Source organism: Manacus candei, unplaced genomic scaffold, assembly GCF_025592945.1.
Source record: "Manacus candei isolate 608988 ecotype Guabito, Panama unplaced genomic scaffold, ASM2559294v1 h1tg000017l, whole genome shotgun sequence".
NCBI lineage: Eukaryota > Metazoa > Chordata > Aves > Passeriformes > Pipridae > Manacus > Manacus candei.
Genome location: NW_026138065.1, coordinates 24793372 through 24935899, shown reverse-complemented (window position 1 = coordinate 24935899; position 142528 = coordinate 24793372). Strand labels below are relative to the sequence as shown.

Sequence of the window (142528 nt, the reverse complement as noted above, 5' to 3'; positions counted from 1 at the left end):
CTGCCATACTGGAAATGCAATACCATGCCTCTTGGTGTTGAGTTTTAGAAAAGAGTCCTCTTTTCAAAGGAGAAAGTTCTTCTGCGTGCAGGCTGGCAGAGCCCTGTGTCTTTTGTCACCCATATGGAATTATGTGCTCAGTTTCCGAACAAGTGAGTTGTTAACTTTCTCAGTGACACTCATCAACCTGGGCAGGTGTCTCAGACCATCATGATGAATACAAGTTCCACAAAACAAAATAGGCCCTGATGTTTTTTTCAGCCTGGACCCAGAGTGACATCTTTACTTTAAGTGAATTTAGAGTCTAAGTGTTTGGGTACTCAGTACACGATTTCCCTGGTGATAAAGAAGGGAAATAAAATCTGGACCACACTTTTCAGGGTTTATAGGAGTAACAGGAATAAAAAGCAATAAAACATGAGTTATCACTGGAGTCACAAGCTTGACTCTAATACAAGCAAAGGTCAGATCAGCTAATAAAAGAGTTCATTCTTTCCAGTGCAGATTAGGAGGGTGCTTTAATCCTCAAAACAACCTTGTTGAATATACTCACATATGCCAGTGCCCATGGCTAGCTCTAAAAATAATAAGCATGATTCATTTTAGTTTTGGACACGAGTTGAACTATGAGGATCATGACTCACTACACAGGGAAGAGTCAAGGGGATGTCACCAGTACATACTCAGATGAAGGAGTTAGTATCACTTGTTTTCAAAAGCAATTTCTGAGTTGGAACTGTTTAACTGCAGAGATTCAATGAGTACTTAGTGCATGGCAGGACTATGGAAAAGATAATGTGTCAGCTCCTTTTGGCAGGGCCCAGATATTTTTAAGCAGAACTTTTCTGGAAGTTTTACTCACAAATAGAAGAGAACTTTAGCTCCCCATGGGCTCTGCCATAATGTGGTGCTGGGTGCTCTTGTTCAGCTGGTGCATGGTGCTACTGGAGAGATATGAGCTGCCTTGGAGTTCAGAACAAGCTGTATCAGAGGAAAATAAAGGTCAAAGACCCTCACAGGAATGTCCACCCAATTTTAAAGCTCCTCTACCGAGAAACCTGATTTAGAAACATGGCCAGAATGAGCCAAATATGTATAAATGATGGAGAGGTGTTGTAAACATCTCCTCTCCGAGAGATACTTGAGATTTGAGTGACATAGCCTGATCTATCCTTGCTGAAATGGTCTCATTTTAATGGTTGACATTCTAGTGGCTTTGGGGTTTTGTTTTTTTTTGGTTGGTGGTTGGTTTTTTGTTTTTGTTGGGTTGGTTTGCTTGTTTTTGGTTTGAGTGGTTTTTTACTTGTGGAATTCATTATGTCCATTTCTATCCTCCATGTAGTATTTTCTGTCTTTAAAGAGACACGGAAAGATTGCAAAAGCTACTAGGTATTGATTTTGTTGACACTGAACTTTAAATTAGAGATAATTTCTGAGCACATGTAAAGAAGGTTTTGAATTTGTTCTAAAAAAGAACTCCATTGAAACATGTTAAATTTGGTAGGTACCATTTAAAATATAACATAAACCTATGATAACCAAATTTGAATATTATAGAGACACATATCTTTTTGTCTTTAGGAAAAAAAAGAAGTGATATGACAGGGGGCTCAATGATGTCTGACAAGTCAGTTAGAATAAAGCATTGCCCCTGGCTTTCCAGGTGGCTGTATCCTTTATTTCCAATTAGAAAGCAGTGCCCCTAACTTTGTATTCAATACAACCACGCTGCCACTGACTCCATCAGTGCTGGAACTGTCTTACAGATATGAGTACAGAATTAAACTATCAGCACAGGATGGATCCCAAGCATGACCCCAATCCCAAGTTGCATCAGCTGCTTTGAGGCAAACCTCTGCCAAGGCACAGGTTTTGGGTGAGCCCTGGCACATGGCTGGGGGAAAGGAAGCAAGGTCTGACTCTGAGTGTCCTGTCATAGAATCACAGAATGGGTCAGGTTGGGAGGGACCACAGTGGGTCATCTGGTCCAACCTCCCTGCTCAAGCAGGATCATGGCAGAGCACATGGTACGGGATTGTGTCCAGATGCTTCTGGAATATCCCCAGTGAGGGGGGATATAAACCTCTCTGGACAATCTGTTCCATTGTGCTGCCACCCTCACAGAAAGTAGTTGTTCCTCATATTCAGGTGGAACTTTCTGTGCATCAGTTTCTTCCCATTGCCTCTTGTCCTATTGCTTGGCACCACTGAGAAGAGCCTGGATCCATCCTCTTGCTACCCACTTTCAGATACTTATAGACATTGGTGAGATTCCCTTTCAGTTGTCTCTTCTCAAGACTGAACTGGCCCATCTCCCTCAACCTTTCCTTATGAAGGAGTTGCTTCAGTCCCTTTAAGATCTTTGTTCCCCTCCACTGGACTCACTCCAGGAGCCCAGAACTGGACACAGCACTCTAGATGTGGCCTCAGTAGGGCTGAGTAGAGGGGCAGGATCACCTCCCTTGAACTTCTGACAATACTCTTCCTAATGCACTCCAGGATGCCATTGGTCTACTTGGCCACAGGGCACACTGCTGGCTCATGGACAGCTGTTGTGCACCAAGACCCCCAGGTCCTTGGAGCTGCTCCCCAGCAGGTTGGCCCCAGCACATACACCTGGAGCGTGGGCAACACGGGTCCCCTGTCTGGGTCCTCCAGCTCTGCACCCCATGGCAGGGAGCCAGAGTCTGAGAGACATGTCAGCCACGATCCTTCCTGGAAGACTTGTCATCTTGTGGGAAAAGGTACCATGGGGCATGGAGATGGATGAGCCATAAGCAATTCAGTAATTCAGGGTGAGAGAATACAAAGGAGTTCCATTAGACTAACTCTTAGGATTGCACTATTTTTTTTTATGAACAGCTGAATGTTACTATGAAAAAAATGTTTACATTTTGAAGAATAAATAGAATCTTTTTTATTGCTGACTTGAATCCCTTTCTATGCCTTTACTGTACACCAATGCTGACATTTCATGTCAGCATTGTATTAATTTCTTAGTCTGTTTTTATTTGGGGTTGGTTTGGGGCTTTTTTTATTTTTTCTTATTTGTTACACATTTTGTGTATGTGACCTGAACACTGCAAGATGAAGTTCAGTTGGGTAATTTTAATGAAATTTAGGAGGTTGGGAGAGAACACTCAGGACATGTTTGAAGAAAATGCTTCTATTTCACACTGTGTTGCAGCAGCTGAAAATAAATTCTGATTAATATTGTTCACAAGCAGTAGTAAGCGACTGTATTACCCCTTGATTGTCAGTGGTTTTTTTACTATACATAAGAGGTCAAACAAGTAAAAGACCAAGGAGATATGGCCAAAGGGCATGAAAGGAAATAAAAAGGGAAGGGGTATTAATGTACTATGTGTGACATGTACGTGTCTGTTATTTAACTACAGTTCCTTCCTGCTTCATGTGCTCAGGCAGCCTGAAGCTAACTAATAACCCCATCATCTGGAGAGAAAACACAACACTGATCATCACAATCTCACTAAATAAATAATTTTAAATTAATTATATGACATCCTAATAAGACCAGCTCTGATTGTCTCCTATCTTATCTTGGATTACTCTATCAGGACTGAATATATTACAGATAAAGCTGTGTGTGCTTGAGCACCAGCTGATGTTGACTGCCTCTTTGTGTCACCTGCTATTGGTACCTCTCTGACCTCCTGAAATCCTGATGAATAAGACTCACTGTGCAGGGAAAGCCAGAGAATACTTTTGTTCTCATTTAGCACTGCCTGATGCCATCCCACAGTTGCACACGCCTCCCATCGAGGTTGTCACGGGCACCTCAGCTATTCCAGACTATATAAAGGTATACAGGAATGCAACCCAAATGCAAGCCAAATGGAGTTTGTGACTTAGGTCTCCTATATACAACTGCTTCAAAGCAGCTCCCTTGACCATTTTGATAAGCCCAGAGTTTGCTGGCTGATAAAGTAGCCCCTTTATTTTCATACCCCGATAATACGAATGGCACTGAAACTTGGAGAGAGGAGGGTTTTGGTAATAGTCATGTAGAGTGGGCAGAGGGAGATCTTGGAAAGCTCTCAGCCTGCCTGTGTAACAGCTACTTGAGAAATGATTCTTCAAAATGCTCTTTTTGTCAGAAAGTGCCTCTGTGTTGAAACAAATCAGTTTTACTGCATTTTCAGTCTCAGAGGAGAGCTGAAGCAGAATGGGAATATCAATGAATCAATGTAATTTTTTTTCCTCAAAATTTTAATTTACAGGAAAAGTGTTTGAAATCAAAATATTGACATGCTTTTAATATAATCTTCAAGCAAAGGCCCCTCGTGGCTTTGCCTTTTAAACCTTGATTTAGAATAAAGGACAAGCAGGGATAATCAAAGTAATGGTAACTCTCTCGGGGCAGCAAAATATTCCCCACCAATTATGGCCTGGTATGCTACAAACTGGGCACAAATTTCAATTGTAATTAAGTACAAAGGGGGGCAAGTAGCTGCCATCACAAACTGTGTACGAGACACTACATTACAGCAATCCTTCAGGTCTCTCTCTGGGATCATTCTAAGAAGGATTTCCTCCCTTCAGACCAGTAACCACTCTTGCTGATGAGGTCTAAAAGAAGCACAAAGTTAACTAATGTTCTTCCCTTTTGCAGATGTTTTTCTCTGAAGAGAGAGAATAGAAAAGTTCAAGAGGCACAGGAGTTCAGAAGAAGCTGCAGGAATCAGATCAGGTTCCTTGGGATTAGTATCCTCCCAGCAGTCACATTTTCACCCTAGGAAAATGAAACACTGCCCGATTAGCAGTATTTTATCACTTGTAGTATAAGAGATTTCCTCTCTCAACAGCTGTTTATAGTTTTTGCAGTAAAATTTGCATCTGTTTAAGATAACTAAGCCTAATGACTTAATTGGCAACTGCTATTAGATGTTTTCAAAAAGTTTGATCTGAATTCAAGGTTGGTAGAAGTGATAGGAATGAATTATAGACTTGGGTCTCTAGGCAAAGTAAATGAGTTTCAGTGTCTGCTCAGAAGGGCAGTTGTAGCAGGATGCTCTGCCTGGAATCGAGGGTAAAACAACTCGAACAATACCCTGTGTTTGAAGGTATCAGTAGTGAATACAGGAGGCATCATGCTGCTTTTGGTGTTGAATAGTGCTGAAGCCAGCCTGACTCATCAATCCCAAAGTTAAACATCCTGATAGTGAAGTGAAGAAGTGGCAGACCTGATAAAGTACCTGATACAGTACAAGCAAGTGATACTACTGATAACTTATCTAAAGATGCTGGGCTGACACAGCTGGCCTGGAGACATGACTGAAGATAATCACTTCCTAATATAAAAGCCCAGACCCACTTTTTAACGGCATGGTCGTCTTAGAATCATAGAATAACTTGGGCTAGAAGGGACCTTAAAGATCATCTAGTTCCAACCCCTCTGCCATGGGCAGGGACACTTCCACTAGACCACTTTTCTCAGAACCTTGTACAACCTGGCCTTGAACACTGCCAGTGATGGGGCATCTACAACTTCTCTGGGCAAACTGTGCCAGTGCCCATGTCTTCTAACATAATTCTTCTTGGAACATGTTTGGAGATTCCTCCCTTGAGTGGAGACACCCCTCAGGGTTACTCCTCAAGGCTGAGCAAAAGAGATATGCCCATGGTTGTTGGTATGGGGAGAGTAACATTAATCTCTACTTAATAACTGGTTTTGCTAGCTGCAGTACAATTCCTTCAATATTGCACTATACTAATAGTTATAGCTACCTATACTGTATAGCAAGTAATTATGATTAAGATCTTTTAGTCTAATTATAATTATTTATTTTTATATTAATATATTTGGTTTGTCATCCTTAATCCTGTGGGACAAAACTGTATAAAGGTTCAATTGCACCTATATAATCCTTTAGTCATAAACCACTGACAAAGTCTGGGGCTGAGATTAGACCAGTCACAGCTAGACTCCTCTCCCAAAAGGAGTGTAGAAAGCAAGAGGGTCCTTTCTGTATCTTGTGACTCAACAGGAGGGCTTCTCCGATAATAACTTTGTCTGAAGCTCCCATTTTGCCCACAACAAGCCAAAGTTATGCAAATCAACAAACTCTCAACACTTCTATTGATTTTTGAGTTCATGGGAGGCCTGAATGCTCCTAACTGGAAACCAAAATGGTGGTAGGAGCTGCTGTAACTTGTGTTGTAGCTCAAGTAATCATGCAGTCTTTCTGCATCAACAATAGAAGTGAAACAGAGAGATGTCATGACCTTCAGCACTGACTTCTTCTCTCTAGCTGCTAACATAGGTTAGGGACACTCACTAAATGGCTCTTTTACAGAGTGTGTTGAAGGACTACAGAGTCCAGGCAGATGCTTTATGTCCCGTGCAATAGGACTGAACAAGAACTATACATTTGACAAGTGACTAATCTAAAATGGATGTTTTTTCTCATTCACTTCACACAGGCACAGTGGTCTTCTCTGCAGCATTAGGGTCTTTCTCATTATTCTCCTCCCTGGGCTACATAGTTTTCACATCTTTTTCTATGTATGGTATTTTTGTCATATCATCCTCGTTTGAGACAGATCTACCCAAGGAAGCAGAGAGAGAGTTTTAGTCTTGTCACTTGGATCTGGAGTCTGTATTCAAATCTCTGTGGTCTTATGATGGGTCCGAGGGCAAGATGTACATCACTGTTGGCTCTGGATTGTTGCTGGTGGTATAATGCCTCTCAGTGGGACTCAAAGCATCTCAGAGTTGATGCCTGTATCTTTGGTTCTTTTCAGCAAAATGGATTTTCTTTCCCCACTGCGTATTAGACAGTGCTGCAACAGTGCTAGCTAGCCCCGGGTGCTCCTTGGGAAATCCCGTTCAGCTGGAGAGAACTGTGGTGTGTCACCTTGTGTATGGGACTGACTTCAACACAAGCTAAATAGCAGGCAGGTGGAGGAGACTGTCTATTTTAGTGGTCTTGTACAAAATGCTCCATGCAATTGCTTAGGGTTCATGAACTTCTCTGAAAATAGCGACTGAATCTGGATCTTCTTGTAATAAAGGGAGGCAGTTGTGGCTCGACTAAGGGAAGAAGTGTGCTCCTAAACCTTGGTGGAAAATGATTTGGGAATATTGCTCAGAGGAGACATCCTGGCAGCTCAGACGTGGATAGTGTCATAAATAAATGGCAGTTAATTTGAGATGGGGAAAGAGGAGATGAGAAGTGTAAGGAATGATAATCAGAAGTTAAAAATCCCTAAGGAAAATATCAACTCAATGTTTAAGGTCAAAGTAATTCTATTTTCAAGCCACATCATTGCCATTATTAAGAATAAGGACGAGATAATGTAAATAGTCTTGATACTGTGTTTTCATTTCAGACTTGATATAAATACTTGTATAAATCACTGTCATTCAAGTGCCTCCTGTACACATCAGATCCATCTTTTCCTCATTGTTTCTGTGCTTTTTTCATTTCCACCACACTAGCCTGCTCCGACCTTGAGCAAGTCTCCCCCTGTATCTCTGTTTTCTTTCTGTGGAATGTGGGTGATATTACAGCAAGCCTTCAAGGAAAAAATGCCCCGAATGTACGTTATCATAATGAGCTCTGTGAACACAGCTTAAGGAAATACGCTCTCAAACACAAGGTAAATTCAGGTTTAAAATTATTTTGATGACAAGTTGATCTAAAATTTCTTTTCCAGTTGCTATTGGCTTTTTGGGGTATTTCTGAATCAGATTCCAGTGAAGGACCCTGGAGCAATAGGCAGTGCAATGTGGCTGAGGGCTCACATGTGTTGGTTCACATCAGTGCTCTTTAGTATGTAGGGCTGTCTGCCAGTCAAAGGCTCCCCTTCATGACATTCAGCAATGCCTGCTCTGCATGCATCTGCTGCTTCTTCTCTCTTGTTTAGACTAATGAGGACAGAGCCCACACATCTTGTTAAATGTTTGCTGTAGTGTTCACAGCCACATTCTTGGAGAGGCTTTTTAAAAAAAAAAAAAAAGACCAAGCTCACCAGGTACCCTGAACTTATTATTGCATTCTATAAGAAAAGGGGTTCCTATGTTCAGGGAGGTGCTGGGAATACCCAGCACATCCTGGAGATATGAAGGACATGAATGTGATTTCAACTAGGTGTCAGCATGGATTCAGCAAGGGAAACCCTGCTTGCCCAACCTAATAACCTCCTGTGGTGAAATGACTGGCTTGGGACATGAGGGGAGTGTAGTGGTCATTGTCCACTTCAGGAAGACTTTCTAACTGTCTGCCAGAATAGCCTCATGGAGAAATCTCGTGGGCTTCTTCAGCAGACTGGGAGGTGGGTGGAAAACAATCTGAGTGGCAGGGTCCAAAGGGTGGTGGCCCAAAGGAACCAGCAGTGAAGCCCAAGGCAAGGGGCATTGCCAACAGGTGGAGGGAGGTGAACTTTCCCCTTTTTCTGTGTCCTGATTCCCCTCTGGTGTGTCTGCCATCCATCACATTCCTTCAGAAGGAGATGAGATGCCACCAGATGTCTCTCTGGTCTGAGCTCTGCCCTGAGAACTGTGGTTGCTGAGCAGTGGGAAGGAGGAGGTGGGGAAGGAAGAAGAAATGGATAATGGCAGCAGCAAGGATAGCAATTCCTTCATCCTTGTCTGGCCCACTGGCTTCTACCAGTGAGTCAGCGTGATATATCCCACAGCAGGGTTGGGTGATGCAGTGCAGTGGTGGCCCCTGTCCTCTCCAGGCTTTGGCAGCTGCAGTCAGGAGAGGCTCCAAGCCATGTCCACACCACCTTGTGAATGGGCTCTGCCCTCTGTGCAGACCCTGAATGGGGAGTGGGCAGTGTGCCAGCAGGGAGGAATGAGTACATTTCCACATCCTACAGTCCCTGGTCACGTTTTGGTCCCCAGAAGGGAACACAAAAAGCAGAACAGAGGGATCTAGGGCTTGGGCAGTGCCTCTGTCAGGCCTCACTATCAGGCTTTGTCCTGCTCCTGTGTTCTTCCCCATGGAGCAGGACTGTGCAGGCACATGCCTGCCCACACTCGAGGGGGGGTAGTGGGGCCTGATGCTGGTTCTCGTCTCTTCCTGCAGCTGTGGGTGGGCACATTGCTGAAGTAAGCCATCCAGGTGGATGCTTGAGGAGCAGCTGGAGGTGGGAGCACAGCTTGGGAGAGGTACCCCTGTGGCTGCAGGCAGCTCTTGGGCAGAGCTGCCTGACAAGAGAGGAGAAATGGCTTGAGGCTCAGTCAGCTCTCTCCCTGTCCCTTCCTGGTGCACAGTAAACCACCAGGAGTGCAGAAAGCCTGAGTGATCCATCTCCCCCACCTACATCAGATTTGTGAAGGAGATGAGCTGCCACTATGCTGTGAGTGTCTCTGCTCTGGGCTCTGTCCCTGAGCATTGCTGCTCCAACCGAGCAGCAGAGGCATCACTGCTCATCTTCTCCCACTATTTCTCACTTGCCCAGTGGAGGACATTCTGTGCCAGGAGCCTGGAGGAGAGGTGAGAATGGCTGTCTCTCATCTACCTCTGGCTCTGCCAGGGTGCCAGCGATGTGTGGCCAGTGGGGTGGGCTTGTGCAGGAAGGAGGGAGAGAGGGTTCTGCAGTGGCACTTGGGAAACATAAAGGGTTGGGGAGCCACTAGACTCACTGGTACAGCCTTCCTAGTGGTGTTGGGAGGAAACCTGACATGTGGGTTTGAAAGTCCCAGAGGGCAGAAGGTCCCAGCTGTGCCACACTCAGGCTGCTGGTGCTGGGTGGCAGCTCGCCAGTGGTCCTTTCTGCCGCAGGGCTGCTCTCTAAACACAACCTGGTTCTTGCAGGATGATTCCAAGCAAGGGTTTCCAATGGTCCCATCTGGAAATGGCAGGGGACTTTGCTGCTCACTATGTCAATTTTGGAAAAAAAGGCAGGACGGGTCTTTTTTTCTCCTGAACCAGCATGTCTGCAGGACTGAGGAGGATGCTGCTGTTGCTCCGGCCCTTCACCTGGAGGAAGTCGATGCTCATCATGCTGCAGCAGGAGAGAGATGAACCCTCAGGACCCTTCAATAAAGTTGAGCAAAGTGCTGCCTGCCTCAGCTCTGTCCCCAGATTCGGGTGGATGGGTCCCTGCTCCTCAGCTGAAGCCGTGAGGAGGTGAGTTCACTTGTCCCCTGCGTGTCACCATGCAGGAGTGACACCTCAATGGAGGATGTCAGCCAGAAAAGCAAGGGCAGCTGCTGGGCAGTGACTGCTGATTGTGGTTCTTGGAGACACACAACTTTGAGGAGAGCAGGCAAGGGCTGGCACAGGCTGTCCTGGTAGTGTGTCATCTCTCAGGAGCCTCCGAGCCAGAGCCATGGTTCCAGCTGCCAGCTCCAGGCCTGTCCTGCTGCACGGCTCAGCCCTGTGCTGAAGACAGGGCAAGGTAGGTCCTGGAAGTACTCGCCTGGTGGTCTCCACTGATGGGACCTTTCTCTCTTTTCCTTTGCAGCAGGAGGGATAGCAGGAGGAGAAGGAGCGGCCTGCCCTAACCCTTTGTTCTACAGTGGAACCCATCTGGTGCTTCCCAGGCTCCTACCAAGCCACTGCCAGACATAAACTTCCACGTGGGGTAGTTTAAATATTCCCCTCAGATTATGCACCCCCCACTGATCACACAGAACTGCAACTGGAAGATTTCATTCAGTTGCACAGAATGACTCAACTAAGTGTTCTGTTGTCTGCAGAAATGTAATTTCACAAAGGAGCTTAAAAAACCCGAGCTCTTGGGAACTGTGTTTAAGTTCTTTGCCCTTGATGAGAATGGTAATGCTCCACACTTGAAGTGAACCGTTGTCAGAGTGTACTGACATGTTAGTATTTCCAGACATTGGCAGTAAGAAATGAAGCACTGTAAATATCACTTTTTCCTGCCTTTGTGAGTCAAATTCAGACAGGGCAAAGGGAAAAAACGTGTAACAGAAACAGAGCTATGAGGGTGATGAGAGCTGGGGGCCTAAAAACTCCAGGCTTGTGTTTTTGCTCAGCCACTCAAACTAGTGCCAGATGAATACAAAATGCAAGTACTCTGATTTTCTGTCATTTCTTACCCATTGTGCATTTCATATGAGGGGCTTTGAAAACAAGAAGTAAGGGAGAGAGTCTCTGGCATGAAGGTGGAGAATTGATGTATGAATATGGCTTTCCCCTGAGGAAAAATGTTGCCCATGGCAAGCAATCAGGAAGATGCATCTGTACAGTATTAGTAGATGGGTACATTGCATAAAATGAGACTAGATACATTTGAAACCTTGAATAGGATGGATAAGCCAATGATGGGTGGAGCAGTTGCAGTGGGAAACCTTTATAGCAGCATTTTGCACGATATTACGTATGAAGATGAGGAAAAAGTGGAAACAGGATTGTTTTTCTTTTAGATCCAAGGTTTTTGGGTTCTTTACAGTCTTCACATCCAGGGGCCTGCTGAAACCTCTGTGTCTGAACATGGAGAGACTTTCATTGAAATGCTGTACCTTTTAAGGCAACACAAAGCCCAGTCTTATACTTGTACATCTGATACAATGCACAGACTCAGCAGACTTTGAGAATGGTCATAGTAACCAGACAAGATACAAAGAGTTTCTAAATCCCAATAGTCCAATGGATAATAATGCTGGAGGCAGGTTTATGCTGTAATTTGTATTCAAAGGCTGAACACTAAAGAGAGACCATTTCTCGTACCTGGAATTCAGAGCAGGTCCACTGTATACAGCTGGAAGTTAACAAATTGGTGTAATCTCTTATCACCTTAATATCTGAGATCAGACAGTTCAAGGTTTAATTTTCTCCAAATAACATAGAGCAATCTATGAGAAGAGGTGGAAATTGAAAAAATAAGTAAGGAAAGATCGTCCACTCTTTCTTATAACACAGGAATTAGTGAGAAACACATTAAATTATTAATCACAATAAATGAAAGGAAGAACATCTGCACACAGTATATAGTTAAATTGTGTACCTCCTTGCCAGTGGATGTTCTGGATATAAGCAAGAATGGGCAGAAGAAGCAATTAGACAGAATCAGTAAGAAAGGTCTCTCATGGGCCATTAAGCTCCTGGAAGCAGTAACAGCCTCCAGGAGTCCCTGAACTAGTGACTGTCGGCAAATAGAGAGTACACCAGAGGAAAGCGCATGCTATGCTTATCCCATTTTTTATACTCTTTTCCTACACACCTTTCACTGTTCAGACTCAGACTCAGAGAGAGGATGCTGAGCTAAATGAACCTGTGGTATGACCCCGTGTGGCTATTCTCATGAATTATACAAGACATGGTTCATACATGCTACAGATGCAATCCACATTCACGCAGAGCAGCAGTTTATGGCCTTGCAAATTCTGCTGGGTATTTACAGTGAGAATTTAAGCAGAACCTAAGTGGCTGAGTTCATGCATTCACATGATCCCATTTCACCCTATCTGAAATTGCATACTGCCTCTTCTGTGACTGCTTTTCGGCTTGGGTGCAATTTGATATGCAATTAGTCAAACATCCTCTCCTGTGGTATCTGTCCTGTTGTGAACAATTAGTGTTTCATAAGAGAGTACATTCTGAGGCTCAAATCCCGGGGATTCCTGTCAATTTACATTGACACTATGCTTACACGAAAGGAGCTGACAGTCCAGCTGGAATTGAGTGTTAGCAGCCGCAGAGGCAGCCACACACCAGCCCACAGATGGTCTGCTTCTTGCTCACATTTTTAGCTTTGCCTGCCTTGATCATCCTTTTGTTTTTATATAAATGCTATGCAAATTACTGAATGTGTACAAATGTCCATAAATGCATTCCTTAGCCCTTCAGCTATGGGCTAAGACCAGAGGCAGAGTTAGTAGATATAATGCACAACCCATGGGAAGGAAATCATTAGGTCATTAGTTATACACAGGACGTTTTCTTCTTGTCAGAGAAGAGGGTACCAGCTGGTACTGGAGGGTACCATCAGGAGGCTGACCTGATGCAGTTACCAGGGTGGCCAGATTGCCTGAGTGCCAACTCCACTTGAAGAAGGGACAACTTGGTTCACAGTGGGGATCAGTTTGCTCATAATAGTGGTTCTCCAAAAAATCATGTTTTGTGGTGGTGAGTTTTTCTCTACATTAAAGCCTGCCCAGGAGTAGCTGGGTATCTTACAAACCCCTGTAGAAATTACTTATTAAAAAAAAGCCAAAGCAAACCCCTTCCTAAATCTGCCCTCATCCAGAGCTAAATTTTCTGGCAGAGGGCAAGAAGAGGTAGTTTTTTTAGTGATCAGAGCTCACGTGTTAGAAAAGCTATCAGATGCTGTCTTTTCTTAGCTTTGTAAAGCCATTTAGCTATGTTCTGTAAGTAATTGGCTTTTAGTACTCTGGCTAATCAGATCCCTTCTTGGTTTATCCTGGACTAATTAACTCTCATCTCTTCAAGTTATTCCCAGTGCAGCTGATCACCTAAAGACCTGTGCAGCAGCTGCTGTCCATTGCTGATAAGGTGAGACCTTCTTCATCATGAGCTGTCTTCGCAAGCAGAAAGAGATCAGAATACTAAGCAGTGCCAGAATAATGTACCAAATAGCAGCCTTTTCTCCAGCTGCAAATTTTTCCTCTCCGGGGAACTCTGCCTACAGTTCTGGATGCTTTTTTTCTATTATATGGGCTGTAACATGTTACCAGGAAACAAGACTCCATGCACATGGGACAATTCAGTATCTTTGCCCTTCAGTGGCTGATAATCTGTGTGTGGTAAAAGACTATAGGTGTACATGGGTTGTAGGGTGAAGTGTGCAACATCATTTTCCAAGCGTGAACAGCATTCCTGGGTTATGTGTCATTGTGCTCCTCTGTACTGCTTAGACAATAGCTTGGATGCAAAAAATGGTTAAATCAGTTGAGGTTGTAAGACACAGCCAAAGCAACAAACCAATATTGAAGCACAGAGTTTGTTGATTCAGAGACCTTTACAAATACCAGGCACAAACAAACACCAGTTCTTTAATGCTAAGAGATATAATGAAGTGAGATGTTCTTTGGAAAGGAGGGGGCTGAGACCATGGAAGGAGTTTGGGTTACACACGCTTACAAATGCCATCCCAGGGATTATGTCTTTCCAGTGCCATAGCCAGCAACTCCCCCAAAACATTCCAAAAAGTCACTGAGGAGCTATAATAGTCCACTGTTCAGGAAGCTTTTGCTAATCTTTCTCTCTCTGATGATAAAAGAGAAGATGTAACCTGCCTGTGTTACTATCTGCACCTGAATTTCAACCCTGAGGCTCAACATCATGTAAGGGAAGATGACAGCAAATACTGGCTGAAGCTGTTTGCTTGTCAAAGCAGCCTCAAGTGGTGTCCATCCAGGAGACCCAGTTGCTCTCTCTACTCAGATGGCCACAGGGAATCCCTTGTTATCTTTTCACTTAACCCTTTCTTATTACTGGCATGCCCAGCATTAGTCATCAACATTAGCATCTCCAGCACTGGAATCGGACCCTGTTAAAGCCTTGACACTGAACCCAACTTTCAGAAGGGGCCCTTTCTCTGCAAACCATTCAAAATGCAGTTCTGATCAGCTGCAGCAATCAGTAGTGTCTGAAATTCATCTTTGGGTCTGAGTGTTGCAGCACGGTCTGCAAATCTGTCTGTTATTAACCTTCCAGATGGCAAGCTGAGGAGATATCCCTCAAAAGATGGATGTACAGTGAAATAGTAATTAAGGGTCAATGACCTTTAGGAGTGAGACATCACATAGTGAGACATCACATTGTGATCTATGTGCTGTGTCAGACATCATAGATATCTTAGGAAACTGCTGAAGTGATGGAAAATACTTTTTTTCCAGGGTAGTTCATGGCTACTCCTTGAGTCAGACTCCGAGTGAACCCCGGATGCCAAGGAAATTGCCATTAGTTTCTGTGGTAAATAAGTGCATTGGCTCAAGGTCCCTGTTCATGTTTGATGTGGCCAGAGTACTTGTTCTTGTGGGGGTGGTTAGGAGATAACTTGTGTTGTGTCCAGACCTGTCTGTAAGTCTGGATTAATGAAATAGACCATTTGATAATAAAATTATCAAATTCTGCTGCAAGATAACACCAGGTCTCTGTTAGCATCAATAGAGAGGGTTCATTTCTATCTAAGCAAGGACTGCAAAGATGTAGTGTACAGACCTCCACTTTGCTCTTCTGTATGACAGAGGCAGCATCCAGGCTGCTGGGCTGAGTGACATGAGCCAAGACTCCCACTTTTAGAAATAGCCATGTGTCTTCTTGAACAGGTTCAGAGGGTGCTTTGCTTGATTCTTTTCCCAGATTCTATTCAAAACTGCCTTGCTCCATATCCTCCAGACATGTCAACCCCAGAGTCTGAAGTTTCTCAAGGTCAGTGATCCTTTTTCTTAGGGTTTTGCTTGTAGAAGTGTCCAGATCGCAGGGAAACACTGGGAGTACATCAGTCTTACTCTGGGTTGCATGTCAGCTCTGGTGATCAATATTGAAGACAGAGGAGAGGATTTCTGCAAACAAGCCTGATCTCACCTGGTGAACAGCCACAAGGAGGCATGGGCACTTTGGAGTACTTGGTTTACAGGGAAGTGCTCCACTGATGTAATCTGCCTTGCATATCAGCCACACATCCCTTGAAGATGCAGCCACGCTACTTTGATAGTTTTAAGTACACGCCTCTTCTTGGCTGCAATTTTTTTAGATAAAGCAGACATAATTTGCACAATGCCATTTAAAAAGGATACAGATTCATCTGTATGATCAGATTACACCCAGTTACTTTGAAACCACAGGAGGCAACATGGAAACTGGAGTTTGGGACAATTACTTGATCCTAGCAAAATAACTAGGTAGAAGGATCTGGATGGATAAGATTTCAGATGTCATTTAGTCATATTCACCAACCTTTGCCCAGAGAGACTTGATCTACTTTGAGAGCCAGGGGATAACTAGATTTTTTTCTGCTCAATTTTTGAATTGTTATGACTCAGCATGACCAGTTCAGCTGAACTAAGTTCCCCTGATGTTTAGGGATTCAACTAAAGAAAACTCAAGCTCATTTTAAAAAAGGTAAAGTAAAATACATTATCACTAGTTTTTTTTCACAATGAAAAGGAATTGATAACATGCAAACTCATCTAGTTATCTTCTATTGAAATGGTTGTAGCAAACAATGTTCCTGTTGAAAAAACAAATTCATGTCATCATACCGCTGTGGAATTCCCTGTTTATTTAAATATAAAATATTTGTTCTGTGCTGTATAATTCAGCCATATAGACTTTGAAAGGAAATAAATGGTCTGAGTACTGAGCTATTCAAATTCTCTGCTACAACACAGAAAAACATTGATGTACTCAGTGAGTATCCTCATAGCAGTGGGAGCTGTGATACACCCCACAAGAAACTGCAAATTATGTCCCTGTCCAGCAAATCTGCAGGGCATTATCTAGGAGAAGACCAAGATCTCAGCACCAGGAAGTATGAGATCTTCACTATTTACTGTAAAAACAATACTACAGATGAAGAGGGAAAATGTTAAAATTTTCCAAGATGTCTAATGACCCTATATGGATTTAAATTTTGAATATCTTGTCCAAGACACTTAGAAAATACCTTATTCTCTTCAAGTCCAACTAAATGAGATTGTTGAGATATATGTGAAGTAACGTTTTTACTCTTTTTTCTGGGATTTGCAGTAGAATGTTGGGCAGTGTTTTCAGAAGTTATTTGAATAAGTCTTTGTGAACTGCACATGGATAGCAGCCTTTTTTACCTGGATGTGAGCTATGATTGCTTTTTATGTTTTCTGCTTTAGGCTTTTTAGTGCTGCTTGATATGAAGGCTTGTAAGGTTTCAAACAAATGGTTATTTAAATGAAATGTAGAACTACATCTGTATTTTGTTTAGCTTTGGGGCTTGGGTTGGGTTTATTTGCTATATGTGTTTTAGACAGTGGGGAGAGAGTAAAGAGAGAGAATCAGCAGCTCGCTGGCTTCTCTGTGAAAATGAATTCATGTCTGACTGCTTCATAGAGGGTATTATATCCACTTTGCTGTCATAGATCAGATTCTTCAGTAACTGCACCCCAAACAAGACATAAACCTAAATATTACCACAAAAGGATGTTGTTCCATAGCTTCTTGAGTTTTCAGTATCAAACGTACCATTCCACAGTTGAGAACATATATTTTTCTGAGATATTAAAGAACTTTCAGATTTATCCCAAGACTTTGTAGAAGAAAATGAGTGTGGCAAGCTGATATAAGAGCTGGTATCTTTCAAGCATGCTTCTCTATTGTTTTGATCAGAAACTGGTGGATCATTTCTATGGAAATAAGCACATAATCATTCCTAACACTGCTTTCCTTCTCATCAGAGTCAAACTTTATAGAGAGCAAGACATTTATGCAAGATATAAGCATAAACACTATAATGTGATTTGATTTTAATGGGTTTCCTCCTCTTGCAGTTTGAACGAGGTTAATTCAAATACTAATTCAAATACTAAATACTGTACAGTGGTCAAGTATTTCTTCTGTTGTGTGTAAAAAACTTTTATTTTACTGGTGTCTATGCATAGCGTTTAACTTTCCAATCTGCAATTCTTGGCAATTGATAACTTTCCAATCTGCAATTCTAGGCAATTGAGAACAATGTGAAGCGCTTTACATGGGAATGCCCACTCAGGGATTCTCTGAGCAGGCAGCAGACTCTCAGACTTCCTTGGTGCCTGCAAATGACAATGCCCTCATTAGCTGTGCTTTTCACAGCTGGAGTTTTCCCTCAGATCCTTAAAAAGGTTAATCCATCATCACAGGAAAGTAAAAGGAAATTAATTGTTGCAGCCTGATAAACAAAGCTGGCAGCAAACTTTTCAGTGGAGAGCAGGCAGGGCCAGTCTAAATACCAAGAGAATGCAGTCAGAGGGAGATACTCAGTCTCAGGGCATTAACTAGTCCAGCTTCTCTCAGAGTGCAGGAACTCTCCTATTTTAGAATTATTGACAAAAATTGCACCTGAACACCAAGAAATAAGAGCTCACAATGACACCAGAATTATTATCACAGGTGGATAGGCAGTGTAACAACTAGAGCTGATAAAGATGCTGCAGAGGCTGGAAAGAAAGTCACATAGATTAGGAGACCTATGGTGCTGTCTTCCAGACATGTGCCTTGGACCATGCTCCCTAAAAAGGCAGTCACACCTAGTGGGGTACACTGTCATTTTGATTTTAAGTTTCTGTGCTCAGCTCCTTGTACCATAGTGCAAAGACATCTAAACCAACTGGTGAGAATTTGGAAGAAGGTAAAGACAATGATCAAAGATCTAGGAAAAAAAGACATGTAAGAAAATACTGAAGGAGATGGGGAGGTTACACTGGAGAAGATTGAAGTATGATATAGGTTAGTTACTACTAAGTCTTCAGCTACTGCCTAGGTAGAAGTTACAAAGATGGTGGGAATAATCTGGTTTCCATATCCACAGTGAATGTCACATACTTCTGTGGGATACCACAGAAGCACATACCAAAGATCCAGAAAGTCACAGAGGACCTCTTCAGGTTCTTTCCAACCCTGTTTTGCATGATTGCTAGAAGCAAGGTGCAAGTGTGTGAGATCATTCTCTTTCCCATCAGTGGTGTGTAATCAGACACTATTTCCTGTCTTAGGAGTTGTCTTAATGGTAGTTTCCATTGCAGTAACTCTAATAACTTCCAGGGAGGTCCCTAATTTGCTTTGCTACTAGAAAGATCAGAAGCCACTTCGTATTTCTCCTTTTCTAAAGCCATCCAAGATGTTGCTTGATCAGAGTCAAAGTGAAAGTAGTACTGATATGAGTGAGAAGCACTATGAATGATGCTTAGGCAAAATGTTAGGGCTAAGAACATCTTTTTTTCTTAAAGAACCAAAGTAGAGGCCTAATTCGGCAGCAGCTAAAACAGTACAGTTGAAATTACAGATCTGTGGACAATGTTAAATGAAGGTATCATTCCTCAACAGTTTTAACAGTGTAGTGCAACCATGACAGTGATGAGATAAGAGACAGATATGGGTGACAGTCTAGGAATTAAATCTGCTCTAATCTACTTGAGTGTAAATCCACTTACTTTAGCTTCATAGCCCCAGAGAGTGAGTCCAGGGTGAGAAAACAGAATTTCACCCCACTGTACTCCTTTTTGTTGTTGTCTTTTTCTTTATGATTCGTTTCCTTGTAGTCACAGCAGAGCACAGATAAGGTGAAACTATAAATTGTGTATTCTCAGAATTGTATAGTCCCAAGGATTTTTCTGTTTGTAATGCTGGAATGTGTACTTACCTGTGATCAAGCATAGGAGGTACAATAAAGATAACCTGTGCTAGTACAACCAGGAGCAAAGAGAGTTTGGGAAGATTTCAATAACAATCCTCTAACTACTGAGGCCAGAGGCAAGTCCCCATGAATTATAAAGGACCTGTGATCTTGGTTTCCTGCAGGTGCCTAAAGCGTTGTGGCAATCCTGCCTTTGCTTGGATAGCAATGAGAGTAGATTAACTAGAGAAGGTTTCAGGAAAAGAAAGCCTCTCTCTACCAGGACAATTAACCAGTTGTTTCTTCTTTCCTGCATGCTGGTTTTAGCTGTAGAATCAGCCCATTGCTGGTTTTGTCTGGAACCAGCAGCAATGGTTGGGATGTTTGCAGCTCTGCCCCAGCCACAGCCATGGGCTGCTAAAGGAAGTAGAGAGATGGGATGCCTGGGATGGGAGGGGGCTTGAAGGACATGGATGCAACATTAGTCCCCCTGCTCACAGAACAATTTGTCAGATAATTAAAATCATAATTTGGGATATATTCTGTATAGCCCATAAATTCTTATGAATGAAATTGCTTTAGTCAGCACTGCAGCACGTTGGCATTAAATTACCATGGTGCATAATCCAGAAGGTAAAACCTCTAAATCTTTTGAAAGGTTTGTTCTTCTGACTAGTAATTTAACAATCTTGTAAGAAGCTGAGATATAAGAGCTTTCTGGCAGAGAAATAGAGAAGAGGCAATGAAAAAAGTGTCATGTACTCCTCTGAATCAATTGTAGTGTCTAAATTACATTTCTAATGAATTATGAAAGGTGAGATGATTTCTCTCATTTTCCTTTAAGTTAACCTGGGATCAGACACTGTGATTAAATCTGAACAGAGCCCTGCTTCCTTATATGTCTTTTTTTGTGAGATATCCAGGTTTTTTTGGCAGGATAAAAGATATATAGAATCAGGATTTTAATGTACCGCATGCGCGTTGTTGCATTTGTTTTCCATGTCTTGTTTATGGAGGTGACTAAATGATTATCAGTATTTGATGAACGTCTTTGTTTCAGCGCTCCCTTACATATCACTTGGGCTTTCCTCTATTTGGGTTTCTCACTGTTTTTGCAAATCATAATCTAAAAGCTTGACACAAAGCCCAAAGAAATAAATAAGCATATGTCTTTAGCCTTGAATGACTGAAGAACTAGACAACATGCTAACTCAGTACAGGGTCTAGGTCAGGCAGCTGTTAGTTTTGCTTTTCCTATGCTGATAATTTTCCTCAGGGAATTCTGTAAATGTTGCCTAGAAACACCTGTGCCTCAGAAACATCTGAAGAACAGCAAAATAGCCATAGAATCAGGCACGTGAAAAAGCCCATCTGTTCCCACAAAACTGAATCTGAGGAGACAATTCCCATAAATATATTTGTACTAATCAAAATACTGTTTGACCATTTTTCTCCTCAAAGCTTTTTAACTACGGCTTGCATCACCCACAAATTTACTAGTCAGCCTTAAAAATCTAATAAGTGCAGCGCATTAAAATAACATTCTGCTCATTCCTGAATTGGTATAAGTAAAGGTTTTAATTACTAAAATTATGCAGTTACAAAAATAATTTAATGAAATTATTCTTCCCATTTGCATTACAGACTGCCTGTATTCAGGCATTATGAGGTGTGGTAAATTGCACCGAACTGTGGTAGAAAAATTCTTGGTGCTGTAACTCTACCTGAGGACTGAACACCTTTATGGTTTCAGTTCCCAGCAAAATCAAACCACGGGGAAGTGTGCTGAGTATATGGTAAGGAGGGTTAAACACAACGTATGGCTTTTGAAATCACTGTCCTTTGAGTTTTACTGATGGACCTATGATCTTGGCATAGGTAAAGTTACTTCACTGTCATAATCTAAAAGTAATTGGTCTCTGCTTTCAGTGAAGTCCTTCATGTAACATCTTTTGCCATTGCTGGTGCAGAACGCATGCCTTGCAGATGAAGGTTTCTGGATGATGCCTTAATTAATGTGCATCCTCTCTAATCTGAAATGATGTCTGTTTATTTCAAAACTAATTACTTCATTATGCTTTCCACTGCTAAAAAATCTTTGGTGCCTGAATGAGACTGCAGACTCTTTGGGGCAAAGACCACATATAATGAGATAATGTTATGTTTGGTAAATAATGTATTAGGAAGAAAGCTTGTGAATAAAATATATGCTGAAGTTTTGTAACTCAGTTTTGGTTATAAGTGAAATTTTAAAATTTATCCTGCATTTGCAGTGATAGACAATCCTTTTCCTCAGATTTATAAATAAATCATCAGCTGGAATACAACCTGCTACCCAAATAGATAGCAGGGTATGTTAGAATGTTAGAAAAATAATTTCTGACTTGACTATGATGGACCGAACAGAACTCCTGGATTCAAATCAGTTGCAACAAAATTTCACATATACTACCTCCCTTTTCTTCACAAGCTTTGTTTATGAAAAGAACTGCAATATCCTCTGAGACTATTCCAAAGGCATTTTTTTCCTAAAAGTTACAGAGGTAATTCCTAATTAGGTAGACCCTAATCTGGGGTCTAAATCTAGTCTGGACCCTTCTGTTACAAGTAAAGTTGAGTGGTCAACCATGGAGTGGTAATCACTGCTTACTAGTATTCAAAATGGGCAAAAAGAAATCAGACTTTTATAAATTTTTAGTGTTTCAGAAGAACTGGTTTCCCACAGATGAAGAAAAAACAGTGAGACTGATAGTGAGAAAAATAGAACAGAAGGAGCAAATGTGATGAAGAACTGTGAACTCTTTCAAGAAGAGCTCATTAAATAGCCAAAAAGCTGTTATCGCAGTGCCAAGAAAGATGACAGTATTGCCTGATAGGCCAGCCAGACTCTGTGAAAAAAAAAGAAAGCAGCAATTAGGAATAAACAGTGATGTACAATCAATAAATAAAGGTAACATATAATAATCAATTATAGATGAGAATTTGTGAAGTGTGGGAATGGAGAGGCAACAAAAAGACATGACAGTGAACTCTTTCAGTTCCTTTCTGGCTGGGCACAAAGCAGTTTGGGCTTTTCATCAGGGACTTTGTAGGGAGCTACCACTTGGCAGGACAGTGGTAGCTCCCTACAAAGTCAGCATGGGGGCTGGTGACCGTCATCATCCAGCACGGAGTAACAACCCCTTTGAAAAAGGTTATGGGCTACTACGAGTTTCTCAACATTGAAAGCAAGCCTGAAGTTTGTTGCTCTGAAGAAGAGAAGGAACGATGTCTCCAGAGAGGACTGTCCATTTCTTCCTGCCCTTTTCTCTCAGGACTGAGCGAAGCCTTTTCTACTGTGTCGCAGACTTCTCCCTCCCTTACACAGGAGCTCAGCAGAGCCAAGCTGGTGGCAGTGGCTGGCAAGGGTGGGGACTCAGAAGCCCCCATCTCCTTGCTGCTCATGAGGGAGGAGCAAGCTCAGCCAAGGCCATCTCTGCCCAGCAGTGCTTTTCCTTCACTGCTGCAACACTGGTGAGCACAGTGGTGGCTTGAACAGGTCCAGATCACATGGATCACCAACTCAGGCAGCTGGCACTAGGTAGCCTGGCACGTCCCTGTCATATAATAGAGTCATAGAATGGGTTGGGATGAAAGAGACCTTAAAGATCACCTAGATCATCTAGGGATCAGCCTCCCCTGCTGAGCTTCCCCTGTGCCAGGTGGCCCTGGAGCTGCTCAAACAGCTCCTTATTAACACTCCTAGTGTGCGGAAGTCGAAGATCTCCGTCAGCTGAGCTTACCTTAAAGAACCTTGTGAAGTGGTTCAAATGTGCTATTGAAGTATTTTCATGAGAAAAAGTACTCCAGATGCGGGTAAGGGGAAGCCCAAATGAAAAAAAAAGCTCAGAAATCATTATCTGGGAGCTGAAGTTGACAAATGCAATTTGGATAGTTGGAGATCTTATTTTCACATGGAAAGTAACTGTTTGAATCAACCACCACAAGAAAACTGTATGCCCTTCTGAAAACTTAGGTTTAACCAAACACTAATATGCTTCAGAATATACTGGGGCAACTGAGAGAAGTGTAGAGGTCAGGGACACATTAAAGGTCTGATCAGATGAAGATCTAATTAGCATCAGGTTTTGAAAGCATGTCATCTGAAGCCCTTGCCATTTCACCACCATACGTGGTCCCATCCATGTATATAATACCTGATACTTTATGCACCAAAAATGTATTGGCATTGCTATACTAGAAAAATTATGGTTTTGTTTCAGTTTGTGTTCTACACTCTAAATAAAAAAATCACCTCATATAAATAGTATAACCTTAACATCTACTTACAAAGAAGGACAAAGCTTTATATGGCACTATGCTTAATAAAAGGGAATATTTAATATTATGACAATGAACCTGTTGATGAAGACTAGACCTGGCTGGATTCAGTTTTCACTAGCAAGCATGAAGAATTAGATGACTCCCATAGGGATCTAAATACCTGAAAATCACCTCATGCAGAAAAAAAGAGAATTCCTTCCTTGGTGAAGACAAGCAGGGCTTCAGCTGTTGTCCCTGGAGGGTACAGTAGACCTTGCACAGAAAAGGCAGGAACACGAAGAAAATGGGAAGGCAGCATCATTAGGAGACCTTTCAAATCCATGCTGTTGCCACATGCAGCATCATTAGCAGTCTGCTGCCCTCTCCTTCTCCAGGCTATAGAGTTTGCTCTCACTACCATGTCTTCTGTTCCCAGATTATCACAGAGTAACTCACCTCAATTCCAACAATGTCCTTTTTTCTCATCCCCTTTTCCTGCCTTCAACTGCTCTCGAACCACAGCTTCCCCCCTTTGGACCAGAGAGGGGCGAGACAGTCACTGAAGATACCTACCTTCAGGGCTGGCATGGGCCTTTCCTGGCCTTCTTACACACCTGCTTTAAGAGCTGCTGATGTTATTTTTTAATTCAGTTTTTTGCTTGTTTGTTTGGGTTTTGTTTTGTTTTGTTTCGAGATATTTTTTGCTAAAGGAGGAGAGCTAATCGAACCTAATCTAGTTTAGTCTTCAATTCAAGCTAATCCTGTTGTTGCTAGGAATTTCAGGATGGCAACAGAATGCAGGAATGGTGATCATGTTTTAGACAGCTTTAGATTTGTTATTATCTCACCTGGAAAGAGCTGACGGATATTTAACTACAAAAATGCAGCACCAAAAAGGAAGAAAAGAATCACCTGCAGGGAGAAACCTGAACAAACCCGAACTGTTGCCTACACTGAGAGCCAGATGAACAGCTGATACAATTGGCACAACTCAGTGGTAATGTGGCTATAGCTGAAGAGAGCTATTTTTGTGTCTATGTGAAAAAGGTAGAAAATAAACATGGAAATTAAAGATGAGAGCAGCTCAAATCCAAATCTCTTTTTCTTCAAAGTCTGCTAGTATCGAGTGCTGTCTGGTCCCTTTTTTCTGGCTGCACTAAATTACACTATATGGGTGCTGCTTCACATTGTGGACTTTTCCAAAAGTTTGGCAGCTTAATACTGTGGTTTTTAGTATGTGTATCAGAACAGATGCCAAAGAAAGTTACAAAAATTCTAGTGTAACTATGATACAACTATCCTCTTGCAACTTTTCCATGGTTTTACTACAAAATGAAGTTAACACAAATTGCTGTATGCCTATCAAGAAACATAAAAATGTGAAGATATGGAATACATAAGGTGAATGTAAATTAATTCTTACCAAATTGTGTTATGAAGTTAAGGTTTTGCATAGCATTTAGTTAGAATTCAATGTAACAAATCTCAACAACTTAGAAAGTCACTATGCAGTGCTATAAAATGGTGACATTTTAACTTCTTCTGTTATTCTATGTTTAGGATTGTAAAGGTATGGGTATTTGCACTGGAAGCGTTCTCAACCAGCTGCTCTATTTTTGTCATAGCCTTTCAAAGAATATGTTTGAACCCATCTGCTTCAGCTCTCTCATTTTCCTCTCTCATGGGGACTCTACTGCGATTCCTTATTCTTCTTTCCTTGTGTCCTGAAGGAATATATAAAGCTGCTCTTCATGCAAGGAAAAGGTAGTGCACAATTTTTGCTTTTCTACATGGGTTAGTTAAATGCTTCTAGGCAAACACACTTTGTCTGCATAAACTCTGAAGAGATGTGAGATGCAAGGGCCTGAATCCAAGGGCCAGGGAAGCTGATTTCCTCTGCACCCAAGTTGAAAGCTCAGCTGCTCGGTTTGGACAAAGGAAGGCACATCTGGTTTGAAAGAGATCCTTCTCATCAGAAGCATTATGACAGCTCACACATTTCTGTGAATCCAGTACACAGAGGTACAACCCTATCTAGGCAAGCACAGGACCCCTGCTGCCGAGGCTGAGCCCACATCTGAAACACCCCAAACTCCTTGGAATTTTTGCTAAGAAATTGTGAAGTGCCTTTGAGTTAAACTGCAGCTGAGCAGGGGTCTTCAGGTTGCAATTTTGAATGTAGGTACTTTTTGGGGGAGCTGAGTCCAAGAGCCTTGCTTGTAGCTGTAAGTTCAGGCAGTGGTAGGAAGGAATTTGTGTCTTGCTGTCCCTGTGCGGTTCCCTGTGCCACCCCAAAGGCACAGTGGCAGTCAGATGTGTGTCTCCTCGGTCTGCTCTTGGCTGCCTCAGCAGAGTGATGAAAAGGGCCAGAAAGCGGAATTTGGGAACTTTTCCAGTGGGTAAATGGATGGGGCTGAGTACCTTAATTTAAACAGACCAGTGAATAATGAACTTGTGAGCTGGAGGTGAAAGACACTGGGGTCCTCTTATGGAGAACTTCAGGTATCATAATGCAAAGAAAATGAACTGTGCCAAGTGTGCTGTGGACATAGAAAAATTCATCATGAGTTTATACTTAAGGATGATGAATACCATTCAGGCTCAGAATGGTGTTGCAAATCAAACACTACACATTGCATTTTGTATGTGCTAACCTCTTCTTCACTGGGGAGATGAAATGAAAAGCAGTCATAAACAATTTAAATTGTTTCATGTCCTGGTATTGTTTCATTCTACATTCTTCTGCAGAAAATTACTGTCTACTGGAAAGCAAGGGCCAAATGTAGTCATAAGACTACTGACAAGTTTAATTTGGCTATTATCAGAAAAGTACAAAAATCTCCATGTGTTCAGCTGAAGAATAGGCCTCCCAGTAAGTGTGATTTAGTCAGTTCTCCAATTAGCAAGGTATCATTTTTTCCTGTAATGTCCTCTAAACTATGTTGATGGAAATAAAAATAAAGCATAGTTTTCTGTTAAGTAATACTTTTCAACAGTTATATAGGTCAGTAGGAAACAAAAAAGTAGTTCAAACTTCACCCTCTCGATGCTGCCAGTTTTTCTAATGAAATGTAATTAGCACTAATTGGTAAAACTATACTGATGGCTGGTTATTAATGTTTGTGTATTGGTCCCAGATGTGAGTTTACAGCTGTCAGTACTAATGGCTCAGAGAAGGAAAAAGAATTCTTCTTTCATATTCCTGTCATTTTCTTCAGGGTGCTCCTTGCTCCTTTCAAACAGGAGTGATTATATTCAGGGAAGTGAAAGCTTCTTCTTAAATCCTGACTTTGTGAGAAACTGAATGCCTTCAACTCTCCTTTGAATTTCGTAGGAATTGAAAGGACCCAGCACTACTCAGCATCCGCAGAATCAGGACTCAACAATTTTAGGGCTGGTTTTCTTGAGCCATCATAATTGTTAGTGGTTCAGAAATCATCAAAATAATTATCCTCCTAATTGCTTACCTGTTCTTGAAAGCACACTTATGAGGAAAGCCTCTCTTCTAAGCAATCACCTAAAAGTATTCTGTTTAGAATAATTGCTTTCCTGCAATCCCTGCAATTACTGAGTGTCCAGCAATCACTCTCTTCAGGATGAGGTAGATGAGCAGGCCTTTTTAGACATGGATGAAGTGAAATGATGAAATCAAGGTTTTCAATACAGATCTACCCAGAGAGGTGTGTGGAGGGGTAGTCTCTTCCAGAATCAAGCAAAGGAAAAGTCACAGTGAAGAGGAGGGTCTCCAGGAGTACCCTGCTAGAGACTCACTTGGAAATAGAGCACAGTTGGAAATAGATTGGAAAACACTCAGGAAGTCATTCATTCCTGAATATTAACAGTAAGACATCACCATTCTTACATGGTTTAATAATATATGTCTCCCCAGGTCACTCATGCACACCTTATTTTTGTGAAATCTCAGTTCATTAATATTTCTGAGTTGACAGAGAAATACAGCATTCTCCAGGTATGAAGAAATTGCCTGAATGTCTTATCTGTTATATTGGGAATTCAACAAATGAGTTTTTATTTGAAAATGCTTGACAACTTGAGCTTGTTAAGAATACAACAATACAACATATCTTAGGTTATTATCTTCCATAAGGACAAGGTCATTATCAAATCTTAGCCCTCAACAGTTTTGTGCCTTCGAAGGCATTCAGAACTCCCTTTAGCAACTCCCTGCATTTTGTTAGATGATGCTTGAGTTATTTTTCTTAATTTTACATGCAGAATTGTGTTTACAAAACGATACCTGGGAGCCTGAGGTAATAGTTCTTCCCTGTGGCCAATGAAACAGGAAGCTGGTCTGTGGTCAGAAGGTCTGGAGGATGTATTGCAACAATATGTACTTACAGTCTGGAATGAGGTTTTGCAGCCAAATCTCAATGCCAGTCATTGCCATTTTATATTTTAAAATAATTAATTGTAGACTTCTGTGTTAAGCTGTTCTTTTCCTTGTGGACTGACCACCCCTTTACTCATTCAACTGCCACTAATATTCCCTGGTGTCTTTTTATTTTACAGTCTGACAGTGCCACAAATAAATTCTCTCACTATCCTCAGCTAGAATCCTGGCTACTTCCTTTTCACCCTTTCTGGAGTCTAATTTAAGGATGAAACTTACCTACCCAACAGCCACACAATTCCTTCTGATCTTGTTTTTGGGCAGGTAAAATATGGAGAAGGAATATCTTAATGCGATAAATAAAAACCGTAAGACTTAATCACACGAAGATGCAGTACCCAATATTTTGAGTTATATTTTGGCCAGCAAATTAAAGATGTCCACGACCACTCATGTACTGAGGCCAACCAGAGTGTTAGGTAGCCCAAGATAATGCTGTGATTACAATTTAACAATACAGAGAGAAGAGAATTGGTGTCCTAGAACTGTTTAATGTACTTAATTAGATGTAGCTTCAGTGTTTATAGTGTCTGTACACTCACTATAGCACAGAGATACAGGTTTGAGTTCCTTCAGACCAGGGAAGTTGGTTTCCCAGCTCCTGGATAAGAGCTCTAACTGTTGTGATGCCCAGCAATAGTGGGCAGAACCACATTGCTCTGACCTAGTTTACACAGTTTGCTCTGTGGAAAGCCCAGGCTGGTTGGCATCAAGGAGTGCTCTGAATGTGCAGGCCACACAAAGCCCCACGTGTGTCTCCTGATCCCAGTCAGTCTCAGGCTCTTGAGCTGCTGAGGATGGGGCACTGCTGGGATAATGCAATAGTGAGTGTCCAAAGGTGTCAGTAAGAAGAGATGAACTGAATGAATTTGGGTATATCCCAGGGGAAGAAATAGGTGTTTCAGTTATGGGAGGAGAGCAGAATCGTATTGCAAATTTGGACTTAAAACCTCCTTTCCAGCTGATGCTTACCACACTGTCCAAGTTTTGGCTGGGATAGATCTGATTTTCTTCTTAGTGGCTCGTAAAGTGCTGTGTTTTAGATTCAGTATGAGAATAATGTTGATAATACACTGATGTTTTGGTCGTTGCTAAGCACTACTTATTCTAAATCAAGGACTTTCCATTTTCCCATACTCTGCCAGCAAGGAGATGCACAAGAAGCCATGAGGGAGCACAACCAGGACAGCTGTCCTGAAGTGGCCAAAGGGATATTCCATACCATGGAGAGTCATGCTTAATACACACACTTGGGGGAGTTGGCTGGGAGCTGCAGATCACTGCTGGGCACTGGTCAGAGGGTGGTGAGCAACTGTGTTGTGCATCACTTGTTTATCCTGGGGTTTATTTCTCTCTCTCTCTTTCTCTTTCCATTGTTTTCATTTTAATTATTATTATTAGTAGTAGTATTCTTATTATATTTTACTTTATTTTGATTACTAAACTGTTCTTATCTCAATTATTAAACTGTTCTGATCTAAACCCATGAGCTTCTTTTTTTTTCCAGTTCTCCTGCCCTTTCTGCTAGGGGATGGTGGAGGACTGAGCAAGCTCATTCATTCCCTAGCTCTTTTTTGAAGTGAAGGAATTTGTTCCCTTTGAAACAGTACCTGTCGGCAGCTCTGGAAATAATTTAGTCCAACACCTTCCCAATGAGCAGTGTGAATGAGCAGGTTTGGTTCCTCCTGTCCTCTTTTTGCCCTGGTTTTGTGTCCTTAGGCATCCTCGAGCACCTTCACATGCCACGGCAGCAGCTGTGCAACACAGGTTTACACAGCAAGAGCACTGCTCAGACTGGCGATGGCAGGGACTCTCACAGTGCCTTGGATGCTTTGAAAGACACTTCCTACACCTTCACAGAGAGAGAAAATTATTATATTGTATTAAGGACTTGGGGCCAAAGGCTGTGTAGGGTGGGCGCGGTCTTCTTGTTCCCTAGTCCTGAACAGAGTCAATGTTGCTGCTCTTGTCAATTGGCTTGGAGTGAAGGGCCACTTTTTGAGTTGGATGCATTTAAAAGAATTTTTCAATCCAGCCTTTTATTCAGTATGGATCTCAGAATAAGATAATCAAATAAATGAGTGCACGTGGGAAGATAAAAATAAGAGAATGAAATGGATGAGTGTGTATGGCAAGATAAAAATAAAATCCTGCAACTACAAATACACACACAATTGTTTATTTGTGATGGTGATTAAAAAACCCCAGGAGAAGATAAGCTGTAAGCCCACAGAGAGGCAGAATCTAGCTGGGATGCCCACCCTACACTTGCTAGAAGCATCCAGGAGCCGGCTGTGTGCACCAGCTGGAAGGGAGCTGAAGCCCTCTCCCTCCAAAGACAGCAAAGCTGGCCAGAAACGCCTCTCACCACATGGCAGCACCCACAACCTGCCGGGAGGAAGCAGAGATCTCCCCCCACTACCAGCACCACCTCGATGTTCATGTGCCCAAACAACAGGAACCTGTGTCTGGTGGGTGCAGATGAATGCTGGCACTTTCCATCTTCATTCTGGGGGTGGCTGCTAACAAGAGGCATTTTTAGCTGCAGCAGCAGCACAGGGAGATGGAGACAGCTCCTCGAGTATGTGTGGAGCAAAGAAAGGTCACATCATCTCTCTGACTTGTTTCTAGCCTGTCTGCGACAGCACCAGTGAGGGTTTGTCCCCACAGGAGGCAATTCAGGGTTAGTCCCTAAAGGTTTGAGGCACGTCTGTAAAATTATTTAAAATACATAGTGGAGGGGCAACCAAGTATAGGAAGGCACAAAAATCACGACATCTGTGACTGTGAAACACTGGGGCTGATCATCAGGGGACAAATCCTCCTATATTTTACAGTCTGTGCTAGGTAATGGTAGCTCAGAGCTTCAAGTCCAGCCTGCTGATCACTGCTCTGGCCCCACTTCACCTCAGGAGGATGTGCTAAAATTGATTACAGATGTCAGTTTTGGTGACAGAGCTCTTGTAGCCCTTCAGGCAATCTACCCCTTCCAGAAATGAAGTCCAAGCCAAAGCAAAGCAGCTCCTTTCCCTCTGCCTCTCTGAGGTCAGGGTTGCCTCAGGCTTCATCCTCCTCCACCTCTTGCTGTTCCTCACTCAATTTAGGCTTTCCTGGGCTGCAGAAGCCCTTCCCTGCTCTTGGCTGACAGGATGCCTGTCAAACTCCTTCCGTCGTGGGGGGCCAGCCACCCCAGCCCCTTCAGCCACTGCCACCATCTTGCATCCTACGTACATGTGCTGCTCAGCAAGAGGTGAATTTTTACAGTTCATTAAGATTTTCAAGAAGAGCTGCAGCACAAGGAAACCTTGATTTCCTGGTACTGTTCAGAGTGGTGGTACTCCCACTCACATGGGGTGGCTGACGGGTGCCTGGTGCACTTAGTTGTCCTTCCTCAGGCTCAGTGGTGTCAGAAGCAGAGATGCACACATGTGGGGATAGGAGTAAATGGCAGAAACAAGAGTTAAGTAGCACCTATCAACGCTGACAGACACAGACATTATTTCATTTGGAAGACCGGTATGTATCTGGGTGCCCCCATCAACATAGAAGACAGATATTGCATCCAGCTCTTTGCATTTTAATTGATGCAGAAGAGGAATAGCGCTAGCTTGCTGGGGACATTGTCTTTTGCTATTTTGATTTTAAAAATTAAAGCCATCAAACCGTTATTATTACAGATAATAGGAATTTCTGCATTATTGCTCTGTCCTGCCACTCGTAATAGTCAATGGCTTATTACCTCTAAAGAACATCTCTATCATATAACTGTGCCTGTGTTGTATTTGCATGGCTTAAGAGAGCTATTACTAACCTGAACTCCCTCTCTGGGCTGGGTGGGGAGGTGAACACTCACCTGGTCAGGAAATTATTCTTGGCTGAAAAGGCTCTATAGTTTCCAAATTTTCCTGTTTAAAAGGAGCAGCTAAGGTATCTCAGAGATAATGCATGCTCTTAGCTGAAAATTGGCCGTGTACTTTTCCTTTCTTAACAGAATACCTGTATTTCACTATGAGATGCCCATTTTCTCCAGGGGAGATAAAGAACTACGCTTCTTACACTGGTCTTTGAACTGATGCATGATTTGAGCTAAAATCCCTCTTGAAGAACGTTAAGTTTTAAGTTGGAGAAGGCAGCATCAGGTAGCTGAGACACTTGAAAGGAACTTCAATTTCACCACTGTTGCCTATTGACTTCAAAGCATCAACTATTTCCACATGCTGTTAGTAGACCCCACATACCCTTGGTCTGCGTTTGCATGGAGCCTCGGTATGTTTCATTACAAATATGTACTCTCTTGTCCCTTGTTTTCTTCCCCTCGCTGTGACCCAGGAGTGTGCCACACACCTTAATCTGCTTCACCAGCACCATCTCTGCAGCCTCTTTGGCTATAGGGCACCCCCTGCTACCTCTGAGCAAGGGAAGACCTGCAATGCCCAGATGAGGGCAGAGGGACAATATCCCTAACAGCAACCTGTGAATGGCACCAGGAGCTGTACCACAGCTGTTGAAGCCACGAGACAGTGCCTCTGATTCAGTGATTAGTTGCAGTGAATTTCACAGATTGACTAAATCCAGCTGGGTGCTGCTTCCCAACAGCAAATTGCTTCAGCCGGCAGGCCCAGGCGTCCTGCCTTTCTCCAATGGCAGCTGATGGGTGAGAGTACTCTGGAATACACCTTCCCACTCCCAAAAACTGTGAATGATGTGGCACTGGCACCAACGCTTGTAAACTGTGTCTCATCTCTAACGTTATGCCGACGTGACGAAGCATAAGGGCATCCTAAAGATGCTCCCTCAGAGCTGCCCACCATGAAACCCCCTTTTGAGGTGCAAACGACCAGAAACCACCAGGAGCGAAGCCCTAACTTCGCCTTCCTCCGCCCTTGGAAGCGTTCGGGCGCCCCGCGGAGCTGGGCAGCGAGTCCCCCTCCATCCCGGGCTCCCCGCCCGGCAGCCCCGGGGTGCCGCCCGGCGGGACAGCGCTCCGTGCCGGGCGCGGCGGGGCGCCGCAGCCCTGCCCGCGGCTGCCATGCGTGTTTGCCGCGGCGGGGCTGCCCGCGGTCCCGCAGCGCACGGCTCCCCGCGGCGGCGCTCGGCTGCGCGGCCGGCCGGGCGGGCGGGCCGGGCAGGTGCGCGCTGCGGCTCCCGCTGCCCCCCTCGCAGGTAGGGCCGACCGTGCCCGCGTGTGCCGGTGTGCGCGCCCCTGGGTGTGCGTGTGTCTCTCTGTGTGTGCGTGTGCGCTCCGCCCGGCCCCGGCAGGCTGCCGAGCCGCAGCGGCGCAGGCGGCGGCAGCAGCCGCGGAGGTACCGCCGGCTCTGGCGGGGGGGCCCCCGCAGGTAGCGGCGGCGGCGGCGGGGAACGGGGGGGGGAGACCCTGCCGAGGGAGCTGCGGGGCCGGGAGGGCGGCGGGGCGGGCGGGTGCGTGTCCCGGGGCTGGCGGGGGGCGGTGCGGGGGCAGCCGCGCCGCGGGCGGCGGGGGCGACCCGCGGAGCCCCGGGCAGCGGCGAGGCGGAGCGGCTCTCTCGTTGCAGGTGGCGGCGAACCGGATGCCTTTGGCGGGCAGAAGATGTGTCATGGGAAGCAGGCGAGCGGCGGCGGTGCCCTCCCGGCGGCGCGGCGGCGGGCGCTGGCCGCGGCGCTGTGGCTGCAGCTGGCGCTGAACCTCGGCCCGGGGCCGGCGGCGGGCGGTGAGTGAGTGCGGGGCCCCGGCCCCCTCCTCCGCCCGGACCCCGGCCCGAGACACCCCCTCCCCGGCCGCCCCCGCAGCCCCGACCCCGGGGGGAGCAGGGAAAGTTGCCCCCCAGCTCACCCGGAGCGGAGCGCGGCGCCGCTCCCCTCCGCGCCCCCAGCTCCCCTTCGGCACTCAGTGGGGGGACCCCCGGGAGGAGGGAGCCTCACCCCGGCCCCGGCTAGGGCGCACTGGCGCGATGTAAGTACAGCTTGGTTTTGAAACAGTGTAATTTTTTGAATTAGGGAAAAAAACCCACTAAACAACCCCCCCCCAAAAAAGCCTTGCCCCGCCGCGGTCCGGCCAGACATCTCTCGGATGACTCTTAGTGCGAAATCCCTATGCAGCTAGGGAAAGCAGAAATCTGGGGAGGAAGCAGGCGGCTCGGGTCTGCAAATGCAACGTCCTTCAGCGCTCTCTTGGTGGAGGAGCGACCCAGCCTCATTTGGCCTTTTTAATTTTAATTACCTTTTTACACTATCATTTAAATTATTGAGCCTGTGAGATATTTTCAGCAGGTAATTTTAATTACAAAATTGTTTTAAATTGATTCCATAATTAGACTTGGATTACTGGAAAAGTCTTCAAGTAAACTGCTTTGCTGCAAAATGAACTTAGCTGTGATAATGAGAGCAGCTTCACATTTCTACTCCGGTGTGTTATTATATATTTGTGTTGGGGGAATAAGCCATTTTATGATTGAATCGCATCGCTAATGGCAGACAGAGCCCAGTATAAAAATTGCCTGGGGTTCCTCTCATGCCAAAGACTTATGCCAAAATTTTCTAACTTGAATGCCTAAGCCCCAGCAGCTCCAATCCAGATGTGTTTTCAGTCACTGAATATGGACTTACAGAAATACAGCTGAAGAGGACTTCAAAAGGTCATCTTGTCCATCCTCCTCCTGATGTGATTCAGTCCTAGTTTTCTCTCTGGAGATGATAATGCCATTTTCCAATAGAAATCCTGTGACTGCAAATGTGATTCCAGCTAAAGAAGCTTTTAAACTGTTGCAGTCACTATGAATCTCTATTTAGAAATCAATGGCTTTTTAAAATTATTATTTATTTTGTTTTATTACCCTTGGTTTCCTGGCTCGTGTTTCAATGTGGTGATGCCATCCTGCCTGTCCTGTGCCTTTCTCGAGACTGGAGTTGTGTGTGCTCCTGTCCTTCTCTTAACCTCCTTCTTAGGGCTCCATTCATAAAACTGAAACTGTTACAAAGCCCCCTCCTCCCTGAGGCTCTGTATATCCTGCAGTTTGATTGTCGACATTTATTTAGCCGATTAGTGCAAGCGGTTCTTCAAAATATGGTTTGTATCTTCCTTAAATGGAATAGTTTTCATCACAGCCTGCAATAGATTCTTGTGTGCTGTTGATCATTATTAACACCACTACCTTTCACCTTGGTAGTGTAACTAATTCTGTATCAAATTTCATTTGTAAGGTATTTTAGGACCTTTCAATAATTTATTTTTCTTTGGTGCGGAGTCTAGGAAAAGGCAATACACTGAATGACTGTGCATGGCTAAAATCACCAGCAAAAAATATTCATTGCTGTTATTATTATTGCTATTATTTTCCAGTGTGGTCATGCTCGGAAGCTGGGCACTATATAAATACCGGCAAATATACAGTTCTTTCATGTGGTAGAATATACAGTGTTGACTTTTTTCACCCTGAGTCATTTGAGTGGTAAAAATAATGAGCTTTGTAATTAGAACAGTGGACCGTGAATTAGCATCCCTCCTATTTTAGGCTCTGTTGTATCTCTGAGCGAGCTTACTGTGCTTACACATCTTGCTGTGCTTGCTGTGAAGGCTCAGCTTTTGGCTCCACAGCCTGTGACCCAGAACTTGGGAACTTGTAAGCAGCTGTTGACATCGATCAAAGTTGTGATTTCCTGGGACCTTTGAAAATTTTGTTTCTGTAGGACTCTCATTTTATGGATTTGCGTATCCAGACAGAAGGCACATGGCATTACTGACTGCTTTGGAAAATGTAGTCCCAATCTCTTTCTATCTTCTCATTATCTGTTAAATAAGGATAATCATACTTCTCTCAGAGATTTGAAAGGAGCTTTGATGACATTTAATAAAAATACTATGGAGGTGGAAAGAATTTGTTTCAAAAGCTTTAGAAAAACAGCAGTGACAATATGCTGAAATAGAAACTATTTCACATATTAAAACATGAAAATGAATAGTTTAGGGTTATTTTTTTCTGTAAAGCAATCCACAGCTTATATTTTGGATCCCATTTATATCTTCCTCCCTTCCTTAGCTGATACCAGGATTTGCCTCCTGTAATAATCCTGTCATGACTTGTGTGACTCCGTCTATTTTATATCTGACTAAGCTCTATTGATTGTCACGTTCTACCATTTCACCCCAAATCAATACTATTTATAAGTCTTTTTTCTTGTCAATAACCCTACAGAGAATAACTCTCTTTATTACACTTTTACTTTCTCAAAAGTGAATCTAGTGAAAAAATTTGCTGTAGAAGTGAACTCAAGTGAACAAACCTTTCAACTATCAATATACCTCCCTGATGTATTTAACTCTGCTGATACCAAGGATAAAGTGTATCTCTCATCCTTCAGCTTGTGGGTTTCATCTAATCATTTTTGTTTACAGAATCATAGAATCATTTAGGTTAGAAAAAACCTTTAAGATCATGGAGTCCAACCATTAACCCAGCACTGCGAAGAACACCATTAAACCAGGGCCCCAAATGCCATATCTATGTGTCTTTTAAATATCCATGGGGATGGTGACTCAACCACCTCTCTGGACAGCCCGTTCCAGTGCTTGACAACCCTTTTGGTGAAGAAAAGTTTTCTAATACCCATTTTAAACCTCTTCTGGTGCAACTTGAGCCCATATCCTTTTGTCCTATCACTTGTTACCTGGGAGAGGAGACTGTCCATCACCTCCCTACAACCTCCTTCCAGGTCGTAGAGAAGAATAAGGTCCCCCTTGAGCCTCCTTTCTCCAGGTTAAACAACCACAGCTCCCTCAGCCACTCCTCATAAGATCTGTACTCCAGAACCTTCACCAGCTCCGTTGTCCTTCTCTGGTCACACTTTAGTGCCTCCGGGTCCTTCTTGTAGGGAGGGGCAAAAGAAGAAAGTGAGAAAGTAAGAGCAGGGTGGGAAGGCTAGTATAAGGAAAAATGAAATGCATAGTGGACAAAGCTGATGACAAGTTACTTTGGAGTTTTAAAGCATTGTACAGATTTCACTGTGAAACCTGTAGTATGGAGATAGTAGCTGTAACAATATATTTTCACATATATTTCAAATTCCTGGAAATATTAAAATTGTGTAGAGGACAGAGAAATCTAAAAAGAGAGGGAGAAAAAAGTTCAGTAAGCTTCTGGTTTTGAGGCTTGTCGTGTGGTCTTAGAATTTTATCGTTGTATCAAGACATCTCCTGGGTATGTATCTGCTTTGTTGTCCTAGGTCAGTTGGGTGAACTCTGTTCTTCTGCAGTGTCTTCTGGATAGCCCCATGGGGAGTCTCAGGGCTGTGGTCACGCATCTCTGTAGGCTTGGATGGGGCCATGGGCTGTCACCTTGTCTTGCCTCTTGCCCTCAGCTTTCTGGCTATCTTTTGTGTTCTGTTTAATCCATTTGGTCTTCTGCACAAATGCAGACTCCAGTTCCTCCAAAGACTGGATGGCTCCAACTTCTCTGGACTTTTCCTAAGTCTGTATCATACATGCTAGATTGCTGGTCATTCAGACCATGAGCTTGCTCTCATGGAACCACTTCCCTGTGGAATGTGCTACCCAGGAGCCTCACCAGCACTGAACAGACCTGAGGAATGTGTCTTAGAGCCTCTGCTCCTGTTCAGATATCCTGAATACCTTTGCTGTCATTATATGATGCTGCTGGGTTATATTCAGCTTTGGATTCCCTGCAGCTCCTAGGCTGTTACCTAGCCAGATGTTCCTGTCCCATGTTACTGCTTTTTTTTTTTTTTTTTGGCATTGCAGTCAATTTGCTGTGTTTTCACAGTTGCATGTTCTGCAGGCAACATCCCTGTACATCGGCGGGTGCTTTGAAGCTGTGAAGTACTGTACATCATGCACGATGGTAAGGAAATCTGGCATGTTGTGAAGCCTTGGAACATACTGAATGTTAGTGATACCACAAGGAATAGTGATAGAGGTTTTTTTCTAGACCAAAGCTGAATTTTACTGCTCTGTGAGTGCATTGCATTTGATTGAAATCTTGGTTATGCCTTGGTTATAGTATCTAACCACTGACTTTGGATGTACTGGCCACCAAAAACACATCCCTCAGGTTTCTGAGAATGGTGGACTTGTTTCCCTGGGGTGATACAAGTTTTTGTGTGTGCTGATGATGCAGGCCTACCATAGGGCTTCCTTTTTGATAACTTGCAGTTGTTTTTAGCAAGAGAAGCCAGTCGAAGATTCACCCTAACTGCTTTGCATGTGCTTCTGGGATTGTAAAGAAGGTTTTGTGAAAACTCAGAATGTTTTCTGATATCATCTCACTAGGTCTGTAGTTAATGTATTTTACTCACTCCCTCTCAGTGCGTCTGCTTCGCTTGTCAAGCAGAATAGACATTTCAGCCTTGAGTTCCCTGTACATTTGATGAAGTCATCAGTTATTTTGCTGGATTGTTTTTGAGCCTCAGTTTATTGGAGAAGTTTAGTGCTTTGGAGGGAACAGATTTTTCCCACCATGACAGGATATTATTCTCAGTCCCAAATATACCTCGTGCAACCTCCATTCCCCTCTCTGCAGGCTTAAGCTGGCAGTTCAGTACCATTTCGTAGCCATTCTGATTGCAAGCAGCAAGGCCAGCAACATAGTAGGGTGGGAGCTCATCATTTGTCTTAGTGGCACATCCTTCTGCCTACGACCTTGAGAGGGGTGGGCATATTTGATAGATTAATCTTAAATCAGTTTCTTAGCACCCTGCAAGAAGGAGGTTTATCACTGATGTACTGTGGCATTTGGAGGCTGAGGTTAACTTTGCTTCTCTGTTTGTTCCCTTACTCCCAGGATTGCAATAGAGTATCTTTGATCTCTATATTAGGGATGATTACAACTTTAGAAGAATTAATTAATTATGCTTTGCTTGATTTTCTACTCCGTAAAGTAGATAAGGGGTGTATTTTGTGGGCATGTTATGAGGTAGTTTGAGAACCTCCCAAAGAAAATGTTATAGGAATAAGAAATAGGAATTTTAACAAAATACAAACTGAAGTTTACCAAAGTAGAAGGTTCTTCAGCATTTATGATTTTTGTTGTTACCATATGCGTGGTTTAACAATTAAATATTCTTGCCAGAATTAGGAAGATGTTATCTTTTTTTGACTTTCACAGATTATTAGAGATTTTTTTTACATCTTTGAACATGTACTCTGTTTTTTTTCCAAATATTGTCTAACTCTGATTGCGATTCATTTATTTTTATACCAAAATACACATTATTAAAAGTAGAAAACCTTACACTTGTGCTGTGCATTTCTGTAAGGTTTTAGACATGAAAAGGACAATAAAGTGTGGCCTGAATTCTTATTTGCTATATGTCAGTGCAAGTGTGAATGAAGACTGGGTTACACTTAGTGGTGAACATTGCTTAGTCAGAAAATGAGCTCGAGGGATAAAGTGGTGTAGTGTGTACGATTTGATTCAGTAAGTGGAAAAATTTGCTTTGGTAACATATTAAGGGCACTGAAAGTACAATTATCTTACGAAATTCAGCAATTTAACTGTGAAACCGACATCTCCTCACTTGGTTTTACATCTTTTCAGCTGCTTTCTTCGATATGGCGTTATGAAACCAATTACAGGCTGTACATCTACCAGATTTCACAGTGGTGTGGTTTATAACAGCAGTTTTTGATATCCATGCTTACTTTCTGACTGTCTTATCCCATTGCTTCTGTCAACACTGAGTTTGGCCACCTGCTTTTCAGAGGGGTCTCCCGGTGGCTTTTCCTGAACAACAGGTCTGCTGGTGGGATTTATCCGAATTGGGGTGTTTCTTTCTCCACGTACTGTAAATAGTGGGAGTGGTTGTGGGTGCCATCTGTGCACCCTGAGATCCTGTGGGGCGGATGTGTTGGATATGTTTCCACGTTTGTGACCCTTGAGTCTTTTAAACTAAGTAGTGTCCATCCTGAATTGCAATTCTGCTTTTTGTTAAGGGATGGCACCGAGCTTTTGTTGTCCAGGGAGGTTCCAGAATTTATCAGGAACATTTATGTATTAATTGATTTTGTCAGTATGAACAACTTTAGCAAGTAGTATATGGGGCTTTTCTGCAAGCATCCCTACTTACTTTTGATAAGGATACCTCATTAAACCCATAATTTGACAAATATTCTTGCTTGTGTTAGTTTAAGAGTAACAATAGGGATAAAAATATTATTTTTTTTTCATATAGGTCTTCTCATCCATAGAATTCAAAGCATTTTATAAAGAAATGTAAGTTTTGTTATATCTCTTTGTAGGTGGGGAAATGACTGTAGCAAGATTAAATGTCTTGAAGACATGTTTCACGTAAGAAACAGATGTTACCATAGACAGGGAAGAGATCCTTTGGATCTTCATTCAGCACTTTCTTCTGTAAATAGAACTTAGGGAAATTCCTAATCCACATTTTTATGGTATGGCCTTTATAATAGGATTCTTTGGCTGTGACTGTCTTCTAACTGAGATGAGCAGCTGATTTCCTATTCACATAAATTGCTACTTAAGCAAATCACAGAGGGAGTTTTTCCAATGTGGTTTGTTTGCTTGACTCCTTTATGTCTGAGATAGCACATGGCATTTTTCCAGACACCAAAAACATCTTCTGAATAACAACAACAAAAAGAGTTAATGTTATAAGTTAGGGTAGAGCCCTGAAAAATGTTGTTATGCATCTTTCTCATGGTGGAAAGCGCATATTAACAGGACTGGTATTTCTGCCTTGTTCAATCATCTGGCTCATGATTGTAGTTTACATGAAAGGGCAACTGTAGAGAAGTATTGCATGTTATTTTAAATTAATTCTAATGTACTTGAACAGTTAGAGGGGAAATGAGCATTACATGACCAGGCAGCTCTTTGCAGAGTGTGGCATGAGTGCCACTGCCTGATACTGCCCATTCCACTTTAGAAATCAGTGGCTGTACAATGTGCTCCCATAAAAAGATGAGTTCAGCTTACAAATGTTTGCTCATGAAAACATAAGGTGTAATGCAGAGGAGCATGAAGGACAGAAGGATGAAACAGGTATAGTGCCTAGTCCCTTGATGCTTACTGCACATGGCAAAGCAGGACTAAGGGTGCAGCAGAGTTTCTTTCTGTAAAGCCAAATTCTGCAACTAGTAAAAATTTACAAAATATGGGGGGAAAAAAGTCATGAAACTGAAAAGAGGAAACAGGGCTTGCAATAGACTGAGGAAGAAAATAGGTTATGTTACTAAGGGTTAGATTATGTAGAAGTTGGGTTATCAAGGGTATCATGAGATACTATCTTAAAAATAAACTCTTGTACGCTGCAGAAATAAAACCGGGGCATGGCACACACATGAATCAGAGGAATCACTGTATCACTGGACTCCCATTCCAGAGACTGAGAGAATATGCTAAAAAGAAGAGGTTGTCTCTGAAAATGCAAGACCTTCAGATCTTCTTTTTTGGTACTGCAGAAAGGCAGCAGCACTCATAGTTGTTTATCTGTCAGGAGACTGGAGAACACCATACAGATTCAAGAGAAAAACTGCCATACGTACTGGGAGGGAGGAGAAGATGCTCAGAAAAAGAAACCTGTAAACATAGGGCCCTGTTCTCACTTCTGTCATTAGCACCAGTGAGTGTGTACACTAAAAAACCTATAGAACAGAAACTTCATTTCCATCTTTCAGGATGTGGAACAAAAGACTTGAGAGCAGAGTCACAGAAATAGGACTGAAAAAGACCTCAGAAGCACCTGCAGTTCATCCTCCTGCCCAGCACACAGGACCCACACACAAACCTCAGGGATGCTGTAATTCGAGGCTTTATGTTGGAAACTCCACAATCTATCCCAGTGCTTCACTCTCTTAACCTTTAAAAAGGTTTTTCTCAAGTCTAATTTGAGTAATCTTTGCTGTAACATAGGACTGTGAGGATTTATGTCTCTAGTGTGGGATTCCCAAGCGTTACTTCCTCCACCACACTGTCAGTGCAAATCCACCAGTGCTGTGTCTTTAACCATCCTGACTGCTGCCATCACTTCCCTGGGTCAGGCTGGAAGAATCCAGACTGCTCCAGTCCAGCAAAGTGTCTTTGAAAAGTTAGGTACTAATTAACAGTCTGGAAGCTAAGGTTTAGCTGTAACTGCCCAATGTTCCTATGTTTCTACCAGCACAGGAGGAGCTATTGTGATTCTCCATGGTGGAACTTCCATTGTTCTAGTTTAGTTAAGGTCACAGCTTGTATTTAACAGGCAATGAGATGCCTTACCAGCAGCTATCAAAAAGGTCAGCTTTGCCTGGCTAGTTTAGAAGGGCTTGCAAGGATTTTCCAAAGTTACACTTGGAAAGGATCAGGAATAAATCTCAGAGCCCTCTTATAAAAGATGCTTATTTACACAGTCTGTTCTCCTTGGGGATATTAGACCAACCCTTTGTACTTGATCATGATGTAAACAGTATGGTTATTGCCACAGTAAATTGCACCCAAGTGAATTTGTGTTTTATTTCTGTAGACTGAGTGAAGTTGTATATACTGAATAGCCCTGTGGTAATAGATTAGATCCACACAAAAGCCGGTCAATAGCTTAAGACTTCCATGTGTGTTTGCAAATAAACAATTTTAACTGGAATTTTAGAAGCAGCTACTTAACAGCTGACACCCTTAGTGCCTGAGTTCCCATTCCCAGTAAAATGGTTGCTAATTGTGGGAATCCAGAAAGATTGTGTCATTCAGGAGTCTGGAGTGGAAGAGTGTGAGGGGAGGAGTTGCTTGATTAGGCTAAAATGGAAGTTAAAGAGATTTAGAGCAACATTAAGAGCTGAATTAGCTGGAGGTCTGCAGTGGTGTGGGGAGTGAAGTCAACAGGACTACTTGTTTGGGTAAATCTTTTAGCTGAAAGAACTTCTTTTTTGTATTTGTAATACTCTGTGTAAAACTACTGTGCTATTTCTGTGTTTGTGTAAGAATGGTTTGTATTCTGAAAGCCATGGGTACTTATGAGACAGAGTCATTTTTTTGTATCTCTCCACTTTGTTGACAGTTTTAGGGATATTTTGTACACATCATATTACTCAGAAAAAACACAAATGATCCACTTAGAAATGGAAATAAATAATAAATAATCTGGTCTCCTGTAAATTGGACTTATAAAATAGCTTGATTGCAATTACCAGCTTTGCAGTAATCTTGAAGGAATTAAGATAAAATGGTGTTATCATGAGCAATAGTAAAAATGAGAATACACACACATTTGTCTTGATCTTGTGAAGTGTAGAACATTCTTCTCTCCTCTGAAGGGAGGTCATGGCCCCCAAAATGTACAGTCATAGCTCTGAGGGAGCACCACACTGCTGTGACCACAATACTAGATTGTGCTCTATCACTCCTTAGGTTCAGAGATAATCAGTCTGGACAGTTCTTCTCATTACTGTTTCATACAAACACATACTCTCTTCTCTGCACTCCTTTGTTCTTTTCTCCAAGGCCTGAGTTCTTCTGTGGGTCCAGGGAAGAAGTATGGAGGATACAGCCTCTCTTTTCATTAAACGGGTTTCCAGGTTAATACATATTATTTCCTGGTTAACACCCGGAGTCACATGGGTGAGCTGGAGGGTATGACATGGTTGTGACAGCACAGTACCCACATTTTAACTCTCCCTCTCTCTTGACTATGTGATTCATGTACCAGAAAGTGGGGTTGTTGTTTCAGACTTTGCCCCCTTCTCTTTTTGACAAGTGACACTCAGAAGTGTTTGCCCAGATGGAAGAATCCACCTCTCCAGTCTAGCAGAGTCATTCCCTGCCGATAGCCTGTGTGTCATCTGTCACTGCTGCCTTTATCCAGTGTGTCTGTCTTAGAGACCAGTACAAGAAAGGTACAGTCTTGGAGTGATTTTGTCAAGACTAGGCTGGTCTGTAGAGGCTATTTTAGTCCAAAGGGAAAATCCCAGTGAAAATATTCACCAGACAAACTTTATGAATGATTGCACAATGTATGTAGATGAAGCCCAACCCTATTTAACCTATGGTCTCTTGGAAATTAGATCATGATGGGACACACCACTGAACTGTGACTGTAAAAGGTGCCAGTGGAAGAAATTGCAGGGAAGGGCATATGGGCTAGCAAGGGCAGCTGGTTATAAAGGAGGGATGAAGGAGGGGTACATCTGTCTTTTATGCAGCAATGCACGAATGCACTTAAGCATGCCCTTGTTAATCTTACGGATAGGTGGATTTGATAGATAGATAGATAGACAGATAGATAGATAGATGCATATATGCTGCATAAGAGTAAGAAACTAAAATAAACCCCAGCAACTCAGCAATGAAATGGCAAAAAAAAAAATAGTACTCTCATTGGCAGTCATTCCAAGGTTCTTATGCTTGTTCTTAACATTTACAAGGTTGCTTTTTACACTGAAAAATGGATGAGCGTTGCTTCTAATGCTTCTGTTTAGGTGCAAGAATGATATTGGATTCGTGTGAGGGATGGAGAGCAGAATAGTGTTGGGTATATTTAGATTCTATTTCATTTTTATTTCATATACAGTAACATTACAGAGAAGGGCTTCATTCCTCATTTCAAAGAGAAATCCATCAGATAAATTACATTCACTGTGGGGAGAGGAATTTTGTCAAAACCACGATGAAAGATGCCTTTCTGCAGTGGCCTTGATGTGCTAGGAGGTGTGTTTCCTCGATGTTACTGATAGGTGTATTTTTTAACTCTGGGTTCTGCGTGTGGCAGAGTTTTCTTGGTTCTTCCAAGAGGCTGTCTGAGAAACCTCGTACATAGAGCAGGTAGATCTACGCAGCTCAGAAAGGATGTTGGCCAGGCCAAGGTTACAGGGATCTAATTTGATAAAGCAGACTGAAAAAAAAATACTATTTAAAACTTTTTTTTTGAATGCTAGCATTATTAGAATATTAATAAATACAAGGGGGCACTCATTTAATGTAGCTCAGGATTATGTCAGCTAGAGATTTTGCAGTGCATTAGTATCACAGGTAAATGATTCATGACATTTGCCATCCTGACCTGTTGATTTAAAGATGTGATTTAAAAATGCAGACTTTCAGAAAAAATAGTTATAAATCTGATCTGATTTTTTTATATATTTTATAAATCTGATCAGATACTTATTTTTTTCCAAGGCAACAATATAACCGCTCCCAGATGCAACTGTGTATCCATCATAGCATTTGCTGTTTATGATCCCTTTATGCCATACTTAATCTCAGTTTAATTCTTTGGTTGCTTTATTGGAGAGTAAAAAGTCCTTTGGTAGTATAGATATACATACATTGTTATAAAAAATACTTTTCATATGCTGGTATTTTCTGTCCTTGCAGTCAAGTGATTCTGTTATCATAAAATCTCCTCTGAAGTACAAAACCAAGGCAGTACAGGGATCTGCAGCAGTGTTTCAGGAGCCAATGAGACTGGCAGCTTACTGTGAATGTTAACACGGTACTGCTGTTTGTTAGCTTGGAAATACCATTTGCTGTTTTTTCCCTGGTCTGAACGTCTTTGGAAATAGGATGATGTAGGGATTTTCCTATTCATCAGCTTTCTGTTTTTCCTGTGAATTTCCTTTCTCACTCTAGGGCAGTCATCCAGGCCATGGGTACTCTGGTCACCAGCAGCACTGCCAGATCTCCTACAAGAGCAAATCTGGATCCTCTGTATTATCTCTTACACTTGACCTTGTGAATGAAGGACATAGGGGTGAGAGGAGTTTGTATGAGAAGAAGGGATTTGGTCTCATGAAACAGTTCTAAAACAATGCCCTACCTCGGTTTACCTGCAGGGATGAAGAAAATCTCCCATTTCTAGAACAGTAGATGATGCTGGTCCTTCCGGTTGGATGTCAAGCCTCTCAGCATCTGAAGACCACTCCTTCTTTCTCCCTTATATCCTTGTCAGTCCATACTTCTCCTCTGATGAATTTTCAAAAGTACTTACCTGAAAATAAAACAAACAGGTCAACTAGTGCATTTTCTGGGTGATTCTCTGGGAAGCTACAAGGCACTTAGAAAATGTTTAATATATCTCTTTTTGTAATTTGGCTCCTGTTCAGCCTTCTTCAGGTCATCTGGTCTCTCTGTCTAGATCATCTAGCTTTTAAAAAATTTCTTCACAAACACTTTATAACCATTTGCCTTGATCTGAAATACAAAATAAGAGACAGGAAAAAAAAGACAGGGATGTGCTAGATAGGGGAAAGGGGGATTGAGGGATGTACTATTCAGAGGTTTATATAAAGCTTCCCTTTTTGTAGTAGTTGTAATGGTAATTTCAGTCTTGACTCTCTTATTGAACTTGACTGTATTCATTTTGTTTGTTCCTGGGCTATCTTTTGAAATCAAGTTTTGAAACCAAGCGCTGTTTGTTACCCAGTCCCTGAGTGTTCCTTACTATCATTTCATGATCTGCGGTAGGAAGGGAATGATTCTGTACATCTAAACCTCATGACCTGAATTTGTAAAGCTGAATAGCAACACTGCTACTGGCATGACTCACTATTATTTTTAGCTCTGAAGGAGAGACAGTGGAGCAAAGGTTTGTCTTTCCATACCAGCTGAATCTTTTGTTGAACAATCTGATATTGCTGAGAGGCTTAACGTTCGTGTTTCTGTTTTTACCCAGACTTCTGCAAGATCATAGCATCATAGAATCATACAATCATAGAATCAGCTGGGTTGGAAAGGACCTCCGAGATCATCATGTCCAACCCTTGATCCACTACCACTGTGGTTACTAGACCATGGCACTAAGTGCCACATTCAGTCTTATCTTAAAAACCTCCAGGGACGGAGAATCCACCCTTCCCTGGGCAGCCCATTCTAATGCCTGATTACCCTCTCTGTAAAGAATTTTTTCCTAATATCTAACCTAAACCTCCCCTGGCAGAGCTTAAGACCATGCCCTCTTGTCCTACTGCTGGTTGCCTGGGAGAAGAGACCAACCCCCACCTGGCCACAACCTCCTTTCAGGGAATTGTAGAGAGTGATGAGGTCTCCCCTGAGCCTCCTCTTCTCCAGGCTGAACAACCCCAGTTCCCTCAACTTCTCCTCATAGGACTTGTACTCAAGTCCCTTAACAAACCTCATTGCTCTTCTCTGGACCTGCTCCAGCACCTCAATATCCTTCCTGAACTGAGGGGTCCAGAACTGACACAGCACTCGAGGTGTGGCCTCACCAGCACTGAGTACAGGGGAAGAATCACTTCCCTGGTCCTGCTGACCACACTGTTCCTGATCCAGGCCAGGATGCCATTGGCCTTCTTGGCCACCTGGGCACACTGCTGGCTTATGTTCAGCTTCCTGTCAATCCAAACTCCCAGGTCCCTTTCTGCCATGCATCTGTTTGGTTTCTACTCATAATAGACTTGCTCCTTGAGAGAATGGCTCTCTGCTCTTCTGGTACAGTACAGATCCTTGCATAGGACGTAGACTTTGCAACTGTTGCTAGAAACAGCCAAAGTGGAAAATGTGACTGATTTAACTGAAACGGCAACACAGAAGTCTGTGGATTGGGTTTGTCCTATTTAAAGCTTTTCCTTTCAGAATGTTAATTATTTTATGCTTAAAGAAAAATTTTCAGAAGTGAGACATTTGGTGGTAATGATATAATAAAGAAAAGATCACATTTTCTTGTGGGATAACTGCTCCATATTCAGCTTGGAAAAGTACAGTGATTTCTGAAAGTTTTTGCTCCTAATTCTATAGAGTGCTGTAAAGCCTACCAGGCTGCATGGCCTCTGCATTTCTGCCAGGGTTACCTGGGAAATAACTGGTCATTACAATCCTCTGTTGCATCCAAGCAGTTCCAGTTTCTAACATTGAATTTTGAAGTAAAGGTGACTGGTGGTACTGTCAGATTTGAAGAAAAAACCATGTTTACACCTTAAAAAAGCAGTTAAGTGACTTTGGAGTTTAAGAACTGCTTAAGCACTGAAATAAACTTGAAGTCCATAAACCTACAGTGAAACAAAGGCCCCGAGCTACTGTGAAGTTACAGGGCAGCCCACAGAGGTGCTACAGCCTTTGGGACACTTGCTAAGAGTATGACCAATGCAAAAACCTACATTCTGATTATGTGGGGTTTAGGTCCTAGACCATAACTCATAATGGTGATGCAGTGTTCTTGATAATGAGATTACTGTTTTTATGTTAAGTTGAAGAAAAAAAATATATTTTTAATCACAGTGGGAAACTACACATAACGAAACCTTTTAATGGAAAAAAACCCCCAGGATTTACATCTAATTTGAATTATTTCTTAAGAGGGACATATGATGGTGAATGTCAACTGAGTGATGCTACTCTGTAATGAAGCCTTGTTCTGCTACGTATGGAAGACTTATCTGAGCCAAAAAGAGAAGTAAGGGCAGAGAGTAAGGAATACGGGGGAAGAATGTGCCTTGCATTATCAGAGGATTGCAAATTCAGATAAAGTAAGACACAGACGTTTTGTCAAAGAAGTCGGGTATGTAAGTTTAAAGCTTGCTCTAGGCAGTTTAACTTAGCCAGCACTTCCAACAGCTGATAACCTAAAGTGACACTGACCTTGGCAGACTTACAAGGGTAAGCTTTGCACAGGGATGAATTATTTCTTGATCAGTTGCCCAAGTATATGAGACACAGTCCAGCATTCCTTCAGTATTGATTATGGGTGGTTGTTTTATCCCAGAACAAACATACTGATTGCAGATGGTAGAGGTAGAATCAGTCTCTCTGTGTATTTGAGCTCTTCTCTATCCATTTTATGATATCCCGGGGCACAGTGATGCTACTGAGCTTGTGCTATGCTTCTTTCTCTTCTTGCTTTCTTGACTCATTCTTTTTTAAAGCTGTAATGCAGGGAATAGGAAATACTGGGTTTATTCAGTAAATACATGTACAATCAGGATTTTTGGCCAAGCTGTCTTTTTTCTGGCCTTGTTCCCTTAATGTCCAGGGGATGCTTCGTGACCTTGGCATGGGGACACACAACTACAATAGCACAGGTAGTTTTCAAGTATCATAAGTGGCTGCTTTGAGGTTGTCAATGTTTAGAGACACCGTGGAGGCAATTTAGCTACAACGTCACTATTTTTAATCCATCCTCTGTGTACTGAATCACTGTACCTCTTGCTAAATCTGTCAGGGTCTGTGGGTGGTAAATGCTGCTAGGATGTAAATCCTTTTTCTTGTGAGAAGCTACCCAGACTCAGGAAATAAAGTGCCATGGTGGGAACAGAGCTTGGCTGTACCCTTCCTGTGCTCGTTGTAGTGATTTCTATTAGTGAAATTGGGCAGCTCCAGAGTCACAACATGATTCAAGCCCTGGAAGGTCATAATTTGTGGCCCAGCAGACAAAGCTTGTTGCTTTCTTGGATTAACTGAATGCTGTCAATGCCAGAAGTCCCACAGATAATCTCATTTTAAACTTAATAAATCAAAATGCCTGTGATTAAAAAAGAAAAACACAATAAAAAACAGTCCCCAAAGTGTCATCTGATACCTATGGGAAAGTGACAGCTGAAGTGTCCCTTCTAGGTCTTCTGTTGAGTGACTTGTTGGGTTCATAGATACTTTTGCACATGCTACTTTGCCCATCTGTTCTCCCTGCTTCCTCAGATCCCCTGAGCAGGCAGAGAAGCAAAACTCAGATGACTTCTCTTCTCTCTGCTCTTCAGAGAAAAGAAATTGTGTCAACTACAGTACACTGTTTGGATGCAAAAAACCCTTGAGATGGAAGGTAAAAAACCCCAGATAGTATCCCTGACATGCGTAAGGCTGGTTACAGAAAGGTTTCCAGTCACCTTGGCACCTTGGTTTTAGCAGTGGTCATTGAATTATAGACCTCTTGGCTAATGTTTTTGGAAAGCTGTGTTTTTTGTTTGCTTGTTCCCCTGTTAGACATTTAAATAAAGGATGTAATACTGTGGTGAGAAATGGCTTAATTTATATAATTTTCTCTAACAGCGTGGCCTTTAAGTCAATAACATGTTGTAAGACTCAAACTCTTTGTGAGCTAAATCTCTGTTGACAGCACATGATTGATTCAATTTTACAGATGGGACAGATTTCCGTGTTGTGTCTCAACCTGTCTTTTGATTACTTGCACACAGGCCTAGCCACTGACAAACCAAAAATGTTAATATAGATGAATGCTCACACATATGCCGTACACATATGTGAACACCCACTCCTTTATGCATTGCTTCAGGAAAAAAATATACTTGTACACAGTAATCCTGCTCTTTATACACGAGTAATATGGAATGCAAAGTTATGCAGGCAGAAATGGGAGCAGGAGTTTGAAACGTCAACTTGTAAAAGAATCGAAAATGCATATTGAGTGGTTGTATATTCAAGACAGCTGAGTACGACAGGGATTTGTACTTGGTCATCGATCCTTCTTCCTTTAGGAGGTCATCACTTGTTAGCTCTGAATCTGAAGCTGGTTTCACCTGAAGGCCTTCTCTTACCTTACTCTTATGGGATACCTGTCTGTCTCATAGCCCTAGGCCACTTGACACTAATTCATAATAATTGCTGTCACTGTTGAAGGAAAAGCCGGTACTGAATCAGCAAAAATTGTTCTCCTGTCCCTGGAAGTTTTACATTTAGCAGCCAGTTCTCACACAAGGCTGCTGCTGTGGCCTCCTCTGTGGATTTTCTGAATGTCTGGTTCAGTGAAGACCCCAGGAGTTCTGCTCTGGATTGCATCAGGAGTAAAATGTCACAATTAGGTTGAGGAATTCATTTTTCAAATTTGAATAGAAGAGTTTCTTACCATGGAATCATAGAATATCCTGAGTTTTAAGGGATCCACAAGATCATGGAAGTCCAGCTCCTGGCCCTGCACAGAACCACCCCATGGATGATCCATTTAAGATCATACTTCTAGAGATACTTTATAGACATTGAAAGCATTTAAAAATATAAAATTTAACTCACTTTTCAATTATCTTTAATCTTAATGACAATTTAGAAGTTGATTTCTGTTCAGTAGACTTCAGTTGTAGAAGGATAATGCCTGCAAAACAAACATGTTCTGCCCTACCTGATCCTGTAACTTGTAAAACTGAGCAGGGGAGACCCTGGGTCTCTCTGAAGGCTAGATTGTGTCTCCAGTTTATTTGGACAACTGATGGCTTGCATTTCATTTAGGTTCTAGAGTTTGTCCTCTAAACATTTATTTTCCCATTTAATGAAAAATCTTTGCCCGGGGCTGAGCCCTGATACATGAGGTGGCATTTCAAAATCAAATGTTAATAATATAATAAAACCCCACTGGACACCACTGATTTAATTGAAGGACTTCATTTTCAGACATGATTTACCCCAAATTTCTAGTAAAAGTTCATGAAAGTTGCAGTTTTGCATTATCTTTTGAATCAGTATCCTGACCTAAGACACCTTAATCATATGGCACCATTAGTGAGGAATAAATTCTGGCCACTGTACTGAAATCTCTTTAAAATGTGACCATCTGCCCAGTGTTCTACAAAGGCAGCAAATATTAATTCCAGAGTATTCTGACAGCTCTGGATTTATAACACAGCTGAATCTCACCCAATATGTTAACAAAATTGAAGCTGATGTATATTGAAAACTGCACAGCTCAATAGGGCTTTGCTTTCTGAACTGTTTTACCCTTGTATAAGTGTATTAGACAAAAGGAGTATATTTTGAAATTAGACATTCAGTACAAATTTGCATGAAAATGGTACTATTGGTACAGGATTTATTATGAACTGTTATATAAATAATCTGCTTTTAAACAGACTCTAAACACTTATTTATGCAATATAACAGTTGAAAAGTTAGTGTGTATTTTAAGACTGACTGTGTTCAGCATCTTTGCTTTGTACAGCAGAACATTTTTCACTTAACAACATATTTTAAAAAAACAAAGCAAATACCAAGAGACATACTGTGCACACACACTAGATTTAAATATAAAGTTTCAAGTCACATAATGAGTCAGCTACAACCAGGAAACTATTAAATCTGACAGTTTTTTAGTAAATGTTCTCCTATTCCTAGACTTTACAAGGTTATTTGTCAATAGATAATGCTGTATATGCTACAAGTTGAATGAACTAAGCTGAAACGTTTTCTAAATGGATACATTTTAAGCATTAGAACTACACATCAGAGCTACAGTCTGATCCCCTTAGCCAAGCCCTTGAGAGGACTCATCTTCAGCTGCGCTGTTCAGCTCTGCTTACTTTGTCTGCAGAACTGCTCACAGACTTGGGTGCTTGCTAAACAAGGGCAGTGCCTATATTGTCTTGCTCTTTTAACAGCAGTGGCTCTTAATTTTGTCCTTCTGTTTTTGAGTCCGGTACCTGACTCAGAACTGAGAACCTCTGCCACACTCTGGGTGAGGTCATGTATCCCTTGGTACCACAGATGACTGTGCCATATCAGTGGATTCACCTCTTCTTAGACCATTATTGAATCTTGCTCCAAACATCAAGTTTAACAGCAAAATTGGAGGTTTTTAATAGGCAGTGGAATAATCTTGACGTTGCTCCAGGCTTGGGTTTGTGAGATGTTTATGCAATATACTTCTGTAATGGAGCAGAATATTGTATTCTACCTACTCATTCTCAGGTTCTTCATGTAAATATATACTCAAGTGTTTGCTGGAGGCAGTGATTTCTTAAATCAAACAAGTCGTATTTATTTAAGCATGGATCTTCTATCCACTCTGCTAGTGCAGGTGACAGTTCCTAAGACTGATTGTTCAGGATGAACACCTCTCCCTTATTCAAAACCTACGTGGGTATGTCTTCTGTATGTGCACTTCTGCCATTCTGAAATGTTCACCTCTCTTGCTCACAGATATTGTCCCTTCTCTGGCCTTGCCATGTGAGTTCTTCAGGGACTGTTTGTGCCTACAGGTACCCTTAGGATCAGTAGCCACAGTGTTTGATTTGTCCTGTTCTGAAGTTTGTGTGACCACATCGAAAAGCTGCTGTTGGAAGTAAAGGAGTGCCTGTTCCATAGTCTACCTCAAATGGGCTGACCCACTGCATTTTGCACTTGTCATGCAGGAGCAGCTGAGATGTCCCTGTGCACTTCAGTTCACTGGGACACAGTGGTGAGAATCCCTCCCATATCCTGCCTGCAGGAAGAGTGTGTTTCAAGGGTGGAAAGCTGTGGCTTTATATTTGAAATCTGGAGGAATAAATAGCTGAAGTAATTGTTACCAAATTGTGTTTATATTCTGTTTTGAAATTAATATATGGGTTTTTTCAGTGATGTGTTAGCTGTGCCAAGTGGAAAGACTCCTTAGGCAAAAGATCTGACTGTTTAGAAATTGTAATGGTACAGAATAGATATAACATCTAGAAGATTATAGTTTCATCCTTTGGGCATGTCCCTGTGTAGGCTGAAGAAATTAGTGAAGCTGGTTTCCCACCTCAGTTTTCCTAATGCCTTGTATATGTTTTATACATTTTAGTTTTATAAGCAATCATTCACATGTGGTTTCTGGTTGTTCTGTTTCTGAATCTGGAAAGTTCTGCCTTGTATAACAGGTCTGGAGTTGGTGAGATTAAAGATTTAAATTGTGAAATATGTTAAATAAAGCACATTTTTCTTTACAATCATCCTCAAAACTGAAGACTCAATATATTCTTTGTTTTGAGTGCTTCTTGAAGATTAACCCTTTCTAAATCACCATCTTCTAAATCTCCTGGAAGGAGGATGTGATCACTTGTAGCTTACTGTCTCTCCTTATACTAGGTACAGTCCTTTGAGGTGCAATGAGGCCATTGGTAATCAATCCTGCATTCATTTTCCAACAAAAGAATTAATCTGACTGATATTCAGTAGAATTTTGCATTGAGAGAGAACTGCAGAAATAGTGTGAACCGTGCACTTTGACTTTCACATTTTTAACCTCAGTTTGCTCTTGTGCATCTCTCTAATCTGTAAAGATGTCCAATGCTACAACTTTCTGTGAAAAGAAAGGTCAGGAAAGCAATCACTGACCATATGTATTCCCCCTTTCCTCTGCAGTGCATTAATCAAGAGTGCAACCCAGTTGAATTTTTTACTGATGCTTTTCCCATTTTATCTTATTGAGAAAATTCCTATAGAAAACACTAGATTGTGACATGAGCCTTTTGTTTCATTATGGTAATAGTAAGTTTTGAGATCACAATCATATTCCATTCATGATATCTCAGCAGAAGAGGTGGAATTCTGACACCCTTTGTTGTAGGTGCAGATCTTGTCTTTGGCATCTTGGTCCTGGGAACACTGAGGGACTGCAGCTGCTGGGGCCGTAAAGGGGTAGTTGTGGGAGAGGGTGGAACCTTCACACTTCTTGATTTGGAAGATCAATTTGATTTTGGCTCCTGAAACAAACCTGTCATACTGGATCATTGGGAATGTGTTGCTCTTTCCCTGAGTTATAAACTCTGTAGCTTCCTTGTCTGTCTCTATGTTTAGTGTGAAAGAGTAGTTGAGCCGGAAGATGAGAAAGGTGTAGCGTGCTTTGGCTGTGACTTCCAGTCATGGAAGAAGCCTTTAACAGTGGAAGATTGGTTGTGTTTCATAGGAGGCATAAAACCTCGTGGTGTTCGCTGGTATTTATCTTTTCTCATTGTACAAGACAGAACTGAATCTTATCAAACTACACCAGGCAGATGTTTTCAAAGCAGAAGACTAGCTGTCTGTTCTGGTCCTATGTGGATGTCTGAGAGGAATGTTTTAAGTCAGGGTAGCTGGAAGATGAGCACTCCACTTTAGGTCTCATGTTTGACTCATCAACACTTCACAGTCAGCTGTAACAAATTCCACTGTCTGGTCTAGTCTAAAGTATTTTTTCCTTTTTTTTTTTTTTTTTTTTTTCTATTTGTGAATCTACATCCAAGTCTGGTGTTATGTTATACAGGCACGCATTTTAAAGAGGACTTCATTTTCAGATACTTATAAATCCTATTAGTCAATCTGGGGCTGACCAGATGGAAAGCAGCTCTGCGGTGAGGGAGCTTGGGTTCTGATGGACAACAAGCTTGACCATGAGCCAGCAGTGAGCCCTTGCAGCCAAGGCAGCCAACAGCATCCTGGACTGCATTAGGAAGAGAGAGACATTGGGGCACATTTCATGTGAGGAGAGGCTGAGATTACTGGGACTGTTCAGCCTGGGGGAGAGAAGGCTCAGGGAAGGTCTTATTGATGTATAAAAATAACATGAATGGAAAGGAAAGAAGACAGAGCCAGACTTTCAGGGGTGCCCAGTGGCAGCACAAGAGGTAATGGACACAAACTGAAACACAGGAGGTTTCCTCTGAACACCAAGAAACAGTTTTTCACTGTGAGGGTGACCAAGCATTGGTTGCCCAAAGAGGTGGTGGAGTCTCCATGTGTGGAGATATTCAAAACCTGATTGGACACGGTCCTGGGCAGCCTGCTCTAGCTGTTCCTGTTTGAGCTGAGGCATTGGACTAGATCAGAAGGTCCCTTCCAATGTCAACAGTCCTGTTATTCTGTGATAGACCACAAATATACACATCAGAAGAAGCCTCCCAGTCAGAGCTGCCTATCAGCCCTGTCAAGGACACGGGAAGTGTGTGACACACAATCTATTATACGGACATTGTGTAGTGATGGAATGACTGAATGTGATCGCACAGGTCATGTCCAAAGTATGTGGACTTACGTCAAGTTAGGTGCAAGGCTGAGGTGTATACATAACATAAAGAAGCAGATGGAGATCTGAGTCCTGCTGTTTGAAAATTTAAGTGTATCCAACAAGATTTGTCCACACATGTGTCCACACACTTGGACAATTTTTGCTCATGTTCAAGAGTCTAAGTGATTCCAGCCTGGAAATATGGCCTAAGAAATATTTAATTTTGGCCACATGCAATCTACCCTTCCTCCCCTTTCTTTCCTATCCCTTCTAGCCTTAGTCCAGCACAGACGTAGTACTTGGTTAAGGGAAACAATTTAACAACCCTTTCAATACAGAGTTAAAGATCTAAAGTGCAATGTAAGTAAAGGGAATGACAGCAAATAAAAAAAACAACTATAAAGACATTAGACATGGTAGCACTTCTGTGGTTTGCTATTACTGTTACCATCGTTGTTATTGCTATTATGACTGACATGGTTGTTTTTAATGTAGTCTGGCTACCATACTCAGCTGAAATTAGGAAGTTTGTTGCATTGGTGTCTTGATGAACACACAACATGACCGTATGCTGCCTTGGCGCAAGTAGGACCAAACTGCTAAGGCACAGCTCGTATTCTTCAGCGTCCTTGTCTTGCTGCTTTCGTGATGGGAACAGATGGCATAGCAGGAGTGTTCCCAACTTGGTTAAAACAAGATGCAGAAGGTCAAATGAACTGGCTTTTATTGGAATATGCTGGCTATTACAGATAGGTGTTGTTTAACAATCAGTTCTAGATGTAATCCTCCATTACACAGATAGGGTCCAAGGTCTCTCAAAGATGGCAAGCATATGCCACACATAAACGAACTGAAGTTTTTAAGAAGATGCAAAGTGATTGATTTCATAGACATACGTGCATTTTGAGACATTTCTTCCCATATCTGGTTCTGAACGTGTGGATACGTTTTCGTCGTGTAACAATAAAATGACTGCTCTGTTGGCAGCATCTCATAGTTGCTTACATAAAACCCATGATGGCCTTGAAACCTTGAATCTGGACAGAGGGATAAAGAAAGCTATATTTTAAGCTCCTGATTCAGTGACCTTAGTTCAACAGTGACAAAAGATTCCTGCCATTTAAACAGATATTAAATGGCCTCACAAATGTAAAATGGATTTTCCTATTGCTCAGATGTCTGCATCACACATGGTCTCTTCATGACCTTTCACACTCTCATCAGAGGTGCCCGCTTTGGATGAGATTGTGGAAGCTGAACTGTACTTGTTTGTTGAATTTAGCTGTTTGGGACCAGACAGTGCTGCTGGGATGATGGGAGAAATTTGCAACACCCTCTACTACGTGTACTGTTATTTCACTTCATGGCGCTTTACCGCCATTCCAGAAGGAAAATCCTTTTAATGCTTTTTAGACTATATTCAGTGATGTTTTGGCCTTCTGTATTTTGGCCTTCTGTGTATGCTGCTAGAGGTGGGCTAATTCATGTCGGCATGTGATTGCTTGCTGTACTTGTTCCTGAAACTGGGGGGGGGGGGGGGGAGAAGAGGGGGAATGCTAGGAACAGATCTGCAAAATGAGATTTTATCTCATTTTCTTTTTGATTGCTTTTGCATTAGATTGATCTATATTCTTTTCCTTGTTCTGACATGCATTTCTTGGTCTCTTAATTTTCTGCATAAAATGTAAATGGTTACTCGCTGATTCACATGTGTATGAAAAGGTGAAAGAGGTCAGTGAAGAGAGTAATGATGAGAGGGAGAGGAAAAGTGCTTTTGAAAATATGTTTCTAGTTTGATTAGGTTTTGCCTCCGGTTCTAAACATGAAACCTTTGCAACCTTTTAACTCTTATAACTGGCTTAAGTCATATTCCCAGTGAATTCCATCTTCCGGCCAGCACACCATTAAGCAGGCATTTTCTAGTTCATAACTGTAGTAGAGACAATACAGCAGACTTTGTGAGGAAGGCCTTGTGTGACTTCAAGATGGTCTGTTTTTTATAATTATCTTAATTGGTGTAGTAAAATATATTTCTTTTCTCTACAAATGTTTCCTTGGTGTATCCTGAAGGCAATCGCAGCTACAACAGTATTACTGCTGCTCTGAAAGTCACAGCTGAATATGTCAGTGGGAGTCAAAGTAAAAGGTGCAATAGAAATGTTATGAATTATTATTAAGATACATGAGAAAGCTCTGCAGGGAGGAACTGGAACATCTTGGGAAATGGTCTGCAGTCAGCCAGCTGGGAAAGCTGAAGACAGAATGCTAATAGAAATGTTGTTTTTAAAAATCACCATGACATCAACATTTATATCAAGTGCCTTGTGCTAGAGCTGGTTATATAACTGTGATTATATTAGGTGTGATGAGCAGCTGTGTAGTCAAGAGGGGTTGTGCTGTGTTGGGGAAGGTGGAGTTGGCAGTGATCCCTGTAGCTAAAGCTGCTTCGGTAGGAATACTTGTTTTTATAACTTTATACAGAAACATTTAACTGAAGTTTTCCATTCTTGTTTTATCTCTGGCTTCATAGCTTTGGATTTCAGGAAATGTTAGAACAAGATTTTAAAATACCTAATTGTACCCAGTGTGTTACTTCATGAGTTGCCTGTACAGAGTTATTTCACATATGTTAAAGAAAGATAGGTTCAATTGATCAATGTTACTGGAGTAGGTTCCAGTAGCATATTTGCTTAAGTTATGGGGAAAAAAAAATCCAGAACTGAATCCCCTAGCATGCAAGAGAAGCATCTTGAGAGAGTATGTTGAGTACCATACATCATCTAGCAGTCAGTCTGGTATTTGCTTGGCAATATTTTCCTTCATTAGTAGGAAGAGAAAGGGAAGCATCCCAGTTCCAGACTAAGTAAACTAAAACATAAGTTCTTGCAATTGTGAAGTAAAGCCCCTCTGGCAAAATTTCTTGGTTAGAAGGATGATAGTTAAGAATAACAACATATAAAGTCTTTATATGGCAAGTATCTTCTCAGAAATGACTTAAGCAATTCAGAAGTAGTTCAGGGACTAGAACAAGTGATGAATATTTCACTAAATGTACTGTTGGAGATTCTAGTTACAAACATACTGTATCCTTTTTTCATCCTCTAAGCAATATATGCTTTAAGGCAGATTTCTTCTGAAGAGCCATGGCAGGAATGGGATATAAAGTGCAGATGCTACTCTGCAGACGTGTATTTTTAATATTTCATATTTTTAATGACATTTTGAAGGTCAGCTGTCTAGGGAACATGATAGGGTTGTGCAAGATGTTGAGAGGTCTGAGAAAGCTCTGCTGTCATTTCTGGAGAACTCAGGTTTCATGCCTCTTCTTGGCAAGGCAGCCGTGACACATATAAAACCTGTGTTCACACAGACATCACACATAGGAAAGAAGCTGTGTGTTTTCTTTTGCAAACTCCATTAAAAAGTTTATGTCTAGATAGTGAAAATTTCATACTACTACCCTTGTGTATTTATATATTAATATCTGGTTGCAAAAGGCATGCTCTTAAGTAGCCTGAATTGCTTCTAGCTACTCACTGGAGCTGAAGAGTTGCTGCATTTTTAGATTAAGCAACAGTTAATCAAAATTGTTCTCACCCCAGTCAGATTTTTGTCCTTCCTCTGCATGCTTTCCATATTGAAAGGAGGCAGTTATGCCATAAATTACATCTTTTCACAAAACCTTATACTGAAATAGAATTTGGTCTTAAGGCAAAGTCACTGCTTCTTGGAATGCAATTTCTCAACTATAATTATTTTCATTAATTTCTCTGTCACTGTCAATAGCTTTTTCTTCTCTAGAAAGACATTAGAGGCTCCCTCTGGTGGCTGCGTTAACTTCATTTGGCTTTTTTTAAAAAAAAAAAGCTGGAAAAAAGCGTACTAGTAAGATTGAAAGCCCAAACCAAAAGAAACAGTAATAATAATAACAACAATAAATGCAGCTGTTGTACAGGAGCAGAAATGTAGATTCATAGTGAAAAGGGAAAAGGGAATTTCTTGCAGGCATAGCTGAAGGACTTGCAGCACCATGTAAGCATTAATTTAATGCATTCATACACCATTGCTATTGAACAGTATGCTCAGAGAGGAACAGGACATGATTTTTACTGTGTGAAAATTCGGCCCATTATCTCACTTAGCATGGGAAACTACTTTGACTTTTGACTTTTTTAAAAAAATAGAATTGTAACGCACAGAGGTTTTTTGAAATAGTGATGCAGTCTGTTGCACTCAAAAATGCATCACTCAATTCCCATTAGTTACTTATTTTGTGTTTATTCCTCTCCCAGGCTTTCCAAGCATATATAAAATAATTCAGCAGTTCAGTTCTGCTGTTTGTTAGGAATCCATCTGGTAAATTGTCTGGATGCAAGAAGTTAAAGCTAATGCATTTCATCTCACGGATGAAGTGCATGCACAGTCTGATGCCAGAGCTCAGCTGCCACACGCTCCCTAGGTAAGCTTGGTGGTACAAACACCAGCTCAAACAAGGCTCTGTCAGCCTAAGAGGCAGGACTGACATCTCCCCCAGTTGCCAAAGCAACTGGTTTTAAGTAGTGCCATTCCCATTTGTACACAGGGAGCTTGTGCTGCCCAGTTCATTCATTTTCTGTAGCTCATGAACATAAATATTTGCGAGACTTCAGGTTGAAAGCTGCGCTCCTCGCTCTTCATGTTCTGCCTCACCCCCTTTCACTCTCGGGTCCTGAAAGCTGCCCACAAACATAGCAGTCTGTTCTGGGTTACACAAAGACTGTGGTATCTGCTTTTTTCTTTTTTCTTTTCTCCAGATATGCCTACTAATTTAGACTGTGGGGAGGGGCTTAAGATAAGGGTGGTTCTCCTAGGAGAAGAATGTATCCACCAGTGTGCAAAGACTGGAAGGCTGCTAACTCAGAGATTGTGCAGACCTGCCCTACAAGAGTTGGGTATTGTTTCTTTATCCTTGCACAAATGACTCATCTGTGATAACTCCAGTCGGGGAAACATCAGGTCAGTTCACACACATGGCCTGAAGATATTCATCTCTGCTGATGGCCATAATGGATCCACTTGTGCTTAGAAGGTGTCAAAGACTCTTGAAATGTCCCCCGATCCAGTAATAACCATCTAGTGAAGAACTCCCCCTCCCAGGGGAGGTATCAGAGGTGTTCCCACCTACCCTGAGCCCACTAAAAGACCACACTCAGACTTCACTCAGCAGGTCAAGGGTCTCCTCCCTTCACTCCATGGGACTTCTATCACCACCTCAGTGGATCAGGACTACAACCACCATCACAGTTGCAGCAACCAGTCTCACTGCTGGATGAGGGTCAGTGCTGGAGTGAGGCTGCAGTGCTGGCACAGGCAGTTGGAGGAGGGCTGGGACTGGAAGGACCCACAAGACACCCGCAGGATCCAGCAATGAGACCTGGTCGCTGCAACTCCTTGTGCTGATCGGGCATAAGATGATGCATTTCATGAGAGCAGTAGGTCTAAATGCCTGAAGGACAGGCCTGCTTTGCTAGTGGGAGAGATCTTTAGGTCAAGCCATGTAGCAATATCTCAGTGTAGGAACTCATAACTACCTCTGGAGGTCACTCCCACCTGGTGCGTGATGATTGATATGTCTTTGGTGAGCAGCATGTGGGCTACGAAGTGGCTTGAGTCAGAAATCAGGAGCAGAGATCCTGCTTTTCATGCCAGGAACAAGTATTTCTTAACAATAAGCCAGATCAGATCAATGGCAGTCTCCCTGTTTTAAAGTACAGTGACACATTCACAGAAAATTAATCACAAGTGAAGAAAGGGTTTTTTTCCAGGAATAAAAAAAATTAAGTAGAATAGTAACATTTTTCAGGCCAAGGTTATGGTGAACTATGTCAGAGACCACTAAGTGTGGCAAGATGCTTACTTGTCTGTGGATTTTAACAGCCTAAACTCAAAGACCTCATGGAGAACAGCCCTCAAAGTGGAAAGCAGCTGGCCCTGGCAAAGGATAATTTAAATAAGTGGGGTTTTGAGATGGGGTTTAAAAGACAGCTGGACATGAATAGGGAAAATGGGGGAAGAGGGAGATGTCATAAAAAGATAAATTCAAGCTTGAGAAAAAACTAAGCAACCAAAAGTACATCCTGGGGAGAATGTAGAAGAAAATTAGGGCACAGAAAGAATGGAGAATGGAACATATGGTGAGGAAGAACAGGCTGAGGGGCTTCTACTTCACAAAGAAAGGAAAGGAGAGCAGTGAAGAGAACTGGGGCTGTGCTCTCACCAACCAGAGCACAGCCCCAGAGGGTCTTAGCAGAGCTAGAGGTGGTCATGGGGTCCATCAATAGCCCCAGAAACAGCCAGAGAATGAGCCCAGTCAGAGCAGGAGGAGACAGAGCTAAAACGTGGGTCCAGGGTCCATCCAGAAGATGGGCCTGAAGACAGGCACACCTACAGCATAGCCCAGACAATGTCTGGGAGCCCGGGGCTGAGCTACCTGGAGCTCTGGGGCCACGGGCAGAGAGTGTGTGAGGATTTCCAGGTGGAGCCAGTCAGTGCCATTAGGGCCTGTCAATGCCCTCGGGGTCCTGGCAGAGATAAAATGAGAGCAGAGACATTACTGGGAATAACACAGAGACATGGGGCTCAAGGCAGTTCTAGAAAGGCAGTTTTGGCACCAGACACTAGATGTCAAATCATGTTGGGTGACTCCCATCAGTCAGAACGAGAAAGGAAATTATTTTAAGAGAGGTTTTTGAAAAGTGGCACCCAAGAAAGCCACAAAAGAAAGCTGGGTGAGGATAGAGGAGGTATGGAAACAAAGGGTCATTGTTATTCTCAGGAGGACAGTAAGATTGGTAATGGTGAAGAGCAAAGGGGTGACAAAGTGTGGTGGTCAGGGAACTGATGCAGGGATTATTCTTTTTCCACCAGCATTATCAACATTATCAACAACCAAGCTTGGAGTTTTATTCTGAAACTGTTTTTGAGTTATTTGGGGCCAAAAGTACCCTTGCATTTCGTGTGTAACAAACAAAGACAATTAGTCTTGCCTAATCCAGCAAGGCCTGAGTTGGGTGGTAAGGCACTGGCACAGGTTGCCCAAGAAGTCATGGATGCCCCATCCATAGAGGTGTTCAAGGCCAGGTTGGATGGGGCTTTGAGCAACCTGGGCTAGTGGAAGGTGTCCCTGCTGATGGCAGGGGGATTGGAACTAGGTTATCTTTAAAATTCCTTCCAACCCAAAGCATTTTATGATTCTGTAATTTCTGACATTCCTAAAGCAGTTCATCTCTGGTCTCAAACAAGGTTCAAGACGGTCAGATTATGAAAAAAAAATCTTTCTAAGGTGGTCAGAAACAGAAAGTGGGAGTATATTTAGACGTGTTCAGCTCAGTTTTAGTCATTATGTAGTATGACACATTGGACTAGGTACTGGCTGCCTGGGGTTTGGCTTTCTACTCACCACTATTCCATTAGCCCGTGCTATTTATGACCTCTCTTTGTTTCAGTGCCCCTCATGTAAACTGGTAATATGTACGCCTGTCTTCATTATAAGGTAATCTGTAGTCTGGTTATAGGAGTTAAAAAATCATTTCTAATCATAAGATTAGGACTGGCATGCTGTAGTCACAAAAGCTACTGGAAGGCCGTGTGTAATTAATAAGCTGCTTAACTAACTCGGTTATTTGAGATACATTTATAGAAAGAGGCTGTGAATGTAAAGTGTAGGTATAATAATTAGGAAGAACAAAATTGTTTGAATAATCCAACTGCTCCTGCAAGTCAGGAAGCTTGATGTGTTGTTCGTATCAGGGAGGCTGCAATTCACTGAATGCTGGAAGGCGGGCTCAAAAATCTGCATAAAAAGAAATGGCCAAATATTTTGTAAAAAGAAAGTAAGATTTGAACAGAGAGACCCAGAATTAAATCAGGCAACCTATTATGTGCGTGGCTGGAATCTGGTGTAAGGAGGGAGCCAGACTCCTGCATTTATTTAAGTCTGCTTACTATATAATTCAGGATAGTGAGGTAAACTAAGGATGAAGCATTAGCTTCAGCATAGGATGTCTTATTCTGATCACTGGAGCCTAAAGTTATTAAAAGAACAAACACAATTACGACATCCTAGGGGACTGGCACACACATAAATCTGGATATGCTGCCTGTTTCTTGCAAAGCATATGTATGGATCTGTGTGCCGACTGCTTTTTATTTTAACTAGGTTTGCTGCAGCTGTTGCTCTGAAAAGACCCATCTAACACTCTGGGGAAAAAAAGCTGCAGAAATCCTCAAATGAATATCTATTAAGGAAAATAAGTTTTAAATAAATTGCTTGTTTATGTGGTTAAAGCTCTTGTCCCTTGAATAAGAACAAAGAACTATCACTTTGCTAGCTCTAGACCTTTCCTAGTTCCCAGTTAATCAACTTACAGTACCATAAAAATTTAATAACAACTTATTCTTCCCATAGTTCTTCAAAATGATGAGAACCTATTTTCGTGATAGGTAGGGATGTGAATGCTTTCTGAAGAACAAAAGCCCATAATCTTTAAATTTAACTAATATATGTGATTTTTGGATTGGCTTTTATGAAAATATTTTGAGCTCATGATGGTAGCTCAGCAATACCTATTATCTGTGCACATGAATGCCATATCTCTCAATCTTTCAACTGACTAATAGTGATGTGTATATGTTATATAAAGTGTATCAGACTTAATCTGACAGTCTCAACTTCAGTGTTGTCAGTGCCGAGTACGTTATGGAGTGTATAGTTTTTAGAGGTGTCATCAGAAAAAAAACCACCCAGGTTCTTCTGATCCAAAAGGATAGACCATTAACCCTTGGGAAGGCTCTCACAGTGTGTTGCCAGCCTCCAAAGTTGTTCTGCCAGGCATTCCCCTGGCATTGATGCCCTACTCTTGTTGCAGGCACTACCTATCCTCTTAGCTCTGTTGCGTGTGACTGAGGGTTTTCCCCTCCCTTCTCACTTGTCCCTCTCCAGTTCCACGTTTTAGCCTCCTGGGAACCATATTTGGCTTCTTTTTGTGTTCCCATCTCCTCCTCTCTTACATCCTGGTGGTATCACCATCCAAACAGCTATCAATCAGCTTCTAGGCTAACATATTTTTGTATATTGCTACATCCCATCTCTGTACCTTTGCCAAGTCACTCCTGCTGTTCCTGCTCCAGTTTCTTTGGTTTCTCTTCTGTCCTCAGCTTCCTCCTCTTCTGTATAATGTCACTACCATATAACTGAAAGAGATTGACTTTCAGTAGTTCCCTAAAACACTATCTGTAATACCCACAGATTAAAGGGGAAAGAAAAAGAGAAAACCCCAGGATGTGGGCAGTCAGGGACTTGGTTCTCTTACTTCAATAATTCACGAGATTTTAGAGTTGTTTTAAGGTAGTGAGGTTAAAAACCTTGGAGGTATGACATAAAATAAAGCATTGCTCTATTAAAAGAAAGATTGTGTCAGGCTAATCTGCTAATCTCCTGAGACACAGATGGTTTCCCGGGGATAGGAAATGCAGCAGATATCGTCTGTCTTGACTTTTGCAAACTGCCACCAGGGAAAGTGTTTGTGAAGATTTGGATTCATAGAAGAATTGAAGAATTGATAGGAAATCGGCTAGAGGGGAAACAGCTTGTGTTGAGAGGGGAAATACGGGACCAGAGGGGACTTCACACACCAGTAATTTTTCGATGATGCCGCAAAAATTGAGAGTATGCCAGTGGGATTTGTCGTTGACATTTTTCTGGAATTTTTTTTTTAGGGGGTTAAACACGATGGCTGTGTAGTGGCACAGTGTTTTAATTATAAATGTTTCCATCTTGGTCACTGCCTCTTCTGGGACTTTACTCTGAGTTGCTTGCTCTGATGCTGTGAGCAGCCTGCCATCGCCTTGTGGCCACTGGGCGGTGCTTGGGTAGGACCGTACGATGAAAATGGGCACACGAAGATTAAGTTGAACACAATTGTGAATCAAAAAGAAAGGGAGAAAATATACTTCTGCATCATCTTAAACTACCACTGATTTTTCCAGTCTTTTTAGCATAGACAGAATAACTCACAGGAAAGAGCACTCTAAATGAGTAACTTAAGTTAGAAGTGTTTTGGTATGATGACAATACTTCATTATTAGTGCCCAACTGGATTTCTGTTGCCTTTCTATACAATTTAGCAAGACAACTACGTTTCATTTTTCTTCAGACAATGCATTCTCATGAAGGGAATCACCAGACTAAAGCCTGTGCTTAATGCTAACAGTAATAGCAAAACATAGAAACATACGGTCACTTTTCAATACAGAAGGAAATCAGAAGTTCTCCTTGGGTCCAGATTAGGACCAAAATCAATAAGGGTGTTGGGTTTTTTCCAGTGGATATTATCTGCTTGCTCTCTAAAAGCTTTACTTGAGTAGAAATGCTTTGCAGTGTGATGTGAAGCAATTGTGAAAGGTGCAATGCCAGTCCTCATGTGGAAAATACCTGGTGAACCAGCAAAACCACCTTGTCTTCCTTTACATCTTCTAGACCTGTAGGTAGATAATGTCACAACTTTTCAAGGCTAAGCAAAACAAGTACCAGCAAGCAAAACATACACAGAGGAAAAGGTGAATAAAAAATGGATGGCTGCAATGAGATCCCAAGAGGAAAGGTCATAGTTTCATGGGTGGGTGCATATAGAGAAAAGTCAGTGTAGGGTATAAGAACTGTCAAAGCACCCAGAAGCACCACAGGATTTGTGATAAAGAATCAGTGCAAAAGCTGGAAACAGTGTCTGCTCTCATGCTTTAGGTATGTACCAGCTTTTTAAATCCCACGTCTCTCAGTCTTCTCTAGTGTGCAATTCATATAAAAGTTTAATATTACAATATTCACACATTAATCCTGATTGTCCCTATATACAGTTCTGCCTGGTCTTGGGAAAGTATAAAATCAATTTATATAGCACAGCTGAAAAGCAAAAAATTGTTGGATTACCATACTGTGGTATACAATAAAAATACAGTGTTATCTAGGGAAGTCTGTAGTTGATTAGAACATAAATACCAAACCCCCAGCTCATACCCCTGAGTATTTGACTCCTGCATCTTATAGAAACAAGGATCTCTGCTGAACAATGTGACATTTCATCACTTTGGATTTGCTATGATGAATAATATTATAGGCTATTGGCTAGAAGAAATATTACTATAGTAACTAGCTCATGATTCTTTTTGTTTTTTGCTATATTTCCTAAGGGTTGCCTGTCTAGACTAAAATTGTTCAAACTAACTCACGGTAATTAATTTTTTCCAGAGCTCTAAAAATACGGGACAGATAAACAAAAATACTCAGATACTGCTTTTTAAAAACACAGCAGGCCCATAACATTCTTGAAATTATGGGAATATTGGTTTATTTTATTTGGCACTTTTTTATTAGTAGCTTTCTATGTTGTTATTAATCCGGTTTAGTGACCTAAGGCTGTATTCCCACATCGAAAATATTGCAACTCGAATGAAATCCTTAGACATATAATATATAAAATGTTACATCTGAAGATGAAAACATAAGTGGAGTTGGTTGGTTTAAATCCAAGTACTGAGTTCACTTACTCATTTGAATCAGTAAAAAGAAAATCTTGGCATAAGAGATATCTTAATATTTTATATTTTGGATTTGTACATATTTAATTCCTTATGATGATTCTTATAGGTCACCAGTCAACAATCACATGTTTTCAAATATCATCTTTATTACAGTGCCTTATCAGGGAAATGAATGGGAGGATGTGTTAGGTATGTACCCATTTATTGAAGCATATATAGAGCTTAGCATGCCTTTACTGCATCCTTGCTTTTGTTGTGGTACAAGATGTAGTTTGATTATTTTTTAAAATTGACTTGTTTCAAAAATTAGTCATCTATGTCAAAGCATATTTGTCAGGAATTAGAATTCATAGATATTCGGGGTTCGGATGAGAAGTGTGGAACTACCATTTCCAAGAAGAAACATTTTAAAGTAGTTTAAATTACTTTATTTATAATAAGTATGCATAAAGATAAGCTTATCTAAGCCCATTTTATATTTTAAATTCACTTAAAAACATGAAATATTATTGGAGATTGAAGAATTCAATACTTCTTTTTCACAAAGTAGAAAAAAACCCCTCTAGTTTTGTACATTTTAAATTTCTTAGAGCTTGCAGCTTGAATAAAACTAGTCATTAAACTGAACTAGCTGAATAAATTGAGATAAAGAAAATATTCACCTTATATTTGCAGAAAGCTGACCAAACTCTGTCTTCGGGTCTTTAATTATTTCTGCCTTACACTGGATTTGAACTGACCTCAGTTTAGGCCTCAGAGGTCAAGTTTTATCATTTTCAGTGGCTTTGTTAGAAAACTAAATATCCCATATAAAATTTTAGGAACTGGGAGGAGGTTGGGGGAGTTATTGTATGTTAAATTGGCTTTTATTTACTCTTAATCATATCCCAGGATATCCATGGTAACTTTCTGTAACAAGAACACAGAAGAAGGGAGCTCTGTCAGCAGAACCACCAGCAAATTTACTTTCTGCCTTTTGTTCTTCATTTGAGTGATGGGAGGTTCAGAGGATCACAGAGCAGCATATGACATTTCATAAGGGTTCATAAATTATGCAGTCAGACTTGTTGGATTACAAAAGGCTGGAAGTAACAAGTGCTTCTTGCATTATAAATGAAATGGCTTATTTACTATGATGACATAGCTATATTAATTGTGAGAAGTTATGATTAAAGGGATAGGCCTGCACTGTTTAAGATGTTAATTAGAAGAAACTCATTTTCGAGAAGAAACAAATGCATCTTTTTAGTTTGCTTTGGGTTTACTGAAGTGCTTTGATGGTTGTATTCTGAACCATCTTCCTTTTCCAGCTAATTTTAAGTGTTTTTTCGTCATGCATTAGCCTAATGACAAGGCAATAAAAGAATCCTGTGTCAAGGTTCACGTTCAAAATCAAAAATGGTGATCGCCTTCGTTGGTAGAAAATTCAGTTTGTTTCCCGCTGTATGACACTGGTCAGGCACCAGCTGGGCTATGCTGTCATCCGTGAGTGTTGAACAGTAATTGGAGTAACTAATTGGAGGCACGACCCCTGAAATAAAGATGCTGTTATTACATTTGCAATTATCTATGCAGGGCCCTCGAACCTGCCCTGCTGACACTGCAGCTTGTCCCCAGTTCTCCCTGGTGATATTCCCATGCAGAAGCAGTTCTGGCATGGTTCCTAGACCTGTTTTGTCCTCCATGGGTATTTTGTCCTGCTTATGGCTCCTTACACTCCTTCCCCTGTGCCCACTCTGGAGGGAGCAGCAATCCTTAGGCTTTCTAGGGAGATGTCAGTTTGTTTTAGCACAAAAATGCCCATTCTCAGGGACTTGTCACACCTGAGTTGAAATTTTAAGGTTGAGCTGACCGTCACTTTTAGGAGCAACTCTGAGTGACTGCCCCTTTCCAAGTGCTCACTGAGAAGAGGAGAAAGGGAGGTGGTGAGCATGGTGGTAGGCAAGATTTGGGAGCATAGAGGTCTTGATAGGAGGGTGCAATGGCAGATGGTGAGTTGGCTTGGGGTGGGTTGGAGTGAAGGAGTATGGAGAATACAGGTGGGAAGCCGGGGTTGTGGGAGAAGAGAGGATGAAAGATAAAAAAGAGGAATTGCAAATGAGGCAACCTTTCAGCCTTTTGAATGATCAGTTGCCTCTCTTGGAACCAGTTACCCTTTGTGCAGGGCTTGCATGTTCATTTTTCATTGCGGATGGGTGGGTTTGGTGCTTGGGAACCGCCTTACAACTGATTTTCTTTTTTTCTGCTATGACACTCGGGTTATATGAAAGAGAATGAAGCTTAATGCTGTTCTTGATTTGATATATCAGCAACTCTAGATCAGTGTCCTAAGCACAGTACCCACCCCCAGAAGTCTCTTTTGCTTTTTTGCTCTTTTGTTCTGTTTCTTCTACAAAATAATTTTAACTTCTCTCTTTCTTCCAGTGGCTTGTTAGGCTCTCCTGGATAAGGCTCAACCAAGTGAGGAGGGAGTGCTATCTTCAAGGATAGCAAAGGGGGTTGTGATTCACATCTCAAACAGGGCAGGGTTTTACAAAGCTGCTGAAGTCTCAGGGAAGCTTAAGAATTAGTGACCCTTAAGGGATTAAAGAGAGTTTAGATTTTAGCAGGCATTTCATTAATGAAATCATAGGTTTATAAATTCATTTCACTTCCAAGGCTAGATGCTAATCGAAGCACATCCTCCCTTTTCTTGTTACTGGGGTACATGGATAGTTCAATTAACGTCATCAACAGTGAGGAAGCATAAACAGCCAGAGGCACAAACCACTGTGCCTGCGTGGCTTTCACAGAAACGGGGCAGAAACTCATAAGGGATGAAAACGACTTTGTACAAGACAAGCAAACCCTTGGCATGTTTGCACTTGTGGCCCTTCTGTTTTAGTCCCAGAATGGCTTTTTACTGAGAGCTGGCCCAAGATAACCCGCTCCTGCAGTGTTTACAGACTCCTTATAAAATGTGCATGCAGGCAGTCTGGTCCTGCCACAGGCTGCAAAGCCTTTCCCTTCCCCTACCCTGGACTGAGAAAGCAAGGACTTGCTGATTTAGTGAACCCAAGTGCAGGTGTTGCCGTACAAGAAGCTTGTTCTCCTTCCTACTGAAGACAAATACTGAAAATACTCTATATCTTTAATATTATTACACATTATGTGTCACTTCTCATTCACTGTCTGTATGTAACAAACTGTAATGAGAGTGATGCCTCTGTTCAAGAATGAGTGCAGCCAGTTCTGAGCTCACATCCATTATCAGTATGTCAGTGAAATGTTATATAGCAGCCTTAGAGGCAAAGAAGTCCATCAAATCTAGATTAGAAATGACCTCACCATCACCATGAATTTACAAGGAGCTGTAAGACATGAAGGTGAGGGAAGAGGGAAACAAGGAAAACCAAAAGTGAAACTGAGAAAAAGAAGCACAGAAATACAGATTTATGGAATGAACTGAGGGATTCTTCCTCCTGCCTATTTAGGCATGTCTGAAGTTCAGTTGTGGCTATCATAATTTCTTGCCATCAGAAATATGTAATTTTCCCCTGACTTCCAACTTTTCAAGCTTTTCATTGGGGATGAGATGAATCATTATATGTTTAAGAATGTACAATGCTGAATTCTAGAAATAGTCTGATCAAATTATTTACAAAGGCTCATTTTACACCCCAAGGAGGGCATTGCTTATTTTTCAATCTTCTGATTAATTTGACATCATTTATCTAACTGACAATACCAAGAAATTTAGGTAAATTTATAATCTGCTTGTGTTTCATCTAGGTTAAGAGCATTGTTATTTTCTGATGACCTCTGGTTGGTCCAACAGTAAAAATATGGTAAATACTACAACCCAAATATATTCTGTATCAACTGCATGCTTTACTGGTGATGATAACCTGATGTACTCAATAACCTTACCAGAAGGCATTATTCTTCATTGTATTTTACACAATGTCCATTAAAGGTCCCAAAACTTGGACTAAATATTAAATGATTTTGATTAGTGAAATAGTCAGTTCCAGCAGTAATTGTGTAGTCTTTACTTTAGGGATTTAAAGCCCTACAACAGCATACCATAAAGTTGTTGATATTGATGTAGTGTTGATTATGATGGCTGCTGACCATAGTAAATTTTTACTATATAGGTAACATGAAAATTTACTGCTTTATTTGACAAGTGTGTTGTATAGTTTTTACTAGTAGGTGGTGATGATTCCCTGTTCTCTCTCTGCAACCATGAGAAAAAGTCCAGTAGTCTTCTTTTCCCCAAAGATTCATAGAGGGGTTTATAAAGAAACAGAATCCATTGTAGTTCCAAGTTTTTTTTTATCTTATTTGATATACTTTTTCCTGAAGGGCAACACTTTTCTATTATAGCCAAAAGATTGGTTTTTGCTTTTATGTAACTTTTATGGTTTCTTCCAAAGACTTATCTTGTGGCTCTGGCTGAAAAATTTTTTGACTGTTTTCATCAGGTTCTAAAGGGATCAAAGCATAAAATGTCTATAGAATCTCATCTGTAATGTGGGATTACTCTTGTCATTAGAAAAATACTGTATCACAACTTTGAGTAGCTGCTCTTAAATGCATAGCTCTGAAAAAGGAGAGAAACCAAAGATCATGAGAAAAAAAAATACAATCCACCAAGCCGTATCTCATTGAAGACATATATTTACTAATTTTTGATAGGGTGGAGTTGAACTATATGAGATTATGTGGAAAGGATTATTATGTAAAGGGTTCAAGTCTGCTATCACTAAAAAGAACTGAAATTCTCAGAGATGTTTGAACAATATTGTTCTTGAGTATTGTACCAGAAATTTCATACTTAAATTGGACAAGACTGTTGAACTTAGCTGTCAGCTAAGTAGCCATTGCAACATTCAGCACACCTCTTGTGCAAGAGAGGAACAATCCTGGTGAAAATCAGAGCAGTTCCTGGCTTCTCTAGATGGTAGTAGTTGCTCCTTCAGAACCCCTAGAGTGCTCTCGGTGCACGGGGAGATCCTCAGCACGGTGGCCAGTCTCACTGCACCTCCCACACACATCCTTGCCTCCTTCTCAGCCAAAACACAGGATGAGGTGGCACAGCACTGAGTTCACTACTTTATGCCTGGATCATATGCACCTTCATAAAGAAGCTTCCCATACAAGTGTCTCCCACTGACTAAGATTTGGGCCAAGTCTACTGTTGGTATCTGTGGAGAAAAGATGGGGTTAGAGTTTTGTTTGCCATCTTACCATGAGAAGTTAGTGTATTGCATGTGTAATCTGCCTAAGTGGCTATTCCCTGAGGCTTTTTCTTTCTTCCTTGCTTCAGGAACAAGCCAAGGAAGCAGTGATCCTGTGCCGATTCCTTGTGTCATCTCTTATTCAGTAGCTGAATAACAACTGGCTACTGACTTTGTAGAAACTAGAGGGTACATAATTCAATTTCCCCCATTCGTGTTCCAGTTTCTACTTGGGAATTCCCCTTGGGGTTAGATTTGTCTGCTCACAAACTGCACTCAAGAACCTAAGAGACCAACTTAATGCAAAAGGATCCCTAGGAGGAATGAAAATCTTTGCTTGTGAAAGGTCATCAGAAAAGTGGCAATAGGGTCATAAAATTAGTCTGCACCAGGGAAGAAAATATTCTTGCTTTCTATGTTGGATTTTGTGCTGACAGTTACAAAATCTCTAACTTTGCATGTTTGACTTAATGAAAACTGAGAAACAAGCTTGGCTCATTTTTTTTACCAGGCAAATTGTGTGTGACCTCAGCTCATTTCTTTTTTCTGTTGTTGTGGAGGCAAAGTAGTAGGCAGTTGTGTACTTTTCCCTGATGCAGCTAGTAAGAAAGAACACGTATTTCAAGGTGCGTTATAATATTCCGTGCCTGACTGCAAATTCTGAGATTACTGAAGTAACAAAATTGATCTAAATGTCATGTTATCCCTTGGTTTAATGGAAAATAATTAAGATCATCGCTGACATTATTAAAGGATGTGGGTTTGCTGTCTGAAGCATAAGAAGCTTCTTTGTAATCTCCAGTAAAAATGGACAGCCCTTCTCTGTTAATATTTCCTGCAGTGTGTAATCCCATGAATGTAATGACTGTACTTCTCCTTACTCATCATGTTAGCAAATGGTAGAGAGTCTCAGGCAATTTGCACTTGAGGACTTGAGCTGTGAAGCTCAGAGATGTGTTTGACTTGGTTACTGCACTGACCCTTCAGTTCTCATGATAAACTTTACTGGATGGAGGAGTAAAACCGCATAAGAGCAGATGCTCTGCTGCTCTTGTGCTGCTTCAGCAGAGAAGGAATGCTAGTAAAATCTCTTTAAGTGAAGAGCCATGGGCACTGGAGCACTGCAGAGGGTCAGAGGCTGGCTGTAGGTGATGGCTCTCTCCAGCATACATGGCACGTAGGCATTCCTGGCCATCAGGTCACCTCCTGGAAATTGTAGTGTGGTTGGGGAGTTCAGCATAGAACCTGGGCACACATAAAATCAGCGATGTGTGGAGTCAGAAAGATGCAATCTGCTCTGGTGACCCCACAGTGTTCCCTGCCTCTGCGACCAGGAGCAGGTAATTGGACGTACAACGCAGTGGATTGGTGTGGGCCTCTTGTATTCTCCTCTAGCAGCTGTCAGCCAGGGCACTGAATGGAGACATTCACTGTTCAAATGCAAGAGCCCTTTATCACCTTCAGTGCTCTCCATTTGGCTGCTACGGTGTCACAAGGAGCCCTTCGATGGAGGGAGTGATTTAGCCTTGGGAAACAGATTTATTTTGAAAAGTCCTTTACTGTAATATCTTCCTTCTCTCTGACTGTACCATGGAGGCACTCATCCTTATCATGCAGGAAGTAGCTGAGGCTCTCTGATACTATTCTTTTAAAATCAAAACATTAAAGCTACAGTGCAATGATTTTCACATTTTCCAGGCATCCCTCCTACCGGCATTAATTGCCCCCCTGCTGTTCCTGTTCCAAAGCTATTTGCTTTTTCAGTATGCAGCGCTTGTTCAGTGCTGCACTAAACCTTTGTTGCTTTGCAGTAAAAAAAGCTTCCATTTATGCAAATGGCATTGAAATGAGTTTGATAAAGTGATAAACAGTCACATTTAATGATTGCAACTGTTGGGGTTTAGTTCGTTATTTTACAGTTAATTTTGGGAAAGTAAAGGGCTTTACAAAATCCCTTCTGGTGTCAATGCAGTGATACAGCAGTTCCATAACTGTGTTTTAAAAGTGTAGTAGGGCCACCAAACTGATGTGATGGGGGTCCAGATAAACCCTGTGGTAGATCTCCCTTCAGTCTTGAAATCTCCTTGTACTTACCAGTTCATTTTGTATTTAAGTTACTGTATCTTTGGATGGCACTTAGGTTTCATGCCCCTTTCTTTATTTCCTCTTCCTCTCTGCTTCTGACACATTATTATTCTTTCCACTGACTGTACCAGACCTCCAAAATCCCATAGTCCCCAAAAGTAATTACAGATACATTACTGAGCAATCCCACTGGGAGGTTGGGTCAAGTGCTTTATTTTTATCCAGGTCAGCTACCGAGGCGTGTTGACTTTGCTTCCTCAGTAGCTGCATGAAAAGACAGGAGTATTTCTGTCACCTGAGCATTTCATCTGTAGCTGGAGGTTAGTCCTCTCCTGGATCTGGAGTACCCAGTACCCAAGCAGGGTTGCTAGTGGTCAGTAGTGGAAGATACAAGGTCCCCATGACAGATGGATCACACTAGGAAAAGCGCAGCTATGGCTGCATGAGGAGTAAATGAACACAGTTTGATTGTGTGTTTATCTGACATAGGGTTTGATGACCTACAAGCTTGTGCTGATCCTGGAGCTCCTGAACATGGATACAAGACACCCAGTGCAGGTGTTTTCTTTGAAAGTGTGGTGGTCCGGTTTCATTGCCAAGAAGGATACAGGCTTAACGGTACTTCCAAAAAACTTTGTGTGAGACACTTTAATGGCTCCCTGAGCTGGAAACCAAGTGATAAACCTGTGTGCCTACAAGAAGGTAAGTCAGTTTTCTTCAAGCAGATCTCACATGTCCATATACCATGTCTCTGTATCTCTGGACAAAACAGAAAAGGCTGGAGTCCATTTCACTGTGTCTTGTTGGATACATACTTTAGTTTCTCATCCATAATCCTCATTTGTTAGTTAAATTTGTGAGACGAGAGACTGTGTGTGTGCATGCACACATGTTGAAAGGGACATAAATGTGAAAAAAAAAGATAATACGTGTCTCCTTTTAACAACTTACAAATTAATGCAGAGAAAAAAAACCAACCTCCACTGTAAGTAAACTGTTTATAACTATTTATTAAAGCTACCCACTTAACATTTCCTTCTTCAGTGTTTTACTAGAAAAATAAAATCCGGTTCCAATGCTACTGCTCCTGCTAATCAGGAATTTTAAACAATTGTGTTTTATAATGTGTGCATGAGTCAAGTAGAAAAATCAAATATGCATAGACAGCAGAAGTTTAAAGTCAGAGTAGAAGTTTACTCTGAGATAATTCAGACAATTATGGCATAAACCAATTGATTTTTATTGTATTCTATATTTGAAATTGCATTTGGTTTTAAATAATCAGGGCATTAAATTACTTTCTTCTTCTAAGACTTTGATAGAAGCAGGATTAATTTGAATTTCATAAGTGTAAATTTTGGCCAAGGTACAGGCAAGCAGCACAAATTATTTATTTCACCAAGTATATTGAAGATATAGCTTGTCTTTGTTGTTGATTTATTTTTGGTCAACAGAGCTATTAAAATCGACAGACACGAAAAGTGTTAGTTAAATCAAGTGTGTACATTTTAGTGTTGTGACTTCTCCACCAAAGTCATTAAGCATTGCCTCATTGTCTTCAAGGTTGAGCAAGATAAATTCTATTTCACCATTTAAAATCAGATAAATTTATGGACTTCATTCAAAAGTATTCAAAGACTTAAGTGGCTCATAAACACACTTACTGCACAGGATCATGCATCACTCAGCGTGTATAAAAACTGCAAGTACTTATTTATGGTAGTGGGTGAGTGAGTATGAGAAGCCTGTACCAGGACAGGGGTGTGCAAAGGGATGTGCCCCAGCAGGATCAAGCAAGGCTGGGAGGAGCACACTCAGGAGGTGCATGCGAAGGGAACAACCCGGAACAATGGCCTGTGTGCAAGTGGTGCATGAGATACTGCAGAGAGTAGCCAGAGGCAGTTGGTAACTAGTCCATGGGCTTTCAGGTAGCTGCCTGTTGGCAGGAGAGGTCTTGGTAAAATATGGTCATGTGTGAGGCCACAGGCTACAGGCCTGTGAGGGGCACAGTTGTGGGCTGTGCCGTGGTTCGCACTGAGAAGGCAGCTGATATCTGGAACATAAAGGCAAAGGGTGGCCAATAACACCTCATCATGTGGCCTCATGGGTCAGCTACAAAGAAACAACCTGATGCCTTTAAAATAACATATGTATGAAAATCATGCCCTCTCGTGTACAGACATTTTTCATAAATTACCTTGTCTTTCATCTCATGGTTATTTGAGAACAAATACATGTAGAGTGGCAGCAGCGTCTGTCTAAACTGGCTATTCAAACTACCAGAAAAAGCTTTAATGCTTGGAAAATCTGTTTTCTTAACCACTTCAGGTAGCTTCTAGGAATTTTGATGTGCATCTTTGAAATGTTACCTGTATCATCCACTGCAGTTGTTAAAATAAAAATTAATGTGTTTTATTAAATATTCAATATTCAGTGGAAATCTGTGGAGCAAGTTTCTGATCACAATGCCATCAAAAGCAAAACTGTCACCAATGTCAGTGAGTTCAACACTTGAGCCAGGTGTTTTCAAAAAAGAAAGAAATTGGAAGATGAGAATGTGATGGATGATGTGACAGCAGTTGCTTAAGCGGCAATAATTACTTTCCAGCACAGAACACTTAAAAAGAATTGCTACCCAATGCTCTGATCAAGCAAAGTACTTAAGCTTAACTGTAATTATGTGATTAGTCTTGTTAAAATTCTGTGCTCAAAATTAGGCCTACGCAAAAATGCTTTATATTATTTGGGCCAAAGAGTAGGACCGTGATTTAGGATTTAGTGAAGCAAGTGCTTAAGTACTTTCCTGATTAACATTGTAATAATACTCAGGTATTATTAAAACAATCCTAGGCTTTGGCAGTAGATAAAAAGAAATTAGATTGCAGAATTAGTTCTTCTATCCGGTGCACAGTAGAACCATTGATTCAGAAGAAATATTAACAAAGGCTCAGTGGCAGTCCATGAGACCCAAGCATTTACTTAAGTGATTTTTAGAGTGATCCTTTTGCATAGTGGGAGCAGAATCGTGAGAGAGGGGCATGGTAGAGAGGTGGACAGTGTAGGAACATGGCACATCTGGAGAACAGTTAAGAAAGAATAATAACAGAATTTGTAATTCTCAGCTGTCTAATGACATACATAAAAGTCTACATTGCAGAAATTCTGTAATGATATATGGAAAGAAATTTGAAATTTCTGGCAACTCCTGGAGAAGGAAGAAGCTAATGTTGTACCATTCATCATTACCTATCACAAGGCGAAATAAACTTTATGCTGCGTTTACCCATTGACAGCGGGGGCTGACTGCTCTGTGTGCTGTGCTGTGCTCTACACGCCTCTCATCCTGGGATATATAAGTGTCAGATATTGCCAGCTGAGCTTGCACGCTAAAAACACTCAATACTTTGGAGTTCATTTATTCTCAGGAGTTTAGATTCAACTAAGGATGATTTTATGTCTGTATGTTACGTATGTTTAATTGTCGTTATGTGTTTACCAGAACAATCTCTAATCACAAATGGATGCTATTTGCCAAAGGAAGTAAAGCAACCTGTTCCTGAGAATGTAATTGATTTTAGAACTAATACGTTTGCCTGGAGCTCTTCACCCAATCAATTTGATTTTATAGGTCTGTCATTTCTCGTTAAGATGCAGGAGATTTTAAGTGTCAGTACGAGAATGAAGTTGCACAAATAGATGCCCAATAAATGCCCTGTCAAAAATCTGTGTGCTTTGAGTTACGTTCTCTTGTTGATCTACAGCATGTTGTGATTGTAACTTCCATCAATTCTAATATGGTTATGCACATAAATACCAAACCTCTAAGGTGGGAATTTTGTATTTACTGTTTAAGAGCAGTATGTCGTGTTGTTCACACTTTAATCTCATCTTCTCCCACTGTGATAATGTGGCTGCTGAGACTGTTACCCTACTTGGAACAAATGTTAGCTCTTTCCTATGAGATTGAATCTAAATTTATAGTCTACATGGAGATGACAACCAAGCAAAGAGCTGTGCCCTTCTCTCCCTGTGCTTCTTCAGGCAGATACCTTTGAGATGTCCTCAGTGCCTCCTTCTCCCACTGACAGGGGAGATAAACCTGCAGTGAAAGTAGTGGACTAGTACATAGTTTGGCTACACCTTTCCTGTAGGACATTCATCCCTCATTTTTCTTTGCCTTTGTCCCTGGACCTGTGAGATGACTGAAATATTTTTATTTCCCCATCTCTTATCTGTCTTACCAGCTGTTTGCTGGTTCTTAAACCTGGTTATGAGCACTCTATGTTTGTAACCAGGCTGCAGAACAATAGCCACAGGTCTTAGGTAAAGTCTCTCTGCACTATTGTAATACAAGCAAAGACAGTAAAGGGAAAATGTTATTTAATATGCACTAAACTACTGTGTTTGCCATTCACAGAACTATCCTAATAAAACAGTACTATGGATTTAACACTAGTAAAAAAGCAAGAGACAATATTGATCTTAAATGTTTACTTTTAAGAGCAAAGGGTCCAGATGAGCTGTCCGTGCATTAAACCCATTCTTCATGATGTTGCTTTTATCTCTCCTCTCTATTTCTCTCTGTTCCAGCCTGTCAGTGATGTCACTAGATGTAGTCAAGGCTGATTTAGAGACCACTCCACAGTGAGATCCATAGGAGCAGTGGACCTCTGTGTTTGAATTGACATAAAGACTAGTAAACAAAACAGTGCCAGAGCACAGACCAGGACACTGTTTTTCGATTGTGCACACTCTTACAGTGTTAGAAAAGTCCCTGATGTGGTTTTGGCCAACATCCAGTAGTACTCCCCAAGCAAATCCTTCAAGCACCTTCTGGATTAGTATGGAGCAGGGACAATTTTTGGATGGTAAGGGCTCACGTACAATAGACACAAGCCATCCCAAACCAACTGGTACCTGTGGATGATGTGGCTATTTCCATGGTGTCTAGGTCATCCCTTCCTTCTGAGTAGCTGTTGTGGCCCAAGTGCTCCTGGGAGGAGGTAGGGTGGTCCTCCTTCCCCACGGGCAGTTCTGAGAGATGATGCATGGTTTGCACATGAACGAACACACTATAACTGTAGTGATTAACAAATTTTACTCTTCAGACCAATATTCCTGTAATGGGGGACACACTTAGTTTGCTACAGGTTAGAGCTCCTATCGTACAAAAGCTGCATCTTCCTGAAAGTTAGGTCAAGATGAGCCCTTGCACCTGGCAGGGTGTTGAGCCTGCTGGCTGTACCCCAGCTCTTTCTGCCCCTGCAAGATAAGAAATGGGTTCTTTTGGCTGACCCATTTTAGTACGCACATGGTAGATATAAGCAGATCATGTAAAACTGCCAGAAAAGAGTGTAAGTCATAGCCTTTGCTGTTCAATGCTGGCTAAAGACCATGTATTTCCTTAAATGGTTTAGCAGCTTCCACGGATTTGCTGAAAAGTACTTAGAATAAAGTAGTTTATTTTCTAGGACAGGACATTTTAAAATTCAGTCACTTACTTTCAGCTTTTCCAAGCAGAATTGGTGCCAGCTAATCCAGTTGTTTGTGGAGAGGTAGCTACTGCAATTTATGCCTGACTAAGTGCTAAACAATATGAATTCAGCCAGTGGGAAAACATTTGCTTGCAAGGCATCAGGAATAAGAGCTGTAATACTGTGGTCCAATGGTCTGGCATTTAGCTGGGGCTTGTAATAAGCCTGTTATCAAAGCCAGACAGGATTTTGCAGGCAAAGGACAGTGCAGTGAGCAACTTATCGCTGTTCTTTGCCGACATCTAGACGATTGAAACGATTCGATCTGTACCTGTTACTTGGAATAATGGGGATGAAGTTGCTACGATAGATCATAGTTGTGGAATCAGTTTCCCCCACTTTGAAAGTGAAATCTTGTATTTTACTGCACCATGTGTACACATACCTCCTTTATTTGTATAGCAACAGAAAGCTGTTATGTCAAGAGAGTGAGCTGTTCATTGATGTTATCTTCTGGCATCTATCTCCGACCTCCTCCTGTATGGCTGCCAAGCAAGTTCTCCATCTATCTCATCTCATCCTCAAGGGTGCCCAGGACAGCCTCTTCATGGCAGTATTTAAGGCTTAGTGTAAGGCATTTCCTGTGGGGCATCCTCTGCTGTCTCATCTGCTGATTAACTTGCTAGAGAGAGTGAGAGAAAAGTGTTTGGCCTTTGAAAGTGATGTCTGCACCCTTGTCAGTGTATTTTATAGCCTCCTGTTAGGGTACACGTCCTCCCAGACTTGGGCCTTTATAAATGAATAAATTCTAGGAAAACTTCTTGCTGCAGTTTCTCAGCTTGCCTGGCAGGCTGCCAGCCCTTCCCATTACCAGCAGCAGGAGGCACCTGCAGCAGCAGCCAAGAAGCTGAAAGTAAAAAGAGAAATGAAAGAATTTTTAACTAATAATATGTCCAGGCCCAATACTGAAAGTTAGCTAAGTACAATGTATTTTAGAAAACATCCCTGTGATGGGAGGACACAAAGGACAGTGTTTCCCAGTTTTAACTGGGAAAGTGATACTCTCCCACTTCATGTTAGTAAAATTTAGTGATGGAGTCTCAGAGTAATAGATCACCTGAGTTTGCCTAACTAAATATATACATTATGAAATACATTTGCTCTTTGTAGTTTGTGTGTGCTATGCTAAATGACAGTTTATCTTGTTTCTACTTGTGCTTCTACAGAAACAAACAAGCTGTCACTATAGCTTTACTTTGTGCATACTCACAATTAATTGCTAAATAAAAATTTAGATTTGCCTATTCCTCTTTAACAAGAATTACCCATGAAAGTGGCAGAAAGTTTCTCTTTTATGCAGATCTCAAGGGACTTCTGAAACTGTTTTTTCCCCTAATAAATATTGCATTCCTAAATTAAGATAATTGTCTCTCATGGTAGAAGTGTTGGGGGAAAACAGCTTAACACAGGCTTACAATATATTTACTGTCTTCCTTTTATTTTAAATACTTCTCGAGTTTTGATGCCTGGAAACTTTTATCACTATCTCTGTCATGGATTGACTGCTGGCAGACAAACAGAAATTCTCTCACAATATTTAGTCTTTTCGTCTCTTCTGTTTAATCTCACTTTGCATTTTTAATGAGGATGAACTTTGAGTCCCCTGGTCTATTCCCTCATACCCTCTTGGCTTGTTTCTTAATTATTCAGTATTAGCAGAGGGATTTTTCCCCTACCTCACCCTTCCACTTTCCAAATCTTTCAGTGTCCTGGGTTTTATTCTGTATTTGGTGTCTTTAGCACTGGTATATACAGAGAGATATATGACTGTCTGATACATGTACCACAGACAGGAAATAGAGCCTGTGCCTGTATATCACTACAGGTTTGTAGTCCCTTGTTGAGAGTCTTCTACAGGCACTTGAGATCCTGCTCAGGACCTTAAAAATCGTGTCCTCTGAAGGCATATGAATGCAAGCACATAAAACTATCTGATTTAAAACATAATCCATGAGAATAATGTGAGGACATTCTCATAACGAACTCTGTGGAATGGAGCTGGTAAACCCTTGTAAATGTACCTGATTTTCATCTGTGTCTCTGCTAAAACAGCAGTCTTTCTGTGTTCCTTGTGCCATATCTGTATTTTATATTTTCTTTCATCCTGTCCTCAGTGCTGTCAAAGAGTCTGCCTTCACATGGGACCTTGGGATAGTCAGACACTGTGCTGAAATTTGCACTCATGATGAATGGAGGGCCAAAACTAACAACAGTCTTCCTAAAAGCACCTAATTTTGTTTGTTTAAAAAAGACTGGGGAAATGATCCATTATTATAGCACCTTGGCTTCTACTGCAGTGCTATAGACTTTGTAAATTGTGGTTGACTAGGGAAAGGGCATTTTTACTGAAGTGCATGTGTTTTCGAAACAGTTTAAGCAGAGCAATTAAGTTAAATGCTAATTTTTGTTTAAGAGCTTGATTACTGAATAGTTAGCCATGTTTTTTTAATTAAGTTACTATTTCTTTTTTTCATGAAGTCACAGATTGCCTTGTTCCTCATGTTGAAGATGCAGAGATTCATAACAAGACATACAGGACTGGCGATAAGTTAATAATCAGCTGTCATGAAGGATTCCAGATCCGTTACCCTGACTTAGACAACATGGTTTCCATATGTCAAGACGATGGAACATGGGATAACCTACCTTTATGTCAAGGTTTAGTACTCCAGCACGTCCTGTTTTATAGCTCATGCATCTTGTGATAGTTTGCCAATATTTTTTTCCTACGGTTGTAAGAATGTCAGTGATCTGATAAGCTCCACAGTGCAGTATTTGAATAATGCTGCTGCTAAGATTTTTTTTGATTTCTCTTCCCTGTTGCTCACTGCAGGAAAGAAGATGCCGCTTTCTGAACATACCCATACTTAAAATACTACTTTAAATATTGCTTTTTGCTTGTGAGTCTAAAATCTGACACAGATACATTGCATTAAAAAGAAAAAAAAAATTAGGGTAATCAGTCAGAAGTTCAGCAAAAGATCTGATGGGCAACTGACATTTTTTCACTAATTAATTTGTGGAAAGATTTAAGCTTCTAACTGCAATTTGTCTTTCTTTGCCTTGTGCAGAGGGCAGGGGTAGAGGAGAGAGGCTGGAACCTGTTCTTCTGTCAGAGTTTTCAGCAGAGTTGTTGATTAGGTTCACAGTCCATTAAACCTGCAGGTATTGACTGAAAATTCAGGGTATGCACAGGAATGATTTTGGCCAGAAAAGCCATTAGCTATAGGACTAGTAGTATCAGCAGCATGGGATCCCAGCCCAGCTTAGACTGTGAGAAATGACTGGGGGTAAGCCAGCTTTAGTGAATGGAAATTCAATAACCCTAGACTCCTTTTACCTTCACATTTCTAATACACACGTGTTAGCACCACTGACTTGGTTTTAACCAGTTCACATCTTGATAACAAGCTTGGCCCACTGAACAGCATCGAGAGATTTTAACTGTCTCTGCTGAGCAGAAAACTGGGTTAATCCTAACTCTCCTCAAACCCATATGTCAGCTCCTAAAGCTAACAGTTCTCTGTAGGCACTTAATTACACTGTCCCATCAATTTGCAGAGCGAGAGCAGGCAGTCAGGGGAACTGGGACACTTCTCAGGAGTGACAGCACATCAGACTGTCCCCCAAGGTCCTGTCTTAGACTATGGCAGAAATTTAGGCATATTACCAGAATAGCTCAGTGTTTCAGATGCACACATTGAATAGTGCTGACATCAAAGGAGAATTTTCATGAAACTGTAGAAAAGTGGACACTGGTTTTGGGGTATCTTGTCAGCAGTGGAATCATGTGTGGCAGTATGAAGTGTACAGCCCATGTTTGAGAGTGGGTGCACCTCGCATCTAATTAAAGTAGATTAAGACTCTTAGGGGTAGATGGGATGAATACTCAAAAGATTAATTTGCAGGTACTGTATTTGCCAAAGGTCCATGTGGACAGTTTGGGACAGACAGTATTAATTGTGTAAGCAGAAGATCCCCAAGTACCCCTTGGCTTGTTACTTTCTTCTTGTATTTATACCGTGAAACCCAATCAACTGCTCCTACTCAATATGATATTAACTGCTTTTCAGAATAAAAGCACTGCTAATAAAAGTTGAGAAATCAATTGCACAAGACCCAAGTGCTGTGATTACCAGACAGGCAGAGAATAGGCAGTTCAAGTATCTGAAATATTTTGCCAAATTCTTGCTGCAAAATTGTCCCCAGAATTTTTTTTTTGCTACGTCAAGCACTAATAAGATCAAAGCCACTTGTCTACTTGCACTAGGTAGCCTGTCAATTACATTTCTATGGCCCTTTGATTACAACAGGCAGGGGAGTCTTATGACACTAAGATGCCTTTTTTTTCTGCCTGAGCAGTGATAAAGGATTACAGACCGTATAAGAATCCAACCTCTATTTTTGCAATGAGATAATAAAATTAATTACTGATCTGGAATGATGTGAATTACTTGGCAAAAAAGAAGCCAAAATCAAGTTTTCAAGCAGCTTGAGTTGTTTGGAGACCTAGGAATTTTCACAAATGCTTGGCTGTCATACAAATTCAAGTAAATCTCTGCCCTGCATTACAAGGAACATAATGAGCATTAAAATTCTGAGCCAGCAGGACAAAATTTTCCCTGATACAGTTCAGAGGAGAGTAAGCTTGGTCTTGCTCAGGCAGTCTGTGCTCTTTCTGTCCCAGTGGAGGCTCCTTATGTCATCCTGCTCAGTGGACTGCTCAGATTGCAGGAATTAGTGTGTTATGTGTGGGGCATACCTGATCAGGGTATGAGCAGCAGCCCGTAGATAGGACACTTGAAGCTTTATTTGAGTAGTGACATAACCAGCCAGTAAAAAAACAATCAAAACCTTTGCTCTGGTAGTACAGCATGCTGCAAAAAGCTTTCAAGCTTTTTGCCTTGTTTTCTTTTGGTTTCTTCTCTCTCCCTCAAACTGCTTGAAATGCTGTTAAGACTTTCTCAGTTCTCAGACTGATTTTATTTCCCCCCTCAGGCTTAAAATTAAGGGTGTCCTATGAACATCCTTCACAAATTCCTAGTAGTGGCAAGAGACCTATTTATGGGTTGCTGTAATGCAGCTTCCATTAGTCACATAACTTTAAAATACTATTTTTCATTCCCTGATTACTAGTCATCTTTTCTCCACATTACTGCAAATTAAAAAATCAACAGTATTAAGTATTACCCAGAGGGTCATTTCTAAGGCCACTAAAAAGACATGCCATCTATTAAATTCACTGCTCTCTCTTGCCCCAAATATGGCTGGTGATCATTTAACCATCACTGCTCAGTACCATCCATGATACAAATTCCTCAGAAGTAATTCCAGAAGTAGAACTGGAATGTAGTCTCTGATTCTGACTACGTTTACCATTTCTGGTGATAACAGGTACCTTAATTTTTTGATAACCTTATCTGAGACCTTGTTCAGTGTTTATCATGGGACTGCTCCTAGGAAGTCATATTCCTTTAGACTTTCTCAAACTGGAATTTCAAAATCATTAATTCTGCTTGCAAATCTTTTACAGTCATGTGCACTTTGTCACAGGAGCAGTTTTAATATTTAAAATAGTTTACATGTCTGTCACTCTTAAGAGGAGGAATAAAACTCATGGTTTATATAAATGACAATCTTTCTTTATTAAAGATCCTACCTCAGAAAGAAATTGCCATCTGCAAAACTGGTGAATGTTTGTTAAACAAAATACTGTCAGCTTCAGTAAACCTTTCCTGGATTTTCCTGGAAGTGAATCCCACGCTGGCAGAGTGTGTGGGCTAAACAATAAAAGGGTTTGAAACAGGATAATGAGGCATATATATCTGAGGGAGATCATGCAGACATGCCATTCAGAGTGGAGAAGATGAAAAATATCACACTCCTTGATTTAGAAATTGTAACTGAGATGTGTGAAGATGACTGAGATAAGCACTTCATAATAAAAGAAACCTCCCTCTTCTTAATTTGCAGGTTGCCTGAGGCCATTGGTTCTTCCTCATAGTTACATTAACATATCTGAGTTCGAGGCCTCCTTCCCTGTAGGAACAGTGGTGTATTACCAGTGCTTTCCTGGATATAAACTAGAAGGGACAGAGATCCTTGAGTGCATGTATAACCTTATCTGGTCAGATAGCCCACCTAGGTGCCTTGATGTGGAAGGTAAATGTCTTCTTGTTTGTTTATGTTTCAATTTTGCAAAACCTGCATGCTCTATATGATTTTAACTCAGGGCTCTAACCACAGTTCCACGATATGTGATGTTCCCACTGGCTGTGCAGAGCCTATCTGGTTTTCGTTGCACGCAACCTTTCCTGTGGTTCACGGCACCATCAGCTCTCAGTGTTCCCTAAGAAATGCTTGTTCTCTCAGAGTCCGAAGTGCAAGAGAGAAAGCTCCTAATGATGATTGCTTTGCCCTTAAAATGTAAATTCTTTGCTGCCTTTCTAATCAAAGTACTGAAGAAGTTAGGGAATTCACATTCATTGCTGTGCAGATGGTCAGAGTTCCTGTACATATGGATATATTTCCATGATAAACTGAAAAATACTCCATAGAAACTCTTAGTTTGGGCTGTGCCAACTGCAAACATTATTCAGTGCTACACGATGCTGCACACTTCAACATTTGTTGTCTCTCATAGTAGTTAACGTTAAAGAAGGATTGGCAATTAAAATGACTGAGCTAATTTATTGATTAGGAACATAAAAACCATTCAGTGTGAAACAGAGGTAAATTGTACCAAGCCAAATGGAATAATCTGTGACTAAACCTGCAGCGCTGGAATGGAGGATATTGTAGTGCTTTTATATTTGCATCCCATACATTTAGAACAGAGATACCGAATCGATTGCTCTGTACATTGTCAAAACTGCGTGAACTCCCCTCCTCCATCTTCATACCACGTCTTGAATGAAACATCCTAGGGAGTCATCAGAATCCAAATACATCCTTTGCATTTCATTCCTGTTAAAGGACTACGTTTTTGTTCTATTTCAAGCCTGTAGGAGGCTATCTATATGTAGAATTTAGCTAAAAGCAATTATAGGATTTCATATGTGATGCTTATGTCACTGAACTAAATGCTAAGGATTCTGGAAGTGTAAAAATTTGCCAAAAGCTTCAACAAAGTGATACACTGCACAAAAATAATTAAATGATCCTTATTTTTAACTTACAATCCAAGTTCCAAAATACAAAAATGCCTTTGCAATTTTGGAATGACAAAACAAGATGGGTTTTTCTATTTATTTAACACACCATAAAAGATTAATCCGCAATCAGCTCTATGTAAGACTTTTTTTGGAAGGCTTGTCTGTTGTTGTGTGTAGCGTGGAAAATACATTAAAAAATCAGAAGGGCCCTGTTAGGCTTAATCCAAACAATAAAACTGATTTGATAAAAATGGCAGTTCTTCAGTTAGGAAGGTAAGAGTATTAAAATACAGAAACTCAAGTGCTATGAAGCAGAAAAAGTTCTGTCTTACCCTCACTTAATACAGGTGAGCATTCCACCTCCTACCAAAATACCGAAGAAAACTCATGTCCTCACTATTTATTGCTTGTATTATGAAGTCATGAGAGAATCTTTTTCTTGATAATTAAAAACATGAGTTAAGAACTGCTGCCCTAACAAGTTTACATTTTAAATAACATGTCAAAAGTCGTCATCCCCACTCAACTGTGATGATCTGTGATTGAGGGATCAGTGTGTGCCAGATACTGGGCCAAGGCCATCTAGGATGCCTCCTGAGTTTTGCTTTTGGTTCAGCCTCCCTTTTAATCACTTTCTTATGGCTGTCTTTAAATGTCAAAACTTTCCATGGTGATTCCTTGTTGGCATCCCATCAGTGCGTGTGTTGAGTGAACCACAGGAGACCAAAGTCTAGAGCATAATACTTGCAAGAGCTGGTTCTGCTCAGCTTTGGTGCAGAATAGAAAGCAGCATCACTGAAAGGTCACCCCTGACAATTCCCTTTGTAAACTCTTCTGTAGGGCTGCTTCAGAAGGTATGTAGCGAATTTCAAAATTAAATCCAGATAGGGTAAATCAACTTGAGATGTTTTTTCAAGTGATTTATGAAAGGAGTGCTAGTCTCCAGGAATCTTGTTACAGTCCACTACTCTTAATTAGTGGACCAAACTCCTTCCCTGCATATTTTTTATTCTGCACCTTGCATTCCAATGTCAAGCTCATTTTTCAGCATTCCTTTTATGTGTGCAATGTAATCTCGCCAAGCAGTATTTTTCACAGAGGAAATCTGCAAATAACAAATTAATTCCATTTATTTCTTTCCATGTTCAATTAAAAATGTATTGTAATGACATTTCCTGCTCAGTATTTTAATATGGTAATGATTAAAAGCAAATGACTGTTAGGAAGCTATTGCTAACCATTTTAGAACTTTTATTCTCCTATAAGCAATGCTGCTTACAGCTTTCTCATTCAGATATATGTTCTTTTTGAAGTCTCTACAGAAGAGATTTCTTAAATTTGTGTGTAGTAACAAAAAATACTACATGTCAGTCTTGTGAATTTTTCCCTCTTTGTTAGACCACATAAATTCTGAATGAAGGGTTTGTAGCTCCATTTGAATGAACGATTACACCAGGGACCACTCAGCTCCTATCATACAGTAGGCTCTCTAATGCTTTCCAGCCTTATCCTCGATATTGCCAAGCACGGATCTTCCACCAGCTCCGTGGTGAGAGAAGAAGGGAAGAAGATTTTTTTTTCTGATCAATAAAATCAGTGTTGCTTCAGTCACAGCAGTGCATAGACACTGTGTCACCCGGTACTGAAGTGCAGCCAACAGTGCAGAGCTGTGCACTGGCTGCTCAGAAACAGCTGTTTGCATCCAACCAGGGCGGTGGTTATGGCTCAGGGAAATAAGGATGCCTTCGGCTCACATTGCCAAGTGTTTGCTGGTACCTTTAAATGCTTGTACCTTTGCCAAATTTAAAACATTTGGATCGTTTTTCGAGTGTCTGCCTCAAGCAGAGTCGTTTGGGAAACTTCAGCTGAAACGGTTCAGCTGTATCGGAGAATGATGGTAAAGGAAATGGTGCTGTTTTACCAGAGCAAGAAAATTTTGCAGTCATTTAGAGGATAAGATGAAGCATCTTAACACTGAATTTTCTTCTTCTTTAACTTCCTTAATTTCCTCTCTTTCTAGTGGAATTCCATAATTATGCATAAACTTTTTAAACTTTCTTTCGTACTGAAACTCAGTAGATGCTTCCAAGAATTATAAAAATCAAAGGAAAATAGTTTTGGGTTTTTCTTTATTTATATGATTTTTAAATTACCAATTTGGGGCTAATCATCCATCTGGAGAAATTGATGTAAGTTAATTTTTGCCTTCTGTAAAATCTGATATGCAGCACATGGGTGCAAAATTAATGGAATTGAAGAATACCACATGGGGTATAAACATGAATTGTAAAATAAATCAAATGGCTTACAAAAACATTGGAGGAGAGCAAACACTTAAAAACATACTTGCGTGGAACTTGGTCAAATGAAAAAAGGAAGTGTTTTTAATATGATACTTTAAAGTGCATAAAGGTATTACTTGGGATTTGGAGAAATTAAAAAACCAACAAAAAAACCCCCAAAAAACCCCCAAAACCCCCAAAACAACAACCCTTGGTTGTGAGTACTTTGGGAACATGATCTGCATTTGATTACACACTTTGCCATCTGGACTCTGTATTTTAATTTTTCATGTCCTTTGGAAGACTTCCAAGAAGATGTAAAGAATATTTCTTATAAAAAACTGGGTGGGAAGCAGGCAAAGAGAAGAAAGGTTGAAAGAATTTGATTATAATGCTAGAAAATAAAGAAGTTGTATGGATAGTGTCATTGGGAATTCCCTGCTTTGTATTTAAGAGTAAAAGGGAAAACAGGTTGATTCAATTTGCAAACAATGGACATGATCCTGTTATCTGGAATGTCTTGTTTCAGCATCATCCCAGCTGAGCAGATAAGCCAGTCCTGCAGGAAATCAAATATATTGCAATATCAAAACTTCTTTCTACATACTGGGACCAACAGATTCTCTAGCTGAGGTTAAACTTGAAAGAATGTAAAATAGAAAATGTTTCAAATTTTTGTAGGTAGATTCAAAATTAAAATGAAACAAACCTGAGGAAGAGACAACAAAGGGGAGAACCAATGAATAGAAGAGAGGAAAAATAGAGAAGAAAACTGAAGGCATTGCAGAAGTCTAGAATATAAAATTTCTGGAAAATAAAATACCCTCATTGTGAGGGGAGATGAAAAGATACAATGCAAAGCAACCACAAATTACAGAAAGGATCCTGAAAATTATAGAAACTATGGAAGAAAGATAGGAGAAGAAAGGTATTAAGAAGATTTCACAACGAAGCCAGAAAAAGGTCAAGGGAACCCAAAACCCCTCTACCTGGAGCACCAGGAAATTTCTGGAGAATAAAAGGGGGTTAGTCATGTGAAAATGAAAAAACAACAAAGTGTGCTACAAATAAAATAAATGTTCTGGAAAAACAGGTAAGAATACAGAACAATTAAAAATTTTACTTCTCATAAACTTGTGGACAGACATTCATAGAGAGGGGCTGATAATTCTGACTTAGAACCTAGAAAGTAAAGAGCATGAAAGAAGAGGGTGATATTGCCAATGAAATGCTGTAGCCCCTTAATAGTTCAAAACAAAGTAGCTGAAACTTTGTAACCAATTATACACAGGACAGTTTGAAGGAAAGCTTCAAAAATCTTCATTCTAACAGTTGCTAATGCCAAAAAGAATGATTGACACCGAGCTATATGTTTGATAAACTAGGCCCCTAAATTCTTTTAAATTCTTGATGGAACATAAAGCTACACACTGAGGGAAAAAGATAGAAGTCATCCTGTAATCAGTTATGTTCAGGAGACAGAATAAAGTAAGCAATCCTAAGCTTGTGATATTGTACATTGGTACAAATGAATTTCTCTCTGTGTTTCTTTGTTGACATTGAGAAGGCTTTAGATAAAGTCTGACATGACAGACTGATGTGTATCCTCAGGGAAGATAATGTTGATGCAGCAGATCTCCAGCAGATAAAAGTCCTGTAAAGGGAGCAGAGGGCAGCAATACAAGTAAGTTATGAAACACTATGGTATTAAGAAATTAAGTGAGGTAGATACCAGGATTCTGTTTTATGTTTACACCTACTTAGCTTGAAAGGCAGGAGGAAGAATAAGTTAAATATTGCTCAATGCCAAAGAGGTCATCCATGTTAACTGAGTTAATGTTAACATGGGACATATTGATAGCCTTGTTTTTAATAGCTCTGACTACAGTGGTGTTTCAGAATGTATTCACTGCCTACAGCAATACTTGTTACAGCTCAGGAACTACAACCAGCAGTAAATGCTCAAACAGCAGCAGACAACAATATTTCTAAGCACCTTTACCAGGGCAGCACCTTTATGTCAGTGACACCTTTAGCCTGATGCCCAAAGGATAAAACAGGCTGATAGTGTTGCATCCTGGGGGTGCTTAAGTTATAGAAAGCAAGTGTGATAAAGTTTAAGAAGATAGTTTTCTTTAGAAAAAAAGTCATTCAGTAATTCTTCACGTTTCTGCACTGTAGACAGTTAATTCATTTGTCACCCAGGAGTGCAGACATTATAGGTATCCAACCACCCCTGTATGAGTATGGAAGTTGAGCACTTTAACTTGGAATATCTGGATTTTTGTGCTGTTGGAAAAGGCTGCACTTCATCTGTACACTTTTACTCACAGTTAAAGAGGTGGGGAAAAGAATTGAATTCAGAAGGAACAGAGAGACAAGAAATAATAGACAGAGAAATCATGTTCTTCTGTGGACTTACTGCTTAGTAAATATCCAATCTCTTAACTCCAGCAGGTGTATTGCAAAGTGAAACACAAAGAAAACCAGACCACAATTTGAGACAGAATGGGTACACAACAAAGTGGGCTTTTTGCAGCTCTTGTAATGAGGGATAGGGGGTTTAGAGAACAGTCTCCAAGCTGAAGACATTGTTTGAAGATAAATAGCATTATATTTCTAAGTGACTGCTCCTTTTTTGCATTGCAGAAATCTTCTTTGATCTTGGCAGGGATTGAAATAGATGCCTTCTTCACTGTTCATAGTTTTTCAAGAAAGCAACAGAACAACATCTTGTAATCTATTTCTTTTATGTCTTCTGTTTGTGCTTGTTGCACAGGACTGTCATAGTAAATCATTGTTTTACACCTGCTCTATCACCTCTTACCTTTCAGAAGCTCCTTAGCATTTCCAGAATCAGCCAGACATCCCAACTTCTTTATGGAACCATAATTTCTGCCCTGAAGTTCCACATTAGCTGCCAGATGTGTGTAGTGTTTTCTCCATGGTGCTTTAAATATGTGGCAGATTATGTGGGGGAAAGCATACAAAATTTCTCCCTGAGGGTTGTTTTATAATATTGATCTTTAACTGTACCTGGTAAGACTCCTTGGAAAGGAAAAGAACACTACATTGTCTACCTTGAAATCAGGCATATCTGTGCTTTATGGACACGGTCATTAAATTTGGCAATCACAGAACATCTTCCACAAATGGAGGGAACTGTAGCTGTGGACTCTGTGCATTAGAAAGTCTACTCGATGTGTAGGTTTGTTCTTTCAAGAGATAAAACCCACTATTTAAAGGGTGGCAGTTTCACCAATCAGTGTAGGCAGGCACTTGAGAACTAAACATAAATCAAATAAACTGATGCTTTTCCGTGTCTTCCTAATCTTGTAAGCTGGTTTATGAACTTACAGTGCTAAAACCACTGCTGGGAATGGGACCTTGTGCTTTTCCTTTTTCCGGGTGGTACAGCTTGATTTCATCAGCTTTCAGCTAAGCCCTGGAATACAAGCTTGCCTATTGCAGCATTCCTTCTCTCCATCAAGCTTGAGGGATTCTTGCTTTATAAACAAAGAAAAAAAAGCTATTCAAAGAAGAGGGATTATAGTAACATAAAAGCACTGATATGTCCAGCTCACAGTGAGCACTTGCTTCTTTGGATATCCCTGACAGATGCCTTTATCTGTCTGGTTTTCTTAGCCAGCTTCCTGACAGCTCGCTCGCTCTCTCTCCTCCATCTCCATTCTACTTCTAAGCACTTTGACCTTTTCCAGACCTGAGGTTATCCTGTGATGTCTGTCAAACACTCAAGCCTTGACTTATTTTGAAGTTCTCTAATTTCTTCCTCCAAAATGTCTGTGTTGTCCCCAGCATCTGCTTCTCGAAGTCCTTAAAAGACCATTACTGATCATTAAGTCAACCACTCATGAGAAAACAAAGAAACAAAACTAGAAGCAAGTGATGAAGAAAGCTAAAACGATCTACTATAAATGAGACCACAGTGCTCCAAGCACTCATAGGTTAATGATGAGTATAAATATTTCTGGAATTAAAATTATAGGCCTATTGCTAAAAGAAGTCCTAGCTCTCTAACTGCAAACTTGTCATCAATTTTTTGTAGTTTAAATGAAACTGGCACTGTTAACTTCTAATTTATAAGAAAAAGATGACTTGGGGTGTGTTTCATCCCATATCTCTTGTGAAATCCATTTGAAACTAAATACTTTCCCATTGATATCAATGTTTCACAGGTTACAGTGCTGGGAATGGCAGATTTATTGAGGATGAGTGTGAATTTGGTGTGATGCTCCAGTAGGAGCTCAGCTGACTGGAACTGCAAAATGTGCTCTGTAATTTGCAACTCCAGTAACAAGGAAGTTCTGTGTACAATAAGTGATTGCAAATCACCTTCTGTTTCCATTTAGGAATCAGCTAATGTTAAATTATTATTAAAATATGTTTGAAACTACTTTTATACTGTTTCATTTAGGCTCATACAGCTGGTTTCAATGACAGCAATTCTCAGCAAGGTGGTGTTTGTCAAAGCTAGACCAGAGAAGCAGTTTTTCATTAAAAACTTAATTATTCAATTCATTTCGCACTTCATAGAAGGTGAGAAGTTCTCACTGTGTGCACATTGAAGGGCTGACCTCACTACTGTAGGTGGTACAGAATTACCCAGGAATGACTGTCGAGGGGAACATCAAGCAGCCTGGAAACCTGGGGTATGCTCCTGGCTGCTGGAACATCGAATTGCTGAATGGTCAAAAAGAAATTGCTTACATGTCAGGTGTCTTTTCAGAAGAAAATGTGTGAGTGGCATTGTGAAGGTTAAGTAATTGAGAAAGATTGAGATTGAAATGAATTTGGATAATATTGGCTAAGAATACAATATTTTTAATAATTTTTGCTGTAGGCTTTCAAGAAATAAATTTGCTGACAACTTCAGAGTTCAAAGTAAGCATCTTCTATCTTCATTGCTTTAAGTCATGACTACTGTCAGGCTTAGTAGGAGTTACTTTATATATGAGTGCTCACTTAGTTGTTTCCACTAAACTTTCTGTTCTGTCATTACTCTTGGTGCTGTTGTTTTGCTATGGGAATGAATAACTAGAAAAGTTCCTCAAAGCATGTCTCCACTTTCAAAACACAAATTCAGTGGCCTCCAACTTTGTTCCAGTACAGCTATAAGATGCATGAAGTCTCCCTTCACAGTGCTGGCAGCATTTGTTATAGGAATGTATCGTTAGGATATTGTTAAGATGATGTTCATGATAAATGAAAAGATTACTCTAGTAATGCTTCCTGTTCTGCTTACTTTCCCAAAGAGTGCCATTAAAAATAAAGTCTCATTAAGCAGCTGTTCTAGAATGAGATGTTTTGACAGGGCTTATTTTAAAGCAGCTGGATTTACTACTTCCTTTTACAAAACTCTAAATTTCTTCTTCAAACTTTCACTTGGATATGAGCAGTTGAGTCCAATAGTTTTTCTTCCATCCTACTTATAATACTGGGCAATTTAATGGGAATTTTTTTCAATTTTAGAATTAAAATATTTTTCATTTTGTACATTTGTATAAATTGAAGTCTAAGTATAGAATAGAAAAAAATCTTTTTTTTTTTTAATATTCAAAGTGCAGAAGTAATTTTCTTTGCTTCCTCTTCTTCCTGTTGGCCATCCACTCCCCATTCCCCCATGCAGTTCCCTATTTGATATTGCTCTAGAAATACTAATTTTTCTCTACCAATTTTTGTATTGAGATCTTTTTGCCTAATAAATCAGTAAATTCTCTAAACAGTGCAGTGCCTTTGGGTTTAAAAATCCGCAACTAACAGCTACTCTTTTTTTGAACACCACTGATTTAATTCCTTTTTTGTTTGTTGTTTTTTACAAACTCATAACTATTAAGAAACATTTTCTTTTGTGAAAGAGGCTGACACTTGTGTTCCACCAAGTGAACATAACAGAAAGGTGTTATATTCCCCTCCTTACAGACAGCCTTATAATGTGGTGTTATCTGTATGTGAGAGGACAAAGAGCTTGAAACTGGGGCTCTGTACTGTGCTGTGCAGGTGTGATTCATGTGCTGATAATACCTGTGGAAATGGCCAGGTCTGTCAGGTGAACTGGACAGGAATTCTTGAGGTATATGAGAGAGTGGCTTCTGGGTTGATTATTTTATTCTGAGGGTCTGAAGGGTGATGACACTGAAGTTACCTGGGAACCAAGTTTTATTAGTACGGTATTCATAAAAAAACAGGAAAAGAAAGAAACATAGTCTTCATCTTCTATGTTCCTGTAAAAAGAAAAAAAAAAAGAATTTTCAGATCCTACATATGCAAGCATGTGTTTGTAAGAAGGCAGGATATGGAAAAGGATCCTTCTGTACGCCCCAGAAGCCAGCCAGTAAAGCTTCAGGTGGGGACTAGGCCACCCTAGATGGGAAGGGTCAGACCTGCTGGGATATATACAGCTGTGGTCTCATGGAGTAAATGACAACTTGAATTAAACATTAGTTGGAATGCAGTAGCCAGATGACAGTGGCCAGATTTCTGGTGATAATTAGTGTCCAGATATGTACAAGAGCGACAAATGAGGGTCAGGAGAAGCTCTTGTTCTCTTCCAATTTGTGAGCAAACCAGTGTGTCCCACTCTCATATTACTATCTGAGCAAGATATACCAGCATTTTCCCCACACACTGACAGGAACTGGCAGGGTTTTATCTGTGTCTTTCTCATCAGGAAGTTTCATCTTAATCTATTCTCACTCTTTGCATAATTAGCAGACATTCACGATAGGTTTGGAAGTACTGTTATTTTTTATTAGGTGCAAGTATCTCTAGTCCTGTCCATCTCTGTGTCAAACAGAACTAGCTGGCCTTGCACTAGGGTTTTCTGCTAACCCAGATAACCAAGCAACTACTGTTCTACATGAAAGGTGAACTAGTAGCTTGAGGAAAAAAACCATAGTACACAAAAAAATCAAAGGTGAAAAATAAGCTTTTTGCTTATTCCTACTCCTTTTGTTTATGAGTAAGTGACCTGTATTTCAAGACATTTTTGCTTTTATTTTTTGGCTCACATACAAAAGCTGGGCAAAACCTGAATAATTTACCACTCGTCTACTTTGACCAAAGATTAAACCCACTCACTCGCCACTGAACTGATTGACTAGAAAAAATGGTTTTGAGCACTATGAATGTCTGTAACTCCACTGTGATCTCTCCCCCAGGGGCTTTTAAAAGTCATATGATGTCTTTATTCTGTGCCATCAATGTGCTAATGCCAAAAAATCTTCCCTCCCTCCTACGGTTTCAGTGTCAACATTTCAGAATTACTGCAGCATCCTTTGTGCAGAGTTTAAAAAGCTTCTTGACCATAGTGGGGAGGAAAAATTACTGGGTGAGCCCCATTTATTTCTCCAGTGCCTGGGCAGTAAGCACCCACAGCCTGTGCCACCCTCACTGTACCCTCCGTCCAAGGGATGCGGCTCTTGCCCTGCGGAGACTGTGATGGAGGGGACATGCCAGGGGGCAGACCAGCCTCTGCCTTTGCTCCAAGCCAGTATGCCACACTGTTTGTAAAGCAAGGCTCAACTTCCCAGGTTTTAAGCTCTTCCTGAGGGTTCTAATCCATCATTAAAATCAGAGCAGAAAGCCCACAGAGGGTCTCAGAGGAGAGCCCTCAGCTCTAGCAGCTCCTAAGAGCAGGCAGGGAAGTCCACCAAATCAAATCAGGAATTCTTCCCTTCAACTTACTCGAGTAACAGGACTTTTGAGCATCTAGCAAGGGATCTGTTTGCTGTATAAACACAATTGTTCTTTCTTTTTGATGAATGATTCAACTTTTCAGCTGAGAATGCTGAGCTTGTTGTAAAAGTTCTTGTAAATCCCCTTACAGTCTGTGGCCAATTACTCTACAACGACAGTCTGGAGGCCTTGGATCACCTGCTGCAGAACCACCAGCAGACACAGTCTGAATTATATCCATCCCTCTGACAACATCCAGAGTTAAGGACACAGACATGTTATCTTTTAATGTTGGTCATCAGAAGATACTACTGGATCATCCGTGCTGGATGTTGTAATTAGTGCATTAAAGTCTCAAAAGCCTTATACAGTGAAGACGCTGAAAGCTATCGGTAGTAAAGATTTAATGTTGTATTTAAGAACAGTACATAGGGCTTTTTTTAAGCTGTGAGAGCTTCCTGACATAGAATTCTCTTGTTTCTGTGATTATCTATTGTGCATACTGCTGTTGGCTTTGACAGTGAAAATGTACTTGTCAGACACACTTTTGTTTTAATCAGTTTGTGGGTGTTTTCATTCAGTGAGTTTGATGCATTTGCCTGAAGTCCATGGCCTGTAATTACCAAATATAATTAGTGGTCATCACTAGGAATGCTAGAATTTTACCTTCCCTAGAAAACTTCAGTGGTATTAGGTTTGCCACCTGGGTCTTCCTCCATATTTGATCTGGCACATTCCTTTAATCTGTTAACCAGTATCATACACTAGCATTCAGCATAAATAAGAGATCTGACCCTGTAAGGTGACTAGCTCTGCATGAAAAATTCTCTGTCATTGGGAGCCAAGAGTGTTCAGTGGCCCTCCAGAATTACATAATCTTTCTTTTCTGTGATCAAAACTAAGGCCACTTGGTGGCTGTTCTTCCACTGTTCAGATGTTAAGGATCTTGGGTCTGGATGGCCATGGGAATGGAGTGAGCTGAGAAAAGGACTGAGTGCACGACTAACTGCCCAGAGCTCAAAGCAAGTTTGTTTTGGGTTATTTCTGATGTATCTCATTTGATTTGATTTGGAAAAAGAGGCTTTGAGCCTGAGCATTACAGATTGTACATGGGGGCCAGGTTGCCCGTGGACATTTTGAGGGATCCTGAAACTGGATGAACATAAAGTTCACAGGAGGTGCTGAGGGATACCCTGAGTGAGTTAGAACCCTGACTCTTGACAGTCCAACTGACATAAGAATGAAGCACTGTTTCATTTGAGCTCAGAGCCCTCATTTTCAAACCTGTTCCATTCCATTGTATCTGCTGGTTGCAAGTGTTTAATGCAGGAGCAGGTATGACTGCTTAAAGCTCGACTCTAATTCATGACTAATGCTCAGCAGTGCCATAAAAAAAGTCTGCTGGAGTTCCCAGGCAGCACCAATATATGAGCATTTCCCTTGAAATATGGATGTGTCAGTGGAAGGGGTGCCACTCCTTTTTACTACTGGGGAAGTATCCTACACAAAGAGTGATGCTCTTGTTTTCGAGTGTTATAAAATGCATCTCCATTTGCAAACAGACTGACAGCTCCATATCTGGGTTGTCTCCCCAGTGTATTACTTTTAATCTGCTTGGAAATGTGTCATTCCTGAGCTGATCCACGCTGCTGGGATCACCAACTTAGAGGGGTTTTTCATTCAGAAGGCTGTTTTGGATCTCAGTGATGTTAAGAGGTTAGGGATGATGTAGCAGGTACATTGCTGTAGGGGAAAATTAGTTTCTCTGAGTGTTGCACTTTGTGATAAGGTGTGCTCTACTTGCTCATTGCTAGAAGGGTACTGGGCACCTACACATCTCTTGAACATGGCTGTTGCTTGGCAAAAATCAGTAGCAAAGAAACTTAAATTGCTGTCTTCCTTTGTTCTCATGCTCTAAGCACAGGTAATAAAAATATACCAGGTTTCCTTATGGCAGGCCAGAATCATGGCTTTTACTGATCACTTTCTTTTTTAATAGATGAATGATCAAGACAAAAGGTGCTTTCCTGCTGTTTCAATCTGACACCCTTGTCCTAGTCATAAGAAAATTGTTTTCAGTCTTGAGTTGACTTCCCAGTAAAGCATTCCTCTTTCTTGTGGGCCCAGAGACTTTGGAAAGTATGCAGAGCATTGAGGATGTGAATTTTTATGTGAATTACTTGCTCTGATTTCAAGTTATTATTAAGCCTTGCCAGTGAAAATGCAAACAAAACCATGTCTCCAGGGGATGGGGAATAGACATTGCTGCACATTGTAATCAGCCTCTCTTGAAGATTCATTTAATATCTTGTGTATTTTTTTATGAAATGCATTATTCATGTAACAAGATTCAAGAGAGAAGCAGCTGAATTGTAATTTCTGGGAAGATTCTTCTTCCAAGAGATGTCATTTTCATTATTTAAATCAATGCAGTAGGTCTTGCCTGCATGAGGGAGGCATGAAGTGAAGGGAACAGCCTGTAGATGGGGCACTGAGCCAGTCAGCTACTGCCTCTGAAGGGAAATAAAACAAGCCATCCAGTAATTTAATCCCCTTTTGGGTCAGTATGTAGCCATTTGAAACATCATTACACTTTGTAAGGTTTTTTTGCTCTGTGTTAGAAGCACTTAAGAAAACAGTAATCAACCAACACTTACACCTTGGAAAAGTTTCCTCTCTTATAAAAATACTGCTTGCAAGCTGCTCTCCCCACTGCTGTTTTCTAGAGAGTGCTCCTTCAGTTCTCCATTGAGTCCATTGGCCTGAGCATGTGAGATTACATTGCTTTTCGTTTTGGGGCCTACAATAAAAGTCCCACATGTTTATATTGCAATTCTCTCTTATTGACCTAACCTTAAGTAAACCACTGTACTTAATTAACACAGGCTCAACCTCTGTTTTATTTAAGACTTCACTCGACCAGTGGTCCCACTGAGATCAGTGGGGCTTTTCAGAAATAACAAAACACAAATACCACCAGTAGAGTTTGAGCCCATCTTAATAACATTACAGTGACAGACTGTATATGCTTAAGCAACACTAGGTGCTTGAGCATCTCTTGTAACGCTGCTGATGGCAAACTTATTTTTAAAAGTCAATATTTAGGAATTTAATTAGTGCATATAACCATTTAATTATGTTAATGAAACAAAAAATAGGATGTTACAGCTGAATTTGAGATGCTTTATAAGGAAAGTGATTCTCCTTATTTTGACTGTCTCCCTCCAACCCCCTGTAGCCATCTGATGGATATGGGTCCTCTTTTGTCTTCCTCTCACCCTCCTTTTCCCACAGAGGACTGGAAGCTTAGGCCTTTAAACAAGCACGTGACACCAAAGCTTGCTGGTGTCAGTGAGAGCCAAAAGTCACCCCCTGGCATGTGTTGCTATGCAGGAGGCATGTGCATCCATCTGCTAGAGCAGATGGGCACCTGGGCTCCCTGGCCAGTTGTCTGGTACCACCGAGACAAACCCAAAACTGCAGGAAGCCTAAAGGGAGCCTGAGGTGTGCCCGGTGCATTTTGACACACTGAAGCTACCCAGCAGTGGGTTACTGGTTTTAATTATCCAAATTAAAGACATTTAATTAATGTCTTTCTCCTTTTCTCTTTGTTTGTTTGCCTAAGTTTGTCCACTACCTCCAATGGTGAGCCATGGAGACTACATCTGCCACCCGCGGCCTTGCGAGCGTTACAACCACGGGACGGTGGTGGAGTTTTACTGTGACCCTGGTTACACCCTCACCAACGACTACAAGTACATCACCTGCCAGTACGGAGAGTGGTTCCCCTCCTACCAAGTATACTGTGTCAAAACAGGTAGGGGATTTATAGCCTTGTAATCCTAGCTTCTTGTAGTCCCTCCTTTTGGAGCAAATTTGTAGGTCTGTAATGCCTGGTGAACTTCTATTTCATGGTTAAGTGATGAACATTGATTTTAAGATGCTGTTAAATATAATACATTTTCAAGATACTGAATGATCCTAAACCATTTTGATTATTACCTCTTCAAGTGTATTTTTAAGCGTCTGGATATTTTTATATGTATGTAATCTAAAGTCATTATTGCATGTATAAAAAAACAGTCAAGGGGAAAAAGCAAGATACAGCCCCTGTGACAGCTTAATGTTAAGGTTGCTTTTGGTATATGGCATTGGGCTTATGTGTGCTTTTACAACATGCATAGAAAAAATGTCTTGTCCTAACTGGCACTTCTGAGTATTGTTGAAGTATTCATACAAAATAACAATGGTAATAATCAAGCACAACTCTTTTACTGTCTTTTTGTTACAGAACAAACCTGGCCAAATACACAGGAGACCCTCCTGACTACATGGAAAATAGTGGCGTTTACTGCTACCAGCGTTTTATTAGTACTACTACTGGTTATTTTAGCCAGGATGTTCCAGACCAAATTTAAGACACATTTCCTTCCACGGTTTGTACTGTTTTCTTTTTTGTTTTGAAGATTGATGGCCTTGATTCAGTTTTCACATTCAGCACTCTTTGCTGAAGAGATGGAGCAGCTCACAAGCCTTGCAGATACTTTCTTCTGCTCTGAGCAGAAGTCTCTGAATCACTGGTGTGGAAGGGCACCCCCCAAAACCTACAGTAGTCCTTTCTGCAACTAAGATAAAAGGGAAAGTTTGCCAGATTCACTTTGGGAGTAATTACAGCTCTGCTACTGAGAATTGCTGCTTCTGCATGTAAAAATAGCTGCCAATATTTTTAAATACTCATTTTCAGGTGCGGGGGAATTAATTTTTTAACTACTGTAGACTTAGTAATGTAAGTTTTAAGAAAGAATTTATCTTCTCTCTATGGACAAATTTATATTAAAAGTTTGCTTTACCTTCATTAGTATTATTTTCATCATGATTCATAAATATCTCCCATATCTTCTTTTATTTCCATAAAATACCATGCAGCTATGAGCATTAGTTATTGATTCACATAGTACTCCTCATGAGATACATCTGGAAAAACAAAGGCAGACATGCTGAGGTTTAGGCAAAGCTAGAATTGTATCGGGGCTTAGACGTGTTTCTTATTTTCAGTCTGTTCAGTTCACTATGGACCTAGACTTCCCTCCTACACTTGATTTTTCTCATGTCTTCATTCTACCACGAGCAGAAATGAGAGCTGAAAAAGCTGTGTGTCAGTAAATACGTCCCCATGCCAATGCAGCAGAAAGGACTTTGTGTTCTTAATGTTAAATAGATGCAGATTGTATAAGCAATGTGTAAATTTATATACATATATACATATAGATGTCAATATAGGTAGTATACAAATAGGTAGTATACAAATACCTATGCATACACCGATATCATCAGGAAGATCTTTGGGGTAATGGGCTGCACTATGGATAGGTCTATAGACTGTACTTATCTAACTTATTGAAATGCTTTAAGTCCTCTCTTTTTCAGATATTTTCATGTCTTAAAGGTACCTGGGACCAATTCCCTCCTGCCAGGACTATACTATGATTTAACTGGCTACTAAACAGATACTTCAGAGTTTAACAGACCTTCCCAATTAATAGAAATGTGTTTTACTTAAAAAAGAATACAGCTTGATACTGGTTAAGGAAAGGAAGCCTCCATCCTTTGAAAGTAAGACTTGAGGGAGGCCACAAATCTGGCCACCAAAGCCCTGTCATCCAGCAGTAGTCATCTCAGTGCCTGTTTACATGGGCTGTAAACACTTTTGTGCTCTAGCACACATCTTTCCAGGGGGTTCAGGCACTTTTGGCTGGTGAACTACATCTGTGATCTTATATCCATGATACCTACTGCGCACAGCACAGCAAATGGTGCTCCTTATCTCTTCCAAACACCTGTTTTCCTCCCTTCTTGAAGTTCTCCTTCACATTAGTAGTTTCATTTTTCCGATTGTAAAAGATTTCACCTGTCAATCCGAAGAGAGTTTTGCAAAACCATGAAGCAAACATTTATGCAAATGTTTATGGCCCTGTAGCTTCACTTTGCATGACTAGAAAGTGCTGTGTTTGCTGAAGTTCAGCATTTGCTCTGAGGTGCTTGTGACATGCTCCTTCTCTCTGTGATAACTCGTCTGTGTTTGACGTAGAGGCAACCAAGAGGGCTCCATGGGTGACCCTGACTTCGTGGTGGTGGATGGCGTTCCTGTCATGCTGCCTTCCTACGATGAAGCTGTAAGCAGCGGCTTGAATGCTCTGGCACCCGGATACTCAGCCACCACAGACCAGGGGCACATTTTGCAGGCAGAAGATCAGAATCCTCCCGCTTACCCTGGCCCCAGGATTACAGACATGCTGCCTAGCGAATTTGAGACCTGTGACAGTAGGTCGGGTTCCTCTGAACTGCTCCAAAGTTTGTATCCATCCCTGACGTGCCAAGCGGCAGCGCTTCCCGCTCCAGACCGAACTGACGTATCCCGTAGCACTGACGGGGAGGCTGCATCCACGAGTCCGCGGATCGATATTACAGATGGTGAGTCTTGCATAGGTGCAATAGGTGAGTCCATAAACAGGAGACATCGTTTGTTTGCACTGGTGGAGCAGGAATACACCTACCTGACTTGCTCATACTTTCTCCATGTTTTTGTTCGCGTCTTAATTTGGACATTTTTTTTTTTAAATCATACAACTCCACGGTCGTAGGGCTTTGTGTCTGTGGTATGTCCTTGCTAGCTCTGGTGCATGTGATTTGAATCCCAGGCCAGAAGGTTCCTGTCCAGACCCCAGTCTCATCAACAGGAATGTCAGGAAGCACCTGTGTGCAGCAGCAAAGCCAACCATCATCTTGCCTGTGCTGATCTGTTCATCTGCTCCTCAACTCCTACACTCACAAATCCCTCACATGCCACGGCTTTCACAGCAAAGAACAGGTTTTTCTCCCTGAAATAGAAAATAAATCATGTTTTCATACTGGGTCAAAATTAGCAGCCTTTATTATCAAATTCATCATGTCTGTGCACTGAGCAGAGGGTTCCTTCCATCTGAGGCACATGCACATTAAGCCATGGGTGTGGAACTCACAGCAGAAGGGGAATGTACCCACAGGACCATGTGTGAGGAGGGAGCTTGCCATGTGTTACTGCCTCCATTTAAATCAAACATGGGCATGCTCCGATACCATTTCACTGAGTTCTGATGGTGTGCTGCTCAGAGCGTTAAGGAAACTAGATAGCTTTCCTTGGAGACACTTAGGAGAGGCTCATATCTTTCTCTCCACAGTCACTGAGCTGAAGCCCAGGGTCCTATATTCAGTGTGGAGGAAGGTCTGGGTGGAGGAATTCTTCCTGCTTCATAAGGGTTAGGATAATTTTGGTGGTATCACAAGGGGAAGAGGACAGTTAGAAGGAGAGGAAGAAATTATGGTAATGTCAGTAAAAGTAGTCCCTGCCTACTCTGAATGCTGTTTCAGTGATTAATGTAGTAGCAAGGATGTTTGCATTTAGGTTTTTGTAGGCCTAACTTGTTTGAGAAAATCTGGGTAGTTTTAGTAATAATTTTCATATAGGTGTCAGAGCATGAGCAGTCTAGAATTCGCAATACCACATGTCTTGTTCAGATATTTGCAATGTCCATTTCTGTTTCTGTAGAATTGCTAACAATAATACTCTGCAAAAGAATAAAGGGAAAATACAGTCATTGCTATTTCTTTGTTTCCCCTAGAGATTCCTTTGATGGAAGAAGACCCTTAGCCTGCACTGAGTTGTGTCTTCGTCACATTGCACTGTTGGGTGACATGAAATCATGAGGATTTTGAGACAGAAAAGACTATCTGTGGATTTGGGGAGGGTATTTTCCTACTTATCCATCTTCCACGTGATGGTGTCACCAGATTGGGTGTATGTCTTAATCCACAGCAGGGATAACAGCATCAGCATTTGGAACAGCAGCAGTTTTATGAATGAATCCTGGGGATTTGATGAGAGCAGATGTAGAAAAAGAACTGTGGCTTTTTAGAAATGAAATGTATATCTGCATCGCAGAAAGTCATATGGTTCTGTAAGAAATGCTATTGGATTTTGATACTAACTGCCTCACAAAAGCATGTCAAAATATGTAAATTTGCTTATAAAGACTGCTTTAAATGATGAATGGACCTCTAGTTTATGAAGAATCCTTGCAAGTTTAAAAAAATACCGGCACTGAAACACACACATACACAAAAAAGAGGAAAGATCCTCTTTGGGTTTCCTATGATAAACAGGAAGCTTTTGATTTAGCTGTTGGTGGTTTTGGTTCAGACCATGTCTGCAGAAAATATAACAGAAATGATGGGATTCATATATACTTTGATGTATGATAGCAATTATATATTAAAATATATATATATTTAAAAACTCTTAAAGAGAAAGAAAAGGAAAGACTCCCAGGTCACACAATGATCTGGAGATTTTTTTTTAAAGGTAAGGCAGAATTTATATCATAGACAATATTCAAGGTAAAATATCAATATTTGTATTTATGCAAGACTTCTGTAACTACATTGCATTTGATAAATCCTGCTATAAAATGAGAGATCTAGAACACGTTAAAAATATGAACTATGTGCTTAAGAAATGTTGAACCACCCTACTTCAACCTTTCTTAAGCTCTTAAATGTGTATATATATATATATATATATATATATATATACACACTCTGGAGTAATCTACAGTCATAGCCCAGAGCACTGCCTTGTCCCTGTACGTTGTGGTAGTATTCTGAGCCATTATTGTAGAATACTTAAAAAAACATTATAATAAAGTTCAGTTTTGGTTCTTTTGACGTACTGGACTGTTGTGACGTTGGCCTTTTTTTTGCTTTTTTTCCCTTCCTCACTTCTTTTACCAGCTCCTACCCGAAGGCTGAGAAGGCAGCAAAACACCTGCTCTGGTGCATTTTCAGCTTTATATCCCTCATCCAACTGCAAATGGAGAGAGTGGTTTTGGTTAAGCAGAGCACACGAAATGGGTGCAGCAAGGGCACCAAAGCTTCTGTAGGTGCTACACGGCTTTTCTCTCCTCTGTGTGCTGTGCCAAGCATTGTGCTAAAGCCTGTATGGTTCACCCTTGTGGTGCTACAGGCTATTCGTTCTTTTTCAGGAAAATTCCTGGCTGTTTCATGCACTTACTGAAATCCAAGCAGATTTCCTCGTCTTTAATTTTGGTATTGAGCGAATGAAACATATGTTGAACCGGCAGTGTTTGAAGGAATAACTCGCCGTATGTTAATGACAGAGATTGCCATCATGTGGGCTAATCCAAACCAAAGGGAAAAATAAGGCTGAGTTCTGATTTTATGTACAAAGTAAATTAATAATATCTCTATTGCCCTAAATAGAGGATCACTACAAGTTGCTCTGTTATTTTTTCATGATTGTTTAATGATTTCTTTGTATTGTGGTAACATCTAGTGGCCTCTCTCATGAGTCAGGCTAGTAGAATTATAGATGTGCTGCAACCATTCAAGAAAGTGTTTAGTAGCAGCCTGTCAGCAATTGCATATTACCGCAAGGAAGCAGAAGGAGACAAAAAAACTGTGTGGTGCAGAAGCAATTATTAGAATAATGCCAATTATTCTATGGTAAGATGGATGAGAACGTAGTAATTGGTATTGCAGAGTATAAGACATACTCTGCATTATCCTCTATTCCTGCTTACAAAAGACTTGCAGTTTTTTCTGCTGAATTGTCTCAATTGCAACTGCATCTTCAGATTGATCCCAGAGACACATCTATCAGGTCTTAGTACTATTTTAGCTACCCCTTCCTTTATAGTCCCCATGCTTTCCAGAGGTGTTTGCATGACCAACTGATGTTCAGGATTGTCACTCCAGCAAATAAGACGGGAGTGCTGTGATGCCAGCCTTGAATTGAAGCACGTCTCAAGCCTACAGTCAGTTAAGTGATTTCTGTTTCATAATGTCATTGAAAAGTATTGAATTTGCTTTAGATGCCTTATAAAATATTATGAAACCTGTCTTTGCAAGTCTTTTAACAGCTTGTGAAATTTCATTCCTTATTAAATTTTTGGACTTCCATTTATTAATTTCTCTTATGAAGGCTTCTGATTAATGTTTGGAGCTCTGTGGTTTTACGGATTTACACTGCTGTATGTATTGTACTGCAGTCATTTTGTTAAAGGAGCCAGACATGGTAACTTAAGAAATGTAAATTTATGACTTATTAGACCATTTGTATTTTAAAAAGTGCAGAACTGCAAATACTCTAGAAAACATGGATGTATTAATGTTGTCTGATAGCCCTTTGATAGCACTGTACTAAATACAGATTTTAAAGGTAATAGAGTTTTTACCATTTTTTGCTTCTGATGTATAAGACTTCCAGAAAGGCTGTTTTGGGGGCATTACTTGTGTGGTTGAGTTTGGGAGTTTTACATGCTTGAGTATTTGGGGAAAACAGAGGACTGATTCTGATGTTATTTTTTTTTCACATAGGGCTTGAATTCTCATGACAGGACTGCCCACACCTGGATCTGCACCCGTGCCCCCACCCACAAGCTGATGTCCTGGGCTAAGGGCTGCCTCCAGGTGCCCTCCCGGCCTTTGCAGCAACCAGACCACCCTGCCAGCCTGGAAAACTCTGCAACTCCCTGGCCTAAACCTCAGGTCAACCTCGAGCTCTCCCTGAACCCTCAGCAGCCAAACCTTCAGGAGGGAGGATCCTTTTAGGGCCTTGAGAGACTACAGAGCTGGTAAGATCATGATGGTATGTTTGCCATGTAAATGAAACTAGATGGGAGGATGAGCACATCTTATGCAGATTAAGCTGTTTTCCCTTGAGCTATCTGGATGTGAATTAAAGCAGGCCCAGGAAAACCCTTGTTGGTGAGGGGAGAAGCAGCATGTTAGTGAGGATGGACAACCTGTGTGCCTTCGGCAGTGAGGGGAAAGGCTACGTGCTGACAACTTCAGGAAAATAAAACAAGAACTGGCTTCACCCTGCCAATATTTCTAAAAATGAAAAAAAGTGGAGGAGAAGTGTGTTAGCCTTCAACACTGACTTGACCTGCAGAGTGCTGGATGAAGGGTGGAGGTCCAAGGTCTCACAGGAGCTCTGCAGGGAGTGAATCATAACCTGAGCATGAGTCAACAGGACCTGGCTGTTGTGAAAATGTTAAATGTCAATATGAGAATGTTTACACAGAACTGTAACTTATCGAATGCATGAAGCAATCCTTCAGCTGCACTCAGCACTAGCAGGGCCTCAGCTAGAGCAGTGTGTCAAATGTTGAGCAATTTTTTTCCTCTTCAAGGAAAATGTAGGGTAGCTGGAGGGCAGCCAAGCAGAGAGAACTGGAAGAGCCTGGCCTGTCCTCACAGATCATGTGTTCAGTGTGAACAACAGAAGGGAACACAGAAATTTGGTTTTCTGTAATAAGCATATTTTGCAAAGAAGAAGGAATTTATCCATATAAGTAGGACAAGAATAATAGGCTTAACTGAAGCTTGAGAGAATTAGGTTAGATATTAGGAAAAACATTCTAGTCACAGGAATGGTTACAAGGAGGGAGAGTTGGTCTGAGGAATCTGTAAAAAAACCTCTGAGAGATTTTTTTAAGACTTTTCTAAATAAATACAGGCCAAGAAAACACTGGGGTGAAATGCACTATGTGAGCTCTGGGGGCCCTCCCATTCTCTTTCTGCTTGATTCCCAGCTTGTGAGAACTAAACTTGACTGGTGCACAGTTTTGCCCACAGACTAATTCCAAACTGATGGTACTGGGCAAACTGGTCAGTGCTCATCAGAATCACAGCCAGAAATACCCTCTATTCCATCAACAGAGGCTTTTGTGTAGTGTGAGCTGAACTCCAGTAAAATCCTGTGAATTAAACCCTGTTGCGTTAGTGACATTGATTTCAGAATTCTGTTCTGTGACAAATCCAAACTTGGGATTTTCTGGTCTTCATGTCTATCTTAGGCAGCCCTTCTAATACTCGCTGCGCATTAGGTGAAGTAAATCCTCTCTTGGTAATTATCTGAAGACACCTATTGAGTTCAATGAGAAGCAGCAGTTCAGGCAGTGGAGCGCAGAGACCATTGTCATGTCTGTGCAAAACTTGCTTCACGTGCCCCAGAAGCTGTTTGTTCCTCCCTGTGCTGTGCTGCGGATGGTAGCACAGCTTAGCACATCAGCTGTCAGAGAAGGAGTAGGACAGATGAGAGAAGCACATCTCAAGCTCCTGTTCTGGATCTCCCATGGATGCCCAGGGAGGACTCAGGGGCAGAAGGAATTAGAAAGCAAGCAAACATCTGCCCCAAACCCAGGGAGATGTGCCACTGTCAAGGGCACGTCCAGTCCCCTCGACACGGTTCCCAAAGGAATTGCAGCATACTGGAGAGGAGGCACTATGGTGGAGGGAAGACAGGCCCTGCTTTGCCTGTCACTCTCTGATGCCAGGGTGTGCAGCCAGAATAGACAGACAAATCCTTCTCTCCCCAAATAATGTATATAATTTACTTAATGCATTATATATTTCTCTCCTCACTACCATTATATAGTAGCCTACAGTCCATTCTTTCAGCCTGACATTTTCCAGGACAGGAAGAAAGGTTATTTAACAATAACAGAAAGGGCATTAGCCTGAGATTGAATTATTTCCTGTTCAGGCGTCAGAGCAAACTTCTAATAATTCTCATAGACCCCATACAGATGGGATTCTTGAGGCACCTTTCCTCAGCAAGGCAAAGGGACTATCCTGCAGGCCAGAGGAAGCTGCTACATGGGGGCATTTTATAACCTAGGAAGACTGGATTCACCTGATAAAATATATTAAAGAAAAACTTGGAGAAGGAGAAGAGACATTTAAATGTGAATAAAGTCCAGGGGACATGGATAAGTTCCTCATGTTCCACAGTAAGGACAGAGGGAGCTGTTTGTTTAATACAATTGGTTCTAAAGAAAGTCAAGAGGCAGAGAGGTAAGACAAGCTTCTTGGTTTGGTGGTCCAGCATCTCTTTTCCCTCACCTCTGCATTTCTGTCATCAGACTGGTTCTGCTTGCAATAAGGGCCTTGGTTTTGGTTTGGATCCACTTTTTCCATTTTATTTGTTTGCCTTTTTTTCTCCTCTGCTTATCCTTCTACTCTCTTTCTTGGGTTTTTTTTTTTTTGGTAACTAATACTGTTGTTCCAGTTTCATCCTGTCACCTCAGTCATGCTGGGAAGCCAAACAAGTTGCTTAATTGCAGTGCAGTACCCAGCAGGACACGTCCTCTCCCTCCTAAGAGGTTGCTCTTATTTGCCTTGCTCATTTGTGTTCTCAGCAAGAGAGGACAAGAAGGGACACAGAGCTCCTCACTCTGTTGATAAATGGTCCATGAAAATGGTTAGAGTGGAGCACTAAGGGGAGCCCACATTGCTACATGTGTGATGTGTCTATATGCCTCAGTCCCAAGACTCTCAGCTTGCCATCATTCATTGGCCCAGTATTCACAGGTGCACACAAATGCTCCTGTAAAATCCTTGTAGCCAAGGTTTTTAAGAACTGACTTATATTTTAGAGGGTTTCAATATAAGACTTTTTAAAGACCCCCTCCTTTCTGAAACTGGTGAGCTCACAGCTTCAGAAAATTGGCACTGACACAGTCCAGTTAGGAAGCACAGGGTGCCCAGCAGGTCACTTCATCTGTCTGCTTCACGATGTTCCAGTATGAATTTCTTGTTCCCCGGATAACTGCTTGAACTAAGGAGCTGCCAGTTGCTGAGCTGTCAGGTTCACGTGTTTTCTTTTTTTTAACCTAATGAGGCTAGATTTATTTTTAACGTTCCTTATTACCATCCGCTTCTGACTTCCATCCATCTACTGCTGAGTACATGCTGCTCTTGCCAAAGCAAGTGTCTTTGAGCAGCTCTCTCAGCCCCTGGAACTCTACCGCCCTGCGGGAGATCGCATTTGCCACCGTTGTCCCTTCTATTAATTCCATGGCAGCACATGCTGTTTGCCTGCCTTGTTCAGTGCTCTCGTGTTAATAACTGTGCAACCAGTTGTTATTTCTTTCATAACCATTACCATAGCTGCCTGTTGTTAATAATTCAGGGTTAATTGCTTACTAAAAAGTTTAGCAGAACAATTTAGCTTCACTTAGCCTGTTCATTGATGAAGACTATAAATGTCTGCAGTCTATCACTGATAGAGCCATTACTGGAGTTCAGTATAATTGGCTTTTACTGAAGTGCTGCAGCAAAAATGAGGGTTAGTCCAATGGGCAATGTCGGCTGCCTGCTTGTACACCTCCTGTTGGGTTTTCCATTGGATTTTGGGCAACTGCTTAGGAAGAGAACTGCCACAGTAACTTACCAGGTTTGCTTATATATACATGTTCACCTTGCACCATTGTGCAGTGTAGACCAAGCTACAGGAGTGCTGAAGCCTGGCATTAAAAAAGACATCATGGCAACTGTAAAGAGTCCAACATTTCAGTTAGGCTTAGGGTGCTGGGCTGATCTGTCACAAATACATCTTGGTGGAGATAAACATACCTACAAGACTTGGGTGATGGTGTTCTCTCTGGTTTATGAAAAAAGGGGAAAATTTCCAAGAAGCAGCATCATTAAAGGTAATGATGCCTCTTCACTCAGTTTTCTCTGGTCTGGCAGAGTTTCCTGTTCCCTGAAATTTTGAATCTAGGAGCTGTTACAGACAAAAGGCTCTGGATATATGCACTGTTCTCAGTTTACAGTGAAATGGATGGGAACTGGGACCCCTTTCAGTAATGAGCTCTTTCTGACCATGCAGTCTGGAGTCCCCATCTCCTGATTCTAAGAAGCAGAAGAAAGGCCATGTGCTCTCATCCAAGTAAGGAGGCGTTTAGCATTACACTTCTTTAGAGAAAAACTGGACTCTGGACTCCGGAAACTCCACCCAGACTTCTGATTTTACTTGCACTATTTGTAGTGAATTGAGGCTGAGTGGGTGCATTGTACTACTCTGCATTCATTTAAGCCTTCACAACATAGGGCTCTGCCTTTGTCTGCTCTAGGCACTGACAGTTCCCTTAGATATTTTTCAAATCCAGCACAGTGCTGTCTTCATCTTTGGTTGCCTAAGTATCCTAAAAATGCCTACATATCTTCATGTTAAATTATGAGCAAGAAAGTGATGAATTGTTCCCTGACCTTCAGTTTCTTCATTGAAACTGTGTCACCAAACCATATTTCATGTCACTAGGAGACAGCAAACGTAAATCAAATATCTGCCTGTTCTAGAATATCTAAGGGAGGAAATTACTTCCATCCATGAAGGCAGACAGATTTTCTTGGGAGAATTTTCTACCTTCCAAATTCAGTTTTAAAATGCTATTTCATCCTCACAGATCTGTCTGTTGGTTTCCAGCACAAGAGGCATTGCCTCAGTTTGTTTGCAGTCCTGAGAAAAGCAACAACCTGCCACTCTCTCTTATTGTCTAAATGCTTTTTTCTTCACTAAATAATTTAAAAACTATAAATAATTTATAAGAAAAACACCCAAGATAAATTTAGATCTTAGATTTCTTCATAAAGAAAGTTAGTGGGTATCCTTTCTCAATAGTTTAATTGATAATTTAATTAGCTTAAAAGAAGACTGAACCTGATGCACTTTACTTCTATGGTCCAAGACTGAACATGGAGTAAGTAGAAAGTGGCCTTTTTCCCCAAATAATCAGCAGGAAATGACAGTGGGCCTTGGGTCTCTGCAAGCACCCATGTTTGCTGCTCCTGCTTGCGTAAGTTGGACTGCTGGGCACTGCAGTCCCCCCTGAACCTGGCATATTTACAGTCCCTGGCAGAATGGGACCCTCCTTGTGGCTGTGCTTTGTAATTTTTTTCCCTTGGTTTGTCCTCTTAGGTTTTTGCATCAGCAGCAATCAACACTATCAGGTCGTATCAGGATGTCCTTCAGGCCCAGCTGTATGAGGTAGTGAGTATTTTCAACTCACATCAGCTCCAAAGCGAGTGGCATTGAAAACTAGGCAAATTTTAAAAATAAATAAATTAAAAAATCAAGCTTAGGAGTAGCCTCATTGTTGTGTTGTTCCCATACATTCGTTTTTCTCTTCAGATTAGTCATGCATTTGAAGAATGAGAAGTTCACAACAGGGCAGCGAAATCTCATGTTCATAATTAGGACCGTGGAAGGAAAAACCAGCACATAAACCAGAAAAATATTAGCCCGTGATTACACTGAAATCTCAAAGCTTAATGTGAGATGTATTCATAAGTGCTTTTCCTGGAAAGCAACAGCCTCTGCCATGCAATTACATATTTAAGCTCTGTGGAAAAGATTTGTTTACTGAATGAGAGAGGCATAAACCCCAGGCTGCTGGTCAGAGAGAGTCCTGAGTAATCACCTGGATTACACAGATACAACAGTTCAAAGACCTTTGACATTTGATGAATATTTTTCTCTTTTACGGAGTGAAGAGATTTTGGACCTTAAAAGAAAAATGACCTGAGGCTTTAATTAGCAGAGCCACAGAGAAAGAAATGAAGAATGACTGTGGAGAGCAGTAAGTATATGCCGAAAGCTTACAGGGCAATGGATGCCAAACAGGCTGTGATAGATTTTAAATTCCAAATGTAGATGGACTCACATGTTTCTATATAATTCGAAGAAGACAGTAAATGCAAAAAAACTGAAAAGCATAAATTTGTGATAACTGGGAAACGCTTCATTTGAGCCTCAACTGCTTTACTTGGCGTGATCATAGAGAATTGATTCTGCTCTCTTAAAAACAACAGCTGTTCACTGCTGAAGGCTATTCCTGGATTTGCACCATATACATTAGGGCAGAAGAGACACAGTTTATGCTACTGTAGCCCATCTGTACTGGGCCTTGACCCACACAGCTGTGTCAGTGCTGGAGCATTGGCCAGGACAGCCAGTAGCAAAGGTGACCAGACACAAAATTCTCTCAACTGTACAAAGTAAATAATAACAGCAATGTGTGGGGTTACAGAAAATGGCAAGCATGCCATTTCAGGCAAATATGATTTGTGAGGTGATGCTTGCTTCACAGGCAGGAGGCACAGAAGCCTACCCTCTGCAGCATCTCTTTTCCTTAGGCAGCACGTTCCATGGCAGGAACAGGTGTAGATAAGAGCAATGTTTTAGGGCTTGTACTGATAGCACAAAATGAGCAGAAACTGCTGCCAACTAAAAACAGGCAGAAAAAGTACAGAAAGAGGCCATACAAAAGTGAAACACATTTCACGTCTGAAAGGTTGGACTCTCAGGTGGGGATGGAGCCAGAAGCAATGTGACATCCTGCTCCAAGCACTTTCTCCAGTTACTCCTGGCTGGCAGGTGCTGTCAGCATAAAAGCAGGAGTGCAAAGCACCACTTAGTGGAGTTTGGCTAAACTGGGCACTGGGTGAGGTAGTGAGCTGCAGCACAACTGCTGAATTTTTCTGTCCTGGCAGGTGAGACTGCAGTTGATGTGATTTCATATTGTGGGGCAGGAGGCTGAGTTGAAGGTCACCTCTCCAGAGGTGACAGGATGGTGGCAGGATGCTGCTGGGAAGCACAGTCTCCAGCACAGCTCTCTGGGGGACAGGTCCCACTATCTGCACCGCTCTGAGGCCCCTCCTGCCCTGGACATGGGGGCCAGAGGCAGCAGCAGCAGAGGGGCTGCCACCCAGCTTGGGAATTCATGTTGTCTCCCAGCAGCCCTTCCTCTTGAATCTGGGTAAAAGATTACTTCCTCCTGGTACTTGGTAAAAATGTGATCTAGTATCAAGACTTGCCTGCAGGCATCTTTCCATGTGAAAAAAAAATGTTAAGGACTTTTTCTCAAGGATGTTACCTGCTTTGCTAATAAATTACGCTGCAGATCCTTAAAACAATAATGTTGCTGGTAGTGCAAGAAGTGATGTGCTGGTTTTATGCTCTCCTCATCCTTTGTGTTTTTGAGTGGCACAACATGGCATGTCACAATTCATCTGTCATTTTTACATTTGGAGAAGTGGTCAGGATGGAGCAATCCAGCCATCCCAGCTGAATACGCAGTTGTTAACTGACAGATGTCTTGAGTGCAACAGGAGTCATAAGGCTGTCATGGAGGTGTCGGCTTTTAAATCCCAGCTGCATGCAGAACCTTGGCATATCATCAGGATGTACAGTTTTCAATTTCATGGGACATTTCTTTTGGTGTTACCAACGGATTTTGTTTTGCCTTCATCTTCCCTTTTTGTTAACACTGCAGAAACTTATTTCTTGAGGCTCTTTCCTGTCTTACACGATACCGTGTGCGCTGTGTGATTCCCAGGGTGTTTCCATGGGCAGAGACCTGAGGCTGCACTACTGCTTTCATGTATACTCACGTACAAATGGCAGACAACTCAATAATATGAAAGGTGTCACAGGTTATTTTACTGCAGTCTCAGCTCTGACAGGTATTTAGGTTAGTATGAAACCGGGTTTCGGCTCTAGTCAGCCTTTCTTTGCAGAATATGGGAACAGCTGGCTGGCTGGTGGACGCTGCCTGAACAAAGGTCTCCTTCTGCTCTGAGTGGCCTCAGGGGGAAGCTGCTGCTGCATCTGGCTGGCCTGGCAGCAGGGCCCAAAATAGGGATTTGTCCTGTACAGCTGTGGAGGTCAGACAATCTGGGGCTATATTTTACACAATTCAACTGTGGGAGTATATTTTTCTCCTACAATCTACTCAGACCTGGGAGAGGAGCAGAGCGGGCTGAATCAATTCCTCTGACACTATCCTTTTGCATATTTTTGCCTTATTTTTGAGAATCTAAAGCAGGGTAAGCACAGCTCTGAGGTTTTTTGCAAAGATCTGACTGTGTTAATTTCAACAGATAAAACTTTGGTTTCAACGTCTGTTAAAATGAAAATATAATTTTCAAGCTAAAATGTAATGTGTTGAATTATTCTTATGCTGAGACTAGGAGAGCACATTAATCAATTGATCAAACTTTGCTCAGTTAGCCTTTACTGATCTTGCTTTTCTCTTCTTTGCTCAAATTAACACAGTCATATTTGTAACTGAACTCAGTGGTAGCCAAGGCTATAAAGGCAGATAAATGCAAAAACCTGCCTCTCCAAAGTCTTTAGTCTCACTAAGAATGAAGCTCACAGAAGCACACTGAGATCAAAATCAATGCTCCCTAAACCAGGAAGAAATTCATTTCCAGAGGCTCATTTTGGATTCTTCTATATGCATAAAGAGAGAATAATTAACTTTGTATGTGTAGAGTTTTATCTTTTCTTATTCTCTCCATTCTGTGGACAAACTGTTGAGTACACTGCTTCAATAAAAGCTTTCTAAAACACCTTAATAATTCCCCAAATACTGGTTTTTTTTCCTTTTTCTTCTTTTTTTTTTTTTTTTTAAAGCTAGAAGTTTATTAAGAAGATCACAGATTTTGCTATGTTTGTTGTGAAATCCAAGGGGGAAAAAAAACTAAACAATTCCTGGCATTTATTATGACAATTTTAACTGAGACTCATAAGTTAAAGGAACTTAATGGCATTACCCATGCAAGATATGAAAACCTTGTCTCCAGAAATAATGACCTTATTACAGCGTTGATCTTGTGTGGGTGGAAGCCTGCTTTGGAATAAGCCTGGGGGAAATGATTGTGTATTTCACCTGCCTATTGTACATTATAGGTGAGCTCAGAGGTACAATAAGATACACATTTGGCAAGTGTTTTACATGTAAGAAATTGGTAATTTAATGCATTAATCACCAGAGTGCAATTACAGACCTTAATTTAGAAGGTATTAGTCATTCGCCATAGATAACCTTCTGTGGCTATTAGAATTTCATAGTCTGAGTTCATTACAACTGGCAAATGTCATTTGCAGAAACAGCACACACAAGGGGCTGTTCTTTGGCTTCAAGCACATTTTTTCAGTATTAAATACACTCCATTAAATACAAGAGAGAGCACCTGTTTGGGTCTTATTTCAATAAAGATTATATCCTAGTTGCATTTCAAGGGGGCTTATAAAGGTTGCACATTATTAATGTATTTTATTAGCATGTTTAAAATGGAGTGGGATACACTGGAAATATTACCTGCACATCAGTAGAAGACATCATAGCTATTGATAAGCCATGGCAAGAAACAGCCTATTAACCTGTCTCTATCAAAATGTGAGACAAATGATTATTTGTACAAAATCTGTTAGAGCATTTACTGACCTTTCATAAATGAACCTTCATATATGGTATTTTCTTGAAATTAGTAACATGCTTAAAATTAGGTCTCTCAGTACTTAATTTCAAGAAGCTGCATAAATCTAGTAGACAGTAAAATTCTGTAAGTAATTGTTCCTAATTTTTGGTGTTTTCTTTTCCCCCTCTTTCCTAATTCCTTATGGTGCCTGCTAGGTGTCTAGCTTGCTGTGTGTATGTGACTTGCATAAGACAACAGAGGAGCAAGAAACATGTCTCTGCTCAACACAGACACCTTGGCAGGAAGACAGCTTTTGTTTTAGTTTCCATTGCTTCTTGCAAGTGACAGAACAACATGAGATGGTTGTGTAGGTGTGCCTTTTGTCATCAAAATATAACATGCATAACATGCTCATCTGCATCATTTGGAATTACATTACTTTCTCTGTGCAGAAAAGCACTGAAAGATGTCAGCACACTGCTACAGAAAATACAGCTGCAATAACAAACAACTTAGCTGTTTCTTTTCTCCCTGAGTTACACAACCACAGTAGCTGAATACACTGACATTCTTTATAGAGTCCTGTGATTTATGCATTTGAAACCTGGAGGTTTTTAATAACTGAATCAAAAAGATTTAATCCAGTGTGCAGTTGTAATAATAGTGAGCAGTGTTCTATGATAAATCAGTCAATGCACCAAACCAAAAAAAGTTCCAGGTTGGATTTTCAACCATAACTTAGCAAAAGCTTTTGCAAAAAACACTTCTGTAAATTCATGAACACTTGTTAGCAGCAGTTGACTGTACAAAAAGCAGCAGTGAATACCTTGCTTCCATGCTGAAACATGCATTATGTATTAAACAAAAAGATGCTCAAGGACTATAGCCGTGAAAGGACAGCAGTGCTGCTTACCTGCTGCTTCAGCCACTTCTAAAGCTTTTATTTTCAAACTGAAACAGGCTTAGCTGACACCTAAACTGTCCCTGCATTCCAGGCCTTGCTTCAGTATAAAATATCTCATCCTTTTAAGTGTATGGGCAAACAATGAGAGGCCTAAGCTGGCAAGATCCACAAAATCAGGACCTTGACAAGATCCTGGGTGCTTCCCACCTGCAACAACAAGCTACAACAACAGGATTATAAGTGAAGTATCCACCTTAGACACATACTGTGATGTGTGAACTGAGGGCACACATGGTTAAAACTTCATGCTGGTTTTTACTGTCACCACATAAAAAGAGGTGCTGTGGTGGTAGACTCAGTAGAAGAGAGATTTACTTACTTACAGCTAAGAGTAATCTTGAAAATATTCAGAACTTAAAGTATCCACTTCCATCTATTCAACTCTAAGTAAGAGAGAAGCAGGACCAAACAGAAAATAAGTTGTTATTTATTTGAGCATAAGTATCACAACCTCACAGTGTAACTTTGCACGAAACAATGGGCGCTCGCAGATACTTCTCTAATATCCCACGTGACCTGATAGAATCCTATGGACTTTTCCTAAAAAATTTGTTTGCTCTGTCCAGCTCCCTGTGTTTTGTTTAAATACGCTATTCCAAATTACTTGTCTTCAAACACACAGGTCCTGTTTTCAGTGGCCTTAGAAATACTGCTTCAGTGCCAGAGTGTGTTGTAATTTCTCACCTGATTTAACAGAAGCAAAACATATCCCAGGCAACCAGAGAGGTGCATTAAGACCATTAAAATACATGCATATGCAGTCACTTGTAAGTACCTAATACAAGAGTGACATAAGTACTAGTAATTAAAGGTATGTAACCCAGATTAGTATGAAGACAGGCACTTTGGTGTCATCTCAGGCCCAGTCGATTCCATACAAAGCAGAACAGCTCAAGCAGGAAAGAGTGAGAATTTCCTCTGTAGATATCCTCTATCTGGTTGGGGGTGACAACAGGGGTCATCAGAGACAGAAGCAGAGTTCACGTCCTATTAAAAAGAGAAAGGCTCCATAAGGAGCAACCTGGGTAGGAGAAGGGTCTATAACTTGGTGTGAGTTACAAGCAAGAACTGCCTCAGGCACTTAATTCCAAAAGAGGCTGAGACTTGTGCAACGCCAACAGAGTGGAGCCTCATTTTATTTAAAAGGTGAATCTTAAGACATGGCCCTGAGTTCCGCATTTCCAACTGGTCCAGATTAGGTCATGCTTTGGTTAACATGATGTATATTGGAGATCCAATGCTTTAGGCTCCTGTGTCTCCCATGCAATGTTACTAAATCCCCAGCTCGCTGCTGCTGATAAGGCCAGGCAGCCGTGTGCTGCTCTCTGCTCTCTCTGAGTTAGCTCAGAGATTGTCAATTTTTCAAACAGCATCAATTTCCAGATATATTATTTCAGTGCAACCTGAAAATTTAAATTACTATAATTTTTTAAAATAAAAATTACTCTGTCCTCTCTTTTACCTCCCCTTTTCATTCCTGGATTCCTCTTTAAGAATTACAGTAGCAGGCAAATAAATTACTTCAGTTACAGATCTGTCATTCAACCTTAACTTCTTTAGGAAACCTAAGTGTTCCACTTAGTATAAGGTAATGTAGGAAATGGAATATAATGACCATTAGAAATAGGATAAGAATGTGAGTAGAGGATCACCTGCTTACAGTTATCTTGGGTCAGATAAGTGCACATCAGAGACTCAGCTGTATTGGATGTAAGAGGCAGAGAGAAACTGGCTCTTTCCACCTGCAAAAGACCAAAAGAAACAGCTCAAGCACCAAGCAGCCAGCAAACACAAATTTTCACATTGCTTACGCTGAGGTGAGTTAGTATGATCATCTCCTACAGATTAAAATGCAGCAAAGCCCATAAAAGCTTACTCCTGTGTCCTGGCTGCATCCCTCAGTCTGTTTTCCCCTTGCCTGACCCCTTCCCATAGAATCAGAACCATAGAATGATTTGGGTTGGAAGGGGCCTCAAAGATCATCTAGTTCCACCCCTGCCATAGGCAGGGACACCTTCCACTAGAGCAGGTTGTTCAAAGCCCCATCCAACCTGGCCTTGAACATTTCCAGGGAAAGGGCATCCACAGCTTCTATGGGAAACCTGTGCCAGTGCTTCACCATCCTCATAATGAAGAATTTGTTCCCAATATCCAATTTAAACATACCCTCTTTCAACTGAAAGCCATTCCCCCTTGTCCTATCACAAGCCCTTGTAAAAAGCCCCTCTCCAACTTTCTTGTAAGCCCCCTTTAAGTAACTGGAACATGCTATAAGGTCTCTGTGAAGCCTTCTCCAAGCTGAGCAACCCCAATTCTCTCAGCCTGTCTTCACAGGAGAGGTGCTCCAGCCCTCTGAGCATCTTCATGACCCTCCTCTGGACGTGCTCCAACACTCACGTCCTTATGCTGGGGCCCCAGAGTTCGGTATCCAGCAGCCGGTCTTGGAGAGCTGGGGAGGATTTCCACTCTGCTGGGGAAATTCCCTCCCAGTGTTTCTTCCTCGGTGACTCTATCTTTTTTAATATTTTTTTTTCCCCATTCCATATGCACATCACCACCACTCTCCTCCCTGCCCTACCCCTGCGGCACCCCAGCTCCCTGTGGCGCTGCCCCTTTATTTACTGTCGCCGTGCACAAGAAGGCGGCTCGGCTGCAGCGCCGTTCCCGGCCGCTGTGAACATTGCCCTCCCGGGAGCACCTTCCCGTCCCGGCCAGCCGGGACCGCTCCTCAGCCATTCCCTGCGGGTCGAGCACGCTCTCCCGCTCCAGCCGGACGGTGTGTATGCGGGAATAACGCGGGGGGGGGGCGACAGGCGCGGGGGGCGCTCCCGGGGGCGCGGCTGTTCCCAGCCTTTTCCCCGGCGCCGCCCGATTTCCCGTGTGGAGCTGCTCCGCTCCGCGCGCCGGCGGGAGGTGAGCCGGGACACCGGGATACGGGTGGGAGCCGGGGGTCTGAGCAGCAGCCTTACACGGCTCCTTCACAGCCCACGCCAGCGCAAGGGTCGGTCGTCACCCTCGCTTTCCCCGCTCTGTCTTTCCCTTTTCAGTCGCCAGGAAATAAGGGTATCCACCCGTAGGAGAATGTTTTGGCACCAGGGTTGCACTTCTGCATTTTTCAAAGCAGTATGTAACTTAGCATTCATTCACTTTCCGGCCCTCCCCGAGGCAGACAAGGATTATTACCCTCATTTTATGGGGAAAAAAAATAGGTATGTGGGGTATAAAGTCCCTAAGAGGCACAAAGGCGTCAGAGGTGGGACTTGATGAGACATGCCTGCACCTGGCCTTGGAAGACTCCACCTTGCAGGATGTCAGCAGTTCCCACCTTGCACTTCAGTGCTTCGAGTACTCAAGCATGAAACGTTTTGCTTTTGCAGACACCCAGCAGTGCCCAAGTCTGGCAGGGCTGACCAGCCAACATCTGATACAGCTACGTGGTACAGGTGTTGTGATGTAGGCATGCTTCTAGCTCAGAGCCAGCCCAAAGCACAGTAGTGTTTTAAAATGGAGTGGTGAACTGCACATCTTGGATTCCGTGGCTTATGGCTGGGAGCATTCACCCAAGCTGTGAGAGAGTTCAGCCCTTTCCGTCCTTTGCCTCAGGGTGAATGGGACATATGTCTTCATCCTAATTGGGAACAGGCTAATTTTGGCCTCCTCCAGCTTCCTTGTGAAGCTGTGTCATTGTGCAAGAAGTTGATTGAGATGGTAAGAGGCAGCAACTGGAGGGGAGGACAAGAAGGGCTCCAAGGTGTTCTCTAAGGATTGGTTTCTGGGTTGAACATGTGCATAGTCAGAACATGGAAGCTGCCCAGAGCAGATCTCCCTTCCCTCCCTTGACCCCATACAAAGCATCCCCTAACCCTTCAGTAGGCTGAAGCGTGTCTTTGATTTAGCAACTCTTGAACATTATTCACTCAGTTGGAAGAGCTGTAACAGAAGAGGAGAGTGCCTCCAGTCCAGAATAACCAATGCTTCCACAGTGAATGGGGGGGTGTGAGATAAAATGGTTTGGTGTTGCATTGTGCAGAGAACAGAACTGAGAGTATCTGTTTTACTTGATAGATTAATGTGCTAAATGAAGACATAGCTAGATTTCCCTCTGGAAAAAGCTGGGTAGGGACAGAATTTAAAATATAACCTGCTTGGGGATTTCTGTTTTGGCAGTCCCTAGGTGTCAGACCTGGAATATATATGCAGGTGAGCCCTAGCATGCTATTACCGTGCTGTGAGTCAATGGAACAACCCACTCACCAACAGCTTCCCTCAGGAATGGTTTCAGAAAGGCTACCAGCTACTTTTCTGTCTTCTTCACAGTCTTCATTGCATCGTAGGTTCTACAGTACAGGATTATGTCAGCCATACTAGTGAGTGAAATTTTCACATTCTTCTCCTCCACCAACTAACTCAAATTTATTCAGATCTAAAGCCTATTTCAAAGAAATTCAGAAACTATCCTTTCAACATCTCCATTACAGGAAAGAACAGAGCAGGTTTCTAATTTCACTTCAATGTTTGGCAGATTTTCTCTCTCTTTGTATTATATTTATGGTCTTTTCATCACTGGACATTTGCAGCTTGTTATCTTTTGATTGCCTTATTAAAATGTATGTGTAAAAAAACCTTGCAAAAGCAACCATCTCTTTGTTATAATTTGTTCCATTTGGCTCCACATATTCAGGCACCTGTCTCCATATTTTTTTAATAGTTCTTTATTAAATAACATTTCCAGATTGGGTCCCAGGAGTGCAGGAGGGGTGACCATGCCATTCCCCTTCTGGCTAGCCAGTTAGTCACCTTTGCTGACTTCAGGCTACCAACCCATTACCAGTTTTATGCATGACCACTATTTCACAGGCATGACAGTGCTGATGAGCTTTATAGAAGGTTACTTTTGCAGGTAAGGCTGTACAGAGCTCTGCTTGTGACCCCAGGAGTTACTGTCTGAATGCTGCTTCTCCACTTCCTGCTGCTTCCTCAAGAATTTCTGTCTCATCTGTGAAAGCTGGCCTCCTCTAAGTTACAAATTTGACTGTCCTTCTTGAGACTCCTCTCCTATTATCAATTTGATCTCTTCCAGGTGAGAGCTTAAATCCTCTCTGCTTCTAATTATCCTGCAAGCACAAAAAAAGGACATTGTGCTCCTAAGCTAAATCCACTGTGTGAAAAACACAGTCCAAAATGATAGCTAAGAGGGAAGGGGAACTAATAAGAAGGAAACGTTTCTTCCCTGGAGTGACTTCTAGTCTAGACCAGCAGTTCTCACGTGACATTTTTCAAAGAAAAAAGGAAAACATGGACTCAGGATGTATCTGAGTGGTGACTGTGACTGCTAGGTTGTTTGTGCAGCTTTGAATGAGCGTCTCTACTGGGAAACAACAGTAGCAACAACTTGAAAAAAACCCAACAGCCCCCTGAATCTTCACTGCCCTTGCTGAAGCCCTATTTCCTTAGGAAATAAGAAGTTTGTAGGAAACCTTCTTGGTCCTCTTCTGAAGCCCTCTGCCTTCATCATCCCCTCTGAGACACAGAGGTGGGGGAAGCTGGGCTGCCTGGGGCTGGCAGATGGACCAGTGCCCAGCACTGGGGTGCTTCACTGGAACAACCAGCCCAGCTGGTTGCTCAGGCAGGGAAAGGAGCAGCCTGGCTCTAATCAGCAGGGAGACACTTAAAAATGTGCTAGGGGCTAAAAATGACTGAACTGGGGCCAGGACCTGGGGTCTGGGGCTACAGCACCCTCCCTCTGCCTATCCAATTTACTCCTGTCCTCTGGAGAAATAGCCTAGAGCGTGTTTTTTTCAAGTGTATTTTCTTATCCTTCTGGGGACTGTTTTCTTTTAAAGAACTCTTACCCTATAATTAAGGAATCACATCTGTCTTTGTGTGTTTGCATCTCATCATATAATCTGATGGGATATCAAAACAAATAAATACAAACAGGAACTACATCATTACACCCAAACCAGTGGCTGAATTTTATGGTCCTTCTGCTCTGTCAGGTCATTAAATGCCTTATTGCCTTATGTTTTTTTCCAGCAGTGACAGGAACTGCCTCAGTACTCACTTGCCTTATAAGATGCTTCCTGATTTTAAGTTGGAAAATGCTATATTACAGTTAAGAATCCTAGCAACTTAAGGGAGATGCCAAAGGGGTGGGGGCATATTCATTAATCATATGATGAATGAAATAGTTTCTTTTTTAGGTTGTAATTGGCTAGAGGGGCCCCATGATGAAAAGTATGTTTACACTGCTCAACTTTTTATGAGCACAAATGCATATATTACGATGGCTTAGAGCCTGGGCCAAAGCTCGGATCTTTACTTTTCTTTCAGTAAGTAGATTTGATCTAATCAGATAACAGCAGCAATACAAATTTTCACAATAGCAGTTGGCCTTTATCTGACCGGTCTAAGAACAAAGGTTTACTGTTTGCAGTATATCTTTCAAGATCTTTTTTATGGCCTAGATAAATATTACAAACTCCTTGTCAGTAAGGCTTTCTGTTAGATTAAAAGAAAAAGGATGCTCTTTGAAGGTCTTTGGGGGTTTTTTCTAGAAATTTTACCAAGTGCCAAATACAAATAGTTCTTCACAGCCAGTGTTTATCACAAGGGTCTGGGAAAGATGCCCATAGTTCTTGCCATGACTGAAGAAAATATGAGTGATATTAGGGCATTAGACAAGGATATTTTGTTCTGCACTTGATAGAAGAAGTAAGAATGATTCTCATTTCCTTACAGAATTTTGACATGTGAATATATAGAGAAAGCTGCACAAGGGAGACTCTATTCATTTGGATGGCAGGAAAGGACCCAAGATCTGAAGAATGAGATTGAGACACATTTTTCTATTCAGGTGAATTCCAGTGGATTTTAGGCAGCCAAGTCCCCAAAATGAGATCCCAAAGGCCCTTCCTTCATTCATAAACCCACAAGGCACCCCCACATCTGCGGTGGCTCTCAGTGCATGTAAGCCATTGCACGGGAGCACCCCGGGGTGAGGAGCCTTGCACAGCAATTGCAGGTGTTGGGGAGGTCAATACAAAGAACATGACCCCTGGCAGACTTCCTCAGAGGAGCCTGCGTGGAGCACCTCTAGCAGAGCTGCAGCTTTGAGTCTAGTGCAGGGCATGTGAGCCATGAACATTTTCTTTCAACCTTTGGCCAAGGAAAAGAGAGGTCCCTGATGCTATGGCCCAATTAGACCATTAAAGGAAGTGTAAGACCCAAGTGCTTAGCCTGCCTCAGTCTGAGAAGCTTCAATCTGGTTCTCACTCAAGGAAACTGCTCTAACCATAAGGCTGTAAGCACATAAGTGTGTCAGGTAACAGTACCTGACATCTGTCCTGCAGAAATGTGGCTGTGCACACAAGGATGCAAGAGCCATGAGGATTTTCAACAATGCCAAGTGTAGGGTACTGCACCTGGGGAGGAATAACCCCAAGTACCAGTACAGGTTGGGTGCTGACCTACTACGGAGCAGCTCTGCTGAGAAAGACCTGGGAATATTGGTGGATGACAAGTTGACTATGAGCTGGCAGTGAGCCCTTGCTGCCAGGAGGATCAGTGGTATTTTGGGATGCATCGGGAAGAGCATGGCCAGCAGGTTGTGGGAGGTGATTCTGCCCCTCTACTTGGCCCTAATGAGGCCACATTTGGAGTGCTGTGTCCAGTTCAGGGCTCCTCAGTACAAGAAAGACAAGAAGCTACTGGACAGAGTCCAGCAGAGGACAACAAAGATGATGAGGGATCTGGAGCATCTCTTATGAGGAGAGACTGTGGGAGCTGGGCCTGTTCAGTTTTCCTTCAGAGAAGAGAAGACTGAAAGGGGAACTCATTAATGCATACAAATATCTCACAGGCAGGTGCCAAGAGGATGGTGCCAGGCTCTTTCCAGTGGTGCCCAGAGACAGAACAAGGAGCAATGGCCATAAACTGAAACTTCAGCACGAGAAAGAACTTCTTTGCTTTGAGTGTGGCAGAGCACTGGAACAGACTGCTCAGAGAGGTCATGGAGTCTGGAGACATTCAAAACCAACCTGGATGCATTCTTGTGTAACCTGCTTTAGGTGACCCTGCCTTGGCAGGGGGATTGGGCTAGATCAGCTGAACAAGATGATCTCCAGAGGTCCCTTCCAACCCTAACAATTCTGTGATTCTGTGATTTTTTTGCTGAGCAGGGGTTGAAAGATAAACTTCTTGAATTATTTTGGAATAGAATATTGCTTGCTTAATTATGGTTGCTTAATCCAAAGCACTAGTTTAGCTAAAATCCATAACTAGACTTCAGCTTTAGAGCCCAGTGTTGAGTACAGAATTAGCAATGGATGTTACTGTCCTCTAATTCCCTTTGTCAGTACATGCCCCTGGCATAATGTTGCATCCAATCAGTATTCCTCTTGTTTTGCCAAACTGGAGTATTATAGTCAACTCCCCAAGTCAGTTTTCTTTCAGCATTTACTTCCACTTTGAGCTACCACTTCCCACAGTCACAGCCTCTAGCCCCAATGGCTTTGAGCCATTCTCAGAAAAATTGAAAGTCATAGGTAAGCAGCCCAACTGTTCTAGATACTTTGGAGGAAGTCTCAGCCCTGTAACATATAAACAACAGAGACCGGTTTCCATTGTTTGCATTGCTTCTTAGTCTCTTTTTTTTATTTCTGGTTTTGATTTGCTTTTTTGGTTGGTTTGTTGTTGTTCAAGTCTGCTTCAGTCTGACTGGCTGTTTCCACAGAAGGGTCAGTGTAATGCAAACAATATCAGAGCTGCACTAGCCAGGGATAGGGCAGATAATCATGCATGGGCTGTGTTAGGTTTGTGTATGCTTTCTAATCTTCATTCTGAGGCTTTCCTTGGGGTTACTTTTCTGACTGGGCAGCTAGCACAACAAAATTCCCCTGAAAGATAACTGAAGCCTTACCTTTAAATCCAGACTAAGACACACTGTGGAAAGCAGGCAGATGCAGTAGATCATACCAGTGTAGGAGTTCAGCCTCATTTATATCCTGGTGCACTTGGTCTGTGTCTAAGCCAAAGGATAGTGAAAAGGGAAAGACACTGAGGAAAAGAGGATGGAGTAAAGTAAACTGGGCTTGAAAGGGGAAGGAGAAAAAAAGAAAGGATTTCTTTGACTTTGTTGCAGTTCTTGTTCTAGAACTTCTGACCTGCATCAAGAGTCTTTTAAAATCTGAAAGTCCTTCTAGCTGAGATTATCTAAACTAAGCAAAAATGCCCTCACTTACTCAAAGGTTCTGTACTGGGTTTGTGTAGGTTTTGGTAGAAGTGGGGACTACAGGAGTGCCTCTGTGAGAAGCTGCCAGAAGCTTCTCCAGTGTCCTGCAGAGCCAATGCCAGCTGGCTGTGAAATGGACTCACTGCTGACCAAGGCCATGGCCATCAGCGACAGTGGCAGAGCCTCTGGGATAATATTTAAGAAGGGAGGGAGGAGATAACTGTGCAATGACAACTACAGCTGGAGAGAGGAGTAAGAATGTGTGAGAGAAATAACTCTGCAGACACCAAAGTCAGTGAAGAAGGAGAGGGAGGGGGTGCTCCAGCTGCTGGAGCAGATTCCCCTGCAGCCTGTGGTGAAGACCATGGTGAGGCAGCTGTGCCCCTGGAGCCCATGGAGAGCCACAGTGGAGCAGATATCCACCTACAGCTCCTTGAGGACCAATTCTGTGCAGAGGAGGAGGTAGAGAGTTTGGGAGTAAAGTTAAGCCCAGGAAGAAGGGAGGGGTGGGGGAAGGTGTTTTACGATTTGGTAGTTATTTCTCATTAGCCTACTCTGATTTGACTGGTAATAAATTAAAATAATTTCCCCAAGTCAAGTCTGTTTTGCCCATGACAGTAATCAGAGTGATCTCTCCTTGCCCTTACCTAGGCCCACGAGTCTTTCATTGTATTTTCTCTCCCCTGTCCAGCTGAGGAGGGGAGTGATAGAACAGCTTTGGTGAGCACCTGGCATCCAGCCAGGGTCAACCCACCACAGGTTCCAAACTCCTCCTGGTCTTTGTTTCCCTCTCCCAGTAGCTTTTTCATGCCTATGTGTTTTGTACCTGCAGATGATTTCTTTATTGATACTGTTTCTGAGTGCTGCACTTGGCCAGTTTCTGGCAGAAAGATCTGGGGGTAATTAAATAGGAAGAATGGTTTAGATTAAATGAATGGAAAACAGTCTCTGTTCAGTTAGCTGGGCTCTGGACATATACATAAAGAAGTTGGCTTAAATACACTTTTCAAAACAGTCACAAGAAAAGTTGTAAACTGATGATGAAAGCAGTGTGCATATCAAATTAAAAGTTAAATCTGTACTTTTATACACACACATCTCACTTTAGAAAAAATAATAAAGGACAATTAAGACAGAGTTTGCCACTTTAGTGTCTAATGTTTTGGGGTACAGAGGGAGAAAAGAGGACTGTCTTCCATGCATTGGTTTTACAGGCAAGAAATATACCCTGAAGTTGTTGAATCCTCACTTTCCCTTTTCTCTGGGGAGCTTTTGTGCTGGCTGTGACAACTAAGTGGTGTTTCACAGAAAGGCGTCAGGGTAACAGCGGCACTCACACAGGCTCCAAGAGAGCTCTTGCATCTTGCTGTCCAAACAGAAAGACCCTTAGCTATGAAGTTAAAGGGAAGAAAAGCCTTCCAACTTGGCAGTAGGATTAATGTTTATCCCTTAATCCTTAATCCTAAAGCAGGCTTGTGGCAATTAAAAATGAGATTCTCACACACTCATCAAAAGATGCTGCTACCTTTATTGTGTATATACTCCACTCTTCTGTGATTCAGTGACCTACAGAAAATGACCTCGACATTTTCATGAAAATTAGTACATTAGTAAAAAATGTACTCTTTTTTTCTCCTTTATGGTGCAGATATGAAGATTTTACCAGCTTTACATCTGTCTTTACATTTTTATCCACTGACCACATCCTAAACACCAAAATGGCTGGTATCCTTGGTCACAGGACTTCATCTTTTTGGAATTATTTCAAGTAGTCTGTGCATGTGGTGGGCACACAATTCCTCTGGCTGACTGAGCTGTCATCTACGAAGGATCTCCTTAGAAGGATATCATCGTCACTGCAATAGGTTATTAAAAATATTTTTAAACTCTTTCAATCTTATTGGTGATTATTTTACACTGGTCTTCCCTAGAGTCCACCCAGATAGCCAGCACTTCTGCTGCTTTTTTCCCCAAAACCTATGGCTGACAACTGAGAACACTTAGGCCTGCTGCTCATTTTCATAAGCACACATAGTTCATACCTGTTCCCTCCCACTGGTGTGTGCTGGTTCTCGTTTAACCTAGGGTAATGTGACAGAAGCACAGGAGGCTGCTGCTGCTGCACAAAACCACTTTTAAGACTGAAATTTTCCTTTCAGGTCACTCTTTTTAAAAGTAAGCCTCAGGCCTCAGCAAGGACAGAAGCAGGGTATGTAACCCATTCTTTATTTATGTGGAATCCAGTGTATTTTTGTTGGGGGTGTGGAAAGGGGAATGGCAAATGCTTTCTAACTCTCCATGGGAGAGTTGTTACTCTGGCATGAGTAACAAAAAGAGACAGCCTTAGTCCTCCTTTTCAGCTTTACTTCAAACCTTGCTTACTGACAGTCTCTCTGGGTGTCCTAAGGCATACACAGCTGTGCTGAGATAAACAGGCACAGCTACAACATCCACTCTCAGGTACTGCCAGTTCCCATCCTTTTTTACTGTGCTAGTGAAAGTTTCTAGGTGATTTAAACCAGGTTATCAAAAGTCTTACAAAAAAGTAAGTACAATAGTGAAAGTTCCAGATGACTCAAAGCATCTGCATCTGCCTTCCCTGATCCAGATGCACAGGAGGCTGAGACCAGAGCTAGAGTATGTGCATTCTGTATGCACTCACTTATGCCTTTAGATCTAGGTAGAATATTCACCCTGCATTGTAAAAGTTCTTTCCATTGCTCAGAAACATAGCCTGCTTAGGTCTTCCCATCCCAAAAGCATTTGCTGCATTTTTCATCCCACTCCTATTGGGCCCTGGTTCTCTAAACTTCATTGCTCCAGTTTTCAATAATGAAAATTTTCAATAATTGACAGGACAAGAGGATAGAGTCTCAAGCTCCATGAGGGAAGATTAAGGTTAGACATCAGGAAAAACGTTTTCAAAGGGTGTTTAAACATTGGAACAGGCAGCCCAGGTAGGTAGTGGAGTCACCATCCCTGGAGGTGTTCAAGAAATGACTGGATTTTGCACTCAGTGCTATGGTTTAATTGGCATGGTGGTGTTTGGTCATAGGTGGGACTCGGTGACCTTGGTGGTCTTTTCCAACCTTAAAGATTCTGAGGTTCTATGACTGAAGCATTTAGACATCCCTTCATCTCCATGTCCATGCACAGACATGTAATTGAATGGGAGGATCCTCGTTTTGTGGGAAGAATATTCTTCCCAAAACATTTTAAAGGCTAATGTACAGTGCTGAAGGGTTGCATAAAATGCTACATGATGGGATTCTGTTAAAATACAAATCTTTGTTGTTGTCATGAGAGCAGTAAGAGGCATTACTTACTGCCAGCATCACCCTCCTGCTCATGGAGGGACAAGATTTGGGAGAGAAGGTAGTAACTTATGTGGAAAAAATTGAGGGAGCAAAGAGTTTACAAGTGAAATCTTTCTTGTCAGTAAACCAGAGCAGAGGTGGAGTGTAACAACTGTTAAAAGATTGTTAGATGTTTGTTTAACTTACAAGAATGTGGAAAAGCAAGTAAGTATAAAGGGAAAGGTGGCTAAAATCTTTCACCATTTTCTTATATTCTAATAAAGAAAATAAAATAACATTTTAAAATTTAAAAACAACAACATTTCCTAATTGTTCCATTCTAAGCATTTTGATCTTTTTCTAGCTGTCTATTGTACATGTCAATCAAATATTGACTTCCAAAGTATTTTCTGTCTGCCACTGCTTTTGATAATGCAGTGATTTTGCCCAAACTTTAAAAACTAGCCATAGCATCTGTGCAAATACAAGGAATGAAAATGTAAAAGTCTGAAAGATAAATGTAATTTAAAACTATTTGTGCTAAACATCTTATATTACAATGTCAGCAAGAACCAATGTCATAGTTGTCAAATACTAAAAGGGAAACTTGGTGCTTTGTTTTCATGGTTCTAGGAAAGAAAAATGTAAAAATGTAAACAAGATCTTGAATCACCTGTTATATGTTTGGGTCTTTCTTAATAACCTACAACATTCTGTAGTAACAACAACAAACATTACATAGTTTACTGTTTATAATGTCCCCTTTAAAAGTGTATGCTAGGTCAAAAAAGAGGGTAGTAAATACAATTATATTCTAGTACTTGGAATTATTCCCCATAGAAGAAGTTAAAATCTCTTATTTTAAAGTACAGTACAAAACCAACCACCTTAGGGCTAATAATTTGCTCTGTTCTTTACTATGCTCAATAAAACAGAATTTTGATACTCACTACCTACAATTTGTTTTTCTTTGCAGTACATTTCTTTACAGCACATCCTAAATTTCTTTGTGAGACAAAATGCTAATGAAATTTGAATGCCAGGACTTCAGAATTCAACACTCGTATCCTATATTCATAATCTCTTTTACCTCAAGAATCAGATCTTGTCCTACGCACACAAGAATGCCCTAAAAATGTAAAGATTAGTATTTTAACTTGCGAGGTATTTGTGTTTCCCATTTGGTGTTTGAGCCTCTAGGGTGAAAATTTGCAGACTCACTCTAGTAGTCACAGCTGTTACAAGTTAGAGTTTTAATATAATCAAATGACTTTGAAATGTTTGGTAGAGTGAGACTGGACTGTGCTGTAATATCCTTGTATTGCCTATGTAGCAGATAGTCTCTAAAAATTGGCTTTCTCTTTCCTGGGTTTCTACTGACATTTCCCAGAAATCCCTTTGTATGACAGCAAAAAGCATAAGATGATTTTAGTTTAATAGTACAATGTTCTGCATAGAGGCTTCTACTTGTGCTTTAAAGAAGCAGTGTGCTCAAATCAGAACAATAATTGTTCAAAGCCCCACTTTTTTCCTCTCTGAAGTAGATTTACTTTGCAGACGTTAGATGGCCACTGGGGGCTTGGCTCCCCAAGAGTTTACATTTACCAATTTTTAAGCAGATTGTGCTGGAGGACACAAAAATTCTTCCATTGGGTTATCATTTCATTTCAATAAACGTTTGTCTAAAAGCAGAAGCAGATGGTTGCAATCTTAGAAGGGATTTTTTAAAAAACTACTGTACACAAGCAATCACTTTAGGGCTAATAATTTGCTCTGTTCTTTACCATGCTCAGTAAAAAAGATCTTCCTTGCTTTGAAGAGGTTTTTATCTTGGATAAAAAGGGAGACAGGCAGACAGATGGCATAATGCAAGGAAAATACAGAGTGGGAATATATTAATAAATGGATTCATCAGCAAGCTGCATAAATTACATTATCCACCTTTTTGTATAACTTAAGAACTTACAGTTCAGGAAATACAGTTTTTCATGAAACATGAAATCTCACAGGACAGTTTCAGGCTACTGTGTCTTTTCTGTTCCTTCAGCATAAGCCTTGTTCCTGCCTATACTTTCAAAACTATCTCACAACCATTTCAAGAAAAATTTCACATTGTCAGCGTAGTCTGAGGCTCCAGGAGCCCCAAAAGAGGTCCTCCTCTTTAAAATTCGAGGCTGTTAGGTAGTTCTGTATGACAGCAATCTAAATTCCAAATAGGTAATAGCCCTCACAAGGAGAGTGCTCAGGGAAAGAGCAGCGTTGGCCTGCTCTGTTAAGATGACTGGATGATTGCACTTTACTTGGGTATTCCAAACTGTTTAAAACCTGTTGAATAACTGATAAAGGAATTAAGCTAATACACCAGCATTACCTGTTCCATGGTGAAAATTAAATAGCTAGGCCAAGATTTCAGCACCTACCTAGTGGGGTTATGGTGCCACCCTTAAGGTACATAAAGAAGAGTTACTTTTTAGGTCATAGGAGTTGCTCACACCTCTTTGGGACCCATGTTCTGACCAGACAGCCTATCAGACAGTACCTGTTGGACTTCAGAGAAAGGATAGATTCCCAAACCACTAGTAACTTTTAGTGTGACATTAGTCCTCTCTTCCACAACTGTTAAAAATGGGCTCTACAACTCACTGCATAGACAGCCAACTGCAGAATTAATGCTCTCTATTTTCACTTTGTTTCACCTAGGTTCATGATGTTATGTCATCAACTAGTGCTTGTCTTTGGACTCTCACTAGCTAGTGGGGTGTGTGCATCTAGAAGCTGCTACTCAGAAGCCCAAGTCTCCATATATTTTTTCTGCAACCTCACAGATATTCCACTTGTGCCGAAGGACACGGTGAAGCTTTTTCTAACTTCCAACTATATCATACGAGTGACTGAAACTTCGTTTCCGCTGCTGGAGCACTTGTTGTTGTTGGAATTTGGAACGCAGTTGGTCTATCCTGTTACCATAGGGAAAGGAGCTTTCAGGAACCTGCCAAACCTTCGTATCTTAGATTTGGGATACAACAGGATTCTTCAACCAGATCTTGATGCTTTTGTGGGTTTGCGAAATCTGACTGTACTCCGTCTGTTTGGGAATTACCTTGGAAATTCCATCCTTGAGGAACGTTACTTTCAAGATTTGAGATCATTAGAAGAATTGGATCTTTCAGGGAACAAAATCACCAGACTTCAGCCTCATCCATTATTTTATAATCTAACAGCCCTGAAAACTGTGAACCTGAAATCCAACTACATATCCGACCTGTGCCAGAGCAATCTTACCAGCTTCCGAGGAAAACATTTTTTATTGTTCAGCCTCAGTTCTAATTTTTTGTACAAGGCAGAAAGTGTAGACTGGGCCAAATGCCCAAATCCTTTCAAAAATATTACATTTAACTCACTAGACCTTAGCAAAAATGGCTGGAGCACGGAGAGAGTCCAATATTTCTGTACAGCCATTAAAGGGACTCAAATCAGGTCTTTAATATTTAGCACTCATATAATGGGTTCAGGATTTGGCTTTCAAAACTTAAAAAATCCAGATAATTATACTTTTGCAGGATTAGAAAGAAGTGATCTTAGTTCCCTTGATATTTCAGGGGGTTACATTTTCTCTCTCAACCCTTTAGTCTTTCAAAGCCTTGGTAATCTGGAAGTGCTGAACCTTTTCAAAAACAAGATAAATCAAATCGAAAGACAAGCATTTTTTGGCTTGGGCAACCTAAAAATCCTCAATCTCTCAAGTAATCTTTTAGGTGAGTTGTATGATCATACTTTTGAGGGTCTACGCAGTGTAGCATATATTGATTTACAGCAGAATCATATTGGGATGATTGGTGAAAAATCATTCCATCACTTAGTAAGTCTGAAAATAATTGACCTCCGAGACAATGCCATTAAAAAGCTCCCTTCCTTTCCACGTCTGACGTATGCCTCTTTAGGTGACAATAAGCTAATGACTGTAGCCTACACAAGAATAGATACAGCATACCTAGATTTAGAAAGAAATTGGTTGGCAAATGTAGGTGACCTGTACATTCTTTTCCAAGTTCCAGATCTGCAATATATCTTCTTAAAACAGAATCGGTTCTCTTACTGTGTGAAAAGTGATAATGCTATACAAAATAGTCAGTTAACCTATATGGATCTGGGTGAAAATATGTTACAGCTTGTGTGGGAGAGAGACTTATGTTTGGATGTGTTTGGGGCACTGTCCAAACTCGAGGTTCTCCATCTGAATAACAACTACCTCAGTGCTCTTCCACAGGACATTTTTAGAGGTCTAACATCTCTAAAAACCCTTAATCTGGCTTCCAATCTGCTGTCTCATCTTTCTCCTGGGCTTTTTCCGGAGAGCCTAATGTACCTCAACTTATCTGGAAACCAGCTGCTTTCCCCTGAGCCTGAAGTCTTTATGACTTTGAATATTCTGGATATAACACATAATAAGTATGTCTGTGATTGCTCTTTAAAGAGCCTACTAGTGTGGCTAAATGAAACCAATGTAACCCTAGCTGGCTCCGAATCTGACAGGTACTGTGCCTACCCACCTGAATTTGCAGGGGTACCACTGTCGTATCTGGAATATGATGGTTGTGATGAAGATGAACTCCAGCAGGCACTCAGGTTCTCACTATTCATCGTCTTCTCTGTCACCTTTCTCATGTTTCTGGTGTCAGCCATCATTTTTACTCGCTGTCGGGGGATTTGTTTTATCTGGTATAAAACTATCACCAAAAAAATAATAGCCAGCCATCCACAAGTAACAAATAAATGTGAATACAGATATGATGCGTATCTGTGCTACAGCAAAAATGACTTTGAATGGGTCCAGAATGCTTTGCTAAAGCACCTGGATTCACAGTATTTGGATAAAAACAGATTTACCTTGTGTTTTGAGGAAAGAGACTTCTTGCCTGGGGAAGAACATATCAATAATATTCGTGATGCCATTTGGAACAGCAGGAAAACAATTTGTATTGTGACCAGGCAGTTTCTCAAAGATGGGTGGTGTGTGGAAGCCTTCAATTTTGCCCAGAGCAGGTACTTCTCTGATCTGAAAGATGTCCTCATAATGGTAGTGGTTGGGTCACTTTCTCAATATCAACTGATGAAACACAAACCAATTCGAAACTTCTTACAAAGGAGTCGGTATTTGCGGTGGCCTGAAGATTATCAAGATGTAGACTGGTTTTTAAATAACCTTTCGTCCCAAATTCTGAAGGAGAATAAGGTACAAAGGAAAGCCAATGGTATTGAGCTGCAGACTGTAGCAACCGTCTCACACTGACAGTGTGTGAGTTCCTGGCGAATATCCCATTTCCAGCTGTGCCATGGCAGGAGTAAACAGAAGTTTGGTTCATCTTTCCTTGAAAAGACAAGGTAGAATGATAACTGATTCAGTGTAAATCCTACAAAACATAGAGACAGCTTGAAAGCACCGAGCAAATAGACGAAAGTACTATTATTTTATATGGACTATGACACGTATTTTCAGAAGAATTAAATGAATCATAGATACTCCACATTTTGGATGTTCATCTTTAGACAATTCAGTCCTGATTTTCAGAGTACTACCTACTTCACGGGTCTGTTTCAGTTAGAGAAGGATGCTCATGGTTGTTTTTTTAAAAGAGCCCATGGAGTGACCAAATATGCTTTCAGGCACTGCCTGACCATCAGTTCATGGACTATTTCTGTGCTTTCTGAACCTGTAACTTCTCATGCTCCATTTCAAAGTCAAATCATTGTTTCGCCTTTATGCTTTAAATTGTTGTAACACAGATTTCATTTGTTTGTTTCCTACTCAATTATCCTCAGCTTCTCAACTGGAACATACAAACTTTGGACTTCATTCGTGCCCTTTCCCTTCACAACTTCTGTTGTCGTAAAGCTACAGTCACTGGTCTACTTCATTTGCTGCTGTTTCAGCCTGGTGCTTTTTCAGTTGAGCTGCCTTCTGCCCTGCAGAGAGGAGCAGGCAATTCCCTTTGGATCTGAAGCAAGCCTAGGCTTGAAAAGCAAACAAGAGACTACCTCAGTAGCCGTGCAGGCTGTACACCTGTGACAGGGCCAATGGCCCAGTGACTGACAGACAGCATTGGCATGCTGGGATTGGGAAGTACACTTGCACTTTGTAATTGTACTGTGTATTTTGGGTTGTTCTCAGCACATCCTGTGCCCTGATCAATTCTAAGGTGTTTTTCTGCTTCTACTGAAATGTTTTTCTGGAGTCATTAATGCCTGGTAGTCTCTTACTTCTCTAATTATTTTACCACTGTTTGCTCAGGTATCCGTCTTCAAGGAGTTTTTCAGGGTCATTTTAATAGAAGTCAGACTCAGTGTTCACTGATACAGAACCTGCATCTATTATTTTGATTGTGACGTACTCCTTGAGTGTACTGTTCATCTCTGCACATTTATTCAACAAAAGTTTACCAAAATACTTTCAGCAGGGCCTCAGTGGGGCTTTTTGCTGTAGTGAGGAAGCAGGAATGGGAGGTTTTATAAGTTGTCTGTCTTGACCTTAGCTGCAAACAAATAATACCATCCTAACTGTTTTGATAGAGATGAAATGTGAATGCACTTATTTGAATATGGATGTGCCTGTGGCTGATCTAATTTACTCTCAGCACACAAGTATACAGGATTTCTATAGATAAAAACAGGATTTCTATAGATAAAATTACTATAATTACTACAGTATTTCTTCCCTCTCAATCAGTGTAGTCACTCAGGAAGAGAAAAATGGGTAAACCTTGGAATATTTTTCAGGGGGCATGGGACAGGGGATTGCAGATCAAAGAAGGGATGGACTGTGCTGGTGAATCCCTGGGTGTCGCTGTTGGCTCAGGTAACAGCCCGGGTTTCCAGAACCCCTCCTGCCTCCCCGCTACTGCAGCTGCTGGCAGTGGGGGAAAATGGTGCTGCAGAGCGAGGGCGAGGAAGTCACCAGCAGCCCTGGCTTCCCAGAGCCCCCCTGGGCGGTCAGAAAAGCCACCACAGGCATTTCAGGAATGAGTCTGTACAATGAAGATCATCTGCAGCTCCGGGTTGTTTGTGGATCTGTACGTGGTGTAAGAGTTGGGGATTTTAAAAGCACCCTTAGAAATTATATTTGAATGATTGTCACAAAACATTTTTTGGTCAAGTGTTGATTAAGAGCCCTCTCCAGCTACGACCTTACTGTATACTTACAAGACACTCCTATCACTTCACGTAGTTAAAACTTACTTCTGCTAACCTCTGTATGCAGGAATGACAAGTACATACAAGAGATGTCTTTAATTATGGCTCTTTCATTTGAGATGCTTTTGTCTACCTCATGCTTATGCCACTGGTGGGAGGTGGGTACATAAAGGTTGCATTTACTTCAGTCTTCGGAAAGATCTGTCATTTTATAGAAAGGTTTTAATAAAACCTTTGCATGAAATTTCATTGTCTGCCTCTGTGCTTGCATACCATTTTGGAAAAAAAGAGATCACACCTGTGTCAGAAGCAGCTGGGAAAACTTCTTTCTACCACAGAGGCAGCTTAGAAATGTAGAAGAAGCCCAGCCCCCATCTGCACCTTTCAAATTCTGTTGCAAGGGGCCTACAAAAAGCAGCAAAAGGTTTTTTGGAGAACATGCTGTTGAACCATTCCTGATTGTGGAGTGGTCTACAGGCATATGAATAACTGCAGTGTCAAATTTTAAAGAGATCCAAAACATCTTCCTTTTTACTCGCTGTGAAACCATTCCAAGCCTGAGATGCTCAGAACAAATGCAGTTGGTGCAGTCTGTCCTATATGATGAAAAATCACCTTCAAATAGATCCCAGAACCCTGAACATCACCTCCGTAGAGTCACCTATCTTAAATGACAAAGCCTGGGGAATTGTCGAGAAAGAGCTTGTGCAGACTTTATACTCCTCTGCTCAGCAGGAACCACAAAAGCATCCTGTACAAAAATGGAGAATGACTATGTTTGATGAATTAAGGCCATAAATTGAGCCTTAAATTGAGCCTCAACCTCATAACTATTGATCGGATTTCCTTCAGGCTCGCTGGGAACATTACTGCTCTATTAGAATTTTATGGCTTCTTAGTTAAAGATACTCTCATCAGTTTTACTCACCTTCCTCAGTGAAAAACATTAACTTGTTGGAGGGTGTCCAGAATAGGGTGTGAAGTGTGGCACTGGCTCTAAAGCAAGCTATTAAGATGGAAGGTGGTGAATTTATTTGCAGTAGCAGCACAGGGAATATTCAGAGGACAGTGACTCAGTGCCCCGTGGTATCAGCTCAGATATTCAATGGTAAAAGCCTCCCACCACCATTGCAATATATATTATAAACATTAACTGGTCAAGTGGGCAATATTGTTCAACAGCAACAGGTATCCAGCCTACCAGAGTCCAAGGATTGCAAAGGCTCCTCCTCAAAATCAAGGCACTCGGGACCAGAACCCAGATTCTACAAACATATCCCTGTGGAGAGTAACAGAAGCCAACAGTTATATGCTTACATATTATTTCACATTTTACATTATTATTATTATTTCACATTATTATTATTTCATATACAGTGAAACCAGGCTTCCCCTCCACTCTGACACGCATACTAGTCTCAGCAAACTGCAATTATATTTGCTAATCCCAATCCCTAATCCCTCCTCAGAGAGACTGTTCCACATGCAGGTAGATACATCACCTTGTTAATTAACAAGGTGATGAATCTAACTACTAACAGTTAGTATTGCTCCCACCCCAATAGATGCACTACCTGTGTGGAGAACACTAGGTAGTGAGACTGCAGAGAGTTCAGTTTCGAGTGGGACACTCCTACGTTGCTCAGAATCACTCTGCCTTTAATTTTCTTGTGTCACATCATTAACTCAGCTCCTCTGCTGACTTCTGGGTCTTTTTCAGCAGGACAGCTCTCCATCTCACTGCCAGAGACCATCTGCATTTCAGACCATGGGATCCCACCTTCTCAAGTTCATGTGGTAGTGATTACTTTACAATGGCTTTAACATGTTCTTTTCTTGCTGGAGCTGCAAATAGCAGCAGTCCAGTTAAATCACACAGCAAGGCTCATACCTGACAAAATACTTACAGATGAAGAGCAACACACAACTGAGTGGTAGGAGTGAGCGGTGAAGATGCTGCAAATGGAGCAGAAGCTTCACATGTGAATCCCTGGCAAAGCAGCTAAGTTAGGAAGGGTACACGTGCTTAAGCATCTTGCCATAGAAAGGGGACTTGGGTTCCATGAGAAGTGGAAACATGAAGTAAGGAAAGATAGACAAGGAACAACACACATCTTTAGGGTCTGACTCTACAAACATGAGCCAGCATAATGCCCTGACGTAGCAAGTGGATTCACCTGAAAATGGGACTAGTGCAAGCAAATATTTGTAGAGTTTCTTTGCACTTATACAGTACTACCAACAGCAAGCAGGCAGTTCTGTAAAATAAGGCTTCCAAAATCAGAAGACTGGTGTAAAAAACCCCCAGAGATTAGGAAACAACTATACATGTCTGGTGTTTGACCATGTAAGACATTTTTCACTTTCTTCAGGATCATAAGAAGGTAGATATTCATGCAGTCCATGAATAGGAAAGACTTTTTGAAATAGTACAAATATTTCAGGACTTCTGCATAGCTGTGAGGAACATCTGAATTAGTCAGGCCTTGAATAAAGAACTTTAGCTTTCCAGCCCTCTCTGGGCAGTGGTCTTACATCACATATATCCTCTTCCATTCGTGCAAGATGTTTTAGTTGTTGCTATTAAGTAGGATCAGCAAAACTACAGCCTTGACTGCAATGAAATAATGGGAAGGAGAACTGGCAACATGAACACTTCCCATACAGAAAAATTGACATCAGCAGACCTCACAAGGCCTCTTCTGGTGGTTATTTCATTAGGCTGTTTGCCAGATTCTGAGAAGGTGTCACACCTTTGGAATGCCAAACAGCTCTTTCTGCCTTTGGGTGTGAGCACTTTTTCATACTCAGCTTTTAGTTACCTGTTTTCTGATTTGTCTCTCACAAAGATGAGCTGAGCATCCTGGTCTTCATTCTCCTTGTGCTGCTCCTGGCAGCCATCAAAGATTCCATACACCTGGAACGGCGCCGCAGGTGCTGCTCCATCATTATTTCCTTTAGCTAAACAAAAGCTGCAAAGTAAGTTTACAAGCCAAGATTTACCCAGAAGGCCACTGTGAGCACTGACTTGAGCAGGTACCAGGAATTTTAAATTCAGCCTTATCAGTCAGCCTTGCCTCACATCAGTGGGGCAGGCCAACTCCTATGTGATTGCTTCTTGCTGTTAGTGCAGATTGACGGGTGGCTTCTCTTCCCTTTCTAACCTTAACTTTGCTTTTTGTACTGTGCATATACAGCGTAGTGGGTGCCAAAAATAAGTCTACATTTCCTTTCCCAATATGCAAAAGTCAGTATGTAGGTATGGCATGAATTATTTCATAGTGCAAAGACTATCTATTCATAGCAGACTCTGTTTGTTTCAGACATGCAGTTTTCCTTCCTTTTAGATAGCCTATTGTTTGTCTTTTTCATTTGTATTAAAAATAAAATCTTTGAGAACTGCAAGCAAGAGAGAAAAAATATATTTCTTCTGAAATTAACAATTCTCCAAACAGGAAGGTTACCTTTTTCCTGTTTAGACATTATGTTCAAAGAAAGGAAGTCGGGATTTTCAGTGATAATAATAATTACATGGCATGTAAACATCAGTAAGTATCAAAGAAAGCTTCACTTTTTATTTAGTGTGTCCCAAATGCTATGCTGCTGTTCAGAGTATTTTTACCAGTTCACCAGCCTCTTGCAAAACTGGATTTATGAGCAGTCATTGCACTGGGTTGCTCAGCTGTGTGCAAGATTTCACAGTGAAAGAACAGCATTATCAGGCTGCCTCAAGCTGGCATGTAGGGCAGTGATGGAGAGGAATGTAGCAAACAGAGAATCCTCATACAAAACAATGAGTTTGATACGGCAGGTTTTGAGGGGGGGAAGGTGGGTTTGAGTCAGGATTGCACATACCAGGCAGTGTGATCTTTGCATGTTGCCACCCAAAACTAAGCACTTCAAGTCACAAAGTCTTCTGATGCTGTTCCTAAAAATTGCATTGGCAACGCAATTTCAGCACTGTGATTAGCTACATCATCAAAACAGATATTTGGTACATGTGGTGTCTTGTAACAGTGAACCTAGGAGTGCTTTAGGTGCATTTTATTATCCTCTCATTAAAGATGGAGGAATTGAGGCAGAAAGAATCAAGATACGTACCTTTGGTCGCGGTGAGTACTAGGAGGAGAGCTCAGGTTTGACAAAGGATAAGCTATTAGGTCTCTTTACTCCATTTTGTAGGAGTTTTACAACATGCATTTTTATTACCTTGGAAACTAAAGTTTTCTATTTATCTGCAGAACTAATTAACAGTGTAAGGCCTCCACTTAATGTGCCACTAGTTTGCCCATGTGTGGCAGAACAAGTTTCACAGGGAGGAGAAGGTAGCTGAAGAGTCATTGAGAGTTGCCAACTTGAGCGTCAGTGATTTTGGGATGGTCTGAGCCTATCAAGTATAGGAGCAAGAATTCACTGGGCATTTCACTAGGAGTCGCTGACAACTTTTCAGGTACCCACATGGTCTGGTATTTCTGGTGAGGGCTTGCAAATTAGGAACAACAGGAGAAATAGTGGAAGACATTTGGCCCCATGAGGCCCCATAGTCCTCAAGAAGATGGACCCGTGGGAATGGCAGTAATGGAGCAGAGAGAACAGGGAGAAGGCAAAGAAATTTTAATTACATGAACTCTCTTTCAAGAA

The 142528-nt window shown here is 41.3% G+C and overlaps 2 protein-coding genes across 5 annotated transcripts; both read left to right on the top strand.

The window, feature by feature from the left end:
* The first annotated feature begins 33455 nt into the window (after positions 1-33455).
* SUSD4 (sushi domain containing 4) lies at positions 33456-105858 on the top strand. The gene is made up of 8 exons (XM_051783558.1): positions 33456-33648; positions 74923-75135; positions 82446-82625; positions 85941-86129; positions 100724-100915; positions 101390-101534; positions 103187-103569; positions 104757-105858. The coding sequence occupies exons 1-8, from the start codon at positions 33528-33530 to the stop codon at positions 104783-104785; spliced, it is 1452 nt and encodes a 483-aa protein (XP_051639518.1). The 5' UTR covers positions 33456-33527; the 3' UTR covers positions 104786-105858.
* Positions 105859-107744: 1886 nt separating this feature from the next.
* Positions 107745-140023, top strand: TLR5 (toll like receptor 5). 4 transcript variants are annotated; one of them, XM_051783546.1, is made up of 4 exons: positions 107745-107786; positions 129563-129612; positions 130260-130360; positions 133400-140023. In XM_051783546.1, exon 4 carries the CDS (start codon positions 133404-133406, stop codon positions 135987-135989), a length of 2586 nt encoding a protein of 861 aa, XP_051639506.1. In that variant the 5' UTR covers positions 107745-107786; positions 129563-129612; positions 130260-130360; positions 133400-133403; the 3' UTR covers positions 135990-140023. The 4 variants fall into 4 exon arrangements, with proteins under 4 accessions (XP_051639506.1, XP_051639505.1, XP_051639507.1 ...); XM_051783545.1 differs by lacking the exon at positions 107745-107786 and adding an exon at positions 120874-120947; XM_051783547.1 differs by lacking the exons at positions 107745-107786; positions 130260-130360 and adding an exon at positions 120889-120947.
* Positions 140024-142528: the final 2505 nt, after the last annotated feature.

Excerpts from the sequence above, each read along its gene's own strand:
- SUSD4 (XM_051783558.1), top strand. The coding sequence starts at position 33,528 with ATGTGTCATGGGAAGCAGGCGAGCGGCGGCGGTGCCCTCCCGGCGGCG. Across the intron at positions 75,136-82,445 it reads ACCTGTGTGCCTACAAGAAG|TCACAGATTGCCTTGTTCCT; the intron begins GTAAGTCAGTTT and ends TTTTTCATGAAG. Across the intron at positions 100,916-101,389 it reads AGTATACTGTGTCAAAACAG|AACAAACCTGGCCAAATACA; the intron begins GTAGGGGATTTA and ends TTTTTGTTACAG.
- TLR5 (XM_051783546.1), top strand. The coding sequence starts at position 133,404 with ATGATGTTATGTCATCAACTAGTGCTTGTCTTTGGACTCTCACTAGCT.